At 42.2% G+C, this 144,179-nt stretch overlaps 3 protein-coding genes across 6 annotated transcripts in view; all 3 read left to right on the forward strand.

Annotated features, from left to right (window-relative positions):
- Window positions 1–33,101: 33,101 nt before the first annotated feature.
- On the forward strand, window positions 33,102–52,568 carry LOC111866758 (NPC intracellular cholesterol transporter 2). Its single transcript, XM_023855996.2, has 4 exons — window positions 33,102–33,255; window positions 45,246–45,353; window positions 48,176–48,372; window positions 51,399–52,568. Exons 1-4 carry the CDS (start codon window positions 33,174–33,176, stop codon window positions 51,483–51,485), a joined length of 474 nt encoding a protein of 157 aa, XP_023711764.1. The 5' UTR covers window positions 33,102–33,173; the 3' UTR covers window positions 51,486–52,568.
- Window positions 52,569–54,944: 2,376 nt separating this feature from the next.
- Window positions 54,945–86,931, forward strand: LOC111866759. 4 transcript variants are annotated; one of them, XM_023855997.2, is made up of 5 exons: window positions 54,945–54,982; window positions 76,269–76,399; window positions 80,412–80,516; window positions 83,228–83,403; window positions 85,766–86,931. In XM_023855997.2, exons 2-5 carry the CDS (start codon window positions 76,327–76,329, stop codon window positions 85,934–85,936), a joined length of 525 nt encoding a protein of 174 aa, XP_023711765.1. In that variant the 5' UTR covers window positions 54,945–54,982; window positions 76,269–76,326; the 3' UTR covers window positions 85,937–86,931. The 4 variants fall into 4 exon arrangements, with proteins under 4 accessions (XP_023711765.1, XP_023711766.1, XP_023711767.1 ...); XM_023855998.2 differs by having other exon boundaries at window positions 54,952–54,987; XM_023855999.2 differs by having other exon boundaries at window positions 54,970–54,991.
- A 42,963-nt stretch (window positions 86,932–129,894) lies between these two features.
- Window positions 129,895–144,179, forward strand: part of LOC111866737 — a 19,854-nt gene continuing 5,569 nt past the window's right edge. The window contains exons 1-6 of the mRNA XM_033752386.1: window positions 129,895–129,981; window positions 131,910–132,017; window positions 134,244–134,422; window positions 139,484–139,564; window positions 140,994–141,093; window positions 143,688–143,822. Coding sequence (XP_033608277.1) covers window positions 129,915–129,981; window positions 131,910–132,017; window positions 134,244–134,422; window positions 139,484–139,564; window positions 140,994–141,093; window positions 143,688–143,822 — 670 coding nt within the window. The 5' untranslated portion in view covers window positions 129,895–129,914. The remainder of the gene's footprint in view (window positions 129,982–131,909; window positions 132,018–134,243; window positions 134,423–139,483; window positions 139,565–140,993; window positions 141,094–143,687; window positions 143,823–144,179) is intronic.

Raw genomic sequence — 144,179 nt, forward strand, 5'->3', positions numbered from 1 at the left:
TTTCCAATTTGTTAGTTCCGTTAAATTATGAGATTCATGATGAAAATAAGCCAATGAGCTTAGGAACGTGAACTGGGTAGTTTAATCAGCAAAATGGCTTGATACGGTCTCTTCCGAATGATGTCCAAACTTCATCCTGAGCTCTCTCAGCCTCACTACCAGTCCCAGTGGGTTTCTCTCTCAGGTATAATGCGAATGGAGAGTGAAGCCGACCACTAGCCTCCAGCTGTATATAGACTCTCACTACAGGGATTTCAGGAACACACGAAACATTGCTTAGATAAATCCAAGAAACGACTGCTGCATTCGAGGTCGTCATAGCAGATGAATAGTATTACCTTTTGGGATAAAACGCTGTCTAGTCAGTTCAAAGTGAAGCGACGTTTCGGAAGAACATATAGCCTTCATCGTTAGGGCCATTTATAACATTTTTACGAATATTGGTTTCTACGCGGTCCGTGCCGAGATGTTATTAAGCAGGGTAAGTCTATACTTAGTGAAGATTTGCTGTAGCTGAGGCCGGGGACAGTTCGGGAACCCAGAGCAAGGGGAACGTCCGCCGTTGGAAGCCGTTACAGGGCAACGATTGGTGAAGACACAGCAGGCTGAGAAGACTTAGGCGTGTGCTGTAGTGAATTGTAAGGTAGACCGCACACCGGCATGCGTTAAGACATGTAACAGTCAAGACACACTGTCTGAGACTTGACGCAAAGAAAAGAACACAGTTGGAACGAATGAGATTATGAAAACAGACGCACACCGATTCTGACGAATCACGAATGAAGCAAGACTGCGTCTTTTGTCTCTTGTCTTATGCTTGTCTTGACGCATTTGGTGTGCCGTCGCCCTAAAGTGTGTGAATTAGAGAAACGGTTATAATTACTTTTAGTCATGGTTCTGTAAGCGTTCAATAAATCCGATTACCAAACCAAACCCCGTCTATACTCACACTCATACCAGTGACAATATATAACTTGGCTCTGGATCTCTAACCTGAAGCATGGTATCTGCAGTATGATTATGTTTCTATGCAACATATAAACTTCGAGACGTGTGACGTATTAGGTATAAATTGTAGCAAGGAAGATGTTCATGTGTCCCATCAAAGTGCAGCCCACTCGTAGTCAAAGAGAGTAGCTTTTCATGTCACAATGTTACGTATTAATGATTTCTTTAACGACACTGCCTATGTGCCACGCCATATAATGTCGAATTACCGGATAATTAGGAAATAATGAACTGAAATGGATGGGAAAGGAAGCTGTCGTGACATAATTTGAGAAACCATTAAAAATCTAAGTCAGAATTATCAGTGATCCGGATGGGATTCGAACAGCACATCTCCCGAATGGAAGTCAGAAACATTACGGCATAATCCAGTCTGCTCGGTGAGTCACAATGATGTAAATTTATTGTACGAAAATAATCAGTGGCCAGTTACATTTGTTTCCTCTCTAAGCTCAATATGATCTCTCGGATTCTGTCCTATGGGATGAAAGCCTACACCCAGTTAGAATAAAGAATCGTTTGTGTTTTGAGATAGAAGAAGTGTCATTTTAACATTTGCGTGAAACAGTTTATAACCACCAGACAAAGTGGATAACCCACAACACGTCGCGAGTGCAACAAAATATCCACAAACGGACAGGGCGTATATAATTGGCACGCGCATTTGGCTTTGTGGTCTTAGTCTTTTACCGAAAACATAGCCACTGCGGCTATGGAGAGGAGTACTCAAATTATCTGTGTAAACAAACCAAATATTACATAGTATCGCAGCATGTAGGCTCATTGCTAGGTAATGAATCTCTTGTTAACACGAACCCGTGGACGAAATGGTAAACGATGATCTCTGCGCGGTCCTTAAGACAGCTGAGTGACGCAACAGTAGAATAATTCTTGGAAGTGGTGTTTTCTATGTGCTCCGTTCCGAGGCTAATCACTCGACCGACTGAGATAGTGCAGTGGAGTGGAGTGGAGTCAAGTTGAGTTGAGAGTCGACAGTTGCGGGACAGTCGCCCGACGGTAAGAACGTGAGCACGGAAGCAGAAGACGTTCTTGAAGCCGTTATCAGACAACGACTAGTAAAGACAGAGCAGACTGAAAAGAATTAGTGCGTGCTGTAGTGAACTGCAGAGCGTGTGTGAATTAGCGATAGCGCTATAGTTATGTGTAATTAAGTTTTGTAAATTTTTAATAAAGCCTATTAATTTGGGACGAATAGAGATCAGTTACACTCTACCAGTACAGCACCACACTCGTCACACTTTGTCCACCACAAATCCCACTTGACCAGACCCGGGTTTGAACCCGGGCCGCCGCGGTGGGAGGCCAGCGACTAACCGCTTGAACTACGGCGCGGCCTATGATCAGACGACAGTGAATATTGAATTGGAAAGATCACCGAAGGAAGTGGTCATGGCCAAGGTAAGGTACTGTACAGCATCTGAGTGGATACATTGAGGATAATTCCGAAAATCTCAGAAGACAGTACCCTTCATAACCGCCGCTGTGAGAACACCAGTTCCAACATGAACACCTCACTGGCTATAGTTGATGCCTGCTCTGGATCTGAATGGTGAACTTGCGGAATAGATGTAAGAAGTGTCATCGCTTTCTAATCATTCCGGATAATTTTAATTAGTTAAGTGATTCGAGGAAATTGGATAGCGCAATAATGAATATGCCTAAAGACAAGAACTGAACATTTATGTGACGCAAAGTTATTAAAATTTTCTTCTAAATTTGCGAGCCAACAGCATCCGAATGAAGAGTCAAAAAGTAGTTTGGGGAAAAAATTTCGAAGCCTACATTCTTACACCAGTTTCACTCTATGCTGTTAGGGTGGCAAGGCAAAGAAAATAATCATACGTCATACCAGCTTCGTAATCTTCAAGTCCCGGTTTCAAATGCAAGACCCGAAATAGGATATTTGAGGTTTGGCAGGAGGTTAGCAGAGAAAACTGAGTATTAAGTTGCCGGCTAGTCACCAGAATGCAAGGAAAAATCATGACATAAAATAGTTAAGAGAGCCTTTACAGATGTGGTAGGGTTTAAATATCTGAGAACGAGAGTAACAAATCAAAATGTTATTCGTGAAGAAATTAAGAGGAGATTGAATTCCTGTAATGCTTGCTACCATTCAGTCCAGAAACTTTTGTCTTCTCGTCTGCTGTATAAAAACGTAAAAATTAGAATATTCAAAACTATAATTTTGCTTATGGTTTTGTATGAGTGTGAAACTTGGTCTTTGACATTGAAGGAGGAACATAGAATGAGGGTGTTGAGAACATTTGGATCGAAGAAAAATTAAGTGATGGGGGACTGGAGAAAACTGCATAATGAGGAGCTTCATAACTTGTACCCTTCACCAAGTATAATTAGAATGATCACGTCAAGGAGGATAAGATGAGCGGGGCAAATAGCACGAATGGGGAGAAGAGGAACGCATATAGGATACTGGTAGAAAATTCATACGGAAGAGACTACTAGGAAGACCAAGACGTAGAAAGTTAGATAATACATATTAAAATTGATCTTAGAGTAATAGGATGGGATGGTATGGGGTGGATTGGTCTGGCTGAGGATAGGGACCAATGGAGGGCTCTTGTGAACACGACAATGAACCTTCGAACTCCATAAAATCCTAGGAAGTTCTTAAGCAGTTGCGAAACTGACGGTTTCCCAAGAAGGGTTCAGGTCCATAAAGTTAGTTATGCAAACAACCTCCAGGTAAATGCCGGGATACTAATTCTGGCCACGATAAATTTCTTCCAGAACCTTTCTAAATCGTCATTCATTAATCAACCTACTATTCAGTCCTATATAGGCTCCACTCCTCAAAATAACTTCGCTTAAAATTCTCTCTTTTTTTTTTAGTAACGAATACATTTTTCGAAATTATACCGGCTACTAAAATATTATTTAAGCACAAGAGACCACGGTAGGTCGCGGTGCAACGGCCGAGAAGGCCCACCCCTTATACATTCATTCATTCAAAATACTATTCCCTGATTCCAAAATGATCTCCAACTAAAATGTCTTAAACATTTGCAATTTCTCCCATCCATGTTAAATGATCTACCCATCACATCACCATAATAGAATTAGTGGGGAGTAAGAGCCATGAGACTCTTTGCAGTTTCATGTTATTTCATTGCTTATACTAATTAACTAACTACTCCACGGAACTGAGTCCTTGAAAAGCCGGCAGTTGCTCAGCTACTCAATAAATTCCCAACCTTTTATGGAGCCCCAAGGATTATTACCGTGTCCACAAGAGCTCTTTACTGGTCGCTATCCTGAGTCCGACTAATCCAGTCCATACCAATGCATCCTATTTCTCTAAAGGTTCGGCCACACAGAGCGCTACGCTATGTTCGCTACGTACGCTGTGTACACTCTGCGACGCAGCTAACATAGGGAACACAGCGTACGTAGCGTGGGTCGCGTACGTAGCGCTCTGTGTAGCCGAACCTTAAGATCCATTTTTATATCATTTCTTATAGTACAACAGCTATATGAACGAAAATGCGTCATTGTCATTGTGACGTGTATCGTTACGTCATCATCGGGATATTACTAGATTTTTAAGCATATTTCCGGTATTCACACGCCGGTGAGAAATTCCGGCATATTGATGCACGTGTCTTGTTCACACAAGGTATGACATAATCTTGTTCGCAGATCCATACATTCTCATCAGCACTTTCTTCTGAAACGTCCGTCAATTATATTCTTGCCTTAGGTTGACAGAATAAATTCCAAATCAACATAAAAAGCGAATATAATCATAGTGTTCTGTATTTCACTTTTATTCTTCTCGGAGGGGTGTTTTAAGCCGTGCAGGGGGAGTTCTTAATAAATTCTTCAACATTCATGTCAATCACAGGAAACTCCGTAGGCCTCACGGTGTATGTAGGCCGACACCGTACCAGTATATTTCAAGGTTACCGCGCCTTCGTGCAGTAATGCGACTAAGTTCCTAGTTCCGCCACCAGATGGCACATCACTGCAGGATCGTCGTAGCGCAGCATGTTGGCATCCGTGAATACGTTGATAAAATTAGCATCCTTCCTCCGATTGATCGACTCACTGCTCGACCAGTTGAAATCGATTATTATGTTACACCAGTTCATTCGGTAACACTGCATGCTGTTAACAAACATGAGAGATATCGGAAATTTGTTCTTTTTGGGTTATCTACGGACGTGATTTCAGTATTCAGATGATGTGATAATAGGTGAATGAGTTGGAAGGGTTTTGGAAGGCCGCGCCATAGCTCAAGCGATTAGTCGCTGGCTTCCCACCGCGGCGGCCCGGGTTCGATCCCGGGTTTGGTCAAGTGGGATTTGTGGTGGACAAAGTGGCGCTGGGGCGGGTTTTCTCCGAGTACTTCGGTTTCCCTTGCCAATCTTCATTCCACCAAATTCTCCATCATCATCATCAACCCAGGGCAGGCTACAATAGGCCAATCAGTGGCCGCCGAGCCGAGTGGAACCAGTTGGACTCCACCCTATCTAAGCGAATTAAAAAAAGGGAGATTTGGAAGGAATCCTTCGTGGACTAATCGTGATTCTTTACCGGCATCCGCCTGGAGGGCTGAGGAAAATATGACAGCCTATCGGATAGACGATGTTCCCGTCAACATTCAAACTCAGTGCTTCCCGAATACAAGCCCCGCTGTACCGATACGTCAGCGTTTTTCAAACTGTGGTCCGTAGACCACTGGTTATGCGTTGCCTAGTGTTGTACAATCAACACAGTATTATGACCTGTAACCCAAACTTCATGGAGCTAAGCCTTTCTTGAGAAGCCGCCAATTGTGAACCTACTCAAGAACTTCTCAGAATTTTATGGAACACGAGGGTGAAGATCACAAGTAAATTGCAGTATAATAAATAATATATATATACATATATATATAAATACAGAAGCAAACATGCAGATGTCAGCACCTGTTGATACCACAATCCATCATACACGTATAACATGAAAGCCAGCTGAAAACAAAACCCGGATGGAAAATTCCTAATGGCTAAGAAATAAAAAGAAAAGTGTCATTGAAATGTGGCTAGTAAACACATTGCATTTCTAAGGTCAGATTGCATCAACACAATTCTAAGATATTTCTTCATCGGGATTATCCCAGTTGCAACTGATAACTTTACAGCATATCACTCTGAGACTAACTAATTCAATGGGGCAGAATCCATCTTGAAAAGCTCGCGGTCCCTCAGCTAATGAAAAAAAAAATCCCGCGTTTTATGGAAGCTGAAAATTTGGTACCGTGTTCAGAAGGTCCGGCAGTGCTGCGGAGCCGAATTAATCCCATCTGCAGCCTCAAGCGCCGATGACAGTGGCCGCGTGGCCTGAGGAATGAACTGTCTCCGCTCGCTCGAACACTGGGATCGTGGGTTCGAATCCCACTAGAGACATGGATACCTGTTTGCGTTTATTCTGTGTTTGTGTTAGGTAGCGGCCTTCTTACGGGCTGATCCCCTCTCCAAGGGGTCCTATCGACTGTCTATGATTAAGAAACTGAAGTAAAACAAGCGTTTCAAAGATGTCATATGCTCCAAGTGGGAACAACAGAAGAAGAAGATGATGATGATGTTGATATAGCCTCTAACAGTCTTTCTTTTTAGATCTATTTTAATATTATCATTCCATCTACGCCTACGTTTTCCAAGTGGTCTCTTCCAAAATCAGAACCCTCTGTATATTTCTCAATTCCGTATGAACTACATGTCTACCCCACCGCACCGTTCATGTATTGATCATTCTCATAACAACTGGTGATGAATACAAATTATGTAGCTTCTTATTTGCAGCAGATTATGCTTCGGGCTGGGGTTCAATTCCGAGCCGCAGAAAGAGATTTGATTTCTCTCCATAACGACCAGACCGGTTCTGTGGTCCACCCAGTCTCTTCTACAATGGCAATGGAGTTTAGAAAGATGGAGCTATCCACCACTCCCCAATATGTTTTCATGGCGTAGTGCTTCAAATATGGAAAATGAGTTGTTGAGTGCGGAATGTGCTAGTGACGAAAGACAAGTAGGCATTCATATCGTCCACAGTGAACTCGAGTTGTCATCATACATGTCTCTAGCACACGTCACCGTTGTAACCCCAGTTCTAATCCTGCTGTTGCCGGAACAACTTGTATTGACTCCAGTTCGTTACCGAAACATTTCCGGGCCCAGGTACATCTTCATTGTTTTGGGCACAGAACTGACCTTCCAAATTTCTATACTTACTTCTGGGGGCAATATACTTGTATACATATATCAACGAAGCCACTTACAGTTGGCACATTCAGCTAAAATCAGATTTCAGAAAGTTCAGTAATTTCAAACACCATCTTCTCTGTAAGACCAAGTCACAGTAACAGCATCTGAGTCTGATTTACCAACGACAGTTCATCAGCTACAAAACAATTCCGAATGATCCGGAAATTTTAATGAACAAAGCAAAGGTTGTGATCTTTCAAGGTAAATAATCGTACGCAGATCAAAAACTGCAATAACTGATAAATCGGTGGAAGAGTTCAGAGATCTAAGGACCTGTGCTGCAACATATCATGCAGCCATGACAAATATTTTGAACAGAAGCTCTGTGTATTTCAATACGGAACACAATCAGCTCCTATGCTTATGCATGGGAGTGCTATCCGAACAGAGTTGAAGGGAGGAAAACTGAAACAGCAGGAATACGCTTTCAAAGGCGTGCCCCTAAATCAATTTCGAAAAACAAATTTTAAAATCAGGGTGATGTTATTGCAACAGATTTATGAGACATGAAGGCATCAACATATATCTGTGAAAAAAATCTAGCTGATTTTTAAGAGAAGATTAAGGAAGAGAGATTTTTAAGCATACATGAAATGCAGACGATATAGCGGTGTATTTTAGTATGCTTCGATAAGGCAATGTTTATGCTAAGGGTACAAATAAGCTAACGGAAGCGCAGGACATAATATGCAGAGTGTAACGACGGTTCTGTTCATTACTGCTGAATGTGGTCATAATTTTTTTCCCATTGGCACCACAGCCCCAGTGGGCCTAGGCCTACCTCCATGAACTCCGTTCACTTCGGTTTTTCTAGATCTTACACATTCGGTAGGACTCCTTGGGCAGGTGATCAGCTCGTCGCAAGGCCTCTACCTGTATACAAACACAGAAAAACGCACACACACAAACTAAACATCCATGCCCTGAGTGGGATTCGAACCCACGATCCCGGTTTCCGAGCTAGCGAAGACAGTACATGCCTTAGACCGCTCGGCTACCGTGACCGGCATGGTCATAAATTACCACGTGATATTTATCCCTATCGCGAAATATTACCTAAGAATGAGATGGTCCTTAAACATGTTATGTGTGTGCACAAATAATGGATGGATCGCAGGTGATTTAATGGAATATTTGGTGAAGAACTCCTGGTACAGGCGCCCTGAAGCTCTATTTGACCCAACAAATATGTTAGTCCTTAGCGCCTTTCGTGAACATATTTGTGACTAACTGAAGGTTAAACCTGAGAGGAAAACTTCCACTTGCTTGTGATTCCTGGTGGCATGCTCAGCCAAATTCAAACACTCGATATTTGGGCCAATAAACCATTTAAAGATTGTTTGAGGAAGGAATAATAGGCTTGTTGCTATATGAAAATCTACCACTGACACCAGTTGGAAGATCAAAAAGACATCTACTTCAAATCTTAGAGAATGGTTCTTTACGACTTTGAAGAAGCTTTCAAGAAAATCATTGGCACAGTGCTGCATTAGAGTTTCACTTATTGGTGCAGAAATTTACAACTTACGAAACAATTACGATCCTGTCACCCCTAATTTAAAAATCGACTTACAAGAATCTTTTTACTCGGACTATGAGACTGGATGCATAAGTGAAGAAGACAGTGAAAAGAGTCAATTTTCTGATTAAAATTTCCATTTCTCAAATAGAATTAATGAGTTTATGGAACTCAGACCGTAATTTTTCACCTCCCCTTTGAATAAGTTCGGTCGGAATTTGAATAATACATGGCGGTTTACGCCTTTTGAACTTTGCAATAGCAATTCCAACTTCAAAAGGATTAGGCTCAGCTGTAAGCATTTCCATCTGTCTAACATCACTAACTCTACGTATATTCAATGGCTTTGCAGACTTCACCTGAGGATGGAAACAGATCCAGTTTCCGAAACCTTATGTTTTCTAGTTTTTAGAATACCGGGATATGGACAGAGTCCGAAAAGCTAGTAATTCTGAGTGTTATACGCCTTCGTCAGAACCCTTCAGTACCTACGTATCTTATCATTCCTTAAGTTAGTGCCAGGTTTGTAACCTTACTTAACATAATTTATTCGTGTATATTGCCGCGTGTTTCCTACGCAACACGACAAGAAACTCTGTGGGTCTTGGATTTGGACGAATATTTATTGTACGATCACTCTTTACACTCACAAATACAATTATTCGCACTTAGAACGTCTTGAGACGTTTCCTCTTCACTGTTATACACTCTCGCACCGCTAATCTCGATGAAGTGTCTTCTGCTCTGCTCGGAGCTCAACTGCCCTTAGCTCTCATAGGATGCGAACTGGCTTCTCTCAAAGTCAAAGTCAAAGTCATATTGCGACTGACGGTCAGCCAGTCAGTCAGTAAGTCTTGGTGTCTTCCTGGCTTCTCTCTTGTCGGATACGAACTGTTATATCCTGCACTCGGACTGAATAGGGAACACCTTGTCGAAGGGTTTCGTTTCGCCCGCTGCCATGCAACGAATCTCTTGTTGCCGCGGGAATACATTATTACTGTCTCAAACAATTCATTGCTAACCCAGTGGTAGGTTCTCGTGTTCTTCAAGCGGTTTCCTAAGTAGCTATCTTTCTCATTGTCCGTTGCGTAGTGATGGTTGCCCTATAGTGCGGCTTTCAAGCAGCGCGTCACAATATATGTTCATTATGTCCCTGCTCTACTGTGTGTTGCGGCAGGCCGATTTATTTTGTCCAATAGATGCTCTCTTTTGTTCCTGAAGAGTCTTCTAACTTCACATTTTACTTCCTTCATACAGTGTTATTTGTTTCCTTCGATTTAATATCCTTGGACATTCTTCGTCGAACCATGGCTAATGTTGTTCCAAACTGCAATTACCTATACTCTCAGTGGCTGATATTAATTTCCCAATGTCCATTGATATCCACATCATTTAGGTTATGCAAAGCTATAAGGTGTTTAAGATTTTAACTTGAGAGTTTTCTTAGCTGTAGCGTTATTTGTTGAGGCACTACGCTACAAGCCGTAAGGTCGAGGGTTCGAGTCCCGATGAGGTCATTGGATTTTTCAATTGACTTCATCCTTCCAGCCGTACTTTGGTCCTGGGGTCGACTCAGCCTTTAACAGAAATGAGTCCCAGTAATCTTCCTGGGGGTAAAGAGTAGCCGGTGTGTAAGGCTGACAATCTCACTGCCATCTCTGAGCCGACTGTCTAGAGAAAATGTGGGAGCCTCGACTTCTCACAAACATATGGATATCCACGGCCTGTTACAGGGTTAGCTTTACCTTCTACCTCATTCAGTTTCTTGAAATCTAATCATCCTATATTGTGGCATATAGACTCGTTGCTAGGCAACGAACCCGAAACAAACAACGAGACAGCGTCCATTGGCAGTCGGCGGGCCCCGCGAAATAATATAAGCACCGCTGGAAGTGATGTATTTTATGTGGTCCGCTCCGAGGCTATATCACTCGATGGACCGATTTCAGTTAAGTTAGCGCAATGGAATAGAGGGAAGTGAAGAGTTGGTTGGTGAGTTAGTGAGTTGGAGAACTACAGTTCAGTCGTTCTGAGCTGTTGCTTTTAGAAACTGGTACCTGAGGCAAGGCGATAGTTCGGGTGGCCTAGCTAAGACGAATGTCTGCCGTTGGAAACCGTTACCAGTCAACTGGATATAAGTAACAAAATCTGGTCGTGTAGAATTGTGAACTTTTGGAGATTCTGAGACACCTAGAAGGTTTGTAGTTAGAAAACTACTTAAAAACAATTTTAAAAAACTTGATATAATCACATTGTGTGCTTGTATGTCCACTGTGTGTATTGGCTATGTATTGTACTTTTTATGAGTGATTCCGCCAATACCAACCGCTGACCCCCACCCCGCTCCATTAGTCCGTTATAATAAGGGTTTTCTGTACTCGGAGAAAGCCTGCTCCAGTACTAACACTTTGTTCACCACAAAGTGAATCTGATCTGACTTGGGATCGAATTTGGGTCAAGGCGTTGGGGAGACAGAGACAAATCGCCTCGTCTAGGGCACGGCCCTCGGAGTACACTGCTAAAAAGTACTCAAGTTCAGCCAGCCAAAGTAGAAGGAAAAGGCTAGTACATTTGCTTAGGGCACAGTTATTGACAAGGCAGGTTTTCCAGAGAGAAAAGTAGCATAACATAAGAAACGACTTGTTCACAACCAATGTAAACAGACAAGAACAAATAGTCGAGTAAATAGGAGTGCATATAAAATAAGAAGTCGAAACGTACAGGTATTTCGGTATTATGGGATCTATCTGTCAATGGTAGGGGAAAAAAAGTGATTATTTGAGGAAACAGCCTTTTGGCATACAAAGCTGTATAGATGAGAGAGAGCTCGACGTTTCAGAGATTTGTGGTGGACAAAGTGGCGCTGGGGAAGGTTTTCCCCCGAGTACTTCGGTTTCCCCTGTCAATCTTCCTTCCATCAATTGTTCCACAATCACCCTCACCTGTCATCTGGGGCTGGTACAATAGGAAATAAGTGGCCGCAGTACAAGGGACTTGGTCCGACTCCACTAGCAATAAAAAAAGAAAGTTTAGCTAAACCTGGTACACAAAATCGAGGAAAAAGCTTTCCAGTGCGGAGCGTTGGAGCGCTTTTGATTTGCGTTCCGACGCACACAGCAGATTATACGAGTAATGTGCATTTACTTACACATGTCACACACTGTACACTTTCGTAAGAGGAAATATATCAAGCTTGAATATTGCTTGCTGGATCTCCAGCTGAAGGACGACTGCAATATGCAATGCATCGGAGTGCCAGTGAATAGTCATCAGTGCAGAAGTAACAACATAATGTTAATGTTGAAGGTTCTGAGTGATCTTAAAGTAAAAATAAGTTCACTGTTTACAGCACTCGCATGTTAGCTGGACAAGCAAACACATCCGGTAGTCAGGCACATAGTCATCTGTCGTATTTCTAGGAATTTAATATCTCTCAAGGGCTCTCCAACTCTCGTGGATCTAGGCAACGTTTTCAGATTCTTAATTCTCTACACAGGCATGCACTGTCTTCGCTCGCTTGGAAACCGGGATCGTGGGTTCGAATCCCACTCAGGGCATGGATGTTTAGTTTGTGTGTTTGCGTTTTTCTGTGTTTGTGTACAGGTAGAGGCCTTGCGACGAGCTGATCACTCGCCCAAGGAGTCCAAACGAATGTGTATGATCTAGAAAAACCGAAGTGAACGGAGAAGCTCATGGAGGTAGGCCTAGGCCCACTGGGGCTGTAGTGCCAAGGAAAAAAAAATTCTGTACACAGTCGGAAGGACTCCTTGGACGGGGGATAAGCCCGGCGCAAGGCCGCTCCCTAACATATACATCCATGCATCGAGTGGGATTACAATCTAGACCCCAGTGCTCGAGCGGGCGAAAACGGTTCATGCCTTAAACCGCGCGGCCACCGAGATCGGCCTTGAATTTAATATGTAGGCCAATTATGAGAGATGAAATTAAGAATATACTCGTGCATTAGATCTATCACCTATTTCGGATAATTTGTAAATTATTTTAATAAAGTTTTGAAGCGTTAAACATTAATGAATATGCATAAATTATCACTCAATTACGTTATTATCTGCTAAGTTAACATCAGAGATTTACTAATTCTTATTTTCAATGTAGCACGGAAACCGAAATCACCACACCGGATATCCAAATGAGCACACTGCACCCTTTTCAGTAACGTTTCCTGCTAAATGTACGACGTAACCTCCAATATATTTTATTCAACAACGGTATGGGATAGCTCAGTCGGTATAGCGGCTGGCTACGAGCTGGACAACTGAGGGGTTGCAGTTCGAGTCCCGCTAGTGTCAAGAATTTTCTCTTCTCCACGTCTTCCAGACCAGCTCTGGGGTCCACCCAACTTCCTATCCAATGGGTACACGGGGCTCTTTCCCCGGGCGTAAAGCGGCCGAGGCTTGAAGCTGACCACTCACCTCCAACTAGTGCCGAGGTCAAGAAAATATGGATCTATACATCCACTCCCCCATACGCCTTCATGGCGTAGTACTTAATTTGTTAAGCACATGGACAACTTCTTATAGTGGTTTAAGTAAGATTTCTGTGTCTATTAAAATCTACTAATGTACAATTAAAACATATTTTTCTGTCAAGAGCATCGAGGTGCTCGGTTGAAATCTAGACCAAAAAACAGGTTACATAACTAAAATTTGTATTGGTTTTGCTCTGTCCCAATCAATAAATTCATGGGCAGCACCTCGATTAGACCACAACCGCTCCCTTCTGAACCTTTTCATATTCCTCTGTTGCTGTTTACGGGCCACTGCCTAGTAACGGCCGTTATACAGTTGCTTATTTCTCTGTCGTTGCCTAGCAACGGGTCTACATGCCACAATACGATAAGATTAAAATGCAATTTTCATTAAAATAATATTTAACCACAAGACAGATCACGTTAAGTAAACAGTTTTCGGTGTTAACATCTAATGAAGTAATTAACAGAAACGAACGCATACATGTAAATGAATTATTATCGAGAAGTGTTTCAAGAGTAGAAAGTGAAGAAGCTATTTGGATAAACAGGTCTACGTTAATTGGTTATAATTTAATTAATGCAAAGGGCAGAGTTATAATTAATCACAAGGCACGCCTAAGCAGTAACGGTTCATCATAAATATTTGAAATTTGTAATATTAATAATACGAAATATATTTACGGTATATTGTAAAGATGTTTATGTATATACCCTTGCAAAATGTTATGGCCAATCCAGAAGTAATGTCACGGAAACGCGCATCACGCACACTATTAGTATTCATCTCTCCTTTGTTAGACTCTTTCCTTGTGGATCTTCGAGGTAATAAGTTTGAAGGACAATTTTGATATCTATAGTCACGCCATGTTAACAGTAGCCTTCTCCACAAACATGATATCTCTTCGTCTAATCGTCAAGTAAACTCAACCAAATTCTTTATCTAATAATCTCCGAAATTCGTCTAGAATAACTCTCAGTAGGGCTAATATCTACGTGGTACAGTCATAATTCCGTGGACTGTGGTTTTATCGTATCATATTACAAGGTATTCACATACACTTAGACAGATCCACATCGGCCCTCAAAATAGTCGCTGCTGGGCGCTATGCAAGTCTGCCAACGTTAATATAGCAGCCGAAAACATTGCTGAAACATATTGGCGGGAAATTCCCGTACGGCGTCTCTTGTGGCAGTGATCACCTCCTCGGACGACTGAAATCTACGGCCACGTAGCTTTCCTTTCAAGCGGTGAAAGAGAAAGAAATCGCACGGTGTGAGATCAGGTGAGTACGGAGGGTGTGGCAAAACGGTGACCTGTTGCCTTACCAGTTCCTCTTGGGCAAGAGCAGAGCGATGTGCAGGGGCGTTGTCGTGTGGCAACAGCAAATTCTTCCTACGCCAAACGTTTCGCAAGGGGATTTGCCTAGTTTTTTTTTTTTTTTGCAGAACTTGATGTTTGTCCGTTGTTCAAACTGCCACATTTTCGATTTCCGTCACTCGCATTTAACCGCAGTACACAACAGAGGCCGTAGTTCTGCTTACATTGTTTGCACACAACTGCCTCTTGCTGTGACGAGAGATGAACTGACAGGGCATCATATCGCATCTCAATCTATCCGCTGTAGTGCACTGCAACGACGCTTTGCGGCTAGTCCACGAACTTATTGACTATGGTAGTATATAAACACTTCTTCTGAAGTTAGCATATTTAAGCTAAAGCGAAACTGAGGAACGTCTTTATGTCTTGTATAAATACGTATAACTTCAAATATACAAGAAGGGACAAACAAGATGTGAGTTGACACTGTACTAACTGGCTGTAAAACAAAACGTTTTCATTCTGCAGAGTATTTTCATGAGCAAGGTTCAGAAACTGACGACATACGGGCAATGACGTTCTTGTACTTTGCGTGGAGGGAATAACGCTATCTACGTAACAGGAACTTACGACTAGAACTCACGGAGAGTACTTTGCCACTGCACAGACTTATAATCCTACGAAATTTGTACTATTAATGACATATTTTGTTTATGTATAGTCCAACAATGAAATTCGATTTAGCTATTTTACTGGACTCATACGGGTGCGATCATAAGATCGAATTCTGGCCGTGTCGGTATACTAGTGCATGCAATTGTACGGCCGATAAAGACGGCATCTTGGCAACGGATACGCAAGTAAAAATAGAGGAACTGTTAGAAGCGGTTTTCTATGCGGTCAGTGCCGAGATTATATAACGATGGGAAGTCGGCGGCCTAACTTCAGCCGTGTGGAGGCGGGCTCGAATACCTCCACTGTAGCCCTGCGAGTCGGAGGAGACGACGAAAAAGAACCCAATACCTGGGGCTATAAGTGGGCCACCCTGTTTCTGAGGGATATAAATGGGGGGACCTGGCGCTCCAGGTTGGGGGAATCTCGGTTCTGAGATAATAAAATGTGGTCACCAGGTACGCGGAATTCGAACCCGAGAATGAATGTGCTGATGAGGACCAGCAGCAATTGTATACAACAGACCCATCATCTCGTCAGAGAGGTTGTTACACAATGACTATAACCGCAAGGGTTCAGTTGAGAAGACATCTCTGGTCGTGATACTCGAGGGGCTTGGCTCCATGACGAACTGATTGACGGTAAACCGCCTGTCGTAAAGTAACTCTGACACGAAACCTCTATATATCTTGCATGAAAAGGGTGCACAGAGTCCATATGACCTGGGCGCCTTGACAGAGCGGATATACTCGTGCTGAAAGTGCGGTACAACAAACGTAGCGCCTATACAGAAAGACAGACACCTTATTCGTCAAAGAGGTGGTCCCTTTGGAAACACGTTCGTGTCTAGGGGAGAATGAAAATCTTGGTCATAGATCTCGTGAAAACCGAAGCCAGGAATGACTGTGCTGGAGAAAGCATTGCAGTAATTTAACGGACCGACCGACCGACTTATGGTAGAACCCGGGAATGACTGCGCTGGCGAGGGCCAGCAGCAATTGTAAAAGACAGCCCCGTCATCTCATCATGGAGGGCGCCGCACATCAATGAACCCGCAACGTTCTGACAATAATAAAATTCTGGCCTTGGGCCCCAGATGGATGCTTGACTCCAAGACAGAAGGGCCAACTGACCGTCGGTCGTAACATGACTTTGACTTTGATATGAGGAAGTTCCGACCATGAGGAGTTGCGAGACTGTTACCAGCCGATAAAGATGTGGGCACGGAAGCAGGAGACAGTGAGATCCGTTATCCGGCAACGACTGGTGAACACACTGAAGAGGTAGAAGACAGTGTCCCGTAGTGAGAAGTCGAGTGGATGAATTAACAAGAGCGCTGTAACTGCTTAAGTTTGCGGTTTATAAATATTCAATAAATACGATTAACAATTCACATACCGTGTTTAGTCACTAAATAAGTGACAAAAATAAAGCCTTTAGGATCATTTAAGAACGTACTTGAAAGGAAGTTGTAGAATTTGTTCTTCCTGCCAGCGATCTGGCTCAGATGGAGGAAGCTGATGGACATGTGGGACGTGTTTAAGGGAGCTGCTCTACAGAGAAAACCACGATATTCTCTCTCTGATCTCACGTCTAATGCAATATTTGAAACTAAGGCAAATTAGTGACTGTAGGCAACTGTAGTTTGCAATGAGCAGTAACATAATTCTTACTTTTCGTCTGAATTTTTCTTGGTGGAGAGGCATGCAACAAGCATCAGAGAAACGGAAAGTACACACGGCATCCTTTTATAACGAAACTTCAGGAGGTAACTGTAGAATACATATAACCAAGGTCATGGGCTTCTTTTTCAATTCGATTAGTAGGGGAGTCCAACTGGGTCCACTCGGCACGGCGGCCACTGATTGGCCTATTGTAGCCTGCCCCGGGTGATTATGATGATGCAGAATTTGGCGGAATGATAATTGGCAGGGGAACCGAAGTACTCGGAGAAAACCCGCCCCAGCGCCACTTTGTCCACCACAAATTCCACTTGACCAGACACGGGATCGAACCCGGGCCGCCGCGATGGGAAGCCAGCAACTAACCGCTTGAGCTATGGCGCGACCAAGGTCACGACCTTAGTCTGTGAGAATCTTAAAAATAAGCAACTACTTACGGTATCAGTCAATCGGCCAATAAAATACTTACACTGTAAGTCAGTCATTCGGCCGGTCACGGTAGCCGAGCGGTCTAAGGCATGTACTGTCTTCGCTCACTTGGTAACCGGGATCGTGGGTTCGAATCCCTCTCAGGGCATGGATGGTTAGTTTGTGTGTGTGCGTTTTTCTGTGGTTGTGTAGAGGTAGAGGCCTTGCGACGAGCTGATCACCCGCCCAAGGAGTCCTACCGAATGTGTAAGATCTAGAAAAATCGAAGTGAAGGGAGAAGTTAATGGAGGTAGGCCTACGCCCACTGGGGCTGTAGTGCCAAGGAAAAAGAAAAAAAGAGGTTGGTCTAGGAGTAAACACAGAGAAAACTAAGTATGTGTTACTGTCTCGTCACCAAAATGCAGGGCAAAATCATGACATAAAGATAGGAAGCAGATGTTTTGAAGATGTGGCACAGTTCAGATATTTGGGAACAACGATAACACATCGATACCTGATTCAGGAGGAAATTAAGAGGAGATCGAACTCGGGTAATGCTTGCTACCATTCAGTCCAGAAACTTTTGTCTTCTCGTCTGCTGTCCAAAAACATAAAAATTAGAATATACAAAACTATAATTTTCTCTGTGGTCCTGTATGGTTGTGAAACTTGGTCTCTGACATTAAGGGAGGAACATAGACTGAAGGTGTTTGAAAACAGGGTGTTGAGGAGAATATTTGGATCGAGGAGAGATGAAGTGACAGGAGGTTGGAGAAAACAGCATAATGAGGAGCTTCATAACTTGCACCCTTCTCCAGGTATAATTAGAATGATCAAGTCAAGGAGGATGAGGTGGGCAGGTTATGTAGCATGAATGGGGAGACGATGAATGCATATGGGATATTGGTGGGAAAGCCAAAAGGAAAGAGACCACAGGGAAGACCAAGGCGTAGGTTGGTGGACAATATTAAAATGGGTCTTAGAGAGATAGGATGGGATGGTATGGATTGGATAGATCTGGCTCAGGATAGGGACAAGTGGAGGGCTCTTGCAAACACGATAATGAACCTTCGGTTTCTATAAAATGTTGGGAAATTCTTGAGTAGCTGCAGAATTGGCGTCTCCTCCAGAAGGGCTCAGCTCCGTAAGTAAGTAGGTGTTCAATATTAGAGTCAATTTTACCGACCACACAACACATTTTTCATTATTATTATACTACATGTTTCTACCAAAAGAGGTCATCCTCAGGTGTACTAACACAGCTGTATAATTACACGCAATCACATTCGTCTTCTCACTTATTCGATTCTGTATCTTATTCAGGCTCACGCTCAATAATATATCAAGCCCTCTCATAAAACACACGTTAAAATTGTTCTAAATGTCAAAAGTTAAAATTTAAATTTAAAATTTTTAAAAAATTTTAAAGTTTGTGAATCGAATTTCAATTCAGGTCACTTGTTATGCTCTCACTTTCACTTGTATTCAGTCACTTCCTACTTAAGTTCATCACTGCGTCAAGTTCACTTTAACTAGTTTAATTATATTATTGATTAAACGTTCACGAATTAAAGTTCAATTTTATTATAGATTGCACTTTTTCACTTTTGAAGGTCTTGCTGTTCTACTGCGTCTTCTTAAGTTGTGGATCTGTTACGGTCCATGTCGTGATGGCCATCTCTAATTGACTCTAATACTGATTAAATACACAACAGGATGCAAGAAACAATTAAAGTTAAGTAAGTATTATTTGTGTGTTGTGTCTCACTGTAGTACCACTGCCACCGGGTAAAATCCCATTTGCAGTTAAAATAAATAGTAAAAAAACAATAATAAAAATAACGCCGTGTAATTTATATTAGCTGTAGTAGTTCTGCTTGCTACTTGCTTCAAGCTGGTTTCTTGCTTGGCTTATCTTTCGACCTAGAAGATAGAGGAGACATGTTTCTAGGAAGAAAAAATTAACTTTCAACGATTTACACTGCGTTATATCCCAGAAGACAGAACACTTTTTCCACCCGTGATTAAAAAACCTTGTAATCTGGTACGTGGTTATGAATGTTTCCCAGGAATATACTGTTTCCATCTTCAAGGAGGAAGCAAGTTTTTCCGAAGTAATGGTAACTACCCACCAGATCACACGTCATGCTTCAGAAAACTCTAATCCAGATGAGATATATCAAGAAAAGTAAGTCATTTCAAGTGTTCACATGTTTACAAATTATAAAACCGTATCCCCTTATAGATGAAGGGTTCTGACCTCTGGAATGACATCGTACCATATGGTAAATATTATGTCCGTATTTCGGAAGAATATGTTGTTTCCATCTTCAGGGCAAAAAAATATATAAAAATGAATATATAATGGTCTTTCGAAACGTCGTCAAACACATACCAGTGTACGGTGTCACATTCAAGAAGACAATAATTTCAGTCGTCTCCCTAGAACCTGGTGTTTTATCTGTAACTGTGACGCCTTTGGTCGAAGTGGCTTAACGAAGGAAATTATAAGCAGGCTCCCTCTTGTTACCGACTGCTTTTCCCAACAGCAGTCCTCTTATAAGTAATTACATCTAACTTCTACCACAAGAGTGCAGCACAAAGCAAATAATAGGAATCTATGGAGATATTTTGATAGTTTTAAGTTAGGAAGCCACAGTTTCCGAAAGAAGACATTGCTGATGACTTTCATTAAAAGAATTAACGAACGCAAGGTAAGGAAGGAAAGAGACCACTATAAAGATCTAGAAGTAGGTGGGTGGGATAATATTTAGATGGATCTTAGAGAGACTGGTTTGGGTGGTATGGATTGGATTGTTCTAGCTCAGGAAGGTGACTAGTGGATGGTTCCTGTGAAGAGGGTAATGAACTTTCGGATTCCATAATTTTGTGACATGTAGACTGTTGCTAGGCAACTACCGCGAAATAAGCAGCTATACAATAACCGTTACCGAGTAGAGGGTTCGCAAACAATCATGTTATAAGCAGGACAGTTAGTGGGAGTCAGTATAAGAGGCTTAAACTTGGCAGTGGTCAAACTTACGACCATTCAAGTGACTAAGCTGCCGTTGTAGCGCAAGATACGTAAGAGAGGCATGATCTGCTTTGCAAAGCTGTACTGAAAGAGGACCTATATATTGTGAAAAAGGAAGAATTTTCAGTAACATGTTATATGTGCGATACGTACACTTGACGAAAGGCCAAGCATATTCATAAGAGACAAACCTAGTTTCTCGTCAGAAAGGATTATACATGAGGATTATGACCTCAAGTGTTCAGTTAAAAAAAGATATATATCTCTGGTCGTGAGTACAACCGTAAAGTACTTGCAAATTTGACTTTGACTTTGAGAGTTAGTAGAAAGTCACTGTAGCTGAGGACAGGAAAAATTAGGGAGACCAGAATAAGGAGAAGGGGAGCCTCTAGAAGCCGCTACCGAGCAACGACTAGGAATGACTCAGAACACTTTACGTATGCTGTAGATGCAGTGGTCTTTGGAGTGTGTAACTTAGTGAGACTGTCGTAGTGACTTGTAGTTACGTTCTGTTAAAGTGTTCAATAAATCCGATTAAGAAGCCAACCCTCGTCTACAGTAAACCTAAAATCGTGACAATGTGCTGACAAATTCTTATGTAGCTGAGCGACTGGCCGCTTCTCAAGAAGGGCTCAGCTCCATGGAGCTACTTAGCTAAGGCAAAAATAACGCACCTGCCAATTCCTAACTCGTGACATTAAAAGCAATTTTATTACATGCAAAGGTAAAGCTGCCCCTCAGCTTAATTCATTAAGTAGTATGCCATGAAGACATATGGGGGAATGGAGGTATAGCTCCGCCACTCTTGACTTCGGCAATAGAACTCAAGTTAGCACAATTCTGCTTGTGTAGACGTGTGGCATCGTAAAGAAAGCCTCATATAACAAAAGTCGTGGTACAGCGGTTACCAATCCCCTTTCGTTTTTGGGCTCGAATCGTGGGGCTCCGGCCGTCATTCTCTCTGAGATTATTTTCTTACTTTGAAAAGCTGGTTTGTGTGATCACCATGCTCTCTATGTGTCTGTGTAACATCTCCTGTGATCACCATACTCTCTATGTGTCTATGTATCATCCCCTGTGATCACCATACTCTCTATGTGTCTGTGTATCATCCCCTGTGACCATAATGCTCTCTATGTGTCTGTGTATCATCCCCTGTGATCACCATGCTCTCTATGTGTCTGTGTATCATCCCCTGTGATCATCATGCTCTCTATGTGTCTGTGTATCATCCCCTAACAACATTTGAAGGCCTGAACAAATTTTTATTAAATTCGATGCGTATATCATGGCATTTGAACCCATCTCAACGGCATACTTCATAAATACCTTCCATCAGTCTGTGTGTCTGTATGTGTATTCCCTCACCCTTGCTAAGCAACGGTTCTGTAAAATCGATACCGCTGCAACCAATCTACACGCAACAATAAATTTTTTTAGTGTCGTTTTCTATACGGTCTGTATCGTATCAAAGGAAATTAGGCAATTAGTTTTTCGCAAAACTTCTTGCTTTTTTTAGTCTATTCAGGCAAATATTGGAACCCCTTCCTTTCACATTAGTCACAGTCACCCCCACAAACAGACGTTACCTAACCTACAGAGACGAAAGACATCAATAAATAAATTAAGAGTAACAATATTGTCACGTGTAGGAGGGTACACGTGACTGATATTGTGAGCTCTACATTTGATTGATTGGATTTATTAGGCGTCTGTATTACAATTACACTTGATTACAACAGTTCACACATTTGACTCCTTCTGGATAATGAATCTCCTCATTGAAAGGTTCCTATTAGCGTCTCCGATGTAACTGCCAGTTTCTGTATCCGTTGCCAAGGAGACGTCTTCAATATTTTCTCTGTTGTCGTGATCATTGAGACCTTCGCTGCTAAGTAACCAATGTTCTCATGTTGAGCGTGTTACACGGGTTTCTCTGTTTCTATATCTTAATGCTTCAAAATATATTCCAAGACGCTGTGTAACTTACAGCCTTACTTCGACTAGGAAAAGGAATTTGTATTAGTTTTACGACATATATGGAAACTTGTTCACCCCTGCACAAACTGCCCGTAAACGTGCCTAATATTGGTACTGGATCTGTTCGTTTCGCTGGCATATAACTGTGTAAAGTGAAAGACTTAATGACGGTTGACAACGTGGTCAGCATATTCTTGTCGAGAGGACGAAGTCCTCGGACTTCCATTCCACTTTCACGTGACTGAGATTCCTCTTCGCTCAAAAGCGATCTAAGTAAGAATATATATTTGTGGTCCTCATAGCACCGACTACGAGGAATTTTATTTTGGGGGGGTGTGAAGCCGTGTAATTTGGTATAAGTTCACCGACGTTTCGGAAGAACATACTGCCTCTATCATCAGGCCCGAAGAGCAAGCCAAGCAACCCTCATGCAAACGGGAACACAGGAGTGCAGGAGTCCCTCCGACACGGTGATGAACTTCTACCAGACTACAGGGCAGCAAATCACATAAGACGGCATATTTTAGGTTCGAACAGTTGTGCATACTGACTTTCCAACGACAGGTATATTTGCATACTTGAAAAATGTTGGTAAAACGTGCAAACACAAAACCTAACATAGTAAGTTGAAGCTATTCCTGTAAGTAGCGTGGAGGCCCGTAGGGCTGTGAGAAGTCGAGGCTCCCATATTCTTCTAGGCAATCGGCTAACAGATGGCAGTGCTGTATCATCGGAACACTGATTAGGAGATTTGTCTGCGCGCAAGGTTAGGGAGTGGAAGTATATCTGAGAAGACACACCTCCGTCGAAAAAGAAGCAGACAGAAAAGCAGACGACTAATTTCAGGCAAAATATTGTATTTTATTAAGCATCACGAGAAAGAAAAGATAGGGGAAAAGATGGAAAATAAAATAAAGGGAAAAGTGAAGGGAAATAAAAACGCAGTATGCATATATACAGTATGCTTCATACTTAATGCTTATCAAATAATATTTAAAGGTACAGGCACTACTGTCTATGCAGCATCAGTACAGTGTAGCACATTTGAATTATGGCAGCTAATTACACAGAGTATGCAGTACATGCGATATGTACGCGGTAGCGCAGTTGGTTGAGGCACTATGCTAAAAGCCGGAAGATCGCGGATTCGATTCCCGATGAGGCCACTGAATTTTTAAGTTCACAAATCCTTCCAGTTGCAGTATGGACCTAGGGACGTCTCAGCCTCTAACAGAAATGAGTACCAGGAATATTCCTGGGGGTGAAGGACGGTCGGCGCGTGACGACCCCACCGCCATTTGTAAACCGATTATCTAGAAAATGTGGGAGCCTCGACGTCTCACAACCCTATGGGCCTCCACGGGTTGTTACAGGGATAGCTTTTTACATGATATATGCATCTATCTGAAAAGCAGCAAGTGTGCATATTAATTCTTCCCCATTCTGTAAACATTCAATAGGCGGGTCATAGATAATCACAAAACTTTAAAAAACCGACGATATGATAAGGTGCTGCATATCTAATGGGGCAATGATAGATGGGTAGGAAACAATTGTGGAAGATGGTCAGCAGGGGAAATCACACGAAACTCTGAAAGACCCTACTCCAGCGCCATTTCGTCCACCACGGATCTCACATGAAATGAGCAATGGCTGAGCCGGATGTTCCGTGGCGTAGAGGTCTTTATAAGATAACTGCCCAGTGACACGGTGCTCTTTAGAATACTGAAGGATTACACTTCAATTTTCTAATATCATTCGCACGTGTGTGCGCGTGCGCGAATTCAGGCCCTGTGTTGTCATCGGTTTCACGTCCGCTAAACACAAAAGCAGCGAGACTCAGTAACGAAACACAGAATTATTATATATGAGACTTGGCATGCTCATGGTGATAACTATGAAAGATGATTTCTCTGGGATTATGAACGCAGTGCTCTGTGGTATATAATTACCAACGTTTCGGAGAACCGTGCTGCCTTCATCATAGGAAAAGAGAACCTGAAGATGCTAGCAGAACATTCCTCCGAAACGTCAGTAAATTTCCACGAGGACATAGGGCATGATGTCCAGAAGACATTGATCTTCATAGTTTAGTCATCTTACAATGCAGATTTAGAGAATTGTTTAATTTCTTACATTTTATATTACGTAGAAATACATACGATCGTGGCCTATTTTAAACTAAAATTCTTAAACGGATTTATAAAACCAATGAATAACTTATGTTGGAACATGCGACTTCAGGGCCAGAAATCGATCCCTTGATCTTCCGAACAAGAAAGGCATTCACCCTCAGCCTTCATGGATCTCGACGCATTGAAGTTTCTGTAGCTAAGTATTTTAAGGTCAGCTTGTATTGCGATATGTTTCAACAAATAAAGATTCAGGCCAGTCACAGAGAACGCGTTTACGGAAGCCTACGGCATTCATATCAACACCAGACAGCATTACATTTTCCGTTTGGTGGGACAGGATATTCCGTCAGAGATTATGGTCCCTCCAATCCATCAAGGGCATTTCATTATTGATAATATAATTCTTGTATACTGTGGTATATCAGCATGCAGGGCAACGTTTCTCTGAAGGTTAGTGACAAAGGCCATTTCGTCATACAAATATTACATTATGCATATCTCTTTGTCTGGAGAACACGTGATCCAGACGACGCTTCTGTAATTGGATCTTTTTCCATAATCAGGTGTTGAGGGGGAGTGGGATTCTACTCAGTCGCACCCGTTAGGAGCGATTCAAATGATAGAAACTACTTCTAACTTTCCCAAGCGAATAGGTTCACCCATCCCATACATCTGGCGAAGGAAACGCATCGTTTCAGAAACCTGCTTTTAGCCAACTTTCCTTATTTCGAAAAAAACAAATAAAAGTAGGCGTATGAGATCACTTCTGTGACTGTGTGCCTATGTGTCTCTATGTGTATCCCCTTTCTAACAACTTCTGAATAACTCAAACCAATCTTCTGAAATGCTGTATGTATATCTTGCCACCTGAGATCAAGTCAACGGCATACATCATAAATCCTTCCCATCAGTAACACCAATACTGAAGGTTCACACACTCTTGAGGTGTTAACCTTAATTTGACTTGGCTGCCTGAAGCAATCTTCATAAAACTTGGTACGTATATCATGCCATCTCAACTGTTTACTCACATCAGTAATACCAACATTACAGCCTCTCAAACCGTGTTGTTTTATTGGCTGCATTACACGTAGACAACAATGGTTTCTTTCTGCTTGTCCGATAAAATACTCAGACTACAGTGAAAGGAAAGTAAGCGCATAGTTCTTCCCTGAAATTCGTGTTTCAGGACAATGTCCTGAACAGTATTCGTACCTGTAAGTCAGTGCACATATTTTGCTACTTATATCATTTCCGTCACTTATAAGAGATAATCTGCCTTTCGCAGTGAATTGCCCGCCATTAAGATGAATCTGTAATGCAGACAGCCTGTCACAGTAAATACAATGCTAAATTCCCGCCAGTACAGTGTTCTGATTCCCACGGGAATCATGAAGATATGTTACTGCCTCGTGGTTCCTGAAGCCTTCAGAAAGGAGACTGACGTCCAGTCCGTCACTGACGATTCAGAGGATCGTGTTCTTTGCATTTTGGTCTTCCTTACCAGCGACTTCTTACTGATTACTTCTTTGCCTTGCTCTTCCATAGACTTTTCTCCTTTCTACAGAGTCTAGTGCGGCTCTGGAGTCCAGTCCTCCTCTTATCCAACTGCTACAGGGGAGATACACAGCCCGGGGCGTGAAGCTGACTTCTCACCTTCATCCTGTGCTCAGAACAAGAATGTTGCAACCGCACCTCTACTGCCTCTCCACATGTCTTCATGGCATAATGCTTAAATAATTAAGCAGAGGAACAACTTTACTTTTTCTTTCAACTTTCTCTTCGACAGTTCTCCGAAAAATCGGTGATATTCTACCAGATTATACGGCGTAACATCCCAGAAGATAGTACTCTTCATAGTCATCGAGGTGAGAACTTCACAACCAACATAAGTAGTGACTTGTTCTCATGGCACAGAAGGCATCTGTGGGTGCTGTTACGTTTGTTGGCAATACTGGAAGTCCTTGCTTCATACTCTATTTCCGGGTATTTCCATGCATTTGGCTATCTCCCACTCATCTCTCCATCTTTCCTTTGTCTCTCCCTCCTCCTTTTCCGTGAAAGTTGTTTTCGTTACTAATTTTGCAATTCTAGTTTCTTCCAGATGTCCAGATATTCAAATAAATATATTCGAAGAACAGTGAGGAACTAGTATGCACATAAAATAAATATGGAGGACAACGGACTTAGTGTTGAGATGCTTATCTTATCAAACAGTCCGAATCAAGTCACTGTTCTCAAAAAATTAATTTGTACTTTCGTAATGTTTCGCTTTCGGTGTCCTTGTCTCAGTCCCATAAAGACATACTGCAATAACAACGGCTTTATAAAACTCAATTTAAATTTCTTTCCTACTTTTATGTTAAGTCCTGTATGTATGGTCCCGAAGATATGGTTAGGCCTTGAAGTTTTTTACTGTTGTAACATAAGATACCGAGACACGAAAACCAAGATAACTCAAGTAGGCCGCTTGTTGCTTTATTTCAGTCGCAAACGACAATTTCACTTCTCATGAATTGCTTTACTTTCGTTTTGGGGGAGTGGACGAAGTCACAATTATAATCTCTTAGTAAAATAATGTTATAATCATCGTCGCGTGATAGAATGACTACAGAAGGGCTTTGGATTGGTAACTGAATTTACTGACCACTTACAGTTGTAACCAACGCTTTATAACTCACCGTCACATGTAGACTAGTGTCCACAGTCAAGTTTTCACTAGCCTTTACCGGATAACGGCTTCCAACACCGGATGTCCCCCTTATTCTGGGCTCCTGAACTGTCTCCTTGTCTCTACTACCAGATTCTGAGAGCAACTACTCACATGGACTGAACCTAACCAGTTCTCTAACTTATCGGATTAAAAACAATGCTTCCAAAAAGGTTGCAGAGAACAATTAACCATAAATTTCATGTGCAATATACCTTTTCCGTAAATCTTAATATTTTGGGATAATTAAAGAGAACTCACTACCACATGAATTTATAGGTCTCGTTGGTGTCTCCACTTTATCGTGGTGAGGGGTTTGAGTATGGCAAGGACCCTGAGAGCTATACCAGCGGTAGCGTAGCTACTGGCAGGGCCTCCCTTGCTGGACAGGTCAAAGGGTAGGCATCAGACGAAGAGAGACACCAAAAACCAAAAACTGATGCCGGAAGCAGTGTCATCAGCAGCGACTTGAAGCACAGAGCAAATGATGCTGCAGATGGTTCAAGTTCGTACAGCAACAGGCGTGACCAGAGTGGTTTGAACGGCTGTTGTACTGCGATGTGGAAAGCAAATGGAAAAACTGCCACATTATCACTTTTCCTGGATAGTCTCTTTCCAAAAACAGAGATACCATGTATGCGACCAGAAGACGAGGAAAAAGACGTAAGAAGATGGTAGACGACCTTGGGGAAAGAAGAGGATATTTTTATTTGAAGGAGAAAGCTCTAGATCGGATTAAATGGAGGAACTGTTTTGGAAGAGACTGTGGACCTGTCGTATGACAGATTACCGAAGAAATGAATGAATGTACGTACGGCCAGATACAGTGGAAACGCGTTCTGAGGTATGAACCCTTCCTCTCCCACTTGAACACTAGTGTCGTGAGTTCGAATCACACTAAAGGCATTGATATGTGTGTGCGTTTGTTCTGTGTTTGTGTTGTTCTATGTACAGGTAGCGGCCTTGCGACTGGCTGATACTCCGTCCAAGGACTCTCACCAAATGTGTATATGATTAAGAAAGTGAAAAAGCAACCAAGGTTCAAGGGCTGTACATCCATAGAGATAGAGAGATACATATATACATATTTACTTATATAAAATGATTTATGCTGCGGCCGTATTTTATTACACATTGAGAAAGTAAATCAACTAACTCTCACTCACTCAGAGGAGCTGAGCCCTTCTTGAGAAGCCGCCAATTGTGCAGCTACTCAAGAACTTTCCAGCGTTTTATGGAACCCGAAGGTTTATTTCCTTGTTCACAAGAGCCCGACACTGGTCCCTATCCTATGCCAGACCACTACAATCTATACCATCCCAAACTATATCTCTAAGATCCATGTTAATATTGTACATTCACCCATGCCTAGGTCTTCCCATTGGTCTCTTTCCTTCTGGCTTTCCCACCAATATCCTATATGCATTTCTCCCCTCTCCGATTCGTGCTACATGTCCTGACCATCTAATTCTCTTCAGACTGTGCATTCTAATTGTATTTAGAGAAGATTACAAGTTATGAAGCTCCTCATTATGCAGTTTTCTCCAACCTCCTGTCACTTCAACCCTCTTCGATCCAAATATTCTCCTCAGCTTATTGTTCTCAAACACCCTCAGTCTATGTTTCTCCATTAATGTCAGAGACCAAGTTTCACACCCATACAGAACCACAGGCAAAATTATAGTTTCATATATTCTAATTTTTGTATTTTTAGACAGCAGACGAGAAGACAAACGGTTTTGGACTGAACGGTAGAAAGCATTGCCCTAGTTCAATCTCCTATTAATTTCATCCTGAATCAGGTTTTGATTTGTTATAGTCGTTCCTGAATATCTGAAGTATGCCACAATTTCTAAACATCTGTTACCTATCTTTACGTATCGATAGTGCCCTGCATTATGTTTACGAGACAGCGACAAATACTTTGTTTTCCCTGTGTTTATTTCCAGAACAATTTTTCTCAACCACGGGTACCGGCCTCGGGCATCAATTATACAGGGACATATTCTTATAGAAAAAAGAATTTACTGGACCGCGGGCTCAAAAATGTTGAGAACTACTGTTCTAAACCAACCTCCTCACTAGCCTCAATTAAAGTTACCGTGTCTTTCCTTATGGTATCTATATGATCACCCATTTTCTTTTTTTCTTCTTTATTGCAAGTGGGGTGGGACCAAGCCCCTTGCACTATGGCCACTTCTGGCCTATTGTACCAGCCCCAGATGATAGGTGAGGGTGATTGTGGAGCAATTGGTGGAATGAAGATTGGCAGAGGAAAGCGAAGTACTCGGAGAAAACCGGGCCCAGCGCGACTTTGTCCACCACAAATCCCACTTGACCAGACCCCGAGATCGAACCCGGGCCGCCGCGGTAGGAAGCCAGCGACTAACCGCTTGAGCTATGGCGCGGCCATACTATAACCCACTAGATTCACATCATCAGGATAGACCAACAGCTGATGTGTCTCAGTTAATACCAGTCTCACCTGGTCTCTCCGGACCTTCATAATGGCATATTCGAAAATAAAGTTGAAAAGGAGTGGCGATAAAGCATCTCCCTCTTTTAGACCGTTCTGGTTAGGAAAATTATCGGACAAATGTTTACCTACATGGACATTACCATAAGGTTTATTTATACACATTTTAATCATTCAGACTAGTGTCATGGGTACCCAAAACTCTATCAGAATAGTGTACAATACTTCCCTCGTAACTGAATCATAGGCTTTCTTGAAGTGTACAAATAGCTGATGTACTGTATCATTATACTCCCATTTTTCTCCAATATTTGACGAATGCAAAAGATCTAATCAGTAGTTGATCTGTTACGTTGGAGTCCACACTGATAATCACCAATAATTTCATCTATGTATGGACTTAACCTTGAGAGAATATGGATAAAATTTTGTAAGAAGTTGATAACAGTGATATCCCTTGATCATTACTACAGTAAGTTCTATCAACCTTCTTGTGAACTGGTACAATAATAGACTCTTTCCACTGATCAGGCAACTCTTCCTTATTAAAAATAAAATTAATTGACCTATTGATCTTAGAACGCAATATTTCACCTACTGCTTCAATCAGTTCTGCCTGAATTTGATCACTACCTGTCAATTTATATCTTTTCAAATTTACAACATCAATTTCAACCTCAAAAGGGCTAGGATCAGGTACTAATGGCTCACCTTTATGTATTTTTTATCTGCCTAACATCACTGATCCTTTCTACATTCAATAACTGAGAGAAGTAGTACTTCCACCCATTCAAAATGTTGCGGGAATCTGCAAGCAGATCACCATTCTCATCCTTCACTAAGTTACCTTTAGGTTGGTAACCCCTCTGAAAGTCATTTATTCCTCTATACAGGTCTGTAATGTTCTTGTTATTACTGTACGTTGCAAGCTCATCAATTTTGTCTTTCGGATATTCCTTCTTTCTATTCCCGAAATGCCTGCTGGTTTCACGTCTTATATTGTTCAGATTATCCCCATTAAGTCGCTTGGATCCTGTAACCACTGCAATTTGGTCTGCTTTCTTTGGTCTAGTAATTTTGAGCGTCCTTCATCGAACCATGGCTTATGCTTCTTCGGTTCATAATAACCTAGACTCTCCTGGGCGGAAATTTTTATATTCTCTCTAATAGTTTCCCATGCTTCACTAACATCCACCTCAGTGTCCAAGCTTTCAAAAGTCGCGAAGCCATTTGAGACATCAACACGATACTGCACTTTACCCTCTACCTCATTTAATTTCTTGAGATTGAACCTCTCCATATGAACTCTGTGCGTTGTTTGTTTGCTCACTGCCAGTCTCTCCCTAACCTTTGCCACCACCAGGTAGTGGTCAGTATCACAATCTGCTGCCCTGAATGATCGGACATCAAGTGTACTTGAGTGCCGTCTCCTGTCTATCAAAATGTGGTCAGTTTGGTTGTGTGTCTTCCCATCAGGAGATCTCAAAGTAAATTTATGAATGTTACGACGTGGAAACTTTGTACTTTTGACAGTAAGATTTTCTGATGTGGCAAAGTTTACTTCTCGTGTAAACTCTCACTCTCAATCGTTGGTTTGCAAATGTCTTCATTCCCTACTTTGGCACTGAGGTCTCCTAACAAAATTTTCATAGGGTACTTCGAGAATTTATCAAAGACATGTTTTGTTCTTCGTAGAACCTGTCCTTTATATCATCAATTTTATCTTCTGTTGGGGCATGAACATTCATAACAATGATACCAGACCAGCTACCTCTCAGTATTATGTATGATAATCACTAACGAACTCTACCCTCTTAACTGCTGATACGATTCTCTTATTTACGAAAAAACCTCTACCTAATTCATGATTTTCATTCCCCTTTCCATAGAGAAATGCATATTCGCCTGCTGGTGCGGTGCCACCTCCGTCCCATCTGAGCTCTTGTACCCCCATTAAATGCTAATTGTAATTTTACATTCCTTCCGTCAGTGCCCCGAGCGAACCTGCCCTATACATACTTCTAATATTTCAAGTACCAAATCTCATATCCATTTTCTTTCGCTTAGGTTGTTTATCCAAGGTTTCTGTTTAGGTCCGAGTCCTTTTCTGATTTTTCGTGATAAGTTTATTTTTTAGGTGTGGAGTTGTAAGCCCTACTCCCAACCCAAAAGCTGGAGGACCACCCCTTCTCGGCTATCCGCGACTGCTTATTCAATATATTCGCAGTTACCCTCCAACCCTGGAGGGCGTGTCCTCCATCCGCAACCTGAAGACGCGCCATGCAGTGGTGACAGGGACCCACCTAATATTGATGGTAAATCAACAGGAAAAGAAGCGCTTCGTCGGTTGCAGCAAGGATCGAAATAATGAGAAAGAATATTCGTGTTTGACAAGAGCCGGGATAGCTCAGTCAGTATAGCGACTGTCTAGGGGCTTGAAGATAGAGGGGTCGGAGTTCGAGTTCCGTTAGGCTCAAGAATTTTCTCTTCTCCACGTCGTCCAGACCGGAGTCTGGGGTCCACCCAACCTCCTACCGAATGGGTACCGGGTGTTCTTACCCCATGGGTAAATATGTAGGGGCGTAGAGCTGACCACTCACCTCCAACTAGTGCTGAGGTCAAGAAAATGTGGATCTATATATATACTCTCCCATAGCACTTCATGGCATAGCGTTTAATTAGTTAAGCACAAGGACAACTTTAACTTTTTTACCTTTAATTAGCTAAAATGAACTACTGATTATAATACGTATGTCTCTCTGTTGCTCTAGAGCTACTTGCACAGAACAACACAAACACAGAATAAACACAGACATGCCTCGAGTGGGATTCGGGCCCAAAATCCTAGCGTCCGAGCGGGTAAAGACGTTTCATGCCTTAGACCTTGCGGCCAATGTGATAGACAGACACAAGAAAGACATGCTTCATCCAGTAAGTAAAATTTATAAGTAGTACATGTTGTGCTTGATGGTACTAGTTACTTCGGTGAGGATATGAAACAAAACGGCTGAAACGGCTCACACTTAACCAAAAATAAAGTCCTCTTTTTTCATATTTTATAAGATCTCAGAAATGCAACCACAGCAAATGTTTTGTTTTTGCATACGGAGCCGCAGGGCACATTTCTTGGCCGTTTACTGACTCGTCAATTTGGTAACGTGGAACTTTTCTGTTCGTGAATGTGACAATATAAATCTCTCCTTAAGAACCACCGTGCTCTTTGCCTCAATTTTATGATGTGTAAGCATAGGATGTTTTCAATTTAAATTACTCTCATCCCTTTATCGATGTTTTGGTTCCATGTTGTAGCATTGTTTTAGAACACGTGGCCCTGAACTGAGCATTACGTAGGGTCAGAGGAAGAGAGGCGGACTCGTGCTCAGGTTGGTCCCAGGCAGTTAACGCGATACAGCTGAGGTGTTCGCAAGGAGGAACAGCAGTAGCCTGTTGACATGAAGCTTCCTGTGGCCTTAGTAATCTCCACTCTACTCGTCAGCTGTGCAACGTCAACTCCTGTACAAAGCTGTTCTGGCGGTAAGCAAAAAACAATTTTTTTTAGGAATTTCCAAACAATACTGCGGTGTTATTTACATGATGTTCGCAAAATTAACTAAATGTAGGGGAACCTGTCCCTCACTTCGCATCCCTCATCACACTAACTTCAGACCTGGTTTTGATTAAATTTGATATGGACAGTCTGTAATAAAATTGGTCGAGCGAATTTAAGTTTGGTTAATATCGCTCTTAATCGAATTTTATGAGTTCCAAAAACAGATCACCATGTAAGAGAAACCGAAATCAGTATATAATGTGATTCATACTTCACTATATACTGATGTTCTTTAAAAGTAAGAAACAAACAAAGTAAACAACAGCTATTGTAATTACAAAATAAAACAATAGAACAATTAATGAAATTGGAGAATTTAATAATTTTTGGATAATTCACATCGGCGAAGAACAAAAACTAGTTGTGTTATGAATGTAATGACTGAGGATTTCATGAAGAAGTCTGAAGCTTTGGCGAAACATACTGGACTGAAGAAAAAATATAAGAAATATTTTACATATATATTAACGTTTTTGTAAAACAAAAGAGAATTTAATTTCTGAGTTAATGCAGAACAATATGCGTGATATGATTAATTTTGCAATATCAGATTTGTACTTGCAATAAAATATTGTAAGTTATAGGGTACAGAATCACAAAATGTGTGTTTGGAAAACAAAATACATATCCCACTTGACCAGACCCGGAATCCAACCCGGGCCGCCGCGATGGGAAGCCAGCGACTAACCGCTTGAGTTATGGCGCGGCCAATTGTTAGTTACAGCAGGTAAAATTAACTGCATGGAGCAGAGTCTTCCTTGAGAAACTGCCTGTCGCCCAGCTACTAGAGAACTTCCCAGCATTGTATGGTACCCGAAGGTTCATTACCGTGTTCATGAAAGTCCTCGACTGATTCATACTATTAGCGAGATGAATCCAATCCATACCAACCAATCCTATTTCTCTATAAAGTTTGATATTGCTAGGGGCTGGCGAGACGGAGCTCGATTCTCGCCAGAGACTGGGATTTTGCTTCTTGCCGCTATTTCCAGACCCAGTCGGAGTCCATCAATACACTGCTAAATACAGAATGCAATCTGCCTCTATTCACTGACGTCATGGATGTAAGGAGATTTACGTTGTACTCCTGTACACATGAGTTGCGTGGCGTAAGGTCAACATCAACTCCAATTATCCAGGTCATTTCTTAGGGCTCACCCAGAATATTTTATGGGTACAGGAGAAACTTAACTGGCTACCAGCTGGACGATCGAGTGGTCGGAGTTCGAGTCCCGGTAGAGTCAAGAATTTTCTCTTCTCCACGTCGTTCAGACCGGCTCCGGGGTCCACCCAACCTCCCATCCAATGTGTACCGGGGGTTCTATCCCCGGGGATAAAGCGGTCAGGACCAATCAGGTNGACTCCCCCATACGCCTTCATGACGTCGCGCTTAATTAGTTAAGCACAGGGACAACTGTACCTTTTACATGAGACACCTTCACCCAGGGTAACCTTCGGGCGTTCGGTTTATCGTCAAAATATTGTTCCGAGGTTACAGCTTCATCCTACATGCGCACCTACACTAAAGTTACTCTTTACGTGGTTTTCTCCATTTATTCAACTCACCTTTAGTAAATCACTTCATATACCTCGAAATCCTGTTCTCCCTTCAAAAAAGAGGAAATGACGGACCATAAGAAACAAGATAGAAGAAATTACACTTAGATCACATGCATTTTATCCTCAATTGTTATACTTGGTCGTCAACTTACGACCACAAAAAATGAAAAATAAAAGATGATTAAAATGTAAAAGTGTTTAAAAATAAATTATAAAGACGATAAAAAGATTAGGAAGATTAAAAAATTCTGTTAATAAATATAGGGCCGACATACGACCAGATCGACTTACGACCTGTCAGTCGGTCGTATGTCGACGGCCGAGTGAACTTTTATATATTTATGTATTTATTTTCAGCTTCATAATTCATTACATATTGAGGAACCCACTGAAAGTCTTACACATGAATTTTAGGACACTGAGCGAAATAGATCTGCATGGGCGGTATTTGCCGCTGGTTTGGGAGAGAGACGAAATTTATTCACAACTCTGGTATTGAAAATCCTCAGAAATCTGATTCATTTTTGTGTCTATTATCAATTATGTTAGTCTACAAAGTAATTGTTGTTTTGGAAGAAGACGCATAAGTGACAAGAAGAGCAGAATGAGGAAAGTCTCAGAGACGGTTATGAAGTACGTTCTCCACTCTCTACAGAGGCTACGTGAGCGACAGGGTCAGATATGGCATCAATGTTTGTACCTGTGGCCTGGGTCAGTGTGTGTCGCGGGCTACATACGTAACGGTACCTTGTACTCAAGCAAACAATTATATCCTTCAGACATATAAAACCCCAAAATAACGGGTGTCCCTAAACAGTAAAGATAAAAATAGAAAATAAGCAAGTAATTGTATATGACAGACCGGTCCTCTCATCACGGAGGGCACCCCACGTCAACAAACCCGTAACTGACAATAATAAAAATCTGGTCTTGGGTCCCAGATGGGTGCTTGACAGACTGTTCGTCTGCCGTAACATAAATTTGGTTTTGAATTTTATTTATTATTATTATTATTATTATTTAATTGCAAATGGGTTTTCACCCGGTGGCACTAGTACTACAATAAAACAACAGACAAATAGCGCACACAAACACGTTCAAACAAAAGAAGAGTGAAACATACCAGACAATAAACTAACGGCAATGAATGCATAATGCCGTGTTCTCATTTCCCTTCATTTCGCTTTACTACACTTACGCAATCCTCCCATCCTTAGCACTTTTCACTTCACTTCACTTCACTTCACTTCACTTCACTTCACCTCATCTCCACTTCACCTCATCTCCACTTCACTTCACTTCACTTCTCTTCACTTTACTGCAATTTTTTTGCTGATTTCCACCCAACCTTCACTTCGCCTCATTTATCACTTTCCTAACCCTTTTCCAATTTTGCTTGGTTTGCAGGAGACAGTCCCTAAGCATCTGCAGGCAGTTGCTTCCAGAGCTGGATGGTCCTATTTGCAAAGGAATATTTTCCGATATCCTGTCTTTTGCTTTCTGCTCCTAATTTTCATATCATGATCGCCCCTGCTCAGATAGCATGGCCTTCGTAATCTATCACCAATACTCTTCCAAGCCTGTTCTCCCGCGTATGCGTTAAAGAGAGCGCATATGCGAGCTATCTGCCTGCGCTGTGTCAAGGTTTCCCAGTTCAAATCGTTCCTATGTTGTGCAGATTTAACACTTTGACAGTGTTAGTGAGTGGAATGAGTTAGTTGATGAGTTAGTTTTTTACTGCTAGTGGGGTGGGACTAAGTCCCTTGTACTGCGGCCACTTCTGGCCTATTGTACCAGCCCCAGATGATAGGTGAGGGTGATTGTAGAGTAATTGGTGGAATGAAGATTGGCAGGGAAAACCGAAGTACTCGGACAAAACCTGCCCCAGCGCCACTTTGTCCACCACAAATCCCACTTGACCAGACTGGGGATCGAACCTGGGCCGCCGCGGTGGGAAGCCAGCGACTAACCGCTTGAGCTACGGCGCGGCCAGTTAGTTAGTTAGTTGGATACCTTCTGCCGTCAAGTCCTTGTGAGCTATTGCTGTGAGAAGCTGGTAGCTGAGGCACGGCGACAGTTCAGGAACCCAGAGGAATGGGAACGTCCGGCGTTGGAAGCCGTTACCAGACGACTGTAGTGAATTGCGGAATGTGTGAATTAGCAATAGCGCTGTACTTACTTGTAGTCACGATTAGTCGCTGGCTTCCCACCGCGGCGGCCCGGGTTCGATCCCGGGTCCGGTCAAGTGGGGTTCGTGGTGGATAATGTGGCGCTGGGGCGGGTTTTCTCCGAGTACTTCGGTTTCCCCTGCCAATCTTCNNTCTCCATCATCACAAACACCCGGGGCAGGCTACAATAGGCCAATCAGTGGCCGCCGTGCCGAGTGGACCCACTTGAACTCCCCCCCCCCAAGCGTATTTAAAAAAAATACTTGTAGTTACGGTTTGTGCGTATAAGTGTGCAATAAAGCCGATTACCAATCCATACCCCGTCTATAGTCACTCAATCATGTGACAATACTATAACCTAGATTTTAATTGGTACGTTTGGAATGTCACTTTGAAATGCCAGGAAGTTGTCTCATCAGCCTGAGTATCTCAGACGGTAACAAGAGACTAACGGACGGAAACACAGACCGGAATCTTTCCCAGAGCATGCAGGATGCGAGGTTCTTATGAAAAGTTCTTCCTACTTTCTGGGATATAACGCCGTGTAGTCCCTTGAAAGTCAACCAACGTTTCGGAAGAACATGTCGGCTCCATCTGCAGGGTCGAAAAATAAAGAAGAAAGCTGGCCTTGTGCTTAGTTCATTAAGCACCATGCCGTATTGGGGAGTGGAGATATAGCTCCACCATTTAACTCTGCACTAGATATAGGTTAGTGATAAGCTTCATGCCCCAGCCGCAAAGCGCCCGGTACCCATTTCTAGGGGGCTGCGTGGGCCCCAGAGCTAGTCTGGACACTGTAGAATAGAAGAACATTTCTTTCCCCTGCAGGGCACTGAATGCCGGCTGTCCAGGCCGTAGCCGACCGCTATACCGACTGAGCTATACTGTGGCGTCGGGTATGTTTCAGCATAGGGGCCCACAATTCTAGATAGATGAGTAAGAACATTCTTAAAGGGCTTAAACACGAGTCTGTAAGTGAATATTTCGGCTGCTCCCTCCCACGAAACAATCCATCCGAAGCCAATTTTGATACAATTTCCGATATCTGGAACGGAATGAGACGAGGGCTCTGTTACTTCTGCGCACCGGGCCTTCACGCTGGCACACGTTTGCGCAGGTTAGTGTGAACAGCTTCTGTGCCTTTCCCTTTTCCTTCTTTCTTACTTTCACTGATTCTCTCCTTGCGGTTCATATTTCTCTTCCATTTTCTCGGGCACATAGGCCTCTTGGTCAGTTCCCAGAGTCCATATCAATCTAACAACTCCCAGCAGTATCCCAGCCCCTCTCCTCATATAAAAATATTGGTTTAAATTCCAACAGTACGCATCCCAAGTATTCAGAAGTATTCAGAAGAATTCTTTTGGTCTGACTTGGCGGTATCAGGTGTATAATAATAATAATAATAATAAATTGTTCCTGTGCTTAACTAATTAGGCACTACGCCATGGAGTTGTAGGGGGAAGTGGATTTTTTTTCCTTGGCACTACAGCCCCAGTGGGTCTAGGCCTACCTCCATGAACTTCTCCGTTCACTTCGGTTTTTCTTGATCTTACACATTCGGTATGACTCCTTGGGCGGGTGATCAGCTCGTCGCAAGGCCTCTACCTGTACACAAACACAGAAAAACGCACACACACAAACTAAACATCCATGCCCTGAGTGGGATTCGAACCCACGATCCCGGTTAAGTGGATATATAGATCCACATTTTCTTGACTTCGGCACTTGCTGGAGGTGAGTGGTCAGTTTCACGCCCCTGCGCTTTCACCTCCGGGGAAAGAACCCCCGGGAACCATTGGATAGTAGGTTTATGGACCCCAGAGCAGGTCTGGACCACATGGAGAAGAATATTCTTGATCGTACCGGGACTCGAGCTCCGAACCCTCGGTCATCCAGCCCGTATATAACGACTACGCTATCCCGGTCCTAACAGAGGTTTAATACGAACTTTAAATATGTAATTAACACACAAGCAAATAAACTTAAATGAGTAGTGATAGAAGCATAAGCTCTGATGGAAAATCAGTAACATTAATTGGGAGGGACAGGGTATTTATATGCACCCAATTTTTGTTCTAGTTTCGCGAAGGTTGTTTCACGAGCACAGCTGTAAGCAGGAACCAAACCGGCGGTCGTATTGAGGTCAGACTTTCACCTCGTAGCCTTTCACATGGAGTGGCATTGAAGAGACTTAAAGCACTGTGACATGTTGCCAACTTGACAGCATATTCGCAACACTCTTTCTCTGCTTCTCGTTCCTTACTATTTCCTCTTCCCTCTTTTCAACAGTTTTACCCTCGTGCTTTATCTTTCCCGTTGCAACTTTCCTCTTCTTTCAACCTCATCGCTTCCATTTTTTGCCTGTCCTCTTATTTCATTTTACTTCTTGAGCTTATTCCTTCAACTCCGTGACTTTATGCTGTCCAATTAATTTTCTGTCACCACTTCCCTATCTCTCTTCCTTTTACACTTTTTGTGTTTTCCGAACGTAAAGTTACACAAATATGCCTCTTAGGTCCGTATGTAATTGGCCTGAAAATTCTGAACGAATTTTAATGATGTAACATTTGAGGTTTTTCACGGCGGTGACTATGAAGAAAGCACTCTTCTGGGATGTGGTACCGTGTAGATGTGGTGTTAACCGACGTTTCGGAGGAACGTATCGCCTTCATCTTCAGGGTAGAAGGAAAAACAAGACTGCTTGTACCGGTTCTCACGGTCTCTTCGCTTGCGGATTTCTTATTTTTCCTTCTACCCCGAAGATGGAGGCGATACGTTCCTCCGAAACGTCGGTTAACACCACATCTACACGGTGCCACATCCCAGAAGACTGCTTTCTTCGAATTTTATGATATTTGTTGAGATTTGTTAAAATATGTCGATACATTTACTCTTGATCGAACTCTGGCAACAGTAATGGATACGTCACACGAAAACCTGCTCGCGTTTCTGTGCTCATTTAGAGCATAACTCTGCAGTTAACTCTCCAAATAAAGAGCACGGCGAAAAAATATTTGGAACAAAATGTGTAAATAACAACAAGAATCTCCAGTAGGAACTAACCGCATACTTTCCTTTGATATGTAACGGACCGCATTGAAAACGACGGCTCCAACAATTCTTCGTGGCCACAGGGGCATGTTTATCGTGCCGTTGCCTAGCAGCAACAGGAAGATACACAAACAGACGAACAGACTCTCCTCTGATACGATATGAGCTGCATAGAAAATGACGCCGAAAACAATTCTCTTCCTGTTGCTTGTATTTCTTTCCACGGAAACGTGTCTACCAAGCCATTGCCTAGCAACGATAATGAGGATACACACATAGAAACAAAATGATGGGAGGGATTTATGAAGTACGCCTTTGAGATGGGCTCACAAGCCATGATATAGTACGTACTAAGTTCCACAAAGATTAGTTCAGGCAGTCAAAGACTGTTGTTGGTTGGTGGGAGATATACAAACACACAGACAGCATGGCGATCGCATAAGCCTACTTTTTTTTTTCAAAATAATGTAAGTAGACTAATGAAGCATATGTTTATTACAATTTTCTAATGTAAGCTGTATGATTTTAGAAATAATTAGGCGTGAGAGACCTTTATTCTGTGTTATCTCAAAACTAGGAACCGGGATAGCTCAGTCGGTTTAGAGATGGGCTCCAGGCTGGACGGCCCGGGCTCAAGTAGTAGTAGTTATCCTGCCGTTGTCCGCCACGCCCCGTTTGTGCTACGTGTAAGATGGCATCAAAAGTTATTTAAAAATCGAAAGGCAATAACAGAGCCAATACATCAGAATTGTTACGCCGCGCATACAATTCCTAACTTGTTTCAAGTGGTTACCGCACAACACTTCACATGTCCCGCTACTGTAGATTCACTCTCAGAATCTGGGACGAAGGACGTCATGTGCTCGTTATGAAAACAGTCACGTCAAAATGGGGGGGGGGATATATTCCAGGGGCATGCTACTTACCGGGCTTCATTGAGAACCATTTAATTGGTTCGAATAATTTTATTGGGCACACACAACACACACGGGCACAAAGACATAAACCAGCCATTTCTTGGGCTGGAAAGCTTAACAACGCTTCTTAAACTGCATAAATTACGAGGGAGAGTCAGTAAATAGGTCACAAATGGAAGAAATACAGCTGTAATGGATGTAATAGTTTGTTTCTATCCGTATCACTAGGTAGCAGCACAGCAGCTTCATGACAGTTTAGGTAGCAGATGCGCATGAGCATTATCAAAGTCTAGTTTCAGTAGTCAAAATGGCGACAGTGCTTCAGTGTACTACCGAAGAACGTTCTGTTGTGCATGTTTATGGGGAAAATGATGCAATTCAAACAAATATTCATAGAGAAATATTTCCTGTCTACGGCGGGAACTGTTTTTAGCGTCTAACGTTTGAAAACTGCGAGGCAAACATTTCGCTGAAGGTTTTTTCGAGGTTCGAATATCACATGGTTTATGTTTTATATCCGTTTGTGTCTATTTACTGACTCTCTGTCGTAGAAAAACTCTTATTAGATCGTATCGTTGCTTAGAAAACGTTCTCGAGGATATGATCTGACAGCGGCATTGATTCTGAAGCTCACATGTACATAAATAATAATTACTGTAGAGCTCCAAAACTACTGTCTGACTTAGTCATGAATAAGAATGGTTGTGAGAATTGTCTGCTCCAGACTCAAGGTTATATCGATTATCCTGAATGTGATGTTTCACGACTTTCCTAATTCCCCCCCCCCCACGAATGATGTNCGAATGATGTAGGATGTGCTTCAGTTTCAGCTGAGATTTCTTCCCATTATATCCTTCTGTTTCATGAAACATCCTACCATCCGACACTATTAACATTTCTAGATTGTTGACCATGAAGGTCAAGGTAAAGTCATCTACATAATTAAACATTATACATGAAAACATATAGGGGGTGGAGGTATAGCTCCACCATTCTTGACCTCGGCACTAGATAGAGGTGAGTGATCAGCTTCACGACCCGGCCGCTTTACCTCCGGTGAAGAAGCACCCCAGTACCCGTTTAATAGAAAGCTTGGTGGGCCTCAGAACCTATCTGGACGGTGTCGAGTGGCGACAAATCCCTAGCCCATGCCGGGGATCTTACCCCGGCCTTCCAGTCTCGGCTCTTAAATAAATCGCAAATAAGTAAATGTACCAAAAGTTTTGAAGGGTCAGCTTTGAGTCTTGTCTTTAAGAGCCTGCAGCTTATCAGAGGATACAGACAGAATAGAAGTCGTTCCAGAAGTCAGCGTAGATTGTGGACTCTAAACACTAACAGAGCACGTGAACTCACTTGCTTACTCGACATACCTACATGTAAATGGCTGTATTTGCAAATTCTCTCCAGAAGTGCGAACACAGCTCCTTCGGCACGAAGTCCGGCACTTTAACGGCTGATTCATCATGGCTCGCACTGTCTCTTTGCTAAGTGGGGTGTCCAGACTTCCAGACTAATTGACTGTTGGACCCACATTCACTGTTTGGTATTCTGCTACAGCAGAAGCCACTTATCTACCGGGCTTCACGCAGGCCACCTACGCCAGGAATGCAAGAAGTACGCTAAGTGGTTCCGACAACATATGTGCTACAGACAGGACGTCACCACTGAGCGGCTAACATTCCTGCTTCGTACTCGGACGTTTCGAGCTCGTTTCTCGGACTAGGCTTGACTCCTTTCTTTAAGCATCCAAATAATATTTCGTAAAGATCACAAATTATGAAGTTTTGCCCACCCTCGCTTACTTCATACCAACCAGTTTTCAAACACACTCGATCTCGTTGAGTGGCGCATGCGCGGAAAATATACATATGGTATAAGACAAATGTCTGGGATATCAGGCGATTAGTTGCCGGCTATCATCGCGGCGGCCCGGGTTCGATCTCTTCTCGAGTACTTCGGGATTTCCCATGCCAATTTTCATTCCACCAAATACTCCATATTCGTCTATCATCCGGAGCTGGTACAATACGCCAATTGGTGGCCGACGTGCCAAGTCTCAACCCATCCCACGAAATGCAAAACAAAAGGTTTCGAGTAATATTTTTTTATTGCTAGTAGAGTGGGACTAAGTCCCTTGTACTGCGGCCACTTTTGGTCTATTGTACCAGCCCCAGATCATAGGTGAGGGTGATTGTGGAGCAATTGGTGGAATGAAGATTGGCAGGGGAAACCGAAGTACTCGGAGAAAACCTGCCCCAGCGCCACTTTGTCCACCACAAATCCCACTTGACCAGACCCGGGATCGAACTCGGGCCGCCGCAGTGGGAAGCCAGCGACTAACCGCTTGAGCTATGGCGCGGCTAATTTGGAGTAATATAGTCTGATCTGATAATGACAGCGGATATCAGAGTCAGAGTTACTGTATGACTTCCGGTTTACCGTCAATCAGTTCGTCTTGGCGACAAGCCCCTTGAGACCCACGACCAGAATTTTTTATCAAGTGAACACCTGTGTTCAAAGTACTTACGTAACATCCTCTCCGACGAGAGGACGGTCTGTCGTTTACAACTACTGCTGGGTTTCGCCAGCTCAGTCATTCTCAGGTCCCAGACCCGCGGGACTCGCGACCACATCTGACTGTCTCAGAATCGAGACTGCACTCAACTTGGAGGGCCAGGTCCTCGTATTTATATCCCCAGGAATAAAGTGGCCCGGTTATTCTCCAAGACACTCCGTTCCTTATCAACAGCTATATATTCTCGCTTACTAAGAATCTGCTGTCTAGCAACGGACGTTGTTCCTTTGTCTGTTTCGGGACCGTTGCCATGAAACGAAGGCTGCTTCAGAGCCGTTCGCTAGCAACGTCTGTTTCTCTGGCTCCACAGTTCTTGCCTTGAGCAAATATGCCACAATATGTTCGAGAACAGTTGCTTCGAGTAATATTTGAACCTTAAAAGGTGTCGGTGAGTAGGCAGTCTAGCACATGTCATGAGAAGGACTGAGGTTGTCTGGGAATGTAGTTCACACAGATAATAAACGTGATCTCGTATTCCAAAGCATCTCTAGATCATTTGCCTAAATTACAATTACTTAGACCCAACGTGCCTAGAAAACTATTGGAATCTAAGACGAAAATAGAAAATAACATTAAAAAATTTGAGATTTACGCAACGCACCCACTAGGGTTGGGAGCCGGGATAGCGCAGTCGGTATAGCGTCTGGCTACGGACTGGACGCTGGAGGGGTCGGATTTCGAGCCCCGATAGGGCCAAAATTTTTCCCCTCTCTACATTGTCAAGACTGGTTCTGGGCCACATTCAGCCTCCTATCCAGTGGGTACCGGGGCCTCTTTCCCCGAGGATAACATTACTGGGGCGTGAAGCTACAATATGTGCCGAGGTCGAGGATACGTGGATCAACACATCCACTCCCCAATGCGTCTTCATGGCGTAGTGCTTAATTAGTTAAGCACAGTCAGCTCAAGTGGTACTATTTCTGCTTCAATGTAGGAGATGCACGATTCGACTGTCGGCCAGTATATCAACTGTCCTGATTATTTTCATGGTTATACCCAGTCCCTCCAGGAGAATGTCGATATACTGCCTTGAAATTGGCCACGGCCGCTTTCTTCCATATCCTTTCCCATTCGTTGATTATTCTACCATTCGTAGTTATGTAGTTACTGACCGCAGCTTCAAATAAATCGCAAATTAAAAAATAGTAAAAATATGTCCCTTGTTAGGGCACGCTGTAGTGTAGGTGTTTGAGGCACTGTGCTACAAGCCGGAGGGTTGCGGGTTCGATTCTCGATGAGGCCACTAGATTTTTCAGTTGATCTAAACCTTCCAGTCGCACTATGGCACTGGGGTCGGCTCAGCCTCTTAACAGAAATGAGTACCAGAATTCTTCCTGGGGGGGGGTAAAAGGTAGTCGGCGTGTAAGGTCGATTTCACCGCCATCTGTGAGCCGACTGTCTAGAAGATGTGGGAACCTCGAGATCTCACAATCCCATGGGCCCCACGGCCTGTTACAAGGTTAGCTTTACCTTACCTTATGCCCCGTTTATCGAATTGGAATCAGGAAATTTTTTTCATACAGCGCTAAAGGTTCAAACATTTAAAATGGCGTCTGTTCGTACTGCTCTTGTTAACAGTACGAAATTATATATTTAAATTTATGCACATGGTAAAACGTAATTCCTGCCTATTTTTGTTTCAGGTGGTCCCCATGAACTTTCCGACAACTACAAAATCGGCGACTGCGTTAGAACTCCTTGCAAATTGAAGAGGAAGACAGACATTGTTCTGGAATTTAAATTCACGCCTGGTAAGTGGGCAGTAGCCAGTAGAACTGAAGGATACGCTATGCACTGTCTAACACATCTTGGAGTGCGTGCCATGCATTGACTGCGGAAGATTACGGAAGAAAAGACTAGGTTGTGCAACGAGGTTTCCAGTACGGCCTCCTATCGACCGCCGTCTTAAAGATCGCGCGATTTAATACCAACCTTCACAAATTCACCAATCCTTTAAAATAAAATATTGCAACGTACAGACCCACTGACAAGCAACGGTTCGGTAAACACCTTCCAGCGAAGACCGATTCTTTGTAAACGGCCCGTTGCTAGGTAAAGCTTACAACAATACGTGACAACAGTAGACGTCCATTGCTAGACAATGTGAGCACCGATGATATATAAGAGTGAATGAGTCTAGCTCCAGTAGTTCAGTTCACGAGAGAGAAAGGCCAGTCAAAATGGAGCTAGTCCTAGGCAAACCAAGGAAGAAGGATTGGGTTGAATGATGGTTTAGACAGAGCATAGCTTGTCTGCGGTAGACGTAACTTTGCTACGAACGTACAAAGAGCAAGGGGCAGCTCGAAGGAGGAGATGAAGGCCGGCCCCTCATCATCATTTCACGCACCACGTGATTGTCATTAGAGGCTTCTGTGCATGCAGACTTTGTTAGAATGCTCCTGCGAAGAAACATGCAACCAAATACGCTACACATGGCTGAACAAGAAATGTGTACAAAATTTTGGTAAAAATGCTCAATTTTTCGGATTTCATATAAGAATATATCTTTTCGGGAAAACTGGGTATAACGACTTCGGATCATTGGGGGAGACCGGGGCTAGTTGGTACTATTTTTTGTGAATCTTTTGCTATGTAACTATTACATATGTAGCCGCCCGCCGACTATTGCTCGAGATGATTTCTTTATCTCAGGATACGTGTCCTTCGGATATGGAAGTGGAACACACTTCGGGGTTCATGAATCCGGGGTCTCCAAAACACACCGTGTATTGCAATCTTTATATTATTCCACCAAGCTAGCCGCTCCGTAACACTTAACCTTTGTGCACCAATTTGCCCCCAGCTCGCTGACCATACACACCACTCGCTAGCTACCCGCTTGTAACTAACTCCCTTTTTAACTGTCCACCTCCGCTCCCTGTAAACAACTGCCCTCTCTTTACAAGTCCCCCAGTAGGCATAAAACAAAACAAGAAAATACAACAGAAAGCCAAGGGTCGAGCCCGGCATCTATCCTACATTCGTATTTTTCGAGATGCGCTTAAACATTTTTAGGTCTTCAAGGCACACGAGCAGGGAACCCAAGACCCTCCTGGCCGGTCTCGCACAATGTCAGTTCATGGGTTTATGACACTAGGAGCAAACAGGCGACGTTAGGGACAATAGTGACACCCTAAGCCTAAGGATGGCAATAGCTGAATTACAACTAGACGGTCCCGGGATGGTATCTCGCCGGAGGAGCGTCTCTCATGGTGAGAGGATGAGTCTGTCTTTTGAAATTGCTACTAAGCCTCGCCAGCGCAGTCATGCTCAGGTCAGAGTTTCGCGGGAATCATGATCACATTTTACTATCTCAGATTCGAGACTCTCCCAAACTGGAGGGCCAGATCCCCGTATTTATATCACCCCGGAACAGGGTGGCCCGGTTATACCCCCAGGCCCTGGGTTCCCTTTTCGTCGCCTCCCACGAGTCGCGGGGCTACGGTGGAGGTTTTCGACCCTGCCTCCACACTGGATACTCAGAGAGTCAGAGTCAGAGTTAGAGTCAGAGTTACTTTACGACTGGCGGTTTACCGCCAATCAGTCAAGTAAAGTCAAAGTCAAAGTCACATTGCGACTGACGGCCAGTCAGACAGAAAGTCTTGGTGTCAAGCCCATCTGGGGCTCATGACCAGATATTAATTATTACCATTTGACAGTTACGGTCTTATTTTTGTGGGGCGCCCTCTCTGACGAGAGGACGGGTATGTCTTTCACATATGCTGCTGGCCCTTTCCAGCGCGGTCTTTCTCGGGTCCGAGTCCCTTGGGACTCGCGACCATATTTTACTGTCTCAGATTTGAGACTTCCCTTTTCGTCGCCTCCTACGACTCGCAGGGTCACAGTGGAGGTATTCGACCCCCGCCTCCACACGGGTTTCCCGTTATATAACGTCGGGACGGATCGACAGAAAACGCTTTTCACTTCGTATCCAAGGACACCTCTGCTTATCACATAGCGACGGGTTTGTTTCCAAGAATCTATCTCCACGAAAACGTGTTCGCCGACCAGTTCCCTAGCAATGGGTCTACATATCACAATATTTTCCCTCCTCCACAAGGCCCACACAAACTCTGGGGCCTCTGCTTCTAATACAGTGAATAGCGGGCGGCTGTTTCCTCTGGTGCAGATCGACAGGAACGCGAAGGTCATCAGTCACCTCCATCTAGTACCCAGATTAAGAATGGTGGAGCTCTACCTCTAATAGACCATACGCCTTGATAGTGTTGTGCTTGATTAAGCCCAGGGAAACATTTACTGTTAACCTGTTACTCCTCTGTCACATACCAACAGATACCCTGTTTTAATTTAAAATCAGCTAATGCGTCGATTTGTTAACGAATTGGTAAATTTTCACTTATGGCCCAGCCAAACGCCATTTTAAATGTAAATTCCCAACTGAAGATAAGGTTACTGAGGTGTTCCGGTCCGTCACACACCTGCACATTATGATCGTGTTCTTCAGTTCACATATAACCTCGATACAGAGGGGGATGCATGGCATATCACTGACAGTAACAGTAAAAAGGACCGGTGAAGGTCCACCTTTATTTACTCATTCATATTGTTTCAGATCAAGATGCGCCTTCTATAAAGAACAAAGTGAACGCCAAGATTGCGGGCGTTCCATTCCCGTTCATCGGCGTGGACGGATCCAACGCCTGCTCTCAGGTCTATTTCCCCGACGGCAGCAAAGCTGGGTGTCCTCTTAAGGCCGGCCAGGAATACCTGTACAAGAATACTTTAAAGGTCCTCGAAATCTACCCGAAGGTGAGTGTCCACGCACGTCAGTTAACTCTGTCTAAAATGTGAGGTTACGCAAGACGAGAGGCAGCGCACGTGGCTTCACAGTGGTATTTACCGGAAACCCTTTCCTCGTTTGCGTAATTAATGTTTAGCTGAATACATTACGAAGTTCTATAAAGAAGATATCTCCTGATATCCGCCATTCCAGTTGAGAAATTATCCATTTTTTTTAACCAGGTGCAGGCGGTAGAGTAGTAGATTGAGGCATTACGCTACAAGCCGCCAGGTCGCGGATTCCACTCCCAGTGTGGTCACTGAATTCTCCAATTTACTTAATCCTTCCAGCCGGACTATGGCCCTGGGGTCGACTCAGCTACTAACAGAAATGAATACCAGGAATCTTCCTGGGGGTAAAGGGCAGACTTCGCGTAAGGCTGAAAACCTCACCGCCATCTGTGAGCCGATTATTTATAAAACTGTGGGAGCCTCGACGTCTCACAACCCTATGGGCCTCAAGGCGTCTTATAGGGATAGCTTTACCTCAGCTTATGAAACCTGTGACCACTGCCCCAGTTCACAAAACATCCACCTCTGAACCCTATTCTGAGCCTGATTCAGTCCCGACCCTCAGCCCTGTTTAAGATTAATATTACAAAATCTCAAGTTGCCGCTTTTCCATTCGTGTTTTCCGAAATCTCTTATGAATTTCACCGTTCCCACGTACGAATTATTTCTTCAAGCATTTCATTCTCCTTGATTATATTAGCAGAGTATTATGCAAAGAGTACAACTTCCAGTGCTCCTCGTTATGTAATGTTCTCCAGTTTATGTAACCATGTACGAGTATATAGCGACAGATCAACAAACGGTGAACCCAGTACAGCTAGTGCGTAGCCGGACCTACATCAGTCGGGACTTCCCTGACATTGTAAACCAGTCCAGCAAACTAGAGGTCTAGCTCAAGAACGAGCACATATTGAAGGCTGTGATAATGGCATGAGTATTGCTTACGTGCGCTATTACTGGACAAGAAAATTATTTATAAATGGGGCATGAAAATGAAAAAAAAGTTGGCTCATATTTTCAGTGCATCATAATTGTAAAAAGAAATGAAAAATGTTATAAGCAATGCGAAAAGTATTCTCAGCCTGAAGCAACATTTCATGCCATATATATAATATGGCTGTAATTGCATGAAAATCACTCATTCTTAGATTTTGTTTGTTTGATAGCGCATGCATGACACGGCAACGTACGGCACAAATGCGCAGGTCAGGGAAGACACTTCGAATGGCACGCAGATCAGATTTCCTGAATGATAGAAACTCGTTGGTTTCTCACTTTGAAAAATAAGTCAGTTTGAATTTTGTGCGTTGTCGTTATTTTGATCGTAAAATTACAGTTTCCGTTTACAGGCGCTTCCACCTCCCCCTTGCCTCCGTACATCGAGACGGGGAGATTAAATTATTATTATTATTATTATTATTATTATTATTATTATTATTATTATTATTATTATTATTATGCCAATCACGGTAGCCGAGCTGTCTAAGGCATGAATTGTGTCTTCGTTTGCTCGGAATCCGGGATCATGGGTTCGAATCCCACACAAGGCATGGATATTTGGTGTGTGTATGTGTTTATTCTTTGTTTGTGTTGTCCTCTGTTTGGGTAGGGGCCTTGCGATGGGCTGATCACTCGATTAAGGAGTCCTACTGTCTGTAAAATTATTATGAAACTAAAAATCAGTGCCCAGGGCCCAAAGGGGTTGTACAGCCAGTGAACAGAATTTTACTACTACTGCTGCTGCTGCTACTACGATCATTTTATAATTCCACCACCATTGCTCCGTACTCATTTATGACCGCCTCTTGGCGTGTACAGTAGCCCTGACAAAGCAGCGCATTTTCACATACTCGGTTTTCGAAGTTCCTAGGGTTCACGTCTCTGATCCGACACTTTATACAAACAAGAGTAAAGAAGTTAGCGCAGACCGAATTAAGATGCTGAGTTACGTAATATTATCTTATGTAAGGAAGTAGTGATATTGCCAAATGGTCAAACGCGAAACATTAATTACATCCGGTAAGAAGTGTGGTTTTACTCAACACATTTGTACATTTATATATAAGCGAACAGATGTGCTACTTATAATTAACTAGCTCCATAGAGCTGAGCCCTTCTTGAGAAGACTCCAGTTATGTGGCTACTCAAGAACTCGGCATTTTATCAAAGCCAAAGTTTCATTGCCGCGTGCACAAGAACCCTCCACTGGTTCCTATCTGGAGCCAGATCTCTAGCTCCGGTGAGTTCCGTCCAGTTCCGAGGCCTTTTGTCACATTTCGTAAGAATCTTACTTTTTACGGTGAACAGTTGTTAGGAGGGCCACCCCTTGTCAGCTGTTAGCGATTGCTTATTCAATGTATTCGCAGCTACACTCCATGTCTGGTGAGCCGGAATAGCGCAGTTGGTATAGCGACTCGCTACGGGCTGGCTGACCAAGAAGTCGGAATGAGATTCCCAGTAGGGTCAAGAATTTTCCCTTCTCCACGTCGTCCAGACCGGCTCTAAGATCCACCAAACCTCCAATGGGTACCGGGGGCTCTTTCCCCGGAGGTAACGCGGCCGGGGAGTGAAACTGACCACTCACCTCCAGCTAGTGCCGAGGTCACCCACTACCTCATACGCCTTCATGTTGTAGTGCTTAATTGGTTAAGCACAGGGATAAGTTTACCTTTAGCCTCCATATCTGGAGGCCGTCTCCTCCGTCCACAACCTGAGGACGCGCCATGCCATGGTGACAAGGGACCCACCTAACACTGAAACTGCATTCCATGGAAAAGAAAGTATGAATTTGGAATATAAATGCCGGCACGGTTGTGGTGCTAAGTAATTCAATTCAATAACAATTTGTAGGCCGCAACAAATGTTGGTGACTCCATGCGTACCTGGACTTAAGTGCGATATTAGAAATAATTATTTGAACTGTTTTCTACGAAGCGCCATTGCTATTATTCATACTAATTCTTGTATTACTGGTCTCTTTGCAGTTGAAAGTCGTGGTCCACTGGGCTCTAACAGCTCCTGGAAACAGGGACTTGCTGTGCTTCAACGTTCCTGCTAAGATTACGTCATAATTTAAACAAAAATTCTCCATGAACTGTATGAGTGTGTGAAGAAGGCCTATCATGACTTTGGACGTTTCCGTAATCAGGGAATTCGAGAAAATATATTTTGAAGACCTGTCTGTAGCAGTTATCTCAAACATATCTCTTCCCGTCATGGTAGATGGTCCATTTCACTTTTATGTAATTACATTCCACCTGTTTCAGCTTTTCTGTCTCTCCGTCAGGATCAGTCCAATAATCTTAAGATGGTAGTGATTTGTGGTAGAATTCTGACGGTGACCTTTATCGAACACCTTCGCCTATTGCCGAAAATACTTAAGAAATTCAAACAGTTGAATCAGTACTCTTGAGTTATCATTCATGTATAAACTTGCACGGCTCTAGCCTGCAGCTACTTGCACTGATATGTCTGAAATTTAAATAAATACATGAGGACCGGCTGAAGCGACAATCATGTAAAAACGTACATTACACCCGAAGGTTTGGAACATTCACTTCCATGTCTGCTACATACTACACGGTACACCCAACTACTGTAGGATGCTCTATCGCATGAACTTGAACCTTAGTGCAACTTTGCTGTAGGAACACGAAAGTGACCCGAGTGTAACATTAAAAGAGAAGTGGCCGAAGAAGGATATTTGATTGTGTATGGGTTCTCGTTAATGTTTTACGAAATGTTGCATATATGTAAAATATCACAGTTTACTTCAATCGAGAGAATATACTGCCCTTCATATTACTGAATGTAAGTAAGTCTAAATATAACACTTCTAGCATAACTACTTAACTAAGAGAATTCATTTGTAAACTTCCAATATTTCAAGATAAATTCTGCATGCCATTAACTGAAAATACTGCAATATAAGCTAAGAGAAAGAAGAAAAAACATAATTATGCACCGTTGAATGTAATTTATTTTAATTTTATAAGCTCTTATTGAAATTTCTTCACAGAATTTTTGTCTTTATGATTTAACTTTATTTTACTGGCGCTTTCATTCGGACTGACACAGTAACAAAATATATCACTGCTCCCTGCAGCTGTAGACTTCATACTGTGTGCACATAAAAATAGATGTAGAACACCTGACGCGAGTTTTTCAACGCTACCTTCTTGTCTTCTTTCCCTTCCCTTATGAACAGACTTCTATATTAACTTAATCCTTCTCCTACCTTACCTATCTGTTCCGTCTCAGGACACAGAAATTTTGAAACTAACGAATCAGGAATTTACTTTAGGGAGGAGGGGTGTGAACGTTAAGTTATCCCTCTGTCTAACGAATTAAGCATTACGCCATGAAGACGTATGGGGGAGTGGATGTATAGATACATGACCTCGGCACTAGCTGGAGGTGAGTGGTCACCTTCACGCACCTGTCGCTTTATCCCCGGGGAAAAACGCACTGGACAGGATGTTGGGGGATCCCGGAGCCGGCCTGGACGAAGTGAAGAAAATTTGTTACCCTACAGGGACTCGAACTCCGACGCCTCAGTCGTCCAGCCTGTAGCCAGTCGCTATACCGACTGAGCTATCCCGGCTCCCCGGGAAAAGAAAGTTTGCAAAATATGAATATGTGATCGCCACGTTGCTGGTCCGTCAGCTTTGCCCCTAAAGCAGCCACCTACCGGAACTCTGATTGCGTGTATTTTGCAAACAGGTGGTAGGGAGAATATTTCGACATTAGAGGGAAAATAATAAGATTAAACGAAGGTATACAATGAGGAGCTTCGTAATTGTACATTTTACTTTGTATAAGGTGTACGAAATGAACACAGCCGATAGAGAAACTGAAGAAAGAATTAATTTCCAGCGGAGACACATGCAAGCTGTTTGAGTTGACGCGTGTATAAACATCACTAAATGTTCAGTTGCATCAGTAGAGCTCGATATATACCGCCTCTTTGCGGCGTGGCAGACCTCCAGCCGATATACTGTCCCTGTTCTGGTGTTTCTTATCATTTGAGATACAGAACCCACCGCGTCATTTTCATTACATGGATGCAAATTAGTGTGAGATTGAAATTTAAATTGCAATCTTATCCATGAGCTCCAATATCCACAAAACTGAGATAATAATTGGAACCAGCTACTGACAGCAGGACAATTGATAAACAGTCTTTATAGATAAAATAAATTCAGACAATTATTTTGCTATTATTACCTTCGTATCCCTGCCGTCTTAGCGTCACGCACACCGCCGACGTGCTCAGTCTGTAGCTGTAATGTAGATGTGCAGATGTGCACCCACTTGCTATACATCTGCAATAGAAATGAACATAAATTAAGGGAAATTATAAATTGCTATTACAATAGAACTCCGATAACAGTGGCCGCGCGATCTAAGGCATGAACTGTCTTCTCTCGCTCGAACACTGGAATCCTGGATTCGAATCCCACTCAAGGCATGGATGTCTGTGTACGTTCATTCTGTGTTTGTATTCTTCTGTGTGCAGGTAGGGGCCTTGCAACGGGCTGATCTCCCGTTCAAGGAGTCCTACCGACTTGCATCGGATTACGAAATTGAAAAAACGGCCAGGGCGCAACAATTGTTGTAGAGCCATTGATGAATGAATGAATTAGTTAAAAGAGTGGCTCGGATAATCGAAAATTCCGACAACTGGATTAAATTCTTTTCCACAAGAAAAGAACACTATTGTGACAGTATTTCTCGTATAATGCACCGCACAATTATAACCAAAAATTAAAAGACTTTTAAAGCAGGTGAAACGTGAAAAATTATTAAATGCAGTTATAACTAACATTTTCAAACATTTTATTTAAAAATGTACAACAATGATGTTTGTTTAGCTGACATATTCCTTGGTTACAGTGATTCGGATAATTGGCGTTCTATTTTATCTACTTTGCGTAGGAAAATCCACATGAGAACAGAAAGACGTGGAAAGAAGCAATAGCCTATTTTCCTTTGACATTACACGGGAAGGACGGTTTCAAAAATTCTGTCATTGCTGCGCGGGTATTCGCTGCCGCGGGAACGTGTTTACCGAGCCGTTGTCTAGTGAATATAGGAGGGATAAGCATACAGAGACACGGGTATCAAGATGGTCTCGTAAGATTTACTTTTTTCTTTTTAAATAACAAAAGTAGACTCAAAATGGAGCGATGTAAAAGACAATTGAACGAAATTGAACACAAAAAATTAAAGAAAGAATAAATCTGGCGACGCTGCAAAATTTATAAAAAGAATGCATATTTGGTGACGAATTTCTTTTATCTAAGATGGCATCCCTCGTTGAAGGCTTTTACCCAACTTGCCACTGTTCTGCAAGGCAATGCAGATTCCCCGCAAGCCTCTTGAAGACCTTGATGACACTGTCGTGCTGTGCGACATCTGGCACATTCAGTCTTTATCCAGCTCCATTGTTCCTGTTTCGAAAACATCGCGACAACATTACATTAGACCGCCAGCTAACACGAGGCTCTGTTCTTCTCTCGTCAGTGCATGCGAGTGATGTGGGAAGGGAGAGTCCATTTGCTCTGAGGTAAGGTAGGTATGTAACTAACGTGTGGTATAAGCGAAATTATTTGGTTCCGTTGCATGGTGTCTCTACAGCAGTCTTGCCACTATTAAAGTTTCAACCCTCGTATAACAGTAAATATAAAATATAGTCACTTGTACGAGTGATTATAAACGGGGTTTGGATTGCTAATTAGATATATTGAATATTTATAGACTGTAACTACACGTAACTATAGTGTTATCGCTAATTCACACACACTACAATTCACTACATCACCTATTAAGTCTTCTTAGCTTGCTGTGCCTTAGTCAGTTGTCGTCTGGTAACGGCTTCCAACAGCGGATGTTCCCATTACTCTGGGTTCCCGTAATATCCCTGAGCCTCAGTTAACGTCCTCTGACAGCAATAGCTAACGCAGCAGTCCTCTGATTACTCGCCAACCAACTGACGATCACTCCACTGTACTCAACTGCGCTGGCAAAGACCAGAAGCATGTACAATTGACAGACATCCTCTCGTCAGAGAGGGCGCCCCATAAAAAACAAGACCGTAATTTTAACACAGTAATAAATATCTGGTCATGGGCCCCAGATGGGACTCGACACCAAGACTGACTGACTGACTGACTGACCGACCGTCAGTCGCAATGTGACTTTGAATTTCAGAGCCTGAGGAACATACACGTAGTACTCCGCACTATTGGAAATCCTGACAGGTGCACACCAGTCCGCGAATTGCAAGTGGGTTTCAAAATTCCTTATGTATAGGACTATATAATTAAATTACGCAGGACCACCGGAAATAATCCCATATAAACACAAATGTACGAGATATTGCACAAGGAGAAGCCAGGCACAGGAAGTATAACAGGCTTAAACTTGGCGGCGGTCAGACCTAGGAACGTCCACCTAACTGCAGTTTCAGAGAAGTTACATAAGCTAAGCCATAACCTGTTGCACAACCCTGCATTGACAGCAAACCTCTGTATACTGTGTGCAAATGTTACTTAGTATACTGCACTGACAAAGGATGCACAGAGTCCATAGTGACCAGGACGTCGTGACAGTGCGGATATACTCGTCCTGAAACTACGGTGCAACAAAGAAAGACCGACCCATCCTTCGTCGAACAGCAGGCCCCATTTCGAAACACGTATATGTCATAGGAGAGAACAGAAATCTTGGTCACTGATCTCGAGGAGACTGAAGCCAGGAACGACTTTGTTGGCCAAAGAAAACAACTGCCCGAGATCCTCGTTATATAGCCTCGGGACGGCCCCAACTGAAAGTTCCGTTTCCTAACAACCCTATTGTTATAGAGGCGTGGTTATCTTGCCGTTGCATAGAAACAACAGTTCTTCTACTGTTGCGTGTGTGTTCATATCTGCGGGAACTTGTTTCGCGAGTGGTTGCCTAGCAATGAACGTATACTCTGGCTTCGCTATTCCTGCTTTTAGGCGTCATGTCACAGTATATAATACGAGTATTAAGCGTTCTTCCTGTTTGTCCAATATATTCCAGTGGACAGTCTAGGCATTATATTTGGTAAATGTCGCTTCTGTTCTGCAGAGCAACAAGATCCAGCGTTGACAAATAAGCATTCAAATCATTATCTTTCAAAGAGAAGCTGGCGTCTCTGTCCCTCTTTTTCTGTGGTTCTACAGCCCTTTGGATCTTCGCCACTTCTTCAGTTTGTTAATCCTATGCATATTTGGCAGGACTCCTTGGACGGGGATCAGCCCATCGCAAGGTTGCTACCTATATATAGAACAACACAAACACAGAATAAACGCACACAGACATCCATGCGTAGACTGGGATTCGAAGCCACGATCCCAGTGTTCAAGCGGGGGAAGACGGTTCATTCCTTAGGCCGCGCGGCCACTGTGATCAGCACTCAGTAAGAAATAGGAATACAGGAATCATGTTAGGCTGATCCGTTTACCTCGTGTAAACGGGTAAATGTAAAAACTTGAAAAGAGTACAATAGGATTTCCCGGATGATAGAGCTAGTGCTTATGCAAACACACACAAAACATTTACGGAGAGACTGACGCAACACGCAGCTGGTACAAGCCTTAGACAATTTCATATTTTCTCACACAGTCACTTCATGTTGAATGGAAACGCAACCTTCAAATGAACCTTCAAAGGGCGAGTGGCATTAAAAAAGAAAAGCAAATAAAAGTCCGCAAAGCAATCTATTATCTTCATTTACATGTCTGTTGATAATGAAGCTTCAATAAGACCAGGACCAGAACTTCTCCAGGGATATCAAAAAGCTGTTTATCTATACGGTCAGGGTGGTCACACCAAGGTAGACAAAGATGCCTCATTTTTGTTCTTCTTTTCTTTGTGTCTATATTAATGTATTTATTTATTTCTATATATTTCATTTTCCCTTCTTACTTTCTTTCTTCCGCAGCTTGGTGTCCTCCAAGATGTATCTTAATACTTTTGCACCCCTATCTATCTCTCTGTCTATGACTCTAGAGCCTTCTGTTGGGCCTTGGCCGCTTTTCAGTTTCTTAATCCTATACAGTCGGTAGGACTCGTTGGAAGGAGGATCAGCCCGTCGCAAGGTCTCTACCTATATACAGAAAAATACAAACAGAATAGGCAGATAAACATCCATGTCTCCAGTGGGATTCGAATCCGCGATCCCAGTGCTCGAGCGGGTGAAAACTAGATGATAATTCGCTCAGAAGCAGTGCTCTTTTCGACTGAATTTGTTTTCAGATTAATAAGATCAATGGAGGTAACATTTCCTACCAACTCTCAGCACACACAGACTTTCAGCTGTAGAACTCATATGTTACCATAAAAAGCAGAATGCGTCTCCCAACACAGGCAGCAGGGAGTGTTAAGCTGTCCCCTAGTTCAGGTTCTTAAGATTATTATTGGCTTGCAGGTTGAAAAAATACATACTTGGTAGATTGTGAAGAATTCTGATGATGGTGTATAAGAATCGTGATTATCATGTTCTTAGATTTTGCCCATTGACCTGTATTCTAAACATTGTGACCGAGGTTAGCTCTTTACAGGCCGCGCCATAGCTCAAGCGGTAAGTCGCTGGCTTCCCACCGCGGCGGCCCGGGTTCGATCCCGGGTCTGGTCAAGTGGGATTTGTGGTTAACAAAGTGGCGCTGGGGCGGGTTTTTTCTCCGGGTACTTCGGTTTCCCTTGCCAATCTTCATTCCACCAAATTCCCCATCATCATAATCACCAGGGGCTTGGTACAATAGGCCAATCAGTCTCCGCCGTGCCGAGTGGACTCCAGCCCCCACTAAGCAAATTAAAAAAGAAAAAAAAACATTAATTAGCTCTTTACAATGGATCTCACAGTACCTCTCACCCTTTCGCCTGTGGAAGAAAACAGATCAAATTTCCGAAAAGTGTGTTCTTAAGGGCCGATCAGAGTGGCCGTGGGGTCTAAGGAATGAAACGTCTTCGTCCGCTTGAACGTTGGGATCGTGGGTTCGAATCCAAGTCGAGGCATGGATGCCTGTCTGATGATATTTTGTATTTACGTTGTTCTATGTTTAGACAGCGGCCTCTGCGAAGGGCTGATTTAGAAACCGAAAAAGTGGCCAAGGTCCAACAAAAACGGCTGTAGAACCATAGATAGACAGTGTTCTGCAGGAAACCGGACTATGGACAATGTCCAAAACCCAGTAATCTTGAATATATTCTTGATTAATTTTGGCTGATAAAAGAATGCTAAGAGAGAAAGGGCATCTTCATTTATAACCGATATACTAAAGGCAAAACATATTCTGGAACCATAAGTGTACTGCTAGGACGTGAAGGTTATTATGTCATTCACCGATTGTTGTCCATGGAAATGGCAAGTGCTTGCCGCAGTGTTTGCACAGATGTTACTCAGTGCTCAAGAAGTTTTACTCCAAACAGAAGTGTGTGCGGCTGCTGCAAGGTCTCTCATAAGCTAGGGATGTCAAGTCATATTGGCACTTCCGTACTGCACGAGAGGAGATTTACCTAAGTAAACAAAGCCTATATTGATTTTAAGTTTTATGAACTATTCTTTGTATCTAAGTATCCCACTTCTCACTTCCTATCTTCATCTTCTTCTTCTCTGTCTTCTTTTTCCTGGCGCACTTTCTTATTTCTTGTCTTCCCTTATTTTATTTTTCTTCTTATCTTTTCATCTTTTTCTTATTCACTTTTTTCATTATCCCTTCCTTTAGTTACTTGTATATTACTTTGCTTTCTACCAGGAATTATTTTCTTGCTCACTTTTTCTCTTCTTCATATTCTTTCCCCACTATACATTTCATCTTCTTCTTCCGCGGATTAGGATTAGCTTGTTCCGGTCTCATATTCCTGTACACCTTAGCCTGTGGGGGGGGGGCAATGAATCTGTATCCCCTTGTCTGGAGTTGCATTTTCTGTTTTGGTATTCTTTTCTCCGGCATTTTTTACGTGTAACTTCCTGGTTTATCTACAGTTTTTTTTTATTTTACTTCGCTCCTAATTCCTTTCTACTGCCGTCACTTTGAGATGTTTTGTACATCCTCTGACCCCTATGCTGCCTGCTCATACAGCACGGCAGGTATAGCTGTACAGTCCTGGCTGCATGATTAGACTTGTTCTCCCGTTTAGCGTTCTGCAAATTGTTCGGCAAATAAATGATTTGGGGGAGATCCGATATGTCCGGATTCTTTTCATATGTTACATCACAGCCTTGGTATTCAATATGGGCTGTCTGTGCAAGAAGGTCGTTGTCGACTGCAATTTTGGTTCTTATACGACACTTTCCATGAAATGCCATTATCTTCAAATTTTATGTTGTAAATTTTGTTCTGATTTCATTAAGCTCCAGCTTATTTCCTTATGAAACACAAGAACCAAATCATCTGCTAACGTCAGCGTTATGTTGAGAGGCTACATTCATTTTCACTCGTTGGGGTTCATTTTAATTTCTTCTGTTTTTCGTTCATTCGTACCAGTACAATTTTTTGTGTCAAAATATTAACTTTGAGCCACTTCCAACATGTATTCAGGTATCCTCTTTTACATAATATATCTCATAACCTGGTACGATTTCTCCTGTCACAAGCTTCGCTGAAGCCCACAAACGCAAAGTGAGTCGTCGATCTTAATTTCTCGGAACTTTACAAGTATCTCTTCTTTCCACCAAATTCTCCATCATCATAATTACCCGGGTAGGTTTCAATAGGCCAATCAGTGGCCGCCGTACCGAGTGGGCCAAGTTGGACTCCACCCCCCCCCTAAGCGAATTAAAAAAATTATCGCATTCTTTCTTTCTTTCCTTCACATTTCTTGCTTTAATATTTATCACTTTCTTTGAACTATAGCTGCGTTCTATGACTGTTTTCAGGCTTACGTTTTATAATTTACTACATACACATTGGAACTGCGGCGGATTCATGAAGCAGAGTCTCTGGCTTACATAAAAACACCAGTTTGTATTCAGAACATATCACCACCACCATCATCATAATTTGAGAAACAGCCTTATTGAGCCATAACATTCCTCACAAGATTCTGTCAGGTTCATTGGCCATCCGGTTTTCATTTCTTTGGATTTCGCGACAATATTCTTTTACAGAGTGAGGACTTCAGCCTTACGTCCAAACCCCAACCGCGAGGATTATGTCTCTGTATTTATGTTCCCCAGTTACAGCCCCAGGCATCGGGTTCCGTTTTTGTCGCGTTTTATGTCTCGCAGGGCTATGTGGAATTATTCTAACACGCCTCAACACGAGAAACACAGAACATATGGAGAAAATAAATAATTGTCTTGTTCCTGCATTAAAGTTCCCGTAATAACTGAATTATTTATGTTCCCCAGTTACAGCCCCAGACATCGGGTTCCGTTTCTGTCGCGTTCTATGTCTCGCAGGGCTATGTGGAGTTATTCTAACACGCCTCAACACGAGAAACACAGAACATATGGAGAAAATAAATAATTGTCTTGTTCCTGCATTAAAGTTCCCGTAATAACTGAATTATGCCATCCAACCAATGAAGGAGCATAGCCATGGTTACCATATGAAACAACAATGACGTTATGCAAGTTAATCATTCTTAAGGTTACTGGAAGAACTTAAAACGCTAACCAATTTTATTCCATACAATTTTACCGGAAATTCACCATTAGATGTTTTGTCTATTGAACACAGATATACTGACCTACAAAAAGAAATATCCGGGTAGCCATAGCTTATTAATTTAATAGATCGAACCACGCATTCAAATATAACTGACGTCCGAATATTCAGAGGGCGGACTGTGATACTAATTAGTACCTGTTGATGGCAAAATTAGCGTAGAGATTGGAAGAAAAAACAATTTAAACTTTAAGAATGGAAGATTTGCCTGATCAGTGGAAGGAGTCTATTATTGCAACAATTTACAAGTAGAGAGATAAAACCGGCTGTAGTAATTATCGAGGCATATCACTGTTATCAACTTCACACAAAACTTTATCCAATATGCTTCTCTCAAGGATAAATCCATATGTAGACGAAATGACTATGAACCATCAGTGTGGATTTCGACGTAACCGATCAACTACACATCAGATCTTTTGCATTTGTCACATATTGGATAAGAAATTGGACTACAATGAGAGGGTACATCAGTTATTTGTGAACTTCAAGGAAACCTATGGTTCAGTGAGGAGGGAAATGTACAGTATTCTCATGGAGTTTGCGGTACCCATAAAACACTTTAGGCTTATTACAACGTGATTAAATAAAACATACAGTAAAATCCGTACATATAAACATTTGTCTGATACATAGGTCCAAACATCCAAATCAAGGAGATGCTTTATCGTCAATGCTTTTCAACTTTGCTTTAGAATAGGCCATTAAGGAGGTCCAGCCCCTACTGCTCTATGTTGATGATATAAATCTATTGGGGGATAACATACAGTAGATACCACAAGTAAAAACATAGAAACTCTAACTGACGCTAATAAGAAAATTAGAATAGAAGTAAACACAGAGAAGCCTAAGTATATATTGATGTCTCGTCACCAGAATTCAGGCCAAATCATGGCATACAGGCAGCTAACAGATCCTTCGAAGATGAGGTACAATTCAAATATTTTGGATTGACACCACCAAATCAATATTTGATTCATAAGGAAATTAAGAGGAAACTTGAATTTGGGTAATGCTTGCCTCCATTCAGTTCAGGAACATTTGTCTTTTCGTCTGCTGCCTAAAACGTAAAAATTAGAATATTGGAAACTACAATTTTGTCTGTGATTCTGTATGGGTGTGAAACTTGGTCTTTGTCATAAAGGGAGGAACGTATACTGAAGGTGACTTGGAACAGGCCGCTGAGGAGAATATTTGGACCGAACAGATAAAAGTGTGAGGAGTTTGGATAAAACTGCATAATAAGGACGTTCATAAATTGTACTCTCCACCGAATAGGGCATGTAGCACGCATGCGGGAAAAAAAAGGAATGTATATAGGATTTTGTAAGGAATTGCAGAACGAAAGAAACCACTAGGAATAATTCGACTTTTGTGGGAATATAATGAGGATGGGTATTTGAGGAATAGAATGTTCGATAAGGACTGGATCAGTCTGCCTCTGGATAAGGACCAGTGAAGAGGTTTTGTGAACCCTGTAATGAACCTTCTTATTCCATGAAATGTTGGTAAATTCTTGAGTAGCTGAGTGACTAGCGGCTTCGCAAAGAAGAGTCAGCCCCATGAAATTAGTTACTCAAAAATGGTTCAAAATTTACAATTAGGTATTTATCACAAGTAATTAATTTCAGGAATACAGGACAAACTGACAGCATATATATAGATAATAAATCCATATTTGCTAACGACGTTAAGAAATCGAAATTGCATTCACAAAGGAATTTAGAGAATGTTTGCTTCGTGCGGTACGGAATCTTCTGCATTTTCATCTGTTATCGAAAAAGTTAAGACTAAAATACACAAAACTATAACAGAGTCTGTAGTTTTGTATGGGTATGAAACTTGGGCTATAAGATTAAGTAAAGAACACAGACTGAGGGCTTTGGAAACAGGCTACTGAGGAGAGTCGGGTCGAAGTGGGATAAAAATGATAGGAAGTTGAACACACATCCACAGTGATGAGATCCATAATTTCTACTCCTCGCCAAATATAATCAAATGATCAAATCAAGAAGAATGCGGTGGGCGGGGCATGTAGCACGCACAAGAGGATTGCATACAAAGTTTTTACAAGAACACCTGAGGGAAAGCAATGAGAAAACCCTAAATATCCAGGGCAGGATAATATGAAAATGGATATAAAAGATGTACGAGACTAGGTTAGGTTACGGACTGGATTCATCTGGGTCAAGGCTGGGACCAGCGGCGGCCTCTTATGAACACGGTAACGAACTTACGGGTTCCATAAAATAGTGGGAGGTTATTCAGTGGCTTAGCGTCTCTTGACTTCCTAAATCCATGGAGCTGGGAGAGAACTGAATTAATTTCTGGGACGTTAACTGAAATCTGAAGGTCACTGCGCGAACCAGTATTAGATCTGTGAGGAAAGCAGTCTTCTGGGATGTAGCACCGTGTAGATGTGGTGTTAACCGACGTTTCAGCGATATGTTCTTCCGTAACGTCGGTTAACACCACATCTACACGGTGCTACATCCCAGAAGACTGCTTTCTTCATAGTCACCGCCGTGAAAACCTGAAATCTTACACAGTATTAGAACTGTTAAAAGAACACTCGACTCCTGAGGGGCTGTATTGAGCAGTTAACCTCTAGACTTATTTTCGGGAATAATTCTATACTTATTAGATAACAAACATAAGTACAATTATGTGTCCAAGGGATTAAATTTATCAATACAAGGAATTTACTTTGAATTTTGACCTCACGTTTTATCATTATGGGAGCACGAAGTCTGATAATATATCATTTCGTTATAAGAATAAACACAGAGAGAGCAGTGGTAAATTAACTTTCTTTTGTATGATATAGTGGCAAAACCGGGCACAAAGTAAAAGTTGGTTGCTAAAAAAAGGAAAAGAAATATAACAAGTCCCTCCATACTGTGACATGTAAATTCACTGCCGGGTAACGCCCGCGACATACGCACCGCCAACAATACATCAACAATATTTTCTTTGTGTCCGTGCAGCTTGCACATGCACAATGACTTCACGCAACAGTGTTGGAAATCACGTAGCATGTGTTATCTGTAGGTCCAGCCAGAGCGCCAATGCACTGGCTAGACAGTCGCAGTACAAGGGACTTAGTCCCACCCCACTAGCAATAAAAAAATACGTAACTGTCAAATAGAAGGAAGGAAGTATCACAAATGGAAGCACATGTTACGTCACTCTGCTCTGAACAGCCCTGCTTATTGCCTACTCACGCTGCTTCCTTTCTTGGGTAGTTTCCTCGACCTTGAAAATGGAGACAACAAGTTCCTCCATGGCCTTATATTCCAGAAGTCGGAACCCTTTCCGTGTAATATTCTCGTAAACTGGAAGTGCTACCAACCTACATTCTGCTGAAAGTATTTCCCCCCCCCCCATAAATCCCCAAGTTCTGAAATTTCTACTCACGACTTTTCGAACAAAGACCTGAACAAAACATACTAAATTATTCCTGTCAATTACGAGAAGTGCAGAAGCGGCTTAAGCGTACTGAATTAATCGACTTTTTTTACAAAAATACGTTTAATTGATGGTTCAAGTAACCGATGTATTTGGCTACTTCTAGTTGATTCGTGCCCATCGCTGCTAATGAGGTCGCCATCCAATGGAAACAGACTCAATCGTACCTAACGTACAATTAAAATGTGATTACAGTTGGCAATAAAAGTGTTACAAGCTGCAAGAGGAGCGACTAACGACCTGTAGCCGCTATTTACGTGACTGCAGACCCACCCTGTGACGCAGGCTTGAAGAGGGGCTACACTCTTTGCTAAATACTGACACGTGCCCAGAAAGGCGGTTTCTTCCAGGTACTGACATGCGCACTTCCCACAGCCAATGACGTCAGAGATGCACACGGAATCTTAATAGAATTCCTCCATCTGTAAACCGGAATGTTGTCCGGAAGAGGTGCTAACCCATACGGGTGCGAGCAGAACAAGAGTTCTGGAATGTAACGCTATATAGTTTGGTGAAAACCTGACATTTCAGAGGAACATACGCCAAGGTCGAGCAAGAGGAGGCCAAAAAAGAAACCTGTACAATCAGGCTACAAACTAACAAACTAAAAAGCTAAGTGTGAGGAATATCGCCTTAGATTTATGGGCCCTTATGATGGAAGGAATATGCTCCTCCGAGCAGTCAGACAGTCTCCAACATACACGGCACTACAACCCAGAAGATGGTATTTTTTTATCCAACCCCGCGAGAACGTCAAATTCAATTTCAATGCGTCTTTTTTTCTTACTGTCAGCTAACATAACTAATTCCTCAGAAACTGCGAACAGGTCGGCTGGTTAGAAAATCGGAAAATCCATTACCTTGTTCACAAGAGCACTGGGTGGTGTCCTAAATCCGATTAATTTCATCCAGGTTCTTATCCACATTGTCACATATTCGGGCTTTGCGTGACTTATAAAACTGGTTTTGGATTTGATGATCGAATTTATTGGGCCTTTATGCAACTTGTTACGGGAACAAGACAGAGAATAAAGGTAAAGTTCTCCTTGTGCTTAATTAAATAAGCATTATGCCATAAAGACTTATGGGGGGGTTAAGGTATATCTCAACCATTCTCGACCCCGGCACTACATGGAGGTAAGGGATCAGCTTCACGCACCAGCCGCTTTATCCCCGTGTAAATAGTCCCCGATACCTATTGGGTAGGAGGCTGGTTGGGCCCCAGACTTGGTCTAAACTTTGTAGTGCAGAGAAAAATCTCTTGCCTTTTCCGGAAAACGAACTCCCACTGAACACATTATACAGACTGAGCTATCCAGGATCCTATGAATAAAGACAGCAAAAAATAACCTACGGTTTGATAATTGCCTGTCTCAAAGGGAATTCCATAGAGAACCGGTTCACCAGGCGCCCAATGGCGAACTCAGCATGTAGAAGGTTGAATCGCTTCAAAACACTGGCTGCGTGCCGTACAAATTAACAGCTGTCTGCACATCGCTGAACCATGCCCATCCGCTGCATTGACCACAATGCGACTTCCTGCAGTTGTGCCCCTTATCACTCTCTTATCAGCTTCGTGTAATTGCTTGCAGTCGAATCGTTTTATAGACGGACCTTGATCGAAAGGTCAAATCTTGAACTTTAAATTATAGAAAATGACTGCAAACTTTGAGTGCTATAATCAATTCAGAGCTGCTGAAATGTGCACTAGCGCAACTCTCACGTTGCGCGCGTGCCCTGAGGCCTCTGTGGCTCAACAGTTCCTGTGAAGTGTGCACTAGCGCCGATACAATCCCCAACTCTCACGTTGCGCACGTGCCCCGAGGCCTCTGTGGCTCAACAGTTACTGTGAAATGTGCACTAGCGCCGATACAATCCCCAACTCTCACGTTGCGCGCGTGCCCTGAGGCCTCTGTGGCTCAACAGTTCCTGTGAAATGTGCACTATCGCCGATAACGCCGGGATAAATCATGTTCGGAGAATAACACAAAATTCACTTAACAGCCGAACATATCAATTAATCTGTGTAAGATATGAGGTTCTCACGATGATCGATACGAAGAATTCTACTTTATGGGATATAATGTCGTGTAGTCTGGACTACATGGACTACACAGACTGCACGGTGTTATATCCCACAAGATAGAACTCTTCATATCAACTAATAGTTCCTTCGGATTGATATACTGAAGTGTCAGCACTTACAAATTATTCAACCTTATTCAACAAAGAGGCCAAACAAGGTAAGGTTTTTTTTTTTTTCTAAAATAGTGTAGCGTGTAGAGACGTTGCTATTTAACGACCCCGAGATGGGAGGATACACCAGGGCCATTTCTGGACAACGACTCGGTAGACATATTCCCGCAGCAGCCGACACGAAAGCAACAATAGAATAGTTATGTTTTCTGTATGGTACATGCCGGGATGTTATAAGCAAGGGACAAGGTTAGAGCATAGTCATATCTGTACGGGAGTCTGTGGAGAGCGGATTTGAGAGCGTGAAGCTGAAGAATTTCCACTGTTAGAAGCCTTTGCCAGGGAAGGGTTGATGAAGACACAGCAGGCTGGAAAAGGCTTAGAGAATGTTGTGCTGATTTGTGAATTGTGGAGATTAGCCGTGGCGCTCTAGTTGTTTCTATTCCCGAGCCGTGTGTATAAGTGCTCAATAAATCCATTCACCAATAAAAACCCCATCGATAGCCACACATACAGGTGACAATAATTTTATCATACAATAAACCATAAATGATAAATTAAAATTGCTGTCTTTAGGATAGAACAGTAGGTCCTACTCTCATTTTTCCGATCAGAAGAAGGAGGCAGCAGGTTTCTCCGAAACACTGATAACGCTCTACTAAGCTACATTTTGTAATCTTGTAGAACCCGATGTGATGATCTCAACAGAGAAATTAATGGGTTCAAATAGAGTTTAGCCAAAACATAACTACTGATAAAGTGAATATGAAATTCCCACGGCATACGAAGACTTTAACTTTATTAAATTAATATTAAATTAATGACATTGATGAAATTAATACGAGCCCGGCTCCTCGCCGAGGGGCAATAATCATAAGTCGTTAAATACCTACGACACGTTACACCCTAAATATGCATGAATCATATCTACCTTTGTTCCATCAAATATGTGAACTTCAATATTTTCGAAACAATTCCATTCTGTTACATTTGCATTTCTTTTAACTACAAATGGCTGTCTCTAGGATCAGCCGATAATAAATACGATTCATGAATTTATATGATTTCAGTTTACCGCTGATTTCAATAGTCTCTTTTCAAACAGCGAATTAAACACATCTCTTCGCCCTTCACATGGATGGCTTCAGACACAGACTTGTATAAGCACATGAGAACTATTACGGCGTGAGTTAGGGCTCCTGACTTGAATTCTGGAGGTACTCAGTTCGAATGTAGGCCGGAACATCGATTATCCTGGTGAAACTTTCGCAGTTTTCCCAATTCCCTCAAGAGAAACGCCGAAATGATACCTAAAACTAGTTCAATATTATTTTAAATTCATGGTTTGCTATCATTCTACCAATCAATACCGTGTAGTCTGGGACACTGAAGCTACGTTACGCGGATCACAAATAAACAAACATGTGAATAATACAAGATAGGTCTCACAAAGCCCGTGTTACATGTATGAACTAGCGGACCGGGAGGTCCTTTGTTCGAGTCTCGGTCGAGGCAAAACATATTCTGTTTCGTGACTTTCTTCAGACTCCAGGAAAACCACGATTTCTTCCTTCCACATCTTTTCCAATTCATCAGTCAGCAACTAACGCGAAAAAGTCACAAGAAAGTCGAACTCTCCTACAGAAGGTAAAGCAAGCACGTGGAACTGCTTAGTGGATCAGTCGGTTAAGGCGTGCAATGCAACGCGATGTTCACATAATCTGCACAGTGTGGATGTGAAGCATACGTATGAGGGATGTTTACAAAGTAACTTGACAAGGACAATTACGGTTGAAGTATATATATAGTAAAATTATTTTTACGGCACGTGTCTTAAAGCTGTAAAGACAGTCAGCTCTCTTCGAGACTTCGTACGCTCTTGGTCAAACAATGCTGCACTTTAGACATGTGGGATCCCCCGGCTAAAGACTAGATCACGTTCCCCAACCTTGCTCCAAACACAAGGTCACCTTCTCTAATATTGCTCCAAGCGACTTCTTTCTCGTTTTCTTCATAAACTTCCCTCACTTTGCCCTCTACATCTGTTCTCAAATTATGCAACGCAATGACTGAACTCTATTGGGTCGCATGAGCCAAACCCGCACCGTCGTACCCTCTTTCCTAAAGATCGATTTCAGTGCAGGTCTCGCAAACGAAATCCTCAGGTTGTCCGCCTAGAAAGATGTACCGAATTCTCACCTCTGTCTCGCGAGCTACAAAGGTAAATTACATTCCATCATTTTATTTGGACACCAACCAAGTAATACAACATAGAGTCCTAATGTAACTCTATCAAACGGTTGTCTTCTGAATATAATAATATATCAAATGTAACGGCAATAACGACGTATGAAAAACTGATCTTTAATAATTTATACCGAACATCACCCTATATGAATCAGGACAATTCATTGAAGAAGTGATTACAGATTACACGGCTGGGATTCGATTCACGAAAAGAGTTCAAATTATTTTTTTCCATCATCATCACAAATCCGGTGTTTGGACCCATCAAACCTGCTATCAAATGAGTAACTATTGTAGCGTGGATGGCTAGAGCGTTTCTAAGCAACGGCTCAGTAAATGATCCTCAATAATAGATTGTTTTCTATGGGTCCGCGCCACGACAATTGCTATGCAATTATTCGGTAAACACTTTTCAACAGTAGAGGCTGTGTTTTCCGTGGGGTCCCTGCAAAGAAGTTATCTTAAAAACAAACGGCGCTACGATTCAGTTCTGAGTTCTGAGTTCTCGGTAGAAGATAACCACGAAAAGTTCGTCAACCTATGAAGACTTGGTGTGCGATCAGAAGGCTTCATTCATGTGTAATGTTAGAGTGTGTAATTCAGTGAGACTGTTATAGTTCCTGAGTTTTAGGTGTGAGAAAACCAATGTGTGTGTGTGTGTGTGTGTGTGTGTGTAAATCAAGCGCTGTATCTGACTGTAATTAAGAGACGTTGTAACCGAAGTGCCAATAAATCCAATCATCAGAAGTAGAATCCGCCATTTTCGTCGCGCGTACCGTCCTACAGGTAACACTATATTCGTTTATTGCTAAGTTCAAAGCATGTAAAATTGCATTCACGCAAGCGTAATCCCATTTCAGGGTGGGAAACAGACTGACTCGACTGAGTGTCCCGAAAAATGACGCAGCCGCTGCTAGGCGAACGCAGATCGTAATATTTCAAGAAAAATTCTATCTACCACTTAACTAACAATTCAAAGAAATTTATAAATAAACTGACTAGCCTACCAGCTGCTTACGTATTCAGTGATCAAATTAAAAGATCCAACAACTGCTGCTAAGAAGCCCCACCATTTGATATTCTTCCAAGCTAGTTCCAGTCTTCTCCCAGTGTCATTAGGCTTTTTTTTCCCCTTGGCACTACAGCCTCAGTGAGCCTAGGCCTACCTCCATGAGCGTCTCCGTTCACTTCGGTTTTCCTAGATCTTACACATTCGGTAGGACTCCTTGTGCGGGTGATGAGCTCGTCGCAAGGCATCTACCTGTACACAAACACAGAGAAAAGCACGCACACACAGAAACTAAACATCCATGCCCTGAGTGGGATTCGAACCCACGATCTCGGTTTCCAAGCGAGCGAAGACAGTACATGCCTTAGACCGCTCGGCTACCGTAACCAGCAAATATAGGCTTATCCTCCGATATCCTTTCATGGCTTCTTCAAGGTGGCTCTAGAGGGGGTTTCTCCCTGAAATTTTCTCCAGAATTTGTCCTTTTCAATCCCAGTTACGTCTTCCACGACTGAGCTGAGAGACTTGTCAGCGCAAGAAGTGGTTATCCAGTGCTTACTAGAGGATCGCTCTAATCAGTTCGTCGGGGCAACTGCGACTTGTTTATCTCCACTCGCTCAAAATATTATGCATTCCATAGGTCAGTTACACAAGCTGATAAAAGAACTTCACAAACTAACGTATTTTAACGTGCTTATGTCGTGACTGCTGGCTCGTTCTATACGAGGGTCAAACCCGCGCTGAGGAGAATACGAGTCTTCGAACCTGACAGAATGGCGGCAGCTGGAGAACGCAGTAAATGAATGCATAATGAAAATATTCATATTGTTCAGTATTCAATAGATATTGTGGCGTGTGGTAAAGTAAAGTAAGTAAGTAAAGGTATTCCTGTACCAGGCCGTGGAGGCCCATAGAGTTGTGAGATGTTGAAGTTCCCACATTTTCTAGACAATCGGCTCATAGATGGCGGTAAGGTTGTCAGCCCTACGCGCCGGTCGCCCATTACCCCAAGAATATTCCTGGTACTCATTTCTGTTAGAGGCGGAGTCGACCCCAGGGCCATAGAATGCGGCTGGAAGGATGAGATAAATTGAAAAAACCCACCTCATCGGGATTCCATCCCGCCACCTTCTGGCTTGTAGCATAGTGCCTCAACCAATAGTGCCCCCTAATCGGTGATTCCAGCAATAATATATGAAGTTGCATTGACAGTTGTATAGCATACATAAACAGAGATGCAGATTCTGAAAGTGAGCACTGGGTGGATCTGGCTGAGGAAATCTTCCAACTGAGAGATGAGAGGGGCGTCTCGACAACACGAGTAGCTGCACGTTTCAAGGCGAAGAGCCGCATCAAAGAAATACGTGTTTGTAGTTGGTAACTTTCCTTTTGGTGACTTTTTTCGACAAAAAGCACCCCTTCATTGTTTGCTCTGGGGCGGATCCATCTTCCAATCTGGTTCTTAACTGCAAATTCTCTAGTAAAATAGTCCGAAACTTTTAACACCTTCACCATTAACACAGAAATTAATGAACTCGAAGTTAAACAATTCGATTCCATTCTTATCACTGATACCCGTTCATTAAGTTCCCGTCTTCAATTAGCATGCTCGAAAATCATTATTAAACAAAGCAAGCAATTTACTGTTTTTTTTAATTCTTTACATCATCATCATCGTCGTCCCGCTGAAGGTCCTACTAACTTGTTACCTTATACGTTAATGCAGGAAAAACGACGTAGAAATACTGCGAACTTACGAGATGCGAGCAACGTCACGCCAATTTATATTGAAGTAATTCAAGAATTAAAAAAAAAAAAACTGCAATACGACGAGATCAGGTTCCTTAACCTTGAGTCCAATTAAGTTCAAGGTCAGAGGTGAAACTTCTACTGCTGGTTGTTCTGATCTTCCGCACACCTCAGAAACGGTGACTATTACAATGTACTTGGTGGTACAGTGATTTGTAGGAATAAGGAAGTATTCGCGGAACCAGTCTCAAGTGCAATATTGTCTGGCATGCATCTTCATGACATGTTTCTGCCATACACAACCCTCCTCGTGCAGGGGATACCGGGGTTAGCTGTTATAATGTTCGTCCATGTGTGTATGCATGTACTGGAAAAATACCGATGCACAATGTTTTTTTAATTCGCTTAGTGGGGAGTGGATTCCAACTGGGTCCACTCGGCACGGCGGCCACTGATTGGCCTATTATAGCCTGCCCCGGCTGATTATGATGATGGAGAATTTGGTGGAATGAAGATTGGCAGGAGAAACCGAAGTACTGGGAGAAAACCAGCCCCAGCGCCACTCTGTCCACCACAAATCCCACTTGACCAGAACCGGGATCGAACCCGGGCCGCTGCGGTGAGAAGCCAACGACTAACCGCTTGATGCACAGTGTTAGTGTCAGCATAGATCTATAAAGTAAAGCACAATAGACCACTGTAGGTCGCGGTGCAAGGGCCGAGAAGGCCCACCCCTTATACATTCATCTATAAGGTAATATTACTCATATGACCTCCGTAATTACGTAGTTTGTAATAAATGTCTGCAGTTCTTTTTGGCTGTGCGTGAAGTAACAGCACCGCCTCTGTGGTCTAGTGGTCAGATTTCCTTGCTACAGATCCAGAGGTCCCGGGTTCGATTCCCGGCTCTACAAGATTTCCTGAGAAATAATGGATCTGGAATGGGGTTCACTCAGCCTCGTGAGGATAACTGAGGAGCTACTTGAATGGAAAAGCAGCAGCTCCGGTCTAGAAAACCGAAATTAACAGCCGTGGGCATTCATTGCGCTGACCGCGCGACATCCTCTATCCGCTAAATTTGTCACTAACTTGGCTAACAAGCGGCGGTCGCTCGGTCGATATAGTTCGCTTTCGGACTAATGCCACGGAATTTATAAAGTAACAACATGCCACATTAAGTGGTACGTTGTTACATTAAATGGCATTAATAATTACATTTCTGTATTATAACAATATAAACACACCTTTGATATTTATTATATTTATCATATTAGTATAAATAGTGTGTAATTGGAACAGTTGACATATTTGAATTAATAATATAAGTTCCAATTAATTTTAGTTTTGTATTTATGATACTTATTACGGACATATAGTATTATCCGAATTGATTATAGTTACCACATCAAATCACTCTGCATATGTGAGTTCGTCAGTATCATCAGGTTTGCAGTTATTACAAATATGAAAATCATTGAATGGGTCATAAAGGTCGCGGGCCCATTTATTACACGTAACTGTTGCAATTTTATTATATTCCCAATGACATAATGGTATCTATGCAATCTATATTCCCTACAGAACGGACAAATATATTGTAAAGGGGCCCATACACGTACGAGTCTGGCTCGACGAGCTTGACTCGGGAGCCGGGCTCGGATTAATTTCACCACAAACACATGAGCTGACTCCCAAATTTGCGACCCACACACGGACGAGTTTGGCTCCTTGGAACCCGAGCCGAGCCAGACTCGTACGTGTATGGGCCCCCTAAGAAGAGACACCGACTAAACAATTAACGTCAAAACTATAATACATCTATACCACGAGCTTCCAAGCAGCTTATTACATGTATACAAGTCTAGAATATACCATTATGTCCGCTGGAATATAACAAATTGCAACAACTGGCTTGATGATACGGATATCACATGAAGAGTTTTAACCTTATTTTACGCCATAACTTTCGTATTTATAATAAGTTTATAGTTCATTGTATCTTTATACAATATGTTTTATAATGTAATAATTATCAGTATCCAGCGTCACTATCGCAATTGCAGTTTAGTACTATATGAATATGGTAATCATGTGTTTGCCTGATAATGGCTTCAATAGCCGGAACTTGTATGTAAGCTAATTTTAACCTTGACCATTGTATTTTTGTGTTTTATATAATAACATAACAGGATGCATGAAATGAAAAACAAGAAAATTCTTGGACCTACCGGGACTCGAACTCCGACCCCTCGGTCATCCAGCCCGTAGCCAGTTCCTATACCGACTACGCTATCCCAGCTCCGCTCAAAGTATAAAGGCATATTTTAGTCATGATGTAAATGGTATTGACCTCAATTTCAGATAATATCTGGCACTGTAGAAGCAGTCTAGAGTCAGACGAAAGGCAGACAATGACAGATATTCTTTCCTGTCGAGAAATGTGAAAAATCAAGGGCAGTTCCATTAACGAACGGTAGGTCGGATTACATTTTATCTTGTTCGCTAGTCAAGAGGAGTTGAGAAATTAATTTCATAAGGTCGGATGGTTTCACTTCAAGCCTTTCTGGATCGACTTACTCAGAATATTATACAGGATAAAATGGTTAATTATAAACTATTTATAGTGTTCGAACACATTCTTAGATACACCATAAATAAATAACAGTACAAACCGATCACAATGACCGCGTGGTCTAAGGCATGAACATCCTTCGCTCGCTCGAAAGTTGGAATCGTGGATTCGAATCCCTTTCATGGCATGAATTCTGTATTGTGTGCGTTCATTCTGTGTTTATGTCGTTCTGTGTGTAGGTAGCGGTCTTGCGATGGCCTCATTCCCCTTTCAAGGAGTCCTACCGACTGTACATAGGATCAAGAAACTGAAAAGCAGCCAAGGCCAAACAAAGGGTTGTATAGCAATAATAGTAATAAATAAATAAATAAATAAATAAATAAATAAAAATAAAGCTGGTTAATTCAATCACCGTAGCTGGTGTTCCCAAAGCATAAAGAAAAGGTAAAGCTACACGCGTAATAGGCCGTGGAGGCCCATAGGATTGTGAGACGTCAAGGCTCCCACATTTTCTAGACAATCGGCTCACAGATGGCGGTGAGGTTGTCAGTCTTACGGGCCGACCTCCCTTTATCCAGAAGGAAGATTCCTGCTATTCATTTCTTTTAGAGGCTGAGTCGACCCCGGGGCCAGGATTACTTGAATTAAAAATCCAATTACCACATCGGAAATTGAACTCGCGACATTCTGACTTCTAGCGTAGTGCCCAACCAACCAAGCTACCGCGTACACACGCCTCTCATCCAACTACGCTACCGCGCAGCCCTTCCAAACATGTTCAGACTGGAATTACACTGAATGTGAAATATATCCCACTAAACATTTTCAAGCCGGTCACGGTAGCCGACCCACCCCCAGTGGGTCTAGGCCTACCTCCATGAACTTCACGTTCATTTCGGTTTTTCTACATCTTACACATTCGGTAGGATTCCTTGGGCGGGTGATCAGCTCGTCGCAAGGCCTCTGCGTGTATACAAATGCAGAAAAACGCACACACACAAACTAAACATCCATGCCCTGAGTGGGATTCGAACCCACTATCCCGGTTTCCAAGCGACCGAAGACAGTACATGCCTTAGACCGCTCGCCTACCGTGACCGGCGGTATAAATATTATGCGGCGTAATTTCCCCATGTCTATCTTATCTTTTTGTCAGGACTTGTTTGGAGTAGGACAGACATATCACTTCTCCTTGACATGTTCTTTCGAGTTCCACATGTCAGCAGATGTGTATCGTGTTTTCTTATCCCGAATATGGCGATTACTGATATTCCCTCCAACTCTTCATTCAATCAGGGATTTACAGGAGATCCGAAAGTACGTTCCCATCTTATAGGGACACACAGAATCTTCGATATGATCAACGGGATGTTATTTGTACGGCTCGTAAATTACTTGTACCTATACATGAAGAGTATTAATATATGGGAGCGTGCATGGGCGGTTTACATCTTGCAGGTTGCTGGCTTGGCTTAATCTTCAACCCTGAATATAGATGCAGTTTTTCTTCCGAAATATCGATGAACTTCTACCGGACCAGCATCACATCCAAGAGTATATCATTCTTCACACTCCCCAATCTTACAAACTCAATCCAGGCACATCCGTTTACATATTCTCAGCAAATACTGATAATCACGTGGTGGAGTGGGGCTTTCTGTCCTCTGTCCATAGAATCAACTGCCTTGTTTTTTTTTTTCAGTACCGTTTTACTGTATTTTCTGTTATCTGTTTTGGCCTTCAGATATTGGTTTAGCACTCGAGGTCGCAAATTTAAAACTGTTATGTTTTATCACGGGAAATTCGTACTACTCATATGAAGAATATTTCGTACGACATAATCGAACAAGATGATCTGTGATATGTGCCGATAATTGCAGTAAGCAAACTCGTGATCTCTTATCGTGTGTAGGTTCATATAGTCGCCCAGAACACTGCATGCAGACTGCACCAGAGGCTCGGAGAGGAATATGTTCCGCTCTACGGTTTTGCTTCTCATGCTTGGGTGCGCATGCACCATAGCTGTCGACTTCGAAGATTGTGGTAAGTTAATAGTTAATTCTGTGATTTATCCAAATATGTCAGCCAATTTTATTCTATTCTCTTTTCAAAATGAAAGCATGCAGTACTAACTGGCCGATATTCATGTAATGTTTTATTCGCACAGATCCATAGGAGGAAATATATTTTCATATTTACGGATTCAATATCGTGATGGCCATGCGACGTTCTGGTGTGTTTTCGACAACAATGACATTAATATAGATTCCTAATTTTTGTGATGCAAAGCGTAGCATGAAGCAACGAATTCTGTTCGCCCTCCTTTTATGTATTACATAAATTATTAAGACGGCGGCCTCGCATAAATTATATTCAGCTTTCAATTTTACGGCAGCAGACCGATCTAGAGAAATATTTCATAGAAATCAGAAATTTCGTACTGTAGAGTGTAGAGCCGTTCCTAGGCAACGGTTCGGTAAAAACGTTTCCGCTGCAACGGATACGCATACGACAATAGAGGTACTTTTGGAAACGTTTTTTCTACTTGGTCCTTGCAAAGGGGTTAGAAGGAAGACAATTGTAGCAAGAAGAGGAAGTTGGAAAGGAGCCGCCGTTCAGAGAGGACTTCAGCACTGAATCTGAGAGAGAGCCATTATTAGAATCCGCTATCAGGAAACGTCTAGTGAAGACATTGAAAGCTGTAAAAGGCTTAATGTGTGCTTTAGTGATTTATAAAGTGTGGAAATCATAGATAATGTTATTGTTATTTGTAGTTTCTGCATGTAGGTGGTCAATCCAATTATCCAAGACCCCGTCAACCCCGTCTATAGTCACCCATACTATGTGGCAGTATCAGATATTTTTGTTTGTTAAAAATACCGAATATGAAGAAAGAACGGAGATTTAAGGTAAAGTCTGCTACTTTCCACATGGACACTGTGCACACGAGTATAAAAGTGAATTATATACTGATTAATTCACGTATAACACCTGTTGGCCTCTTCAGAATGTTTTAAAGGAAGCTAGGGGTCAGAAGGTCTTGCAAAAACTTGTTGTAGATCTGCAGTTTAGGCTCTCTGTATAATGATGACAGCTGATGACAGTGCTTCCCTTGATTGCGGCCTCCAAATTAATGAATGTGGGCCCCTGAGGGCAACTAATTACAAAGTGTGTTTCTTTTTTTCCCCTTGGCACTACAGCCCCAGTGGGCCTAGGCCTACCTCCATGAACTTCTCCGTTCACTTCGGTTTTTCTAGATCTTACACATTCAGTAGGACTCCTTGGGCGGGTGATCAGCTCCTCGCAAGGCCTCTACCTGTACACAAACACAGAAACACGCACACATATAAAGTAAATATGCCCTGAGTGGGATTCGAACCCACGATCCCGGTTTCCAAGCGAGCGAAGACAGTACATGCCTTAGACCGCTCGGCTACCGTGACCGGCTAAGTGTGCGTCTTAGCCAAGAGTAAAGATAACCGGTACTAGCAGCTACCTTCAATTCCAGTTTGTAGGCTGAAATTCTAAGAAACACAGATAATTTCGTCATCTAAAAATACCCCACGAATTTCTGCACTACATTCCGTGACATTGTACACAAATTGGTCAAATGCTTTCGAGGGGGGGGGGGGGATATTCAACACCGCTTTCAGTATGTGGACTATATGTCGTAGGATACGAATATGACTGAAGGAATAGAAGGATCTGGAACAAAGCGGTGGTGACCTAAATTACCTAATAGCATCCATTTGTCTGGGGAGAGTTAGAAAAACTACGAAAAACCTCATTAAACAAAGCAGAAGACCCCCCCCCCCCACACACGAACCGAGTACGTTAGAGTATAAGTGTAGACCAGGCTGTAAAATAAAGGTAAACTGTTCCTGTGCTTACCTAACTACGCCATGAAGACGTATGGGGGGGGTGCATATATAGACCCAAACTTTCTTGACCTCAGCACTAGTTGGAGGTGAATGGTCAGCTTCACGCCTCTGGCGCCTTACCCCTGGGGAAATAGCCGAAATAGCCCCCGTTTCCCATTGCATAGGTAGCTGGGTAGGCCCCAGAGCAGCTATGAACAATGTGGATAAGAGAAAATTCTTGACCTTGCCGGGACTCGAGCTCCGATCCCTCGGTCGTCCATCCAGTAGACTGTCGCTATGCCGACTGCGCTATCCCGGCTCCTGGAACGAAGCGGCACTCACCTAAATTACCTAATGGCATCCATTTGTCTGGAGAAAGATAGGAAAACTATGAAAAATTTCATTAAAATACTACTTTCAGTAGACCCCCCTCCCCGAGATTCGAACAAATTGCGTTAAGAATACAAGCCTAGATCATTACCTTTAGACCAGCCTGTTCAGTGGGCAAAAGTTATGGCTTTAGTAACATGAGACAATTAGGCCCACAGTAATTGTAGAACACGTTACTTATGCATGCCCTTAAATTATATCATATTGTGTCTAGTGCATAGCTACTGAACACAGGACAATATTGTTACGTGACTGTAGAAGGGGTTTTGGGTTGGATGTTGGATTTGTTGACCACTTCAACACACAACTAGTAATTACACTTAACTAGAGCGCCATTGCTGATCTTCACACTTTACAAATCACTGTTATACACACACACACACACACTAGTATTCTCAATCTGTTACTAGACGTTCCCTGGTAACGGCTTCTAACAGTGGCTATTCCTCTGCTTCCGGGGCTCAAGTCCTCTCTGAACGGCGGCTCCCTCCCAACTGTCTATTCTTGCTTCAATCGTCATCCTTATAACCCCTCTGCAAGACCTAGTAGAAAATACTTTTTCCAACAGTAACTCTATTGTTCCGTGTGTATCAGTTGCAGCCGTTACCTAGAAACGGCTCTACACGGTACAAGGTTTTAACCTGGTGACTTATTCTTTCATTCCGGTGAATTCGGTAAATTTGGCGAGAAATAAATATACAGTTGCCACACCAAATACGTTAAGGATAGTAGACCATTCGGTACAGCATTGACAAGAAAAAGGTTGGCAGAGAAATCGTAACTGAATTATATGCCAGATATTATTACAAAACCCATATTTGCTACTTCTCATTTTCGTTTACTGTGATGTAGCTGGTGACGACATTTCAGAACTGCTAACTGGACGCAGTTCCAACCTCGCCTCTTCTTCGCACACCACTTCCCGCGCATTTGTCTGCATACTCACCCCTCCAAGCGGCCGCTTTCAAACAGATTTCTCGCTCGACGTACATTTCATTGCGCTAAGAAAACCAGGTGACGTTTATAAACGGCAACGCTTCTCGTTGTGTATTAACCCGAAAGCCCCATTATTTTATATTCTTAGATCGAAATGCGTTCTTCTGAACTTGTTTGTAGGAACTTGTCATTTATGTTCATTCCGTGAAGTAAGAACCACTTTACATATCCACATAGAACTGAAAAATTAGGTTAGATTTTACATTATCAAGGGGCCCCTATATACAGATTGTAGGATCCACTAAAACGTTGGTAACTATCTACCAGACTATACGGCGTCAAGTTCTAGGAGCTAGTAATCTTGTGAAAAATTATCTTTATATATCTATGTATTTACAATCCCTGTAACAGGCCGTGAAGGTCCATAGGGTTGTGTGACGTCGAGACTTTCTACACAATCGACTCACAGATGGCGGTGGAGTTGTCAGCCTTAGGCGTCTGCGGCCCTTTACTGCCCGGAAATTTCCTGGTACTCATTTCTGTTAGAGACTCAGTCGACCCCAGGGCCATAGTGCGGCTGAAAAGATTACGTCAATTAAAATCCCAACGACCTCATCGGAAATCGAACCCGCAACCTTCCGGCTTGACAACTGAATCTTCTCAACCGAACCCTTCTTTATAACCACTTTTCACGGGCCACCCACAAAACACAGCCTTTATTGTTAAGAAGGCGTGTTTACTTATCCGTTCCCCAGCAATAGACGTTCTATTGTTGCGTGCGTTGGTAACAGCTGGAATGTGTTTACTGAGTCGTTGCCTAGCAATGAGTTTATACGTCACGGTATTCATCTTCAACTGTTGTGTTACAGGTTCTGAATACGATGCTTTAAGCATCAGCATCGACGGATGCAGTACACTGCCTTGCAACCTAGTCGCAGGTTCCAGTACAACTGTCACCTCGAGCTTCAAAGCAGGTAAAAGCTGAGAGGTGCCGCATTTGCCTGAATACAGTAAACACTTCTATCTTTCGAGTAGTTCCCCATAGAAGCTACACCACAAACGTTTGCACAGTTGTTACTACTAGTAGAAATTATTTTCGTCACTTTGCACTGTATTCGGTGTTGTGCAAACAGGATCGATACTCAATCGAATTGGCTGGTGCGTTGTGCAACCTTTGTATTAAATCAAAGTGTGAATAGTTTTATCTTCTGGGGTGCAGCGCCACGTAGGCCGGTGGAAGTCGACCGACGTTTCAGAGGAAAATGGCGCCTCCATATGCAGGGTTGAAGACAGAGCCAAGCAAGAGACAAGCACAATTCAGGCACGAAGTAAATCTCTGTTTTCTGCTGGTTTCTTAATTGGCTTACTCTTCAATCCTGAAGAGGGAAGTGACATATCCCTCTGAAGCTTCGCTTTATTTCCAACATTTGCTATACGGCACTATATCCCTAAAGATAGAACTATTCATAACAACCGCTGTGAGAACCTAAAATTCTACAATCAAAATGTGTTTTGTATTTCTACCGTAACAAGAAGTGCTGAACAAAACTCTGTATTGTGAATTGCACAAAAAAAGTTCAGTCGTACTTCTGCTACACGGCGTCATCATATATTAACAATGAATTCTGGAAGTGATGTATTAAATTCCAGTACAGGTCATAAGGTCGAGGGTTCAATTCCCGATAAGGTATTTGGAACCTTTCAATTGACCTTATCCTTCCAGCCGCACTATGGCCCTGGGGTCGACACAGCCTCTAACAGAAATAAGTACCAGGAATCTTCCTGGGGGTAAACGGAGGCCGGTGCGTCAGGCTGACAGCCTCACCGCAATCTGAGAGCCGATTGTCTAGAAAATGCGGGGGCTTCGACGTCTCAAAATCCTATGGGCTTTCACGTCCTGTTACAGGGATACTTGCACACCTTTAACGTTTTACCTTCATTTTGGAAGATTTTTTTGGTAGGTAATGTTGCAATGTTCTCAGGAGTTAGATTGTATAGCGTCGAATCATGGGAAGACATGAATTGAAGAGAACTTGGAAGGAAAGTCATGGTTTGAGGCATTTGACTGGAAGAGGACTGAGAAAAATTACGAAAACCCTCAGTCAGAGATTCGAAATCAGAACCTATCGACTACGAGTATACAGGGTCAAGAATGTGCCAATTAGCATGGTACTTTGAAAGATAAAAGTAATTTATACGAAAACAGAAGCTTTAAAATTGAGCATTATGACAAATTATTCGCTAAATTCAGGGGAAAGGAAATTGAACCGAATACGTATAGAGACCTGGTTCGGAACAAAACAAGTGGATTTTGTAAGATTTGAGGCTTTCACGGCGGTGACTATGAAGAAAGCAGTCTTCTGGGATTTGGCACCGTGTATATGTGGTGTTAACCGACGTTTCGGAGGAACGTATCGCCCCCATCTTCAGGGTAGAAGAAAAAGTATAAGAATTCTGCAAGCGACAACACCGTGAGAAACGGTAAAGCAGACTGCTTTCTTCAAGTGAATTTTGGACGGAGTAGAGAATATAAATTAATAAGGGAAGTGGAAGGTAGAGAGCTAAATGCGCTACTTCACTCATGCTGACACACTGAAAATCTCTCACCAAGTGAAGTTTGCGCAGGGCAATTGCGTGTATATAATTAATGCAGTCTTGTTTCGCAACAGCGAGGCTGCATAAGACAGATGTTGCATACAATGACGGATCATGTACGCAGTACTTTGAAAATTCCGATAATATCGTACATCATCAGGGCTGTCGTACACCGCATTAGGCAGTGATATATGAGTATAGAGCACCAGTGGAACAAAGATTAGGAAGGGAAAATCCATGAAGCTGGTTGGGCAGGTTTTAAATAGCTGGTCGAGGCTGTATACGTAGGATCACGTGTAAGGAGGAAAGAATCCTTCTGGTTGGAGAGGTTGAATATAGCTGGTTGAGCCTGTATAAGTAGGATCACGTGTAAGAAGGAAAGAATCCTGCTGGTTGGAGACGTTGAATATAGTTGGTTGAGCCTGTATAAGTAGGATCACGTGTAAGGAGGAAAGATTCCTGCTGGTTGGAGAGGTTGAATATAGCTGGTTGAGCCTGTATAAGTAGGATCACGTGTAAGGAGGAAAGGATCCTGCTGGTTGGAGACGTTGAAGATAGCTGGTTGAGCCTGTATAAGTAGGATCACGTGTAAGGAGGAAAGAATCCTGCTGGTTGGAGAGGTTGAATATAGCTGGTTGAGCCTGTATAAGTAGGATCACGTGTAAGGAGGAAAGAATCCTGCTGGTTGGAGAGGTTGAATATAGCTGGTTGAGCCTGTATAAGAAGGATCACGTGTAAGGAGCAATGGATCATGCTGGTTGGAGAGGTTGAATAGAGCTGGTTGAGCCTGTATAAGAAGGATCACGTGTAAGGAGCAATGGATCCTGCTGGTTGGAGAGGTTGAATATAGCTGGTTCAGCCTATGCAAGCAGGATCAGATAAAGGAGGGAATGATCCTACTTGGTTAGACTAGTTCGGCCCGATCTCTTACACCTGAAACACTGTGTAAATCAGACACATCTCGCAAAGTATATAGTGTTCAACATAATATTCGTATTCTAAATCAAACTTTGCCACAAATTTCATTCACCATATTCTTCTGGTAGCATGCATGAATGCACAAACAACAAACTCGTTTTGTTTCTTGTAGATTTTGAATCAAACATTCTGTACCAAGAAGTGTACCTGAGGTTGAATGGAATCAACATTCAAGTGGAAGCAACTCCTGCTCCCTGCACAGCAGGGTCGGAAACAGTTTGCCCTGTGAAGGCGGGAGCCGTCAACCAGTATTCTGCTGTCGTGAATTTCTCAAGCGACCTACCCCCGGTACGTCACATTAACAATTTGTATGGTATCTGTCGGTATGAGAAGAAGGGACAGTATGTGGCAGCCAATATACTTGTACCATATTGAATTTATTATAGTATGAATACGTTTCATTTTGCACGTCTGCATGGTAACTTACAAATTTGATTTACATAAATTTAATAAGATGTCCAGATAAGAGCTTATGATACAAATGTTTCTTTAAGTGCTTGAGTTTATTTGTTTTCGGACAATTATAAACTGATAATGCACAATTACCGATCCATTTCTGTGCTTAATATCCGAAGATTTAAGTTGTATATTGAATTTGTCGGAAATAACCTCAGATATTCCCAGCCTATCAATATTTGTAACTTTAAACATACAGATTTGTGAGGAATGCCAAACAGTAGTGGCACATTGGCAATCTCCGGTCACGATTTCATATACCTATTCACCATGATTTACTAGCTATAGGCCATGAACAGTCTTCACAATTTCGCAGTGTCCTGCGCTCTATAAAATATTTCTTAATGAATCTGCATATTTATCGAAAGTCTCTTGTCAATGAAAAGTTCAGTGTGTTATATTAAACGGTGCTAGGTTTGCTTCCACCTCAGATGCTAGGTATTACTGATGACAGCAAATGTTAAAATTAAAAGTACAGTATGCGCCAAACTACAGTACTGAAATGAAAAGACGTCCTGTTGATACCACTGTCTATTCATGTGAAGGCCCCTTGCACGACAGAACCTTCTCAAATCTTGAAGAAATGGTCCGATCACCATGTCCCTTAAGCGTTCTTGGGTGGCGGTAAGAGCATTGCCTTCCTCATCCCCAATGAAATAGGGGCCCAATATACCGTGTGCTGAGACGGCACACCATACCGTCACACGTTTACTGTGTAGCGGTTTCTGGACGATAACATCTGGCAGCTCAAAACCAAGGAAGCGAGTTGTCTGGCGACCACTTCCGTATGAGCGGAAATAATACTCAACTATGAATACTTTTTCCTCTGTCGAGAGACCCATTTCCAACAACAACTGCACAACACAACTTCCTTTTCACTACTGGGAACACGTGCGGCTGGAGCTATGCCCCGTCGACAAACGCACATGCGCGTTCGAGATGCGCGAGTTTCAGTACTGCAATTTTGGCGCATACTGTACACGTATATATCAAATTTCCTTTTGTGACACGACAGTCACTTGACGCTTCGTTACTATCTGTCAACTGGCTCTGAAGGTGCAGTGATATGCTTGGTGTAACTGAGAACAAGGGAAACATGCATACTCAATCATACGGCAGGTTATCTCACCGAGATTCGTTTTGTTATCTTGTGTGAGAGCCCATGTCTGGCACACGTATAAGCTTTCTAGATAATAGCATGAATAAAAGAATTCCACTAAGTGGCTAGCTACTGAGCCGACTGGATGACTCGCTCCCTTTCACTAGCACTGTCACGCGTCCGTATTCCAATTGAATGGTGCAATCCTTTTGCAATCAGTGCACGCCCACTGGAAACTGTAGCGTTGCGAATAAACGAATCCAACTATTTACGCTTCACCTACTGACCACTTCATAACTTGTAGTCTTCTCCAAGCATAATTAGAATGATCAATTCAAGGAGGATGAGGTGAGCAGGGCATGTAGCACGAATGGGGTAGAAGAGGAATGCCAGAATAAAAGAGACCACTGGGAAGACCAAGGCGTTGGTTGGTGGATAATGTTAAAATAGATCTTAGAGAGATACTATGGTACGGTATGGATTGGATTGATCTGGCTCAGAATAGGGACCAGTGGAGGGCTCTTGTGAACATGGTAATGAACCTTCGGGTTCTATGAAATGCTGTGAAATTCTTGAGTAGCTGCAGAATTGACGACTCCTCAAAAAGGGCTCAGCTCCATGAGTAAGTAAATAAGTATCGTTAGGGTTTGCTTTAACAGGACCTTCCAATATACACATACATCTCGCAAGCGGTCTCTCCCGGTTTTTTTATCTAATATGTGTATTAATTACTCGTGTCTCCATGCGTACTACATACTGCACCAATCTGCCCAATTTCCCCTTTATGTAATAACGCAAATAACATTTGGTGAAGACTACAAATTGTGGAGTTACTCTCAGATTTCTTCAGCCTCCTCTTACATATATTTGCCCTCTCCTGCTTCCAGCTATTCTCCTCGGCAAGTGGTACTCAGAATATTCTTCCTTCTTGGTCACAGGCCCAGTCCCATCCCATAGTTCCCTTCAAATTCCAGTTTATAATACATGTTGCCTATGTTTATTTTATTTCTAGCACTGTCGGAATTGTCAGAACTGGCGTACACAGGAAGAGAAGCCGGAAGTGACATGATGGAAGTGTTTCATTTTGTTTTTCAGGTTGCAGGAAGTTTGTACTGGAAGCTCAACAACAGCGACGGCAGCAACGTGATATGCTACAAGGTGGCGATTAGGATCCTGTACAGTTCAAAGTGGCTACAAGTTCCACACCGTAAACCGATTTCTGAAGAGCAGGAGTCTTATCGGCACGCACAGACGGATCGCAGCTAGAGAGAAAGTCTGAGGTCTGCATCAACACACAACCACAAGAAATCGTAGTGCCTGAGAAAACTCACATAGTGTATTGGTTGACAGCAGTTTGAAAATAATTTCCCGTTCTTCCATTTAAAGAAACTTTCCATAGTGACACGCATGTACTGTTGCAGAGAGGACACAAATGTATAGTTGATTCTGATGTCGGTGAATAACCCTATGGACTGTCGGGTTTCTGGACTTCGTCCATCGTCCATCGTCCAGTATTCTTTAAAAATAACGATATCAGCATGTGGGAAACTGGAGCTGTTTCCGTTCTCAGATGATGGGGAGGGAGGCACTGTTGAGTCCGTTAGAAAGAGCTAAGCTCAGACTGTCAAGTGACTGAGGTTAGCTGTTTCTAACGGAATCAACAGAGTAAATGTCTTCCACCCCTTCAGCTGAGGACGTAAATAGATTCAGTTTCCGGAACGTTGTGTTCTCTAGCTTTTACAACACCGGACAATGGGCAAAGTCGAAACCCTCATTAATTACAAGTCTTTAGCTTCAATTTTTTACAGATGTCAAAAAGAGGTTTCATTCCCTGGCCTTATCAAATATCAGACATACATCCCCTCTATAAATGAGATATCCCTTGAAGAGCATGAAAGGGTTAAACTTGCAGATACTGTACTGTGGTTAAACAGAAAATAGAGTATATAAATTTCCGAAAAAAGGGAAGCTTATATTTCATATATTTCGATCTTTCAAAACTTCTACTTATGATGTGTGGGTGTTTTATGTCAATTCGATTAATTATATGGAGAATTACGTATATAATGTTTTGATGTATGTCTATGCAGTCACAGGCCTTCTTTGGCAGAATTAAGAGGAAGAACATTTCCCATGAATTCAGAATCTAAAATTTTCTTACTCAATCAGATATTTTTGTATTGCTTTCTTCCGTAAAATACACTTGAGTTCAGTGATTCAGTATTGAGGGGGTGGGTTTCCCCATGCACCGCGACTTTTTGATAGTCTATTGTACGTCCCCCTTTTAATTTCTACAGTCTCCATCCCCTACCGGTACTGGTGCTCGCTATTTGTCCCTTTCTGCCAGCAAGGTTTCTACCCTCTACTTGGCAGTGGTATCTAATACTTTAGTCCCTTTCTGTCAAAGAGGTCGTCCCTCCTCTGGCAGTGGTACCTAATACTTCCCCATCTACCGGAAGCACTGGAAACTACTTTGGGCGGGAAATGTTGGGCCTAATTTAGCTCAGCGGTCTCTTAGAGACATGAGGTTCTTTTACGTGCCGTAAATCTACGACACGGGACACACGGCTTAAAGTCCCTTCCGGAGGACTTGTTCCCTGAATTTTTCCGCCCTTAAAAATTCCACGAGCTCCGCCGGGTTTTTGAACCCGCATACCTTGAGGCATGAGGTGGGAACGTTACCCCTAGACTACGGAGGCCGCTTACACTTGAGTTACGAAATTATCACTGTAAAACTGTATATTCATAATGATTCATATTGCTGTGAAGTCGTTACGGGTCGTATCTTTGGTTTAGACAGTAAAGCTTAAAAGGTGTATTGGTCTTGACTTGCATATAAGTTTAGATTCAAGCCCCTCCACCGCCCTTACAATAAGCCACATGTGAGATTTAAAAATCGAATGCATTGATATTATATTTTTCTATATTATTCCTTTATCTATGCCAAGGCCTATACATATACAAGCACGTGTGCAAGAGTTCAAAGGCTTAGGGTTTTGGAATGTAACGTATCACTTATTAATACCAGATTATCTTTCTAGTCAAATTAAAAAGCCCGACCATTGTTCTGTTTCCAACGGCTCGTAAGTAGTTACTATCGGTGTTACAAGGAGGCATGACTAATCAACAGGGTGATTCCAAACTATTTTTGTTCATAGTCCATGGAAAACCGACAATAATTTAGAAACACGTTTCATTAAGGCCGATCGGTGTACGTGTATGTTAGGGATATTACGACAAGGCCATTACAAAACGAATTAAGTAAACTGTTTCCAGTAATGTAGTTATATTTTTAGGGGCAGTATAATATTATGCGAGCCGGTCACGGTAGCCGAGCGGTCTAAGGCATGCACTGTCTTCGCTCGCTCGGAAGCCGGGATCGTGGGTTCGAACTGTTTCCTGTGAGGTACGAACTGAATTCTTATACACTGCCGGTCAAAGTAGCCGAGCGGTCTAAGGCATGTACTGTCTTCGCTCGCTCGGAAGCCGGGATCGTGGGTTCGAATCCCACTCAGGGCATGGATGTTTGTGTGCGTTTTTCTGTGTTTGTGTACAGGTAGAGGCCTTGCGACGAGCTGATCACTCGCCCAAGGAGTCCTACCGAATGTGTAAGATCTATAAAAACCGAAATGAACGGAGTTCATGGAGGTAGGCCTAAGCCCACTTGGGCTGTAGTGCCAAGGAAAAAAAATAATATTATGCGCTGGGGAAATTTTCGAGTTTTAATGAAATTAAATGCCACAACCTAGCTCAGTCGGTATAGCGACTAACTACCGGCTGGACGACCGAGAGGTTGGAGTTGCGAGTGCCTGTAGGGGCAGAGATTTCTCTCATCTCTATGTCCTCCAGGATGAATGTGGACTCCATCTCGCTTCCTCTCAATTGGTACCGGGTGCTCTTTCTCCGAAGTAAAGCAGCCATTAGGTGAAGATGACCACTCACCTCCAAGCAGTACAAAGGTCAAGAAAGTGTGAATCGATATATCCACTCCCCCATACGCCTTCATGGCCTAGTGCTTAATTAGTTAAGCACAGACACAACTTTTTACAACTTTCTTACATTATCTGCCTAATCGACTAAGCCCATGTAGCACAGCCCTACATGAAGAATTAATATTAGCCCAGCAAGACAAGAAATTCTCTTGCATTTATGGAACCGGCAGATTCATTACCGACTCTAGAGCAGTCAGCCACTAAAAGAATCTAGTAAAGTTTTCCATACCCTCTTTCCTTGTCAGTATCTTCTATAGAGTTCTTTAAATTTGTCTACATAGATTTTCAAATATTTTAAAGGTGTCCATGCTGTTTTATATAAATATATCCTCCTCTCGTAGTACATTTCCATAATGGCATATAACTGACAGTGATGTAAGGCCTAAAAGCTTTGTAAAATGTTTTGACCTAAGAATGACGAAGTTGGGGGCGGCGGTACTTTGAGATACAATATAACGAGGAACTTGGCAGTTTACGAAACACTTAGTGTTCCTGGAGCAGTGGCTTCTGGGATACTTCAACCGACTTGGAACTAGGTGGAGGAGACAAGGAATACATAGAGAATATTGGGGGAGAAATTTCTTGGGAAGAAATCAAAAGGAATACAGGGAATATCGCCTTAAAGACTTACTTTTAAATATGCGAAAATTCTGGCTCCGTTTCTTTCACTGATTTTATAAAATACAGAACAAATTTAGAATCAGATGTCCCGGAGTTTTGAAAGATGAATCTCATGAACAGATCGCACAGAACTGCCATTACAGGCCAAAAACAAATACAATTAATAGAAGACAGAAACGCTTTTAAAAATTCCGAGTGAAAGGTAAAGGTATCCCTGTAACAGGCCATGAAGGCCCATAGGGTTGTGAGATGTTGAGGTTCCCACATTTTCTATACAATCGGCTCACAGATGGCGGTAAGTTTGTCAGCCTTACGCGCTGGCCGCCCTTTACCCCTGCAAACCAGGAAGATTCCTGGTACTCATTTCTGTTAGAGGCTGAGTCACCCCCAGGGCCATAGTGCGGCTGGAAGAATTAGGTAAATTGAAAAAAATCCACCTCACCGGGATTTGGACCCGCGATCTTCCGGCTTCTAGCATATTGCCTCAATCAACAACGGTACAGCTTGCTCCGTTAGGATTTAGAAGCGAAAATGAGAGTTCTTCATAGAGGTAGCTATGCTATAAAGTGGCTCATGCTTCATTTAATTCATTTTCATTCAGTGAGAACACAGCTTATGGCCCCTCTTACGTTCTAAATTGTATTATTTAAAATCTTAGAAGACATTAAGAGACTTTTACTTAGGGTGTAAAGGTACAAATTGGCCCGTCACATAGCTACATCAGCAACATTCGTGGCGAATGTATAGATATACAAGACTGTTGGTTGCCCAAAGGAAATGGGATGATGGAAGTTGAAGCAGATCTCAGCTTGTCAAGTGTCTTAACTGCAACAATAATATACAAGCGGATTTAAACATGGTAATATACGTGTATATTCTTATGGATGACTAGACATTTTATATTGGAAACTTCTTGTTTTTTATATAAGTTTACAAGAAGTCAATATAACTTGAAGCCCACTATACTTTAATTTATTTAGCCCTAATAAAAGAAACGTGCATCGTGAAGTGCGTGCATAGAACAAAAAAGACATTGAAAGGTGGTGTGTGGAACATTTATGATGGTTGTCTGAAAAAAATGCACGAGTGTTCGACGAACAATGTATGAAACCTTCATTTCTCCAAATCCCAAAAAACAAGATTTTCTGTACTCAGTCTTCCAGATTACAAGTTTACGAGATAATAAACTGTCTTATATTTGGTGTAAATATTTGTGTCTCGCTCATGGGAAAGAACATAGATTAACGGTACTTGAGAAAAATACTGTTGGAGATAATATTTGAACCTAAGACAAAATACAGACATAACTAAGAAAATCTCATAAAGAGGATCATCGTGACTGGCGATCTTAATGAAATGTGATTAGAATGACCAAATTATGGATGAGGTGTGTGGGCTTCCACTGCACGTGACAGATAAGAACTGCATTTTTTTTTATTATTCTTAGTGGGGTGAGACTGAGCCCGTTTGGTACTAGGGCCAATAACTTCCTACAGTATCAGCCCCAGACTGTAGATGAGGGTGACTGTGGAACAATACGTGGAATGAAGATTTGCAGGGAAGACCGAAGTACTCGGAGAAAACCTGCCCCAGCTCCACTTTGTACACCACAAATCCCACATGAGCAGACCCGGGCTTGAACCCGGGCCGCCACCGTAAGAAATGCATACAAAACCTGTCGGGTAACCTGAAGAGAATAAAAAATCCTGACGAGCTAAGTGTAAGTAGGAGAATAATATTAAAAGAGATCTTTAAGAAATGTTAAAAAAGAACGTGTTAGCGCGGATTCATATGCCTTAAGACGGTGACCAGCGAAGGACTTTTGTGAACACGGTAATGAACTTGCGTTACATAAAAGCGGGAAATTTCTTGACTAGCTGAGCAACTGTCTGTTAATCAGAAAGAGCTCTCCTCCATTCAGTTCCTTAGTTACATTAAATTTCAAGATCTCACGACAGTTCGTGACACCGTGCAGTCTGGAGAGGGCCCAGTGCTTGTGAAGAACATAGCCCCTCCATCTTTACAGCAGAAAAGTGAGGCAAGCAAAGAAACCGACAGAAGTAGGAAGAAAAAACGAACTGTTCGCGCTTACGTAACAAGTCAGCATTTCGTTCCATTCACAGTTCCCCCCCCCCCTTGGCACTACAGCCCCAGTGGGCCTAGGCCTACCTCCATGAACTTCTCCGTTCACTTCGGTTTTTCTAGATCTTACACATTCGGTAGGACTCCTTGGGTGGGTGATCAGCTCGTCGCAAGGCCTCTGCCTGTAGTGAGCCGCACTTCCTCCTCTTCGAAGACAACCACGCTCTGCTACCAATTGTTGAGCCGCTTCGAAGACAACCGGAGCTCACAATCGACTGTTTGTCTCGTGGTGTTCCAATGCCTCCCCAAAGTGGAAGGGGATCTCAAGGGAGGAACCGAGAGGGTTAGCTGGCATAGGCGTTGGGCAGTANCCATTCACAGTTACATCACTGCAATACTGTCTAACTTTCAAGGCAAGGAACATGAATTAACGAGTTAACTAATTATTTCATATGTACTTAATGACAAGCATAATTCTTTCTTTGTCGAGCACAGTGGCCACGCCGTCTAAGGCATGAACCGTCTTCGCTCGCTCGAACATTGGCATCGTGGGTTCTAATATCACTCAAGGCATGGATGTCTGCTTGGGTTTATTCTATGTTTGTATTGTTCTGTGTGTAGGTAGCAGCCTTGCGAGGGGCTGATCCCCCGTCCAAGGAGTACTACCAACTGTGTGTAGGATTAGGAAACTGAAAAAGCGGTCGAAGTCTAACCAAGGGCTGCAGAGTCATAGAGAGAGAGAGAATTCTTTCTTTGAAAACAGTTTAGTACTGCTTGTAGCGAGTAAATAAACTCCCTGCTCTTAAACAACTCAGGAAGTAGTTGCCTTCTTCATGAAATCCTGCCAGTGGACCCACTTCAGTTCAGCCTTGTTTTCAAACTACGTCTTGAAGTTTCAGTTTAATATTATCCTGCCATCCTCATCTATGTCCCCACGTTGCATCTACCCTGTTCTCTTAGGGTTACAGACTACATTTCACACTATTATAAATAGCGGGCAACACTGCAGCTTACATTATATCTCCAGAAAGGATGTGGAAAGACAAAGTCAACATCGATGGTGTTCGATACTCGTACGAGAAATTCGAAATATCTGCTTTGCGTCAGCTTGACTGCTTTCGGAGAGGGCAAGATTTGCAGGAAGTAATAACAATGACTAGCATGTAGGCCTACAACTTGTGCTGAGCTCATATTAGGTCCCGGCTTCTGAAAACTCCACTGTTAATATTCTGCCAGCTGCTTCACGCCCAATTGCTTATTCTATACGAAGTTCGCCGGCGATCAACCCATTGTTTAATTATCCCTGACAGCAATTACAACGATCCTAAGACTGGCATTATGCGAATTAACAGCTCCCATTTATTTCCCATTAGGCGTTCCATGTGCACGTGATGACTTGTTTGGTTTCGTTGGTTTCGTTCTCATAACCTGCGTTGTCCCTTTCTACCAAAACTGTAACATCATGACGCCAAGTCTATAGACACGCTACTCACTAGGTACGCTCATTAACTATCAAGGAGCATACCGTAGAAGGAAATTTGGCGGTCACGATGGTCATGCGGTCTAAGGCATGAACTTTCTTCGCTTGCTCGGACGTTGGGACCGTGGGTTCGAATCCAACTCAAGACAAGGCTATTTGGTGTGTGTATGTCTTTATTCTATATCTGTGTTGTCCTGTGTTTAGGTAGAGGCCTTGCGACGGGCTGATCACTCGTCCAAGGGGTCCTACTCTCTGCGAAAAATATTTACGGAACTGAATAAGAAGCCTAGGCTCTGAATTGGGTGGAAGAGCCGTTTAAAAATGAAATTTAGGAGTAGAAATTAAGAATCTGCATAGACTTATTGAGCCCCCCAAGGTCCGTTTCTCAGTATATTCTCAGTGATAGGTCTGAGGTCCTGTTTGTCTCTCAGTTTAGCCCCGAGGTTAATGATGATGATGTCCACAAGTCCTTGAAAGGGCAACCAAGCTTAAAAAAGTTGATACACGCAAGACTCAAATTAAATTTAACTCGTACCCTTCCCTTCATACACGGTGTGTCCAGGATCCGTTGGGGCTCTTTTTTTTTTCTCTCTCTCTCTCTCCCTGCAATGCCATCTGTTGGCGAGTTGTGGCGTTAAGATTCTTGAAGTTTCAGCTGTGGCTGTCTATAATTTCAAAACGCAAGCATCGCTGCATCATATGTTCTGACCTTGAATGTAACAGTACTGTTCTGACGCTCGTAGGAAAATTGCGGTTGAACAGAGAGTCAACATCAAATTTTGTTTCAAGTTAGGCAAAACAGCCGGAGAAGCGTACGAAATGATGAAATGTGTGTACGGTAGTGATCGTTTAGGTCGCTCGAACGTTTTTCGATGGTATGCTGTATTTCGTGACGGCAGGGAGGACACTGAAGTCGCTCCACGTGCATCAAAGCCGAGAACAAGTCGCACTGAAGAAAATGTGAAAAAAAGTGACCGGAATCCTTGCATCAGGCAGATGTGTTTCTGCAAGACTCATCCAGGAGCTTTTGGGAATACCAAGAAGTACTGCGCATCTAATTTTGGCCGAGGTTTTTGGCAAATGGAAGGTCTGTACGCGGTTTGTACCGCACGCAATTGTTACTGGTGACGAGACATGGTGTTTTCAATACGAGCCTCTCACATAGCGGCAGAGTGCAGCGTGGTTGAGCCCAAAGAAGCTGAAACCAAAGAAAGTGCGCATGCAAAAGAGTCGAGTAAAGACACTGCTAACCGTTTTCTTCGATTCCAAAGGAATCATTCACAAGGAATTTCTGCCAGAAGGTCAAACAGTGAATTCTGATTATTATCTTGGAGTCCTCAATCGTTTGTGGGCGAGAATTCTTCGAATTCGACCCGATTATCGAGAGCAAGTTTCCTGGTCACTCCTCCACGACAATGCCCCACTCTACAAATCGGAGATCGTGCGAGATTTTTTGGCTAGAAAAGGGATCACAGTCCTTGATTCAGTCCTTCACGTATTCGCCAGATTTGGCTCTAGCAGATTTCTGGCTGTTCCCAGAAGTTAAGTTGGCAATAAAAGGAGACCGTCACGACACCATCCAGGACATCCAAAGGGAATGTAAATAAGTTTTAAATGCGATTCCACAAAAGGAGTAAGGTGACTGTTTTGGAAAACTTTTCAATTGATTCCAGCTACGTACTGATTCAGAAGCAGACTATTTTGAATAAAAAGTTAAATTTTGAACATAATTCACGTCTTGTATTTTTACTGAACACAGTCCTAACAGAACCTGGACACACCGTGTATTTCCTCTACTAAATAACACTGGTGTTTCGCGGTCTGACAAACCTAAGAGCCTCCTTGGCCTGTTACAGGGAAAGTTTTAAAATTCTTTTTTTTGGGGGGGGGGTTCATGGCCAAGCAACTTGAATTTCACGACGTTTTTGCTCCTCCGATTTCTACGTCATTTGTCTGTCCGAGACAAGGCCCGACGACTTGTGCTATGGTCACAAATTACGCTTCGTCGGTCTCACGGGCTATATATACTATTGTATCAAGGCTATTTACACCGGCTTGAGCTCCTGCAGACGAAGGTATGAACTGAAGGTCCGCCGCCCTGTTGATGGCATAAACATCGTTCACTGGTAAATATTATTTATTATTTTTGAATATAATTTCGTCTGCTAAAACACAACGAACCGAAGAGATTTCTGTTGTTTTATTGGATAGATTTGCTAGTTTGGGGGCACCGTTTTTCCTCGAAAATGGTAATGTGAGTAAATTTGCTAATAGAGTTGTGGAAGAAGTTTGTTCAGTTTGGACTTAATTGACCACGGGAAACCTAAACACAGTCAAACATAAGGTTCGGTTGAGCGAGCCAAGAAAGAGACTGAGAATATGCTAAGCACCGAGCTCGAAACCGACTGCGTATTAAACTGGAACGAAGGATTGCGATTTATACAATAATTTATGAATAAAATATTGAAATTATAGAAGCCGCCGCCATCTTACAATAGAACGTGACAACAATAATCCTCTAGTAAACTTTCAGCAGCCGGTCACGGTAGCCGAGCGGTCTAAGGCATGTACTGTCTTCGCTCGCTTGGAAACCGAGATCGTGGGTTCGAATCCCACTCAGGGCATGGATGTTTAGTTTGTGTGTGTGCGTTTTTCTGTGTTTGTCTACAGGCAGAGGCCTTGCGACGAGCTGATCACACGCCCAAGAAGTCCTACCGAATGTGTATGATGTAGAAAAACCGAAGTGAACGGAGAAGTTCATGGAGGTAGGCCTAGGCCCACTGGGGCTGTAGTGCCAGTGGGAAAAAACTTTCAGCAAGAAACTCACAATAATAGGAATCTTGGAAACAAGCAGTTATGATTAAAGGGTGATAAGAAAATTCCAACAATGGACAGACAACAATAACGTTGATGAGAAATATGGGAATAAGGGAAACGATGATCAACAAAATGGTGTATCTGTTGCATGCAGAAGAAAAGAACAAACAATACAAAAGCGCAAACGTCCATAACAAGTGGCAAGGAACAAGCACAATTATAATAAGTAAAAGTAAAGCGCAGAAAATTTTCCATATTTGTAAAACGGGTGATGATGTCATAATGAATACTCCCGTCGTGACTCTAGAAGTCTGCTGCCGCTTATTTTAGAAATGTAAAATAATCAACTCTTTAAGAACCAAACACGAAATCCTTGTGAGGAACCAATTAGTCATTTGCAACAAACAGCTGAAACACCTTCAAGGTTTACCGAATGACGAAGAGTCTGTAACGGACTGTGCTAAAAATTATCGCTATTAAGTGGTAAAAGGTATAAAAGGAATTTTGCAAAGGATACTGCAACCCAAATGAATGCAGCTGCAAAAATAGCAACAAATTTTGCAATTCCGAATGTCACAACAATATATCTTGCGTCATTAAAGAAGTAGGCCTAATTTTTCCTTAAATTTCAGTACTTTCTGTGTTTCAATGTGTCCTTTATTTTTTCAGTCACACTTTATAAGGCAACAAAATGCTTTCCATAGAAACGTGTTACTTAAAAGTGCATTTGATTAATGTGTACTTTTAAGAAACTGGGAACCAAATGTAAAAACAATACAAATTGAAAATTTATATCTTATAGGGTATAGCACGGTGTTGAAAGACAAGCGACGTTTCGGAGGAAAATGTCGCCCTTATCTTCAGTGTCGAATAAGCCAAGGAAGAAAGCAGCGTGAAGCAGATAGCAGGAAGGGCTATCTGCTTCAAGCTATTCTCTCGTTTGGTTTATCTTTCCACCCCAAAAAATACAAGGAAAAAAGCGTAAGATATTGTGGCGTGCCGCCTAGGGCCGGAATATTTGGAATCAGAACGCATCCATTGCTATACAACGGCTAGCAATTCCTAGACAGCGAAGCCTAGGAACTCCTTACCCCGGAAATGAATGTCTAACAATGGTGTTTCCGCCGTTACAAACGAATTGTTTGAGGCAGACATGTATTCCCACGTTCGTTGCGTAACAGCGGACGGAATTAACCCTTTGACAAGATATTCCCTATTCGGTCCGCTTTAGAATATGCCATTAGGAAGGTCCAGGGAAACCAGGTGGAACTGAAATTAAACGGGACACATCAGCTGTTATCTATGCCGATGATGTGAATTAACTGGGTGATACTGTAGATACCATAAAGAAAAACATACAAACTTTAACTGACGCAAGTAAAGAGGTTGGTCTAGAAGTAAACACAGAGAAAACTAAGTATATGTTGCTCTCTCGTCACCAAAATGCAGGGCAAAATAATGACATAAACATAGGAAACAGATATTTTGAAAATGTGGCACAGTTCAGATATTTGGGAACGACGATAACAGATCGAAACCTGATTCAGGAGGAAATTAAGAGGAGATTGAACTCGGGTAATGCTTGGTACCATTCAGTCCAGAACCTTTTGTCTTCTCGTCTGCAGTCCAAAAACATAGAAATTAGAATATACAAAACTATAATTTTCCTGTGGTTCTGTATGGGTGTGAAACTTGGTCTCTGACATTAAGGGAGGAACACAGACTGAGGGTGTTTGAGAACAGGGTGTTGAGGAAAATATTTGGACCGAAGAGGGATGAATTGACAGGAGGTTGGAGAAAACTGCATAATGAGGAGCTTCATAACTTGTACTCTTCTTCATGTATAATTAGAATGATCAAGTCAAGGAGGATGAGGTGGGCAGGGCATGTAGCACGAATGTGGGAGACGAGGAGTGCGTATACGATATTGGTGGGAAAGCCAGAAGGAAAGAGACCGCTGAGAAGACCAACGCGTAGGTGGGTGGACAATATTAAAATGGATCTTAGAGAGATAGGATGGGATGGTATTGATTGGATTGATCTGGCTCAGGATAGGGACCAGTGGAGGGCTCTTGTGAACACAGTGATGAACCTTCGGGTTCCGTAGAATGCCGGGAAATTCTTGAGTAGCTGCGGAATTGGCGACTCCTCCAGAGGAGCTCAGCTCCATAAGTAAGTAAGTAAGTAAGTGAGTGACGCAGTTTGCCTTGATCAGTCTTTTATTTGTGACTAAATTAGTTTCGTTTCTTTCTTGTCCACGCTTACTTTACAATTTTCTTCGAGTTGTTACGTAAATAAATAAAAAATTGAACTGACTTATACATCTGCGCGTCTAGTGCACTAGATAGAACCGTGTTGCCAGCTTTACGGTCAAGCCATTTCATCTACTACTCTAGGTAATATAAAAACATGTCATGATGGAATAAGGATATTGGAGGAATAGCTCCACGAATGCTTAACTTCGGCACCAGAGGAGGTGAGAAGTTAACTTCGTATAACGGCCACCTTGCATTTGGGGAAAGAGCCCCCAGTACCTACTGGACTCGAGGCTGATTCGTGTGTCCGAGGGTCTGCCCGAACACATGCTATCCAGCCTGTGACTAGTCACTACTGAACACTTTATTGCCTTTCAGTAACATTACTTAAACCTCGGTGTTGCCGATTAAAAGATGCTGCGCGAGATTGTGGTAACACAGTGCGCCGACAGAGCGCTTCACGCGTTGATTGGAGGCAGTACTACGTGTAATTCTGCCAGTAGGTGTGACCTCTTTAACAACACTCTCTGCAGTCAACAGTTGTCCTTCTTATAGGAAATTATTATTTGAAACAGACCCTAGAAACCTGAATTTTGTATTTTATTTCCAATTATGAAAGAGTATGACTGAATTGCGAGTATGGGAAGCATAACTTGCGTCAGATGACACTGTCTCCTTGTTCTTAAAGCAGTAAGTCCGAAATATTTGTTCCTGTGCTTAATTAGTTAAGCACTACGCAATGAAAGTGTATGGGGAGTGGTTGTATAGATCCACATTTCCTTGACCTCAGCTTCACGCCCCTGCCGCTTTACCTCCGGGGCAAAGATCCCGGTACCCATTGGATAGGAGGCTGCGTGAGGTCCAGAGGCGTTCTGGACGACTTGGAGGGGAGAAAATTCTTGACCCTACCGGCACTCGAACTCTAGCACCTCGGTCGTCCAGCCCGTAACCAGTAGCTATACCGGATCACCCAATATGTCCGTGAGTGAACAAATTACTGACTTTGCTACTCGAACAGATATAGTTTTCCTTTTGCCTCAGTGCAGAATATATAAGTACGTTTAAATTTCCCAGCGATTTATGGAAAACGGAATTTTGATAATGCAATGTAGCAATTTTCTAACAATGACGTAATGGTCCACGCCCACTGATTATGACGGACCATTGTTCCCATTGTACAAGGAGTATATCGGTTCCTATAAAACAGAGGGACTCCAAAAATCACAATTGTCACGTCTAGTCAACATTTTCTTGAGAATACTTCCATTTTCCGAAACAGAGAAAACACATCACTGAAACAAATGAGGTCTAGAAGTTTGTGACGATGGCATATTAGTAGAAATATTATATTTCTTGACATTTTCCATCTTCCTGTCTTTATGTAAAAACACATCCCCGTTTATTTTTCAAAACGCAACGTTTCCGAGACTGGATACTCTCTCCGTCTTCAGGTAAAACCTGTTCAATTGGGCCCAATCGACAGAGCTAGTCTCCATCTCCGGAAGAATAGAGAGGACGGTGTATTTAGATAAAGACAGGACGATGAATAATGTCCAAAAACATAAATTTGTACGTCACTGAACTGCTTGAAAGTATGAATGTGAATCTTCACACATTCAATAGGACACGCAGTTTAATTGCATCGTTAGGATTTAAGTAGGACATATAGTTTAAATATTCACTGTCGGTGCATGGTACATTATCTCCACCGTAACCCTGCGGGTCGTACAAGGTAACAATAAGTGAACCCGGTGAACCCTGGCAGTGTAAGTGTGTCATCCTGTCACTGGTGAACATAAATAAAGAGATTTGGTCCTCCAAGCTGGGGGTTGGACGCAAGCCTGATGGCTTTGCGGAATCCAAAGAAGTGAAAACAGTATGGTCTAATTCACGACGGAGTAAACAAGTCTGAAGGGATGTTCTGAAGAAGGCTATGGCCCCAAGAGGACTGTTACTTTAGCAGTGATGATCATTATAATGTTAGGAATGAAACCCCAACAAAAAGGAGAACATTGCCGAGGTTACATTAATAAATGCGTAGGAATGGCCTTGACATTTTATCGCTGATGCAGGTGAGCGTCCCAAACGAAAGTATAGACATTGCTTCTCTCCAGGCAGAGATTACTAATAACAGAGGAGAGATAAAGTGAGATCATAATCTGACACTCAACTTCTATTTGCTGTAATTCAATACCCTTTAGAACTGATGGGTTTATTTTCATTTTTTGCTCCATATCGATAAATATGTTACACAATTGATGTGTCTGAGTTTGATAAACTTTGATAGGCAGCAGCACCCATACCAACTGCGACTACTAATATAGCATACGAGAATGCCTTAAAATTATCGTACCAATCTATATTTGTATTATCTGATTAAGCTATTTTTAAACTGCATGACAAATTTTAAGTTTATAGAGAGCCACAAATTCTCAATGAAATGCGCAGTGAATTTGTTGGTGTCCAGTAGCTGAAATGCGGAGTCATTGCGTCATAAAAGGGCTGCCCATGATTCATCTGCAACCACTGCCCCGTTACGTCTTTCCTTACTTCTCATTTGCGATCCTGTGGCCTGTGAGGTTCCTTGCGATGTGACAAACGTGGAGTACAGAATACCTCTGGGAGAATTGAGAGACTTCTGTATGCAGCCCATTCCATGGATCAAGGGGCTCAATGATCTACAGTGTTCAGAAAAAAATATTATGTAGTCCTTTGCGCATAAAAATTTGATACTGGCGCGTAGTAGAGCCCAATGGGAAAAGCATTCCAATTCCTAACATAGCACGTACTCTACAAATTCATTTCCGAAAAGAGGTACGCCACGCCCTTAGTGAAGGGCATTGTTTCTCAACAGGTGGGACGCGGCCCACTGGTGATACTTGACGGTCGACAGAATGGAACGTGAGGTTATACGGTACAACCAAACTAACTCAGATATGCGGAATGTGAGTTATTTGGTGTTTGTTTTTCTTATGCTTGACGGGTAAAACGAAAACTCCCATGTCTGATGTGCGCCGTAACATTTCCCCATACCTTCTTGGCGAGAAAATCTTTTTGCAAACGAAGATCTGATTAGTGGCTGCAGGCGATAACCACTGCGCTGCTCTTAAGAAATATCAATTAGCCACTCTGTGCCCAAACCACTCAGTAACCGAGGCGCAACCGTTACATGCCGTGTGGAAGAGACGTCAACACCTAACTCAAGAACCCGAGTCCTGGAGATATATATATATTTAGACCTACAACTCGCATGGACGAAATACCGCTTTCAAATTCCCGAAGACCGATTCATTCTGGCTAACCCGTGAGTTCTCAAACTTATAATGCCGCACCCCCTTCCCGCCCGTGGCCGTCACAAAGAAGTGGAGTTCTCCACATTGTTGCAGAATTTAAATAAGTCTACAACACCTCAAAGATGATGTTATATATAAGGACTCTATATTCTTGAAATATTGGGGGTAAAGGGCGGCCGGCGCGTAGGGCTGACAAACTTGCTGCCATCTATGGGCCGATTGTATAGAAAATGTGGGGACCTCAACATATCACAACCCTATGGGCCTCCACGGCCTGTTACCGGGATACTTTTCTTTTACTTACTTACTCAAGGTCTTGCAAAATTTATGTGTGAATACAACTATTCAAGTATTTCTTTAAAATTTGTTGACGCAATTTACAGCACAACTTGGAGGTTTGGAATCCGTGAACCACAGTCTGAAGAACCATTGGTTAGCCATAATTTCTACTGTGGAGAAAACGTCACTACAGAAGACAGGGAGACCGAACAGTAGCTGCGTAAACATATAACAACGGTTACAACCTAAACTTGGTTGTGTTAGGTTCCTTAGTTGGGTTAGGTTGGCTGGGTAACTTAGAATAGACAATAGTGTTTAAATTTTTAAGTTTTATTTTCCATTCACTAAAAAGAAGCCAGTCGACACTGTGTAATGCTGCAATAACTGTTTCTTATACTGGAATTCTTGGAATTCGCTCTGTTCCTTGAGATAGCAGATTGGCTGCAGCCTTCCTCGAGTCCTCTAGAAAAATTGTGAGAGGGTATGCCAAAAATAGATCAGCGCCCTTTTCTCTTCCACGTTCTTATTGGATTATACGAGATTTCTCAGGAATTAGTACAGAAAGTTAGACAGTTATCATTATGGCCCAAAACAATGAAAATAATTTGTATAAATATTGTCACGTGAAGGGGTGTGTAACTATAGAAGGAGTTTGGATTGAACGATTGGATTTATTGATCCCCTATACACAAGAGTCATAAGTATAACTGATACAGGCAACGACTGGTGGAGACAGAGAAAAGTGAGTGTGTTTGTAAGTGTGTAATAAATCCAATTACCAATCCAAGCCACGTCTATAGTCACTCCACAAAATCGTGACAATATAAAAAACTTTTTTAAAAAATGAGAATTATCATTGTTGTTATGCAATTTGCAGTTGCCATAGCAATAAACCGCCTAACGTGGGCTTATTGCTTGAACGTAAGTTATACAGTAGGTCACGAACGAGAGGGAAGTGTGTCCTTGTAGTGCACTGCGTTTTTCTGTGAGTGTTAAGAGTTCTGATGTAGATGTGTGACGTTCAGTACATATACAACACAAGGGAGACGGTTCGGGTTTAATTATTTGTACGTGATATTCGTGGGAGAAGGAGTTTTAACTTCCGTCTCACCGTGTCATTAAATGACTTGTAGGATTGGCAGAGAATGCGGGAGAAGCAGAGAAGTTGATATTACGAAAGCTCATAACTCAGGCGGTTAGTCGCTGGTTCCCCACCATGGTGGTTCAGGTTGTCTGGGATGGGGTGGGGAAAGTGGCACTGAGGCGAATTTTCTCAAAGTATTTCGGTCTACAGCGAAGCAAATGCTCAACACTTGTATTCTTCATCCTATCACACACGCTATATGGCCCCAATAACAACGGCGTCTTTGAATATACATCGTAATGGAATGGGACTTCCATGGAAGTCTCAACGGTTGTTACACGAATATATATATTAGTGTATAAGTGTGTATTGTGACGTGTAATAGTGACTACAGACTGGTTTTGGATTAGTAATCGGATTTATTGGACACTTACAGATCATAAGAACACGTCACCATAGCGCTACCTCTAATTCACACACTTTGCAGTTCACTACAGCACGCACTTAGGTAGGCCGCACACCGGCATGCGTCAAGACCTGTAACAGTCAAGACATGTTGTCTGCGACATGACGCAAAGAAAGGAGCACAGTTGAGACGAATGGAATAATGAAAACCGCCGCACACGTGTCTGAGTCATGATGCTGATGTCAGTTTCATGCTGACGAATCACGAATGAAACAAGACTGCGTCTTTTGTCTCATGTCTTGATGCCTGTCTTGATGCAGTTGGTATGCGGCCGCCCGAAGTCTTCTCAGTCTGCTGTATCTTCACCGGTTGTTGCCTGGCAACGCCGCAGCTTCCTCAGCTTCCGTGTTCACGTCCTTACTGGCCGGCGACTGTCTCACAACTCCTACTCTTTCAACTGCCCTCTCGAGACTCTGACTTCAGAGCTCAGAGTTACTTCACGAATGGCGGTTTACCGCCTATCAGCTCGTCTTGGCGACAAGCCCTTCGAGACCCACGACCAGAATCTCTATTTTACAACTGAACACGGCGGTCATACTCCTCATGCAACATCCTCTCAGACGAGAGGATGTGTCTGTCTTTTACAGTTGCTGCTGGTCCTCGCCAGCGCACTCATTCTCAGGTCAAGTCCCACGGGACTCATGGCCATAGTTTACGGTCTCAGATTCTAGACTCTCCCAACCTGTAGGGCCCGGACCCGTATTTATATCCCGCAGGAAAACGGTAGGCCAATTATACCCCTAGGCACTGGGTTCCTTTTTCGTTGCCTCCTACGACTCGCAGTGGATATCTGATCCCGCCTCCACATGAGAAATGAGTATCGCATATCGCTTCTCACGACTCTATCAAGCTGCTTCTCCTTATATAGCCTCGCCAGGGACCGCATAGAAAACACCTCTTCCAACAGTTCTTTTATTGTTACGTCACACAGCTATCGCAGTGACCGCGTAGAAAACACCGCTTCCCAGTTACTACATCGTTGAGTGTTACGAATCTGTTGCCTAGCAACTGCTGTCTCTGCTGACTTCACAGTTCTTACCTTCAGCAAATATACTACATTATGTATATATACGGTAACGTGCAAAGCGATTATAAATGAACCAGGAAGGAAGTATATGAAACATAAAACGTTCAGTTGCATCAAAATAGCAATATCAAAATTTAGAATGCCATAATTTTTATTTAGGTAGGTCTATGTGAGTCATGCTTATCGCCAGTGAAGTAATTAAAAGGACTACTGAGCAAGATTCTGAGGTGATAGCGATCGTTAACTGTTGGGCACTGGAAACCTGTTTGAAAGTAAACCTCCCGCGCAAGTTTCACCTGTGTCTCTTTCGTTTACACTATAAATGAGCTTGAAATCTGATCTGCCATGTCGAGTCAACTGGGATGAGTCGAGAAGGGCATGTAGGAAGCATTGGAGAGGGGTTCATACAGTGTTCTTGTAGGGAAACCTGAAGGATGGGGGATAATATTAAAACAGATGTTCTAAGAGGTAGGAAGTAGAAGAACGCGTGCGGGCTGGATCCATCTAGTTCGGGATAGAGACCAGTAGCAGATTTTGAACACAGTGCTGAATTTTCGACCTCCGTACAATGCTGGAAATTTCTTGAGTTGCTGAGAAACTGTTAGTTTCTCAAGAAGGACTTCGTTCAGTGGAGTTGGTTGGTTAATTAGTTAGTTAGGTAATTAGTTAGTTAAATATTCGCGCCATAGCTCAAGCGGTTAGTCGCTGGCTTCCCACTGCGGCTTCCAGGATTCGATCCCGGGTCTGGTCAAGTGGGATTTGTGGTGGACAAAGTGGCGCTGGGGCATGTTTTCTCTGAGTACTTCGGTTTCCCTTGCCAATCTTCATTCCACCAATTGCTCCACAATCACCCTCACCTATCATCTGGGGATGGTACAATAGGCCAGAAGTGGCCGCAGTACAAGGGACTTAGTCCCACCCCACTAGCAATAAAAAAATCGTTAAATATTGATACAGTAATAACATAATGACCATGCGAATTATTCTGTAAACCATGTGACAACTGATGCACGTTATATTAAGCAGTATTATAAATGTCTGTGTGTAAAAAAGAGCAAAACGAAAGACCTATAATATATAGTTTGCACCTAAGACGGAGTTATATCATATATCGTCTGTTGTTATATTTACACATTTCATATGAAAGGTACAAATATGGTGACGGAATTAATTCCTTAGATTATGTTTTTAAAACCGACAGACAAGAGTTGAACAGATCCCCCCCCGAAGGCTGTTCGTTCATGAATTGACTGCATTACGGAGGTTCGATATTCCTTTCCAGTCACGCGTTACAGGACGTTTAACAGCGCTGCGAGACTACAGGAGGAACTAGGAACTAACTTCGCAAATAATGCTGTCCCGTATCTGGACGAAACCGCTCTCTCTTGAACGAACGCACAACTAAATCTTTCAGGGACCAACTCTTCGTCAACTGAGTCGATAATTCAGCTGCTAAATTAAATAAGTATAAAATTAATGTATTTCTGAACATTAACCATCTTCCTGTTTTTACTTATAAAACACAACGTTTCGGAGACTGGATTCCGTCTCCGTCTTCAGATGGAATCTATTCAGTTGGGCCCAATCGGTAGAGCTTGTCCCTCTTTCCGAACACCACCACCACCAACACAAGATAGTACATATAAACCAAGCACAGCATAAACCAGCTGCGACAGTTAACGCAGAATCCCTGTAACAGGCCGCAGAGACCCACAGAGACCCACAGAGACCCACAGAGTTCCTACGCGTCAAGGCTCCCTCATTTTCTAGACAAGCGACTCGCAGATGACGGTGAAGTCGTCAGCCTTACTCAAGAGTTAAGACAGACATTAAAATAATTTAAAAAGCGCCACACACATGATGCCTATGTCCATGTAATATTTCATAGCTATTGTTAAACTCAGAGCACTATCAGAATAGAAGTCATCACTAAAGAGACAAATTCTGTGTATGGTCTGTCTATCTATCTATATATATATTCCTGTTGCTCCCACTTGGAGAATAGGGCATCCGTGAAACGCCTTGTTTCACTTCAGTTTCTTAAACTTAGACAGTTGGTAGGGTTCTTTGGATGGGGCATCAGAACGACGCAAGGGCCGCTACCTACACAGGACAACATAAAGAGAGAACAAATTCACACAGTTATCCATGACTCGAGTGGGATTCGAACCCATGATCCAAGCGTTGGAGCTGCGAAAAAAGTTCATACCTAAAACCACGCGGCCACTGTGATCGGCCCTCTTTATGGTACGAACATAAAAACACAATTTTCACTATGGATTTGGCCCAACTGAATATGTTCCACCTCAAGACGGAGAGAGAATCCAGTCTCCAAAACGTTGTGTTTCAAATACGAGTCAAAAGAAACAGGACGATTCATAATGTCCAGAAACATAATACCATCGTCACAAATGTTTATATCTTCTTTGCGAAATTATAATTTTCTTGATTATGCTAAAAGTGTTGGAGAGCTGAATATCTGCTACACGTATTTCAGTACTCTTGGGCCGTACTACTGCGAATCAGGTTCATGCATGTTACGGATAAACGTGTGTATGCTTCCTTCTGAAGCTTGTAGAAGCTACTGTGAATCATGATCCGTTCCTCGACTGAAGGAATTGTTGCGCCCATCTTCTTCTCGGACGCCTAATAAAGCGTTTTCCAGTAGGGTCATAAAGATATTTTTGTAACGGCAAACGTTCAAGATGCATCAGTTCTGCATGATTATGACATTTTCTGTGATATTATTGTACCTCTTTCATCACTGTTGAATTCCTGTATATGCAATGTCCTAAATTATCTCTTTCGGAGCTGCAAACATTGGACAAAAAGTCAAATTCACAGTCAAAGTTACTTTACGACTGGCGGTTTACTGCCGATCAGTTTGTCTTGGCGCCAAGCCCCTTGAGACTCAAGATCAGTTTTATTTTTTCAACTTAATCCTTGCGGTCGTAGTCCTAATGTAACATCCCCTCCGACGAGAAGATGAGTTTGTCTGTTATGAACATGCTTGGCCTTTCGTCAAGGAATCTTCATGGGGGGGGGGTAAAGGGTAAGATCCATTCTAATATTGTCCACCTACCTACGCCTTGGTCTTTCCTGTGATCTCTTTCCTTCTGGCTTTCCCACCAATATCCTATATGCATTCCTCGTCTCCCCCATTCGTGCTACATTCTCTGCCCACCTCATCCTCCTTGACTTGATCATTCTAATTGTATTTGGAGAAGAGTACAAGTTATGAAGCTCCTCATTATGCAGTTTTCTCCAACCTCCTGTCACTTCATCTCTCTTCGGATAGACACTGTAATATAAAGTTCCTTGTTTAACAATCTCTCCTTTGCTGGATTTGAGGCACCCTCAAAGTGGTGACTTCTGGGTTGTAATGCCGCGTACTTCAGAAAGAGACCGACATTTCAGAGGAACATGTCGCCTCCTTCTTGAAGGCCGAAGTGTAAGCCGAAGAAGATACGTAGTCATGCTCAGTTTGCCGTCGGCTTCTTCTTCTTCCTTACTCGACTTGGTTTTCGACCTTGAAGATGGAAGTGACATGTGCCTCTGAATTATAAAGAGCTCCAATCACCAGACAACGCTCTTCACAATCACAACTGTGAGAACCTCACATCGATCCTCGCCTCTGTTCTGATTTTCCTCTAAATTTAATTTTCATTATCCTTTCACTGGGACTTATGGTTTCATTGTTTCCTGTCATGCCGGTCACAGTGACCGCGCGGTCTAAGGCACCAATTCTTTTCGCTGATTCGAAAGCTGGGATCGTGGGTTCGAATTCTACTCGAGGCATGCGTGTCTGTGTGCGTTTATTTTGTATCTGTGTTGTTCTGTGTCTAGGTAGCGGCCTTGCGACTGGCTGATCCCCATCCCACGGAGTCCTACCGACTGTGTAAAAAGTATTACGGAACTGAAGAAGAGGTTAGGGCACATTGAGTAGCTGTACAGCCACCGATGAATGAATCAATGAATGAAAGTATTTCCTGTGGCCCTCTTTCCTATTGGACTGATATTTAGGCCTGCACAGAGACTCAGAACGTAATGAAGCGTCACTTTCTTTCCGCGTTACAGTTTCATAATGAGTGGTATTGCCTGAAATCTGGAGGTCACGTGTGCAGAGACTGTGACGGCTCTCACGCCATTCTCTCTCTGACCTTTTTCAACTGATGATGTGGAAATCCGCTCGCCATTGTTGAGGACAGGCCAGAATCACCGCCGAATTGCATTCCCGTATTCTGTCACATAGCCTGGGGATTATATAAAGCTGAAAATCGCTCTGGTTTATTCATACAGTGATTACACTTGTGCAGCACACGGATTTGTGTCCACTTCTCTACAATTCTGCACGCGCAGCTCCAAAACGTTTGTACATTTGCTTGTCTCTTTACGTATATTTTTACTTTTTGCACTTATGTATTTAATATTTCCTTATTTGGGCATAACTTCTCTTTTACTTAATTATCTGCTTATTATCTGTACATTTATTTATTTATTTATTTATACTTATTCATTCTGTATATCATTATCAACCTTCCGTACACAGAGTGTCCAAGAAAGAAAGTTCAATAATTTGGGAGGTCATAGTATCGGCCATTCTAAGCAAAAATATGTGTATGTACACGTGTCCTATTCCGAACGGTTTTCGACATACGGCTATTTCACTGTGCAGTTACAAAGCTATTGATAAGAAAGATATATTACGTACTGTTTCTAATACCGACATTTATTGCTAAAGTGACAGTGATGTACAGTTTACCTAGTATAATATACTTTCGAGAATTCCACCGTCAACAGCAGTGCACTTCGCAACTCGTGTGAGCAGGACATGGCGTGTACAGGGTACAGCGAACTGTACAGTGAAATAGCTGTATCTCGGAAACCGTTCGGAATAGGACATGTACATGTATATTTTTGTTTGCTAAGAATGACCGATACTATGACCTCCAGGAATACTGACCATTCCTCCTGGGACATTCTGTATATGTGAATGCGTGCGTTTGTGGGTGTATCAGAGAGAAAGATTTTAACCGTCCGCCTTACATATGCAGGTAGGGTAAACTGTAATCTGTAGTAATCAGAAGTTAGAATGGACTGGACAATGGTAGTGTTTATAAGATGGGATTGGATTCAGAGGCGACTGTATTGTTTCTGCCATGCTAAGACCGGGAATTAATGAAATGGGTATGCCGGACGCCAAGAATTATTTCTGGGTGGAAATAAACTGCAATTTCGAGGGATCTGTCCTACTTAACAGCCTGGGTTTGAGTTGACTCAGGTCAGGGAGAGTGGGACTCGTCTACGGTAGTGCTGACAGCCGGTGACTCAGGTGAACAGAGTTGCTCTGTCCTGTTGAACCATACACTTAGTTAGTTAGTTATTAGAGAGGGTGGGTTTCCCCATGCACTTAGACCTGTAGTGGTCCATTGTGCTTCCTTCTATGATTTCTACCAGTCTCTATATCCTACCGGTATTGGTGCTTACCATCAGTCCCGCCCAGCCAGCGAGACCGGCTCTACTGGCTGAGAAGTATCTATAATGCTTCCCCCATCTACCGGAGGTATTAGTGACTGCTGTTGGGCGGGAAACGTCTGCAATTTTGGCTCAGTGACCTCCTTTGGAGGTATGAGGTTCTTTTACGTGCCGTAAAGCTACGACACGGGACCCACGCCTTAAAGTCCCTCCCTGAGGACTTGTTCCCTGAATTTTTCCGCCCTTAAACATTCGACGACCTCCGCCGGGTATTTGAACCCGCGTACTATGAGTCATGAGGTGGGAACGTTACCTCTAGACTACGGAGGCCGCTTAACCATACACTTACTCACAACACAGACTGATACCGTAGTCAGACGAAGATTTATAAGCACTGTTGGCCCTAAGCTGTGAAACCCTGCCCACACTTCCTATATTAATGTGCCGTAATTGGCGTGAGTTCTAAAGTGCTGACAGTTGCAACTTCGCTCATTTCCCAAATAATACTGAAGACAATAATTTAGATTTTAGCGAGAGCAACGTTTAGGCATCTCCTTCCTCGACAAGAGAATATTATGGAGTGATCCAGTACAAATTTATGAAAAAAGTACGTCCTGATTTCCAAAATTTCTGAGGAAAAGATATTTCGTTTCAGATTCTAATTGATTGTACTGAAGCGGACTAGAGGGTTAATGAAATATTTATTCTTCTATTGGGAGAGGCACCAAACGGCCGTAGTCTTAATAGGGGTCACCGACTGCTCTTCCAGCAATTAAATTTAGGGTAGCGTGGGCCCAGAAAAACCCCTGCTAAAAATTAAGGCCTCTGCCAAATTCAAAGTTCAGAATTCGAAAAAGCCATCGCAATTTTCCTTGGTTTCATTTTTTTTTTAATTAACTCGGGCTAGCTTTCTGCCTCGCAGCTTGTGCAGCGATGCATGCCATATACAGTACAAGACATGTAGTGAATTTAAGTTTCTGTGAGTGACCCATGAGAGTATACAGAGTGGCCAGCTGGAGCATCTGTGATAATAACTGCCACATAATTAGGTGTATCGAGAGCGAGTTTAAATTTATATCGGCATACACGAATCATGGGAAGAAAACAAGGTGAAAATCAACAATGACAGAAAGAGATCTTCGTGCACTAAGGATTGTTTAAAAAATCACAGAACTACTGCAGCGCATGTGACAGCAAAACTGAATATTCATCTTTAAGACCCCGTTTCCAAAAAAATCTATTCGGCCAGAGCTTCACAAACCCTATATCCACGCCAGGACTGCAATTTCTAAACCTTTGATAGTAAAAGTAATGCTCAGATTGTAGACGATGAACATCAGACAACTGGAGACGCGCGTGATATGCTCAGGTGAGTCATCCTTCGAGCTGTCCCCTACATCAGGAACAGTTTACGTTTGGAGAACACACAAGGAAGCATACAATTTGGAATTACTGCAAGGGAGTACGTGAACACGTTGGATAAACAGGGGCATTCCATTATCCAGATGTTATTTCCAACAACGATGCAGTTTCCCAAGACGACAGCGCCTCCATTCACACAGCTGGAATTGTTCAATCGTGGTTTGAAAAGCATGAAAGTGAACTTTAGCATTTTCCCTGGCCCGCGCAGTCGCCAGATTTGAATATGATTGAACCATTCTGGTTCGTTTCTGAGACTAGAGTCAGGAACAGAAAGGAAGAGAATCCCGCCCCCAGCATCCCTAGAAAAGTAACTTGAAGATATTCATCAAAAAATTGGTATAACATCCAGCTAGACACGGTTCAATCCTTGTACGAGCACATTCCAGGAAGAATTGCAGCTGTGATATGGAAATATTATCACACGTGTTCTGTTGAAGAGATTTAAACTTATCTCAATTGTTTTAAGAAGACAAAGTGTCCTGATAAAGTGATATTTAAGTGGACCGTGACAGGAGACCCACCTGTAGTCAGAGAACATTTATCATCAACTTATCTCTGGATGACTTCAAAAAGTTGACAATGAACAAACATGGGATGTGCCATGTGCATAACGACAATGCTTGTTATCGTCTGTAGCAGGCCTATATCCAGACAAAGCTAGCTAATGACAGATATTACTGTGTGAAGGTAGTTCAAGGCTGACCCAGGCTTTATCCCCCCCCAAACAAATATATGGGTACCAGAAAAATAGAACTCGTTTAAGGACAGTTGGTGACAGCACTGCACTCTTTGCCTGGCAGTTGTCATGCGCCTCGCTTCTGCGCAATAGAGGTAGAATAAGAAGGCACCAGACTTGTTACACCTAGCGAGGATCAGCGCTGTATCATCATGTTCCTGGCTAAACCAGTAGAAACTCTACCATGTCACGTTCAACTGTCTATGATTGGTACAAAAATTTTCTGAAAGCCGCAAAGAAATCTAGAATCTACCTCGTGCTCACTTTTAGCCAGCGAAGTGTGCATTCTCCGCGTCAAAGCTCTGATTTGGGGTAAGGTAAAATGGGTAAAGCTGCCTTTGTGCTTAACTAATTAATCACTACACCGTGGAGACGTATGTTGATATATAGTTCCACGTTTTCTCGACATCGGCACTAGTTGGAGGTGAGTGGTCAGCTTCACGCCTCGGCCGCTTTACCCCCGGCGAAAGAGTCCCCTCTATCCATTTAGATATTAAGCAGGGTAGGACCCAGAACAAGTCTGGACGACGTGAAGAAGAAATATTCTTGACCCTACCGGGACTAGAACCCCGACTCCTCTGTCGTCCTGCCCCGTAAACAGTCGCTATACCGACTGAGATGTCCCTGCGTCCCTGATTATGGGAAACAGTCGAATTACAGTAACACTATTACACCCAGCAGTGGAATATGTGTCTGAGGTATTAAAACAATTATCAGTGAACACTAATTTTTCAAGTATATGTGTGCCCGGTGGGTATGACAGATGTTAAACATTCGAACAGGCGATATTGGTAGCAACGGGCTGAGAAATCATGAACCACTCTCCTTACAGCCCTGACATAGTCTCCAGCGATTTTCATTTGTTTGTACCAATGCAGGTGCAACTAGAAGGGTAATAATTCTAAACTGATGATGTACACAAACGTGGTGTCCTGTACTGTCTATGCAGTCAGTACAAAAACTTTGTGCTGCTGTCATGTATATCAGTGTCAGGACGACAGAAAATTTATGTCAGTAGATTAGGAAAATGTCTTGAAAAGGAAGGAGAGATCGGGGACTTTAGCATGTACATACTTTCCTTTTGTAAAGATCAACCCTGAACCACCCTCGTATCTACAGGCTAAACGGATATGGGAAATTTGAACGAGTGGACAAGAAACAGTTTCCAACAGAGAAAAGTAAAGAGATACCACGACAGAAATCATAATATGAGAATTTGAGGTAAACTTCACCTCACTCACAGCCTCACAATTGTACTATATCTGAGTGGCCACATTCAGAGTTCTGCGTCCTCAGCTCCTTAGCGATTGAAGAATAGAACGGATGAGCCCCAAAGCAGCTCTGGACGGGGCGGAGAAGAGCGGAATTTGAACCCACCTCGTTTGTCCCGGCTATTCCAGATTATAGTTCCTGTCTTTGTGGCAAGCTTCACCCTCAGGTTACAAATTGGGCAGAGTCGGTCCAGATATGGGCCCATCTGAAAACTCATGTTTTTGCCACATTCTGACCCCTTATCTTCCATCACGTGCCTGTAAATTCACTTTACTCGGTGAGACATCCCGGCTCACAATTACTCCTCTCCATGTCGTTTCGAAATATAATTTCAGTGTGTCAGAATGTGGTTCAGTATTTCTGCTAGGTATTCTGGTGACACCGGCTTGTAATATCAGTCTAACATTCAGGTATGTGAAATCCGAGGTTCCTTTGTCCCTCTGCGCATATAATTTAAGCAGTCCTCAATTTATGCCGCTGCGAACATGGCAATTTCTCGGGAAATGAGCTCGGTTTATCAGAGAACTTGACGACGGCACGACAGCAGACTGTAATGGCAAGCCCGCATACCTAACTAATTAACTTCATGGAGCTGAGTCCTTCTTGTGGAGCCGCCAGTTGTGCAGCAACTCAAGAACTTCCCAGCATTTTATGGAACCGGAAGGTTCATTACCATTTTCACAAGAGCCCTCTATTGATCCCTACCCTGATCCAGATCAATGCTGTCCATACCATCCCATCCTATCTCTCTAAGATCTATATTAATACTCTCCACCAAATGCGTCTTCGTCTTCCTAGTGGTCGCTTTCCTTCTGGCTTTCCCGTCAATAACCTATATGCATTCTTCTTCACTCCATTCGTCCTACACACCCTGCCCATCTCATCCTCCTTCATTTGATCATTCTAATTATACTTGGAGAAGAGTACAAGTTATGAAGCTCCTCACTGTGCAGTTTTCTCTAACCTCCTGCCATTTCATCTCTCTTCTGTCAAAATATTCTCCCGCACCCTGTGCTCAAACACTCTCAGTCTATGTTCCTCCCTTAATATAAGAGACCAAGTTTCACGCCCATACAGAACCACAGGCAAAATTACAGTTTTGTATATTCTAAATTTTATGTTTTAGACAGCAGACGAGTAGAGAAAAGGTTTTGAACTGAACAGGCATGTTCCAAGATTCAGAAGTGTCTCCGTGTGTACACTGGCAGAATACAAACCCCAGTATCAACAGTGTTACACTGGATGTATGCAAAATGATGGCATACACTTTACTGCATCTTGTCACGATGTGCCCCATTATTCTTTAAAGGCAAATATACCATTACGGAACGTCGCGGGGGAACGCTTCTTTCATCATTTTACGACGTTCTTTAGCACCATAACCTCCATAGAGTCGGAGCAGGGTTGTGAATGATGGGGAAGGATGTGGAAGTTGTGTGGTCTGTTTTGATGTAGTATTCCGGAATATGAATAGAGAAGTGAGGAAACACAGGCAAAAGTTCACGAAAGGCGGTCACTTTGCTGGGACATTCCAAAGAGGAAGAAGGAATGCTGATAAATACAACACTTTTCATTTACAATCTAGAAGTCTCCGTTTGAATGTCGCTTAATTTTCTCACTGTATTCCCGAGTCTCGCCATGCAAAAATTGGCAACAATGCTGAAAAAAACTAAGAGAAGGTGCCATATGTTCTTACTAGAAATAAGCCTAATCATGAAATCAGTATTTCTCAAGCCTCGTCACCAAACACTTCGGTGAACATAAATATGAAATCAAATATCAGATATCAATTCTTATCAAGCTTCTTTCTTATAAGGAAATATCTTATCGTGCGGAATTTTTTGAATGAACACAGTTCACCGACTCTTGTGGCCAAGTGGTTAGCACACCTGTTCCTTTCTTGTAACTTCCCTCCTTGCAATCTCGCCCAGAAACAGGCTAATCTCATCAGAGATTCCTTTGGCTCCCTCAGTCTCCCCAGATAAAGGAGGGATCATGCGTCATGTAGGCAGTGATCCCTCCTCCCCCCACATCAATATCAACTGATAACTCGTTTTCCTTAGCACTAATTTAAAGAAATTAGGGAATTACGAATGGCACAATATTCGTGTCAGATTTAACCAAATTCGTCCAGCAATGCTTGGCTTGAGACATGCTGACAGAAAGATAAACATCATCATCTACGTATATATTTTTCGTTCTGCAGGTTGTGCCATGATTTTAGTTTATGTTCCATCTTCCTTTGAAATTCTAAAATTATTTCTTAAAAATTTTCATTCCATCAGCTAATTAATATTTCTTCCTTCTGTCATCCTTCGTGGCCTTTTGGTATAATTAACACACAGTCCCTCGGATTATGTTTTTGATGCTGTGTTTTTAAGTTTGTGGTTCTTTCAAATTGTGTGCGCCCAGTAGGCTGAATTGTGTAATTATGTTCTGATTTTCAAATCAGTATCCGGTCAGTTGCACCGATAATTTTATTTCATGTCACATCCACTTTCGTAGAACCTAATTAATATAAGTATTATATAATAGTTAACAGCCTTGCCTTAATCCTTTCTTTATTGCGATAACTTTTTAGATTTTGTCATCCATTTGTATTACAGACTCCCTGCATTATTTTAAATCATTCCGATTTTATTCGTTGGTTGGGGGGGTTTCCTGTAATTTTCTAGTAAAAAAAAAAGAAAAGGTAAAGCTATCCCTGTAAAAGGCCGTGGAGGCCCATAGGGTTGTGAGACGTTGAGGGTCGCACATTATCTAGACAATCGGCTCAAAGATGGCGGTAAGGTTGTCAGCCTTACGCGCCGGCCGGGCTTTACTCTCCAGGAAAACTATTTAATTAATTCCTGGTACTCATTTCTGTTAGAGGCTGAGTCGAACCCAGGGCCATAGTGCGGCTGAAAGGATTAGGTAAATTGAAAAATATCCAATGACCTCATCGGGACTTGAATCCGCGACCTTCCGGCTAGACGTTACCAAAATATACCTTGGTCGAAAACGTCACAAGCTCTCTCATAATCAATTATTACTAGGTACGGTGGTACGTTTTGTTACCGTTCCCACTTTTCCATTACCTTTTTGAGGGCAAATGCTACGTCTGTACCTTCTCTTCCTCTTCTAAAATGAGACCTTTCTTTTTTTCTTTTAGGTAGTTCTCTTGTGTCTGTACTTAGTTTCTCCGTTATCATATGTGAGTTCAATTTAGAATCCTTCGATTAAAGAATATGCCTCCACAGTTTCCATATTTGCATTAGTCTCCCGTTTTATGCATACTAATTATAATTCCACCTTCCCAACCTCTTACTGGATGTGTAACTTTCTATACATTGTTGAATTCCTTCAGTAGGCTTTCTTTTATTAAATTTCCTCCACATTCAAATAGTTCTGCATTTATTTTAACTAAATCTAAACTATTTCTGTCCCCGCCCTTTTCCGAATGACTTCGAAATATTCGTAACACCTTTCTTTCCTATTTATTGCTTTCTATTTTCATCTGCTTTACTATCTGTTTCTTTATATTAAAATTATTATATATTATATTAATAATTACTCGCTTCTGTTAATTTGAAACAGACCATGAAACCAGTAGAATAAAGTATTGTTGTCACTTGTAGGGCTGTGTGACTATTAGACGGGGTGTGGATTGGATGATTGATTTTGACACATTATATACACCACTCGTAATTATAAATAATAGAGCGCTACCGCTAACCTCCACACTTTACAATTCACTGTTACACCAACGATTGTCCTCAGTCAATAGCCGTATCCTCGTAAAGGGATTTCAACACTCTCACTGTCACTGCAGCACATAGCACAGCCTAATACCTTTCTTGATATTTCTTCTCGGTTATTTTGCGAACTGCGAACCCCGGAGGACTAACTCAATTCTCTACTGCAACTGACAACTCCGGAACTCAACTCAGTTCTAATTCTAATCAAATCCAAAGTCAAAGCTACTTTGCGATTGGCGGTTTGCCGCAGTTTCTTCTATGGTTGCGTGTTGATTCATTACTGCAGAGATGTGTTTACCGCACCACTGCATCTTAACACTCGCGGCGCGGACCACGGGAAACACCGCTTTTCTATTGTTTCACGTGTTCGCTTATGCAGGAATTTGTTCACCGAGTCCTTGCCTAGCAGCGAAATATACCGGTTTTCAGGCGTCATATCAGAATACATTTCTGGCCAACGACCAGTACGGGACTTTAAAATTTGTAAATTTTTCCTCGGCCAGCAAAAATTGATTATCTCTATTTCAGATTTCCAAGTAGAGCTGCTGTAAATACTACATCTTTAAGAGACCACATATCCGTAACGAAGGGTTCAAACTTAATAGCGTCATATTACTGATCTCTCCTTGAGAAACCGCCAGTCGTGCAGCTACTCAAGAACTTCCTAGTGTTTTATGGGACCCGATAGTTCATTACCTTGTTCACAAGATCCTTCCGCTGGTCCCTATCCTGAGTCAGATCAATGCAGTCCGCATCACCCTATCCTATCTGTGTAACATCCACCTTAATACTATCCACCCACCTACGTCTTGTTCTTCCTAGTGGTCTCTTTCCTAATTAAGGTTTCTACAACACAAAACTCTCAAATTCCATTAAGACGGCTGAGCTAAAATTCGCAAGGTACTGCAGCAGAAGTGGAGCCTGAAAGAGTAAAACATTCTTATGCTACTTAATGACGCAGCTTCATCTGTGCAGTGATGTTGGGTGGAAATAGACGAGAACTGATGCAGAGTTTTTCTAGGATGTTAGTGCCGTGCGTGAAGATACTCTAACTCCATGGATCAGAGTTCTTGAGAAGCTACCAGTCGCTCAGGTACTCAAGAATATCCAAAAATTTTATGGACCCTAAAGTTTCACTACGGGTTTCACAACAGTCCGCCATTTTCCTTATCCTGAGCCAGATTATTCCAGGCTACGTGTATATGACCCCGTCTGCCGGTCACGGTAGCCGAGCGGTCTAAGGCATGTACTGTCTTCGCTCGCTTGGAAACCGGGATCGTGGGTTCGAATCCCACTCAGGGCATGGATGTTTAGTTTGTGTGTGTGCGTTTTTCTGTGTTTGTGTACAGGTAGAGGCCTTGCAACGAGCTGATCACCCGCCCCAGGAGTCCTACCGAATGTGTAAGATCTAGAAAAACCGAAGTGAACGGAGAAGTTCATGGAAGTAGGCCTAGGCCCACTGGGGCTGTAGTGCCAAGGGAAAAAATATATGGGCCCGACTAAGTTCTGTATAATTAATTTTAATATTATCTTCCCACCTACGTCTAGAAATCCCTAGGCGTCTCTTTTCTTCTGGTTTTCCAATCAGAAACCTATAGTCTACGCATTCCTTTCTCTCCCGCTAGAGCTGCATGCCCTGCCCATCTCTTCCTCGTTCCCTTCGTCATAGTGATAATGTTTGGCTAAGAGCACAAGTTATACGGCTCCTCAATATACAGTTTCTCCACCCTCCTAGTACTTAGTCTCTCTTGGGCCCAAATATTCTTCCAAGCACCCTGTTCTCAAACACCCTTAGTCTATCGTCCTGTATTCTAGAAAGTAGAAAACACGACGTTTCGGAAACTGGATATGTTTCCTTCCTCAGCGAGTGGGGAGAACGGCACCTACTCAGTTGAGCCCGTTAGAAAGAATTTTATTTGTTTCATTCTGGTCCGTCACACTAACAATATTATAAAAGAAAACAACTCCGTCCAGTGTGACTGTTGAAGTTTTTACTACTTCAATTCTTAACACCCTTACATGTTTCGGTCCCTATAGACCATCATCAGAGGGACATCGATACTTCTTGGGAACCGCTATTACAATGGGTGCTCTGAATGTTAAACTATATACACATACAATGTTTGTAATGCACAATATATACAAAATCCAAAGTTTTCACAACTACAGCGGTTGTCTTGGTATATTAACGTTTTTTAACACTTTTGTTATTTAAGTTAAAATTTATAATCCAAGTAGGTTCGAGTCCGTTCTCTTATCGCCTTTCTTCACGGGGGCCGAACTTGTGCCGTCTGTCTTTCTTGAGAAGGAGGTTCTGCAAATATCGTCCTGTGTTTGTTCGTGGCGTGCTGTGAACTAACCTTAGTCACTAGTCCAGGGACTAAGGGACACAACTGAGTAGGTGTCTTCCCTCCGTCTCACCTGAGGACGGAAACAGATCCAGTTTCCGAAACGTCGTGTTTTCTAGTTTCTAGAATACCGGACGATGGAAAAATAAAAAAAACATCGCCAGAACCCCTTAGAATATACCGTTTTCTTTTATTGCTAGTGGGGTGGGACTAAGTACCTGGTACAGCGCCCACTTCTGGCCTATTGTACCAACCCCAGATGATAGGTGAGGGTGATTGTGGAGCAATTGGTGGAAAGAAGATTGGCACGGTAAACCATAGAATATACCCTTAGTCTATGTTCTTCCTCACTATCAGAGACAAAGTATCGCGCTCATATAAAATTACACGCAAAATTATAATTGTGTATATAAAATATATATTGTGTAGGATTTGAGGTTTTCACGGCGGTGGCTATAAAGAACGCCACCTTCTGGGATGTGACGTGTAGATCTTGTGTGAATCGACGTTTCGGAGGAACGTATCGCCTACATCTTCAGGTTAAAAAAATTTTGAGGGAGGAACCAGCGTGAGCAGGTGACTGCAGACTGGGCTGGTTCTTCACTAGTGGATTATTCTACTCTGAAGTCGGAGGCGATACGTTCCTCCGAAACGTCGATTCACGCAAGATCTACACGGCGCCACATCCCAGAAAACGGCATTCTTCAAAGTATTTATTGTTTCCGTCAACACAACAATTCTTTAAGAAGTATACAAATTTATATACCTCTTAAAGAATTACTGTCTTGACGGAAACATAAATATTTTATGTACACAACACAACAGGATGAAACGCATAAAGATTATATGTAGTTGTGTATATTTCAGTATTAATCTGCAAAATCTGTCAAAACCACAAAATCTGCCAGTAAGTTTATCCTGTAATTCAGCTGATATCAAGAGATGGGCACCAACAAGAATATGACTGAAGAAGAAATCGTTACACCAATCCGTTCAAGTGAAGTAAAACATGCCAGGTAACTGATATGTTAGCCTTGAATAGGAACGGAAGACAATTAACATGGTCACTCTTCTCATTTGTCCTACTACAAAGCTTTAGAAAATTTAATTGGTTATGCTCCATACATTTTTATGAATGGGGGGCTATGTAACGAAGAGACAGAACAGGGTCACAGAACGTCACAAAATTCACTCGTAGCTGCTTGGTGTATGTTGCGCACGCGTTTAGTCGCCAGGAGACCTCAGAAGTTGGCCTCTGGCTTCATGTGAATGTAAGCAAGTTCTGCAGAGTGGATTAAGGGTGTTTTGGAAATAGAGTACACGCAAACACATTTGTATCTCAAAAGAATGGAATAAACAGGCCATTTAGGATAAAGCAATTCCTTGCAAACAGCAACACCGCAATTGGCAAGACTACTGTCATGTGGGACACAGGGTCAGAGGGACCGCGACTGCTGCAACACTTGTGAGAGCTCCAGTGCCTTGCCTGCTCCTTCACTAACAGATGCGGAATTGTGCACATGAAAGTGTCAGAAAGACTAGCAGCAACAGAAATCTTGAAGCGAGTAAACTGACCTGCCCCCCCCCTTCCCGATAAATGTACTCTTAGTTCTCCTGGACCGGAATCCATGGACATTTTCTGTGTATCCACACATTAAAAACAGTGGATGATAAAACTGGATGCGCATGCTAAAAGGTGGATATTTTTAATCCAGAGTTAACGGGAATTTCTATATTATATAACAAGAAATGTCGTGATTTATATCGATCATCTAGTACTACTAGGCGAATATGAGGATGGGTGTAGAGATAGGTGGGGAAGACAGGAAATTAATACAAAATTTTGATGAAAACATCGTTTTCTAAACGACAGTACAGAAGGTCGAAGAAGATGGGAGAATAATATTATAATAGATCTTAAAACTAAAAAAAAAAAAAAAAAANCCTGAGAGTTCCAGTCAATGAGTGAGTAGCCCGCTCGAGACACTCCCGAGTAGAGGCGGAGTGACCAACAGTACTCGGAGCCTACTCTCGTCGAAGAGGAAGCCGCATTTGGAAAGAAAAATATGGTAATGGATCCGGAGGGGAACCCGAAACCAAGATTGACTATGGTGGCGAGGACCACCATAAATGTAACAGACTGACCGAATAACCTCACAGTTCAGTGTTTCTCAACCGCCGGGCCGCGGCACAAATTATACCGGGCCCTCGTCTTATAGAAAAATGAATTTACCGGGCCGCGGTCTGACAAAGGTTGAGACCACTGTCATAGTTGACCTCAGGGTCGAAATCTGAACTCAAGACCTCTCAGATGCGACGGAAGATTACTGCTCGACTGCAAAGTTCCGTAAAGAAGAAGAAGATTGAAACTACGTTAACAATGGCAATAATGATAAGAAGAAAAAACTGAGTAATGATATTATTTCCTTTCTTCTGTTCCTCCTTGGGTACGACGTATTTTGCAAAACATGCAGAGGGTAATTCTCGTTACCCCGTCTGCTTAGAACATAAACAAACTCCGTGGCCTGTAATCTGCAAGCGAAATATACCGACCGAGCGACCGCCGCTTGTCGGCGAAGTCAGTGCCAACTTCAGCGGGTAGAGGGCGTCGCGTGATCAGCGCAAAGAATCCCAGCGATCATTTTGGTTTTCTAGACCGGAGTCGATATATCCTTGCAATAGCTCCTCAATTATCTTCACGAGGTTGAGTGGACCCTGTTCCAGACCCACTACTTCTCAGAAAATCTGGTAGAGTCGGGAATCGAAACCGGGACCTCTGGATCTGTAGCCAGGAACTCTGACCACTAGACCACAGAGGCGGTCTAATAGATCTTAAGCAAGCAGAATTAAGATTGGCATGTATTTAGTCTCCTAGTAGAAGTAATAATTTGTTCATTTTTGTTATATCAAATGAAGTTAAATTATCGATTATGTACGAGTATGTACAGAAACAGTGACTAAGAAACTGAAAACTTTCACAGCGGTTCATATCTCCTTTAGAATCGTCCGTGTGCAGTACTACATAAAAATGCGAAATGTTACTACTCTACTGACGTTTCAGGTGCATTTGCCTGATGCTACGCCAATTGTCACCCTTTTTATTCCTGAAATGTCCGTAAACTTCACGTCTTATACATATTTTTCAGATATTCCTCCTGTGTTTCGCTTTAATCCTGTAACCACTGAAATTTGGCTTATTTCCTTTGGTCTAATATTTTTTAAACGTCCTTCGTCCAACCATGGCTTGTGTTCCTTCAATTCGTCATAACCCTGACTCGTTTTGCCGGAATATTTTATATCCACTCCAATAGTTTCCCACTCTCCATTAATATCCACACCACTGACGGACTAACGGGCTGTGATATACATAGATGTTAACTGCGAATCTATTTGGGATTTTAACATGCTAATGATATTTACCTTCCTCTACCCATACGCCTTCATGGTGTTATTATTAGTTAAGCACAGGGACAATTTCGCTTTTTACTGATCTTCACCCTCTGTCGCATTTAGACACTTCTGCTCCAAATACTCCATACAAAATTTGTGCTGTGTTTGTTTATTTATTGCCAATCTCTCCCTAATATTTCAACCACCAGATAATGATCACTGCCACGGGTCTTCTTCCCTTAACAATCGGACATCAAGTACACTTGAATTCCGTCCCTTGTATATCAAAATACGGTCGATCTTATGGTGTGTTCTCCAGCAGGAAATATCCAAATAAAATTGAGAATATTACACTGTGACAATACTATATTCCTGACATTTAAATTTATGGATATGGCAACGTTTATTAACTCTTTTATCATTACTAATTTCGTGTAAATTCTCGTTGATTTCAGATACTAAAATATTTCGACGAATCCAAGTAATTCGTTTGCAATCTGCATAGGTTAGGGAAGGGACATGAATTTAAATAAAACTCACTGAATTTTATGAGTGGAACTAAACATGCGCAGAGCACCATATTGTGATCCAGCAGAAACCGTGATATTTGAGGTGATCAAGATGGTAAACATTAAAACTACCACCATCTCCGACATGACGCTATGTATTTCAGAAGGCGGGAACCAAAGTTTCGGTGGGATGCCCGAAGTTATTTCTCTGGAGTCCATATTAATATCAGTTTTCCTCTAAGCCTAAATCTCCCTTGTGTTTTCTGAACAAAACTTCATATTCATCGGAAAGACCTTAAACCTACGTAGCGTCAAATCACAAAACAAAACGACGAGGAGTACTGGAGCTGTCACCTAATAAGGCGACCAGATTTTCACTCTTTAAAACACGAAGCGTAAATGTAAGAACTTATGCAGAATTTAATCGTTTCTTGTTCACATCACACTTCCCAGATATCTGAATCTGTCAGTGGTAACTGACATCCTTAGATGACTCAGGAGACAGTCATTTACAGTTCAGAAAAACGAGACAATTTAATCGGAATGTTAAAATAAAAGGCAGTTAACTCAAGTAGATCCAGTGAACAGCCTCAAAACAACAGTTTTTTACTTATGTCTTTTCTGATAACAGTAATGACGCTATGATAAAGCTAAAAGGATAGAGTTAAACGTCTACATTTTGAAATAACTGCGACACGAACACCTGGTGTCCGAACATCTGTTCATCTCTTATCACTTTCATTCTATAACTTATGTAATTTTTTTGAAACCGGCTGTTCCCAAGTACATATTGACAGTTTATCAACGACACCCCATTCAATACGCGTGTCTTTTGATATGATCACCATTGTGTGAAAGTCCATAATCCCAGGTGTTCTTCGGAAAAATAAACAAACTGAAATCAAGTAACAGTTTCGTCATGTATAGGCCTATCTGTCAGCCTTCAAGGAGCACTGAAACGATGTGACTAATTTGGATGAAACTCGGTATGCTGAATGTTATACTTTTCGCGCCAATCTGGTTTCGGTTTCGTTTCGTTTAGTTAATTTCATTCCTTACTTTACTGAAGGCCTAAATTCGATCTTATGTGTGCGGTCATAATTTCTTATTTTTCAGAATTCGAAGAAATTTGATATAAGGTTGTACTAACTGTTCATTTCAATTAATTTTAGGGCTCAATTTATTCTGGGAACTAAATAAACTTTTTTTGTATTTTGCTCTTAAGGCTTTTGGCAGGTTTCTAATAAATTTGCTATAGAAGAGTCGTAAGTTAAACAAACATACAAAATATATATATATTTTAGCGTAATTTTGAAGCAGATGATATTCATGCGATATAAATGCGTAGTCGATCAATGATATAAAGTTCATCTCAAGCTGGGTTCCTCTGGAAATTGCCATAAAATTGCACAATTCTTGAAAGATAAATTTTCACTGTCTGCAGCTTTAAATATGTTAGATTTTCACCGCGATTATCAAAGAACGTAGCATTTTCTAACTTATCTATTCACCATAAACCGCCTATCTACCCAGCATTTTAAATTATTTGTTTAAACTATAAAGAATCACAATCGTTGAATGCAAATCATTTTAATTAACATGTCGTATAAGAGGTTAATATGTGGACTATATTGACTGATAAAAATAGTTAAAAGCTTTAAAGGGTAGAGATTTTTAAGTTCTGCCTGTGCTTAATTAAAAGCATAGTGTCATTAAGACATATGGAGGAGATGAAGTATAGCTCCACCTTTCTTGATATCCGTACTAGATGGAGGTGAGTGGTCAGGGTGTATAGTGCTCAGTTAAATTCCCGGTCAACTTACGTCCACATTTGAATGCCTGACGAGTTACGGACGAGTTTTCGGGAAGGTCACTTATTGAGAAGAGTGAAAGTAGACCCCGGAACCAGTGCGCGAAGGACTGCAGCAGCTCAAGGTATTAGTAGTCCCCTGGTCTGGAGAATTCTTCATAAACAGCCACTTTATGCATGTCACATCCAGCGAGTTAAAGCCCTCACTCCTCCAGACCATCGAGTAAGGGCGTTGTTTCGTCAGTGACTTCTCTCAAAATGCATTGTAAGCGCACAGTTTATAGTACTGAGGAGGTGAGATTCACAGGGGACGGTACTGCGAGGTTTCATAATACCCATGTCTGGAGGGGATGACAATCTCCATACTGACGTGGCATCAAGATATCAACATCGACTTTCCATCAATGCCTGGGTGGAAACTTCATGTGGTCAACATTTGAGAGCAGTCGCCTTACCAAACAGAATAACAATTGCAGTGTACCATCGTTTTAGTGACTGACTTAGCAGAACTCATGTAATATGTGCCTCTTCATCAAGGTTCATGTATGAACCGAATTGTCAGGCAGCACCTGAACCAGACTTCGATGAACAGTGGATACGGTGCAGAGGCCGAGTCATGTGGCCTGCACGATTCCCTGACAATCCTATGAATTTTTGGCTGTGGGGTTTCCTAAAACTTCGGTGTATTCAGCGCCGAGCAATTCCAGAATTCAGTAAAGAATGCATGTCACGAGATTCGAATGAAACCAGGAATTTGCGACTGAGTGCGCCCCTCTGTGTGTCGAAAAGCTGAAAGTTGTGTTGGAATGCATGGGAACCACAAGAAGCGCCTGCTGTGGAGATCACACGAACAAGCCCACATCTCAGTGGGCAGTGGTTTCTGGACATATGTTGACTGGAAATATTTTTTTGCTTATTTAGGTGAATACTCTATCCTCTAGAATCCTGTAACTCTTTCCTAATACCCAGTATAACACTACCGATCATCTGATGAACCGCCACAGACTACCAATGGTCCACGGACTACAGTCTGCTATACACTGTAGTACAGCATTATTATTAGTATATGTTAGTATAAGTAACGTTTCCACCTCATGACTCAAGGTACGCGGGTCCAAACGCGGCGGAGGTCGTGGAATTTTTAAGGGCGGAAAAATTCAAGGAACAAGTCCTCCGGGAGGGACTTTAAGCCGTGGGTCCCGTGTCGTAGATTTACGGCACGTAAAAGATCCTCATGCCTCTAGGAAACGTCTGAGCAAAATTAGGCAATGCCTCTGGTAGATGGGGGAAATATCAGGTACCGAGGGCCGACCTCGTTGGCTGAACGGGACTGATAGCACGCACCAGTACTGGTAAAGTATGGCGACAGTANGACTCTGCTCTCAAAAAATTACAAGGTAAATGTGATTCAACTGGAGTAAAAGAGAGTCCAGTTGTGGGTTCTTGTGAACACGGTAATAAATTCATGGAGGACAGAGAATTTACTGCGTAACTGAGGGAATATTAGCTTTTTGAGAATGACTCTGTCCCATTGATTTAGTTAATTGTGTTGTGGGACAAGTAAAGAAATGTGAGGGAAATTTCTATTTCACTCTACAATTCTTACGCACTCCAAACTTAAATCTGAAATGCAAAATGTTTCGACGTGGACAAGATAAGTTAACGATACTGAGTCACTGATAATGTGCTCCAAAATTCGAAGCCTGGGTTTGGGTGACACGGTTAATACAAGAACTCGCCTAATTCTGTTATTCATAAAGGGTGCGCTTATAAGAAAGACAAAAAATAATAAAGCATGATTTTGTTTGTGAGGTGTGAGCTTCTCACGGCAGTTACTATGAACATTGGCCGCGCCATAGCACAAGCGGTTAGTCGCTGGCGTCGAGCCCGGGTCTGGTCAAGTGGGATTTGTGGTGGACAAAGTGGCGCTGGGGTAGGTTTTCTCCGAGTATTTCGGTTTCCCTTGCCAATCTTCATTCCACCAAATTCTCCATCATCATAATCACCCGGAGCAGCTAAAATAGGCCACTCAGTGGCCGACGTGCCGAGTGAAACCAGCTGGTCTCCAACCCCCATTATGTGAATTAAAAAAGAATGACTATGAACATTACTGTGTTTTGTGATGTAGCCCCCTGCAGTGTACTAGATGTTTAACGACGTTATGGAGGAACATCCTATCACCATCTTGAAAGTAGAAATCGGCTGTGTCATGATATGTGGACAGAAGCATCGGTCACACTGGAGACCCTGGCTTCTCAGATGTGATATTCACATTCTGATGCTGCTCTTGTAAGCTGATACTTTGGCACTAATGAGTCACTCGCAGGCTGCCTCTTACTGCAACATCTGCTGTGGCCTCGTGTAGGAGCAGGGCACGTGGATTTTGTAATTCCCTACTGCTGCTATGATCGGGTTGTGTTGCGAGATGCGTTGGTATAGTTTTGCGGATGTTGTTTCGATGTCATCATTTAAGGCTCTGGCCCCTAGCGCTATGTGGATTGATGAACTTCATGCACACAGTGTGTCCAGGTTCTGTTAAGACTGTGTTTACTAAAAATACAAGACGTGAATTATGTTCAAAATTTAACTCTTTTTACTCAAAATAGTCTGCTTCTGAATCAATATATAGCTAGAATCGATTGAAAAGTTTTCGAAAACAGTCACCTTACTCCTATTGTGGAATCGCATTTGAAACTGAGGTACAATCCCTTTGGATGTCCTGGATGGTGTCGTGACGGTCTCCTTTCATCGCCAACTTAACTTCTGGGAACAACCAGAAATCTGCTGGAGCCAAATCTGGCGAATACGGATCGCGCATGATCTTCGATTTGTGGGGTGGGGCATGTCGCGGAGGAGCGACCAGGAACCTTGCTCTCGATATTCAGGTCGAAGTCGAAGAAGTCTCGCCCACAAACCATTGAGGACTCCAAGATAATAATCAGAATTCACTGTTTGACCTTCTGGCAGAAATTCCTTGTGAATGATTCATTTGGAATCGAAGAAAACGGTTAGCAGTGTCTTTACTCGACTCTTCTGCATGCACACTTTCTTTGGGCTCAACCACGTTGCACTTTGTCGCTTTGTGAGAGGCTCATATTGAAAACACCATGTCTCGTCACCAGTAACAATTAATTTTGGAAATTTTGTATCACTTTGGGCCGACCGTAACATGTCTCTGCAGTGTTCCACTCTGGCATGTTTTTCGTCGTCTGACAGCGTTTGAGGTACAAACCGCGCACAGACCTTCCGTTTGCCCAAATCATCGGTCAAAATTTGATGCATAGCACTTTTTGGTATTCCCAAAAGCTTCTCGGTCAGTCTTGCAGAAACACATCTGATGCAAGGATTTCGGTCACCTTTTCACATTTTCTTCAGTGCGACTTGTTCTCGGTTCTGATGCACGTGGAGCGTCTTCAATGTCCTCCCTGCCGTCACGAAATACAGCATACCATCGAAAAACATTCGAGCGACCTAAACGATCACTACCGTACACACTTTTCATCATTTCGTACGCTTCTCCGGCTGTTTTGCCTAGCTTCAAACAAAATTTTATGTTGGCTCTCTGTTCAACCGCCATCTTCCGACGAGCGTCAGAACAGTACTGTTACATTCAAGGTCACAATAAATGATGCAGCGAGGCTTGCGCTTTGAAATTAAAGACAGCCACAGCTGAAACTTCAAGAATCTTAACGCCACAACTCGCCAACAGATGGTTTTGCAGGGAAAAATTAAAAAGAAATGAGTCCTAACGGATCCTGGACACACCGTGTATATCTGTCCCCGTCATAGTTACTCAGCAGAATTTTGTTCTGATTGACTTGCAGTTGCTTCACATTGCTTGTGGCCTCACAGCTCCATGCGGGAGCTCCATGTAGTAGAATCGTATGGACTAGTGATCTGAATAAATTAGTTCTTAATTTCTTGTTAATTGTACGAGATTTGAAGATAGATCAGAACGATACAAAGCGTTGCATTGCATTATTTTCTATAGCTCTAATGTGCGCTTTCCATGTCAAGCTTCTTTCGAGGTGCATGACCAAATATTTGCTTCTGCCTACCATGGAATTTCTTCTACGAATAGTTCCAGTCTCTTTCTTGGCACTTGCCTCCTTCTCAAAGTAGCCTCTAAAGGAATTGATATGGGTATAGGGATAAAGATGCCGGTCACGGTAGCCGAGCGGTCTAAGGCATGTACTGACTTCGCTCACTTGGAAACCGGGATCGTGGGTTCGAATCCCACTCAGGGCATGGATGTTTAGTGTGTGTGTGTGTGTGTGTGCGTTTTTCTGTGTTTGTGTATAGGTGGAGGCCTTGCGACGAGCTGATCATCCGCCCAAGGAGTCCTACCGAATGTGTAAGATCTAGAAAAGCCGAAGTGAACGGAGAAGTTCATGGAGGTAGGCCTAGGCCTACTGGGGCTGTAGTGCCAAGGAAAAAAAATAGGGATAAAGATGGCGGATATAACGAACCTGAGAGAACCAATGGGAATGAGGAGAGCGGTGAAAACTTTCTGGACCGGTTTAAATTATCGTTTAAGACTATTTTTCTTATTTTGAAGAACAAATGGAAATTTCATGAGATTATTCTGCCGTGTATGTGTCCCCATTAATAAGCCGAAATAGTGAAGCCAGAAGAGACAGCCGTTGCTAGGCAAAAGATATGTAACCAAGTTCCCGCGGCAACGAATATATACGCAACAATAGAAAAACTGTTGGATCCGGTGTCTTCTGTTTAGTCCATGTCATATCAAATATTCAATATATGAAAAGAAATTAGGCGATTAATTTTTCACAGAATTTTCTTTTCTTACATTATGCATTGTCACATTATCATACTTTCATACTTTCAATATAATCTGTACAATTCTGCACCTTCTTTTCGACGCCTTGACGATGAAATAGGTATTTCAATATTCAGTCAGTTATCTCCCTGTCACAAGTATTATGAATTACTGTGACATAATATTGAAAAAAAAATCGCGACATATCTCACTGTGATTACAACGACTTTATCGGTTCGGTCCGTATTCCATTCTTTCATCTCGTAATCACTAAAATGTTTGTGTATATAAGGCACAACCTGAGCATGAGCAAATCACTCTCTGCCGAAACATCAGAAGCTGCAGCAAAGAAGAGTAGAAAAAAGGAAGATGTCTCTCAGAATACTAATTGTGGCTGTCCTGGTGTCTTCAGCCATGGCAACTAATTTCCGCACATGTAAGCAACACTTTCATACATGCATAACCTTACTATATATATATATATATATATATATATATATATATATACTATTCCCGTGCAGGAAATCTAAACTGTAATTTGAGGAATTATATTTATTTTTCCGTGTTTTGTGATAGTAGTAATGGATAGTTTATTACCTGCATAAAACACCTTTAGGTTGATTAGTAAAAATGATAATTTATGCCTTTATGCCTTCTCTATCATTCCAGCATTGATCCATAACCATTCATCATCTGGCAGCTCCATCTTCACAGGAAAAAATGTTCTCCAGAAGTTTACAAGTCGAAGTTAAGCGTTTCCATTGCCACGCCGCCTTATCTTATAGTAGAACAAGAGAATAGTAACATTTACTTAATGACTACATTTCTCACAGTTGTCATGGTCTCAAATTTTTCTTTTATGGAACAAATAGCATTGAAAGTACTTGGCCTGGACTCGAACCAGTGCTTGTAACAGTAATATCTTTAAGATTTTTCTTTCATAAAACGAAGAAATTTGCACTCACTAGGATTCCCAGTCTTCATTAGTCGTCTTCTAGCAAAGGATCTCAACAAAGAAACTAGCACTTCAAATCACTATGAAATCTTCTTGCTATCTCGTCTTCAATCACTCTGGAACCAAGGAACTAAAAATTCTTCTGGACTCACTCCTCCAGCTTACGACTGACTCATAACTTGTAACTGCCTTGAACGAATTCTATCACTCTTACTTACACACCCGCGGAACGGACATGGATCTACAGAAAACACAGCTTCCTCTATTGCTGTGTGTTTGACCGCATTTACAGAGCTGTTGCCTCGCAGAACATTGATCAAAACCGTTAACAATATTTATACGTAGTAATTTCTGTTGTTGGGTTCAACGTTCTTTATTTGTGGAGGATATTTCAAGCCTAGCGGTTATGTAGTGGACAATGAATATGCAATTTATATTCAGAGAATACGATACAATTCAGCCTGCTGTCCAGGAATTCCACTGCAGGATCAAACAAAAGCCACGGCAACCCTCAATCATCACAATCAGTGCTCCTTAACGACTCAAAGCAGATGCCTTCAGAAAAACAGTTAAAGGTTCGGTCAGTCTGCTAGGATATTTTCGATACTTAATTTACGTATTTCAAACATCGGTCTAGGATCCTAAATATAGAACAGGCTATCAGAGTCTCCGTAGATGAGTAAAAATCATACAAATTTTGATAGAGATCATTGTTGACCATAAATTACTTATGAAAAGATAAGTATAAACACGCCAACAAATTTATCCAGTTTCTTTTATGATAAAATAATCTTACAAACGAACAATAAAAACAAAAAGAAACACCGCTTATTTGAAACATCACTAACATTCATAAAACGATATCTGCCATGAAAACTCACGGGCGCAAGCGATATTACGGCCATACGCAAGCCTACATATGGCCACAAAGCGATAGTGTTCATATAATCCTTAGTATGCAAAACAGATCAAATTTTGTCATTAACATTATAACTGAGAATACGAAACTCATTTACACACCATTAAAATTGCGTTAAATTACAGACATTTCAATGATTATTATGAGCCTATCACACATAACACAACCTTCAGTGTCATGCTGAGAAGAGAGCATAACAGGCATCTACCTGAATTTACAAGCGTTCAACACTGGCCAGTACCCTGAGGCAAAACGAATGCAATCACACATTTTCAACCATTTCTCTAAGACCCATTTCGGTACAGTCATGCTATCTAACACTTCCAAGTGGTCTCCTTCCTTCAGGGTTTCCAACTTGCAAATGTGTTTATATTAAACGCCAAGAAGTTTCGTAGGGTGTCCAAGTCCCTCAAATAAAGATATTGTTCCCATACTTGTCTGTGGAAGTCTGCAATGCAGCGAGTGACACACACGCGCACAAATGTTTCAGGCGATAAAGGGCCCAAGCCGATAGAAGTTCGAGTGAAAGGTTGTGACGAGCTGCCCTGTATCATTAAGCGTGGTGAAAACATTGTAGCCGAGGTGGACTTCGTGGCGGGTAAGATCCTTTTTTTTTTCTGTTATCGGCGACATCCTCCGTATGTTTCAACTAAGTTCATTTCTTTGGGTTATCTGAAAGCTTCTCGATCTGCTCACATTTTCTAATGATAACAAAATGAACACAAATTGTGTTTATCAATGAATGTGGGAGGGACAGGAGCCAGGTTCACAAGACAGATTTTATCTCGATAAGGTTGACAGTCTTCGATATTGACAGCAATGGATCAGTGTAAAATTCCTGTTTTAGCCTATCTTCTTTATTTTAAAAAATGAAAGGAGGCTTATGAAATCATCTTGCTGTCTGTCTGTTTACCCGTCTGTCTATCCTTCTGTGTCTGTCCACCTGTATATGTATAAAGGTAAAAATATCCCTACAAGAGGCCGTGGAGATCCACACGGTTGTGAGACGTAGAGGCTCCCGCATTGTCTAGACAATAGGCTCATAGATGGCGGCGAGGTTGTTAGCCTTACACGCCGGTCATCCTTTACCCCACAGTAAGATTCCTGATACTCATTTCTGTTAGAGGCTGAGTCGACCCCAGGGCCATATTGCGGCTGGAAGGATTTCCACCTCATCGGGACACGTAACCGCCGCCTTCCGGCTTGTAGCAACCAACTACGCTATCGTGTGCCTTCTTCTGTGTATACCCCCTATTTTTTATTAGGTGGTTTATGAAATCTCCTTGCTCTCTGTGTCTGTGTGCCCCTCCCCTCTAAATCTTACATATTATGAGGCTTAATTAGTGTATCTGTGACCCCTTATCGTTGCTAGGCAATGAGTCGTCTGTGTGTTTTTGTGTCCCCTTAATTATTTCTTTTTCTGTGCGGTCCTTGTGGTGCAAAGAAAAGTAGGCGGTTAGTTCTTCGAAGAAATTCTTGGTCTACATAGACTCCACGGAGACTGAGATACAAATCGCACAGCGGGACGAGTTTTCTGTCTGCATACAAGTCAAAGGGAAGTCATTCCAATTCGCTGCTGTTTCCATGGCCAAAACAATTTCCGTGTTCCAGCCGTTGCTTCAGTGTTGGAAACGAAGGAACTGACTTCCGGAAGGCCATGATAAAGAAGTAGAAACAGTAGTCAAACAATATCAGAAGCCCAGGAAAGCGAATTCTACAGATAATGGATAGAAAAACGTATCCTAAAATATGATAGGTAAAACAGCTTACGAGTAAAATAATGACTAGATTTAATAAAACACAACTCCGGGCGAAAAAAATTTCCACATGGTCAGAGGCTAAAAACAAGGTAGATTCAAACAGTATCGGAAATTCAACTGTATATGAGAAATTTTAACCTCATATTCCATAATTTTTAATACTGTTCAAATATTCTTTAATATTTCTAGTTATTATAATTTTAGAGCCATAGTTCAAGCGGTTAGTCGCTGGCTTCCCACTGCGGCTTCCAGGATTCGATCCCGGGTCTGGTCAAGTGGGATTTGTGGTGGACAAAGTGGCGCTGGGGCATGTTTTCTCTGAGTACTTCGGTTTCCCCTGCCAATCTTCATTCCACCAATTGCTCCACAATCACCCTCACCTATCATCTGGGGCTGGTACAATAGGCCAGAAGTGGCTGCAGTACAAGGGACTTAGTCCCACCCCACTAGCAATAAAAAAAATATAATTATGTAATATTCACTTCTGTATACATAATTCTAAAATCCTATATTCTCAATATACAATATCTTTTAACACATTAATCACCTTCGATATAATATTATCCAACAATATTTTGAAATACTAAAATTCCCTGTATATTTTTTCTGATAATTTTGCTAATGGTAAAATTTAATTTTCATCATTACGTAAGGTACAGCTTTTACAACTTTTATAACTGTATAATATGCATGAATGGCACCAGAATATGGATCCATACTAGAAGTTCAATTAACCTTGGCTGTATTCTATATAATACCGCCTAATGATAGCCGCATGAGGACCAAAACACGTCGTGATAAGAAATAAAGTTCAATCTTAATAATATTAATTGATTGAAAAACTTTTTGTTGTGTTGATGGATACCATACCTAACCATATCAAATAATGTTATGGCACTGACCGTCGCTATGTCACAATGACCTTTTTCTTCCCCGGCTTTCAGGGTCCCACTAAAATTACCTGGTACCCACATTCTAAACTAGTTGACCTCGTGTATTTAAGTACTGGGCCTTGCTTATGATGGTTTACAAAGCTATGCATAACCAGTTTTCGTCGGTTGCAGAAAAAAGCGTTGAAAGCCTGAACGTCAAAGTAAAGGCCACAGTGCTCGGAATCACCGTGGACTACCCGCTTCCACAGCCAGACGCCTGCAAATCGCTCATTGACTCAGCGTGTCCTCTGGAGGCTGGTGATATCGCCACTTACACACTCGACCTGCCTATCACTCCAGTAATTCCAACGGTAAGCAATCACTCACTCATGGGGCTGAGCCCTTCTAGAGAAGCATTTTACGGAACCCGAAGGTTCATTGATGTGTTCACATAAACCCTTCACTGGTCCCTATCCTGAGCCCCATGCTGTCTCACTAAGATACATTTTAATATTGTCCACCCACCTACGCCTTGGTCTTCCCAGTGGTCTCTTTCCATCTGGCTTTCCCACCAATATCCTATATGCATTTCTTTTCTTCAAAATCGTGCTACATGCTTCGCCCACCTCATCCTCCTTGACTTGATCATTCTAATTATACATAGAGAAGAGTACAAGTTGTGAAGCTCCTCATTATGCAGTTTTCTCCAGATTTCAGTCACTTCATCTCTCTTCGATCCAGATATTCTCAACAGCCTGTTCTCAAACATCCTCAGTCTATGTTCCTCCCTTAATGTCAGAGACCAAGTTTCACACCCATACAAAATCACAGGCAAAATTATAGTTTTTTATATTCTAGTTTTTATGTTTTTGGACCGCAGACGAGAAGACAAAAGGTTCTGGACTGAACAGTAGCAAGCATTGCCCGACTTCAATCGCCTCTTAATTTCCTCCTGAATCAGGTTTTGATTTGTTATCGTCGCTCCCAAATATCTGAACTGTGCCACATTTTCAAAACATCTGTCTCCTATCTTTATGTTATGATTTGAACTGCATTTTGGTGATCAGACAGTAGCATATACTTAGTATATAGTATATATATTTATATACATACTTGCGTCAATTAAAGTTTGTGTATTTTCTTTATGGTATCTACACTATCACCCAGTAGGTTCACATCATCGGCATAGACCAACAGCTGATGTGTCCCGTTTAATTTCAGTCCCACCTGGTTTCCCTGGCCCTTCCTAATGGCATATTCTAAAGCAAAGTTGAAAAGAAGTGGCGATAAAACATCTTCTTGTTTTAGACCATTTTGGATAGGAAATTTATCAGAAAAATATTTACCTACACGTACTTTACTATACGTTTCGTTTCAACACATTTTGATCAACCTAACTAGTTTCATGGGTATCCCAAACTCTATGAGAATACTGTACATTACTTCCCTCCTAACTGAATCATAGGCTTTCTTGAAGTCTGTGAATAGCTGATGTACTGTCTCATTGTACTCCCATTTTTTCTCCAGTATCTGATGAATGCAAAAGATCTGATCTGTAGTTGATCTGTTACGTCGAAACCCACACTGATGATCCCAATAATTTCACTTATGTATAGAAGTAACCATCAGAGAAGAGTGTGAATAAAATTTTGTATATTAGTAACAATCACTAAGAAAATTATATGGATGTTCTTTCGAAAAAGTTGCAATGAAAATTCCTAACTCTCTGCGAGTCGCGTGAAGAATAATTTTTACTTGGTTCTTTTACAGTGCCGTATCAACACTTAAGGTTATTTAAAAGAGATGACTTGCTTAATAGTTAATAAAAAACCGAGTTATAATTTTTTTATTTTTACAATTAGCACCGAAATTTCTTGTGTGTGAAAGAATGAACAAAATACGTAACCAAAAGTAGCTACTACTGCGCGTGCTATGTGGATATTACTAAGCTTCTCAAGTCAGGCGCAATGCACTTTACGCTTCGTCTTTAAGCAGGCGCCATTGTGTTGATATGCTGTGTCATCAGCGCAAAAACGTTTCCACGAATTCTAAGTACATGTACACAAAGCACATTCTGCCAGAGATTAGTGCAGGCCGTGGAGGCCCACGGGGTTTGTGTGACCACGACGCTCCCAAATTTCTCTAGACAGTCCGCGAGTATATGGCGGTGATGCTGACAGCCTTAAGCGCCGGCCGACCTTTATCCCCAGGAAGTTTCCTGGTACTCATTTGCGTTAGACGACGAGTCGACCCCAAGGATATAGTGTGGCTAGAAGGGTTAGGACAATTGAAAAATCCAATAACCTCATCGGAATTCAAACCCGCAACATTCCGGCTTATAGCATAATACCTCAACCAAGTACACTATTGTGTACATGTCTTTAGTAAGATACTTAGAATACTTAAAGTTCAGAAAATCGTCGACTTTTGATTTCGAATTAGGTTCGCCACTGCTGTGAAAGTCGATAATTTCGAGTTGTAAATCAAGTTCAGCACCGCAATCTGACGCTTTGAAACGGTTCGAAAATGCTGTAATCTAAGTCCGGAAACCTGCCCTTTCGGCACACGAACCTTTAGATAAGATCTGCATACTTTACAGAACACTGTATGATTTAGGGCTCTCTCAGCTGCGGTTATGAAAAGCCCTATCTTGTGGCATATATTTCGTTAAATATAAGTGGACGTTTCGGAGGAACGTGTGGCCTCCATCTTTAAGGCCGAAGAAAAAGCCAAACAAGAAATTAGCGTGAAGCGGGCTGTCCGGCTTTATGCCCTAAAAGTCAGAAATCTTCAATATACATAAACATATTTCCCGGTTAATTTCTCTTGAAGTAATCACCTTTATCTTCTTATTTCTTCAGCCACTGATTGTATTTTGGGAAACTGAACAATTTCAGCTGTAACATATAAACTTAATATTTATATCATAACCATGCGCGTCATATGTTCTGCAGCGAACTGGCAAACTGGCAAAATACACAGGGCATACGAATATCACCGATATCAGAACCGGTAGGCAAGTATAAAGCTCGGATTGGAAATGCAACGGAGCCAGGCGCGGCAGATATACGATTTATTTGTCTAGTAATAAATACAAAACATGTCTGGGCATAAAGAAATAAATTATTCATTTTTTTTTCTGAGGGAAGAACAACTTTGTAAGGCCGAAAGCCTCTTTCACAAGTCCATGGATTGTGATTTTCTGTATGCAACGAATAGAGTTAAATTTTACGCACTCTGGGCGTGAAAGAGTTGCTGCACAGAATCGGAGGAGCAAACATACTAAGGATAGAGCTGCTCTAGCCGGAAACAGACGTTATAGCATAAGAAAACTATAATAGATACTAGGGCCTGCGTGATATAACAGTGTAGGCATATGCGTTCAAAGCGAACAATTAACGGTGCTATTTTTCTGTGTAATACTTCCTGGACATATTTTGCTAATGTAGATTCTAAAGGGTTCTGACAACGTGGATGACACACAGAATTACTGGATATTTGGACTTTATCCATTGTCCGGAATTCTAGGTAATAGAGGACACTCTATGTAATAGAGAACACGACGTGTCGGAAACTGGATCTGTTTCCGTCTTCAGGTGAGAAAGGGAAACAGATCCACTTTCCGAAACGTCGTGTCCTGTTACCTAGAGTGTCCTCCATTACCTAGAATTCTGGACGATGGAAAAAGTCAAAAACCTCAGTAATTCTGCTTGTATTTTAATGTTATATTTAGAATTCGGAGTAACTTTTATATAAGCCAATGCGAAGGTGGAAACTGATATAACAGAAAAGTAGAGACAAAATTTGAGGTCCTCACAGAGGTGGTTATGAAACGTTCTGTTTTCTGGGATACAAGGACTACACAGCCTTATGTCCCAGGACATAAAACTCTTCAAGTAAAGGCAGTCCATGTGATCTGCGCCATTGTTCTAAGACAACGCATCTGGTAAATGTTTACTGTTACTAAATTCAAATTAGTGTACTATCTAAAACGCTTAAAGATTAAAATTTACCTGTTGTTTAGTATTGGTGTAAACTTCTGTCTGTCACTCTGAAGGGAGACAATAGCGCTGACGAGTGACTGCAAGCAGAGGGCCGAAGGTGACATGTATTGGTCAAAATAGAAATAAAGTAAGACTGGAGAAACTTACATAATGAGAGGCTTCATAATAATGTACTATCACACACTATTTAGAACGAATAAATCAAAGCGAAACATACACTAAGCGTGATGGATATGAGAACAGAATAGTATATGTTAGCAACGGAAAAACACTGAATTTGAAGGGACCACTTGAACACGTAGGCCCAAATTGAAGGGTGACGTTGAAATGGATCTGAGATGATAGGCAGGGTGTGGATGCATGGACTAAAATGATGTCGCACAGGATATGACCCAATGGGAATATTTTTGTATTAAGTCAGTTATTCAGTATTGAGGGGGTGGATTTCCCCATGCACCGCGACTAATAGTCATACCCTACCGGTTCTGGTGCTCGCTATCAGCCCCTTTTTGCCAGCGAGGTTTCGACCCTCTACTGGCAGTGGTATCTGATAATTAGTCCCTTTCTGTCAGCGAGGTCGGCCCTCGTCTGACAGCGGTACCTAATACTTCCCCATCTACCGGAGGCATTGGAAACTACTTGGGCGGGAAACTTTTTGCCTAATTTAGCTCAGAGGTCTCCTAGAGACACGGGACCCACGGCTTAAAGTCCCTCCCGGAGGACTTGTTCCCTGAATTTTTCCGCCCTTAAAAATTCGACGACCTCCGCCGGGTTTGAACCCGTGTACCTTGAGTCATGAGGTGGGAACGTTACCCCTAGACTACGGAGGCCGCTCTATATTTTGATATACTTTTGGGTTCTATAATATTAGGGAATTTTCTGACTAGCTGAGTAATTATCAACATTTCAGATTAGTCTCTTTAACACGGAGTTAGTTAATATCGGAATTACAGACCTCTAATATGGGAATGATGCATGTGAATTCATCTTTGTAAACAAAAAGAATGAAGAAACACGAGCGTCAAGTGAAACATGGATATCTGTGTAATCTAAGAGTGCGATCCTCGCTTGTACTCGTAATCAGTCAGCTTCGCTACTGTCAGCCAGTAGGGCGGACAGTGGGAGATGTTGCGGTTGTACCCACACTATAATTTCTCTGTTAATCCTCTTAAATTTCAAGCAGAAGCATTTTCATAATATAGGCGAATGTTTACGTGCAGTATTAGTTTGTTTCAATATATCATGTTTATGCTTTCCTCCGTCTGTGAGTGCTGATCAACTTGTACATCCATTGCTACAGTTCTCTAAGGCCACAGAGGATTGCCGACTTCATATTCACTTGGTACTCACGAAGGCAGGGTGTGGCGCTGACAGTCAGCGAAGGGCGATGTGCGTGGGCCACCCGCTGATAATATTCCTTTGTTTCAGGTGCCTTTTTCAGTTGATGCTTCACTCATTAATGGAGACTCAGAAGAAGTAGTTAGCTGCTTCGGTATCGACGGAGAAGTTGTTGCATAAGCTACGTTCATCCAGATGACTATTCGCAATAATACAACTTCATTACCATCAATATGCGGTTTTTTAGTTATGAAAGATTATGAAAGAAAATTGTTTGTATCGATATAAATTTATGTTGCAATCACTACTGCACTAGTAACGTTGAAATAAATTATTCGTTCAACTAAGCACTGATACTTGTGTTATTAACATGAAAACTCGTACCATGAGTATCGTAAGGGTCCAAGCTAACAGTCACCCTGCGATCGACCTGTCACGAGAATCAAATGTAGACCTTTCTGCGTATCAACCAGAAAGTCATTCTTATTATCTTACCAAACCAAATGTAACGCGCTTTCGAAGGATTATCTATCAATCTATCTATCTATGGCTCTACAGCCCTTTGTTGGACCTTGACCGCAGTTGATAGGACTTCTTTGACTGGGTATCAATCAGCCGCAAGGCCGCTACCTGCATAAAGGACAGCACAAACACAGAATAAACGCACACACAGGTATCCATGCTTTCACTGGGATTCTAACCCACGATCCCAGTGTTTGATCTTGCTTAGACCGTTCATAAATTATTCTGACAAAACATACAGCTTTAGTGACATGGACGAGATATCTCATTAAGAAGAATCGAACAGTTCTTTTCTGAACGACGTATAAGTGAAAATAAAATGTCTTGCTCTTTCTTACTAATGAGTAATTTATTTTACAATGGAAAGAGAGAAAGAGAAGGGGTTTACTTTTGATTTATATTCAGCATGAAAGGCTTATTAAAATATGCTCCTGCCGAAATGTGGTAACCAAACGCAATTCAGCAGCAGACCTGCCTGTTCGAGACGAACACACCTCTTGATGAAGAGAGTCGTCTTCTGGGTTTAGGCACCGTGTATTCTTCGTGTTGGCCGACGTTTCGGAGGAACGTAGCGCCTCCATCTTCAGAGCAGTTGANCCTCTTGATGTTTACAAATAGGCCTATTCCTATAGCCTAAGCCTATTCATTATGAATGGAGTATTTTCCTCTGAATTTTCAATAAGCGCAAGGCAGTAACGTGCTAGTTTCTTGTAGAGCAGAGGCGTGCTCACTGTTCTTTGGTGTTAAGTAAACACACCGATTGCTGTCACGACAAGATTCAACCACTATAATGTGGCGTATCGCCTAAAAGACTGAATATCTGAGCGGGCGTCCATTCCTTGACAACGGCTGTTAAAACAAGTTTCCGAGAAAGCGCATAGAGAGACGTCCATTGCTAGACAACGGATCCGTAGCTACGTTTCCCATACAAAAAGGAACAGTGAATACCTCGTTGCGTAGGCGGCAATTGTAAACACGTGCACTGGCACATGTTACCACGGGAAGGAAGGTCGGAGCTACTGCAGTTCCCGCTGCATCGAATACATTTCGAGATGTCTTATAGGCCCTCCTACTGTAGAAGATAAGAGACAAAACGAAACACAGGACAGAGAGGATCAGAGAAGACTGGAGTGGAGATGAGATCAGGGAAGACCAGAAAAGGAGACAACAGATCGGAGGTCAGATCAGAGACGATGGATTAGTCAGGTCGCATCGTCTGGAAGAAGCTATGTCAGGACACGTACACCCACAGCGTCATCCGTCGTACGACGTCCGTGCGGTTCATGTCGCATCAAGTAGTAGAATATAAAGTGTAGTCTTAGCTTTCATACGTGAAGACATGCGACATCTACCGTATGACAGTCAGAGAGCAGTCGGACCAAACCACACGAACTGCGACAGCCTTCCGACTGTCGCAGGCTCAGTGGGTGCTGCAATCCAGGTCTGTGATTGACATTACGCGACTTCATCCTTACGAATCCTGGGTCGTCTGTTTCGCGTTACTGAATTAGTTCTTATCGTTGCATTGTTGTTACGAAATTGAGAAAGTCACTGTAGTGTGAAAAGGAGGTCGTACGACATTCTTCCGTACGACCGATGTCGCTGTATATGTACGTGCCCTCAGAGTGACTGCAAATATGATTGTAAACGAGTTATCCAATAAAACCGCTTCATCTCCTCCGCAACCCATTCATTATTTGTCACGGAACCTCGGACACGTGACAGCACTTTACCCTGAGATATTCCAGAACTAAAATATATTTCCTAAAGACAGTTTATGAGCACCGCATACTGCACGGCTCAGGTTTGATTCCCGGTAGTGCTAGATTTTTCTCTTCTCCATAGCGACCAGCTCGACTTTGAGGCCCACCCAGCCTCCTACCCAAAGCGTGATGGAGGCTCTTTCCCAGAAAGTAAAGCGACAGTGAAGTGAAGCTGACCACGCACCTCCATATAGTGCCGAGGTCAAGAAAGGTGGAGCTATACCTCCTATTTTCATCTCATAGCGCTTAAACAGTGACGCACCGGGACAACTTTACTTTCATATTTTTCTTTCCAGCTAATTAAAGTTCACCATCGCCGTCCTAATTTTTTGCAAACATAATTCGGTGGACCACAAAAACACGAATCTCGGAAAGAAAACAAGATGACTTGTATAGCGACCCGCCCGCCGTATTATGCCTTGATGTTTCGTATTTCCTTTTGGTGATGGTTTAAGGTGAAGGGATGCATTAATCTCGCCGTTCTTTAACTCTGCTTTATAACATGGCAACAGGAGACGTTCAGAGGAGTAAGGCCAGAAGAAGAATATAATAAATCAGCATCTGTATCACACCGCTATTATTTTGTGAAGTGAAAACAAGTCACCATAAAGTGTCAAGACAAAGAGCTCAGTACGGAAAAAACTATAAATAAACGCACAGAAAACTATGAACATGATCATGGCTCACACACAAAATGTATGTTAAAAAATAAAAATAATTAGGAATCTTTCAAAAAAGGGACAAAATTCAACTACCTCGGAACAATTACGACGGGAGCTGCGTAATTCGTGAAAAAAATCGCAAGTTTATTAAATTCGGGGAAATGTTTGCTACGATTCGATTCAGCAGGTTTCATCTCAAAGTCTCCTATTTAACAAATACTGAATAGAATATTGTCATGTAGTGACTAGAGAAGAGGCTTGGATTGTTAATTGGATTTATTGAACTCTTAAAACAACTCGTGAATACAAATAATTTCGACAGTCTCACTTGAGTTACATACTCCAAAAATTACTGTAACTTCAGCACCCATCAAGCCTTCTCGGCATTAGTTAGCCGTTGTCTGGTAATGGCTTTCAAAGGTGGATGTTCCCTTCCTCTGGGTTCCCGAACTGTCCCCAGTCTCAGCTATCGGCCTCCCAATTTTCACAACTGCAGCTCTCAACTGACTCATCCAACTGAACTGCTACTCCTCGTTGTATAGCCCCGGCACGGACAGCACAGAAAACATCGCTTCCATTATTGAGTGTAATCGCGTTTCCGGTGAAAGGAAATGTGTCCACAGGGTTCTTCCTTAACAATGGGCGTTGTGCTACCGCCTGTTTACACAGCTGTTACTTGACAATCGATTTTCATGTCACAATTTACTAAACTACACTTTTACCTATCGATTTATACGGGCATGAAACTAAGTCTCTCACAAAGACTGAGGGCTCTTGAGAACAGCGCTGAAAAGGAATTTGTACCTCAGTAAAAGAGAGCAAAAGTAGTATGAGGAAAATACTTAACGAGAGGGTCCTGAATTTGCATTTTTCACATGAATTGGTTAGTGTGAGGGAATTAATAAAATGACATAAGCAGGATGTTTAACACGCACGAGGAATAGGTCAATACCATACTCAAGTGTAGTTGACAAACCTCGAAGACAAAATGACATTTGGGATGCCTGGGCATACATAGATAAGAGGATAATATTAAAACGGGCATCAAAGAAATAGGACTTGGACCGGGATCAACTCGCCAACAACAGTTCCAGTCGGCAGTGAGTCTTCAACTGCCATAAAAGCCGACATATATCTACACTAGCTTAGTAACTGTCAGCTTCTGAAGAGGGACTATGCTTCGTGTAATTTGCTAGACAATACGTATGAGAGCGCGTCGTATGGATACTGTCGTGTAGATCACTTTGGGGTGAATATTTCGAGAATATATATTTTGTGAGAACTTTAAGAACCAATTCCTACGCCCTTTGAATATCTCACTCTGTAAATTCCCCTCTTATTTTCCAGATTTCTGCGCTCCGTTTCACCTGCAAAGAACGAGTACGCTATTAGGAGCTTATATATTCCAAGTGAGAAGAATGATCAGACTACTTGCATTCCTGGTCCTTGCTACCACAGTATTGGCCACGACATTTGACAAATGTAAGTTCGCATAAAATGTTATTTTACCATTAAACGAATAAGCAACGGGATGGCCACAATTTGCAAATCCGGTATGTGCGTATGCATGTATGTTTAAACTATGAACATATTACTCTCATATTGTCACGTGTTTCAGTGACTAAGACACGGGTTTGGATTGGTGAACCGGTTTATTGGATATTCACTGGTCATAACTACTACAATTAGTTCTTACACTCTCAAGATTACTGTAACTATAGCACAAGTAACATTACAGACTAAGCCTTCTAATTCTTCTTCTGGCCATATTGCTGTTCCCTTGGAACTTCCGAACTCAACTGAAGTCAATTTCCATTCCCGTATTCTCTCATATCCTCT

Source organism: Cryptotermes secundus, unplaced genomic scaffold (genome assembly GCF_002891405.2).
Source record: "Cryptotermes secundus unplaced genomic scaffold, Csec_1.0 scaffold213, whole genome shotgun sequence".
Taxonomy (NCBI): domain Eukaryota; kingdom Metazoa; phylum Arthropoda; class Insecta; order Blattodea; family Kalotermitidae; genus Cryptotermes; species Cryptotermes secundus.

What these genes read in the sequence shown, in the direction of transcription:
- LOC111866758 (XM_023855996.2), top strand. Translation starts at nt 33,174, where the DNA reads ATGAAGCTTCCTGTGGCCTTAGTAATCTCCACTCTACTCGTCAGCTGT. An exon ending in TGTACAAAGCTGTTCTGGCG is followed by an intron (nt 33,256 to 45,245) that starts GTAAGCAAAAAA and finishes TTTTTGTTTCAG; the next exon opens with GTGGTCCCCATGAACTTTCC. An exon ending in GGAATTTAAATTCACGCCTG is followed by an intron (nt 45,354 to 48,175) that starts GTAAGTGGGCAG and finishes ATATTGTTTCAG; the next exon opens with ATCAAGATGCGCCTTCTATA.
- LOC111866759 (XM_023855997.2), top strand. Translation starts at nt 76,327, where the DNA reads ATGTTCCGCTCTACGGTTTTGCTTCTCATGCTTGGGTGCGCATGCACC. An exon ending in CACCTCGAGCTTCAAAGCAG is followed by an intron (nt 80,517 to 83,227) that starts GTAAAAGCTGAG and finishes TGTTTCTTGTAG; the next exon opens with ATTTTGAATCAAACATTCTG. An exon ending in TCTCAAGCGACCTACCCCCG is followed by an intron (nt 83,404 to 85,765) that starts GTACGTCACATT and finishes TTTGTTTTTCAG; the next exon opens with GTTGCAGGAAGTTTGTACTG.